This window comes from Peromyscus californicus, unplaced genomic scaffold, assembly GCF_007827085.1.
Source record: "Peromyscus californicus insignis strain IS unplaced genomic scaffold, ASM782708v3 Scaffold_13__1_contigs__length_99412109, whole genome shotgun sequence".
In the NCBI taxonomy this organism is placed as follows: domain Eukaryota; kingdom Metazoa; phylum Chordata; class Mammalia; order Rodentia; family Cricetidae; genus Peromyscus; species Peromyscus californicus.
In genome coordinates this window covers 91127636-91248802 of record NW_026294424.1, presented here as the reverse complement: position 1 = coordinate 91248802, position 121167 = coordinate 91127636, and the positions used below count along the sequence as shown (strand labels likewise).

At 43.6% G+C, this 121167-nt stretch overlaps 3 protein-coding genes and 1 long non-coding RNA gene across 17 annotated transcripts; 2 read left to right on the top strand and 2 right to left on the bottom strand.

Annotated features, from left to right (window-relative positions):
- Nucleotides 1-8080: 8080 nt before the first annotated feature.
- On the bottom strand, nucleotides 8081-18398 carry LOC128108661 (uncharacterized). Its single transcript, XR_008217572.1, has 2 exons — nucleotides 16761-18398; nucleotides 8081-8713 (listed from the first exon to the last, which is right to left on the bottom strand). It is a non-coding gene; the product is annotated as an uncharacterized LOC128108661 (long non-coding RNA).
- Nucleotides 16653-38561, top strand: Abraxas1 (abraxas 1, BRCA1 A complex subunit). The gene is made up of 9 exons (XM_052735516.1): nucleotides 16653-16791; nucleotides 20292-20382; nucleotides 20978-21014; nucleotides 27427-27493; nucleotides 30104-30297; nucleotides 32444-32563; nucleotides 32911-32995; nucleotides 36751-36862; nucleotides 37162-38561. Exons 1-9 carry the CDS (start codon nucleotides 16705-16707, stop codon nucleotides 37584-37586), a joined length of 1218 nt encoding a protein of 405 aa, XP_052591476.1. The 5' UTR covers nucleotides 16653-16704; the 3' UTR covers nucleotides 37587-38561.
- Nucleotides 38562-40686: 2125 nt separating this feature from the next.
- Nucleotides 40687-46840, bottom strand: Mrps18c (mitochondrial ribosomal protein S18C). 3 transcript variants are annotated; one of them, XM_052735519.1, is made up of 6 exons: nucleotides 46630-46840; nucleotides 45858-45913; nucleotides 42991-43074; nucleotides 42030-42087; nucleotides 40891-40950; nucleotides 40687-40829 (listed from the first exon to the last, which is right to left on the bottom strand). In XM_052735519.1, the coding sequence occupies exons 1-6, from the start codon at nucleotides 46718-46720 to the stop codon at nucleotides 40822-40824; spliced, it is 357 nt and encodes a 118-aa protein (XP_052591479.1). In that variant the 5' UTR covers nucleotides 46721-46840; the 3' UTR covers nucleotides 40687-40821. The 3 variants fall into 3 exon arrangements, with proteins under 3 accessions (XP_052591479.1, XP_052591477.1, XP_052591480.1); XM_052735517.1 differs by having other exon boundaries at nucleotides 40687-40807; XM_052735520.1 differs by lacking the exon at nucleotides 42991-43074 and having other exon boundaries at nucleotides 40687-40807.
- Nucleotides 46841-46885: 45 nt separating this feature from the next.
- Helq (helicase, POLQ like) lies at nucleotides 46886-85314 on the top strand. Of its 12 annotated transcripts, none has more exons than XR_008217569.1 (18): nucleotides 46904-47197; nucleotides 48880-49573; nucleotides 53588-53766; nucleotides 54586-54786; nucleotides 55148-55220; nucleotides 56613-56710; nucleotides 57427-57525; nucleotides 58768-58913; nucleotides 61264-61503; nucleotides 64399-64540; nucleotides 65113-65217; nucleotides 70174-70393; nucleotides 72854-73011; nucleotides 74257-74355; nucleotides 79003-79176; nucleotides 80981-81123; nucleotides 82445-82579; nucleotides 84840-84952. XR_008217569.1 is itself a non-coding variant. In XM_052735505.1 (18 exons), exons 1-18 carry the CDS (start codon nucleotides 47018-47020, stop codon nucleotides 84975-84977), a joined length of 3195 nt encoding a protein of 1064 aa, XP_052591465.1. In that variant the 5' UTR covers nucleotides 46904-47017; the 3' UTR covers nucleotides 84978-85314. The 12 variants fall into 12 exon arrangements, 9 of the variants coding, with proteins under 9 accessions (XP_052591474.1, XP_052591475.1, XP_052591465.1 ...); XM_052735505.1 differs by having other exon boundaries at nucleotides 80981-81094; nucleotides 84840-85314; XM_052735506.1 differs by lacking the exon at nucleotides 79003-79176 and having other exon boundaries at nucleotides 80981-81094; nucleotides 84840-85314.
- Nucleotides 85315-121167: the final 35853 nt, after the last annotated feature.

Genomic DNA, 121167 nt, shown 5'->3' with positions numbered 1-121167 from the left:
CCATGAACTCTCTTCTGCCTCCACCTCCTGAGAGCTGGGATCGCAAGCATGAAACACCATGTCTGGCTACTCTTTGTAAATCTTTGAACGACAACTAGGAACTTAGCTCTCCCTCGGTATGTGACTGTTGTTCTGCTACTATTCAAGAGAAAATGAAAAGATGGGCTTTAAGAACTGTAGCTTAGGGCTGGAGAGATGGCCCGGTGGTTAGGAGCATTTGTTCCCAGCACCCACACGGCAGCTCACAACTATCCATAACTCCAGTTCTAGGGGATCTAGTGCCTTCTTCCGGCCTCTCCAGGTACCAGGCACACACATGGTGCACATACATACATGTGAACAAATATTCAAACACATAAAATAAAATAAATAAATCTGATTTTTTTAATTTAACTCCTATTTAAAAATTAACTTAAGACTTTGTGACATTAAAAAGAAATCTTTTCATATTTTCCTGCCTGGTGGAAGGTCACAGAGACTTTTCTGTAAGCAATAACAATGCAGCTCCTTAGCTCTTGGAGATCAAAGATGCTTAACATTAGAAAGGACTTGAGGTTGTCAGGGTTAAACTTTTTATTATTTTTTTAACAGTGTACATTTGGATCGAGTGAGGAAAAGACAGTTCAGATTCTTACCAAACCTGGTTTATGAGTCAGACTGTGGGGCTGAGTGTGCAGGTTTGTACACCAGTGGGCTTTATGGAATCTGCCACTCCTTAATATCGAAAGTCCTCATGGAGCAAATTGTATACAAGAGAGAAAAGCAAACAAAAAAACCACCAAAGTCCAGTAAATATAGTGTGGGGACAAGAGTAACCCAAAGGTGCAGGGGCACACTGAACCCCAAGCTGGGAATGCGAGGGTTTCTCGGGAGCAAAGTGAGGTGTACTCCATTGCATGGACAGTCTGGTCTTACTTCTGGGCCACCGGCATCTGTATAAGTTAAGTACACTGAAGGTGTTCAATAAATGTGCTAAGCAAATGGATGGAGGATGGATGGATGAATGGATGGATGGATGGATGGATGGATGGATGGATGGAGGATGGATGGATGGATGGAGGATGGAGGATGGATGGATGGATGGATGGAGGATGGATGGATGGATGGATGGATGGATGGATGGATGGATGGAGGATGGATGGATGGATGGATGGATGGAGGATGGATGGATGAATGGATGGATGGATGGATGGAGGATGGATGGATGGATGCATGGATGGATAGACAATCTAGGTCAACAGGTGCCCTGCTTCAACAGACACCAATGATACGACACCCTTTCTTAGCAACTTAAGCATTTGACAGTGGTTACTTGTCTTCAGGACCAGAGACTTAAAAATATTTACTCAAACCACTGAACCAGCGAGTCAGACCTATTACATGTCTATGTCTTGCTAGACTGAGCATTTGGCGATCTCAGCCCATTGTGGAATTAGAATGAATTTACTTAAATAGAAGAAATGTGTGACTTTTCTGGGAAAAGATGAAATTAACCTCTGCTCCCAAACTGCGAAGGCACCAACAACGAAGAAAATGACTCATTCACGCTGGTGAAAATACCATTTACCATTTACCAAGGAGTGGTAAACCACAACCCATAGCTGCCTTGTCCTCAAACTCACCGATCCCCACCGACCCCCAGCAACCCCCAGCAACCCCCACCAGCCCCCAGCAAGCTGCATGTTGGTAATTCCAAGTCTACAGGGGAGCTAAGGTGAAGCCTGGGTTCAGAGCGCTGCCTAGAACTAAGGCAGTGGAGGTGTCTACAGACGCCCCGTGGATAAAAGCATCTGGGAAGGCGGGCTGACTAGTTTTATAGCTACTTGACGCAAGCTGGAGTCATCTGAGAGGAGGGAACCCAATGGAGAAAATGCCCCCATAAGAGCAGGTTGTAGACAGACAAGCCTGTAGGGCATTTTCTTAATTAATGATTGACGGGGTTGCCCTCAGTTGGCTGTGATTCAGGAGGTGTAAGCCAAACAAACCCTTTCCTCTCCAGATTGCTTTCGGTCATGGTGTTTCACCACAGCAATAGTAACCCTGAGACAGAAGGTTACACGTTTATGTGCACTCCATGCCCTCACCAGTGATTCCGTTGGTCTTGGCAAATACTACCCTACCTTTCAAGGGCGACTGATTTTGTTGCAGCCAGACACATGGAACAGCACAGTGGTAGCTTGCTGCAAGATACAACCTAAGCAGGATTCAGAATACTATTCTCACTACAAGAAATAATTTGCATTTGTTTCTTTTTCAATCTTGTGTCGAGTGTGTGAGTATGTGTGCAGGTGTGTAAATGAGGGCACGCGTGCACCACAGCACACATGGAGGAGGAGAACAACCTTGGATATTGGTCCTTCCTTTCAGTGTCTTGTCGTTCTCTGCTGTGTATGTATGTTAGGCTAGCTGGCTGGTGAACTTCCCGGGAGTCTCCTGCCTCTGATCCTGTGTCACCATAGAAGCATGAGAATTACTGGTGTGTCCTACATGTTCAGTTTCACATGGTTCTGGGGATTCAGGCTCAGTTCTTCACATTTGCACAGTGTTTTACCCACAGTCCCTTTAAAAAAAAAAATCTTTGCATGCCCGGCGTTGGTGGCACATGCCTTTAATCCCAGCACTCAGGAGGCAAAGCCAGACGGATCTCCGTGAGTTCGAGGCCAGCCTGGTCTACAAGAGAGCTCCAGGACAGGCACCAAAACAACACAAAGAAGCCGGGCGGTGGTGGCGCACGCCTTTAATCCCAGCACTCGGGAGGCAGAGTCAGGCGGATCTCTGTGAGTTCGAGGCCAGCCTGGGCTACCAAGTGAGTTCCAGGAAAAGGCGCAAAGCTACACAGAGAAACCCTGTCTCGAAAAACCAAAAAAAAAAAACAAAACAAAACAACAATACAAAGAAACCTTGCCCCAGGTCTGGAGAGATGGCTCAGCGGTTAAGAGCACTGGGTGCTCTTCAAGAGGACCCAGGTTCAATTCCCAGCACCCACATGGCAGTTCACGGCTCTCTGTAACTCCTGTTCCAGGGAATATGACTCCCTCACATAGACATGCAGGCAGAATACCAATGTACATAAAATAAAAATAAACAAAATTAAAAAAAAAACAAACCCTGTCCCAAAAAACAAAAGATAAAAATAAAATAAAAATCTTTGTGTGTGTGTGTGTGTGTGTGTGTGTGTGTGTGTGTGTGTTCCATGTATTGTGTGTGTGATATGTATATGTGCACGATGTGATGTGTATATGTACATGATGTGTATATAATTCATGTATGTGTGGTTAATTCGCATGTGTGCATGTATGTGAAATCTGTATCTTTTTTATATACCTGTGATGATTATTATCAGTAAAGTTCTGGCACAGGAGGCTGTTCTGAAGGGAATGATTAAAAGGTTATTAGTGGACACTTCAGAAATTTCTACATCCCTTTAGTTAATCAAGAAGTATTTGGCCGGGTGGTGGTGGCCCATGCCTTTAATCCCAGCACTCGGGAGGCAGAGCCAGGCGGATCTCCGTGAGTTCGAGGCCAGCCTGGTCTACAGAGCAAGATCCAGGAAAGGCACAAAAGCTACACAGAGAAATCCTGTCTCGAAAAACTAAAAAAAAAAAAGTATTCGTTCAGATGCTTGATGCTGAAGGAACTCTTGCTGCTTGTGTGTTTTAAATCCACCCTTTAAAGTATGCTGGCTTTACTAAGATACAGATCAAATATTTAAAAATTCACCTCTACATGTGCAACAGTTTGTTACAAAGGAAACTGGGGTTCCCTTCTGAGACTTAGTTTCATTAACAAAAGAAAGGGGCTGGAGGGATGGCTCAGAGGTTAAGAGCACTGGCTGCTCTTCCAGAGGACCCTGGCTCAATTCCCAGTACCCGCAGGGTGGCTCATGACCATCTGATTCCAGTTCTAGGGGCCTGATGCCCTCTTCTGGCCTCCACCTGCACCAGGCATACCCGAGGTACACAGACAAAAGCCTCAAATACATGAAATTAAAATTGTGATTTGAAGACAGAAGACAGGAAGCTCGAGGACAATTTTCTTAGAGCTTCAGCAAAAAAAAAAAAAAAAAAAAAAAAAAAAAAAAACAAAAAAAAAAACAACATGGCAGGCAAGTTCTAAGTCTTGGCGACATCCCGGAGAAGAAAAATGGAAGAGGAAGAGAAAACACAATGCCACTTGGAATGGAGGCTGACAAGCAGCCAGGTGTTGGAAGAAGAGATCGGAGACTTCAGAGAAAAGTGTGAAAAAGCACAGGGCCTTGGGGAAGCATGCCTGATTAAAGGAAGAAAAATTCACACTTTTCTGTGTAACTTAAAAAGTGGCCTGGCCTTGTGGCGGATACTGAGACAGCAGCTCCAAGAGGCTGTCCTGAAAGGGGGCTTCTGGGAAGGAAAAGTATGTTATCTCAATAGGAGATACAAAATATTGTATAGGAGAGACAAAATACATATGTCTGTTCACCCTAGTCAGGAAACCCACAACAGATCAAAGTACAGATTACTCCCAAGTCCCCCTTGGTGAACTATGGAGTTTTATTGGGGTTACTTACAGGAGCATGGGTGAGTGGTTACTTGTAAGAGCAGAAATGATTCAAAGACAGCTGCTTCACCAAAGCCCACCCCGACACGGGTGACGGCTCACAAGGCTGGGAACCTGGAGCACAGTGCACAGCCTGCAGGCAGCTCAACTGGTTGGAGAGTGTCCTTTCCAGGTGACTCAGTTGGTCTAAACCTCTTCCATACAACTGGCTTCTGCTTCTTCCAGGACGCTTCCAGGATGCTAGTTTGGTCTCAGAGTCATCTTTGAGGCTTGCCTCTGCTCTTCTGAGAGGGATTCTCAGATTTTACTTCTTCCCCTGGCAGAGAGGGGCCTAGTCACTCTGGTGGGTTTCGGGGAGGGGGAGGTCCTGAAGCTATTTTGAGTTGTTTACCTTCCTGCTTAAGGAGCTTTCCTGCAAGGTGGAGTGTTAAATTTCTTAGGAAATTTACACAACACGGGGATAACTATTCCTCCTGTCTCTTTGGGCAGCTTAGAATGCCAGCTCTCTACCCAGTTCTAGAGAAGGAACTTAGAACAAAGCTAGATACCTCCACTTTCACATATGATAATTTAATATTCAAGGGATGGTGAAAACTGATGTTTGCATTGCTGGCGGTAGCAGGGAAGTGGGAAGGTCCAATGCTTCAGTAGTCTAAGACTACTTTAGCAAGTTCTTAGAACGTACGCTGACTATGGGGCACAGCTCTGGTTCTGCTGAGCACCCATCTTTCTTTGTGATGCCTGGCCAGCTGCACCATGGGTAATGACAAGGAGGAGCCACTTCAGAGTCTACAAAGTGTTTTTCTTTCTGTTATCTCAGGTATTCTCACCACACCCACCAGGCTGCAAGAGTGTTTGAAGCCAGCCTGACTCACTCTCCTAGTTAAAGGCTGGGTCTCCCACAGCTTCTTCTGTCAGGTATGCTCTCTGAAGAGACCCTCAGCATGGTCAGACAAAATTCAGAGGAAGGACAATCAATCCAGACTGCAGCATTTAAAACCCCACAGCCCACTTCCCAACCAGCCAAGGAACCATCAATCAGTCTGGTTCTTCTCCACTGCGTGGGCAAACCTGTCTGTGACTTCCTGTCCGTGGGCTTCAAAGAAAGACTGCCGGGAGTCAGTAAAGAAGGCCTCTGTCTTCCGCTCAGTCTTCCTCCACAGAGCTGAGTTACATTGTCTTTAGGGTGCTGAAGGAAGACTTGTCCAAGCTTACTCATCATCTTGTAATATTATTCATTCATAAATTTCGGTCATAAAAGCATCTATAATCTCCCATAAAGCAGTTATTTATAAAACTGAACTTGGAGCTGGAGTTCAGTGGTTAAGACCACTGGCTGCTCTTCCAGAGGACCCAGGTTTGATTTTAGCACACACACGGCGGCTCACCACTATTTGTCTGTATGTGACTCGAGATCCAAGGGATCTGATGCCTCTTCTGACCTCCAAGAGCACCACAGAAAGCACTTGGTGCACAGACATAATGTAGGCAAAACACTCATACATATAAAGTAAACCATAATAATAAAATAAAACTTAATACTCCCGTTATCAGGATACTGAAATTTTTTCACTGCTTGGGCATCATCCCCAATGTTCTGACTCATTTCATCTGTGGGGCCTAGGAACAATTTGGGTTTTTAATTAATTTTTTTCTTGAGATGGTGTCCTAGTTAGCTTTAACCATTACCTGAGAAGGGAAGGGTTACCCAGATCAGACTATCCTGTGGAACACCCGTGTGGGATTGTCTTGGTTGTTAATTTATGTACGAGTGCTCAGCCCACTGTGGATGGCACTATTCCTCTGGCAGAGAGTCCCAGCACATGCCTGCCAGCAAGCAAGCCCACAACAGTGTTTCTACCTCAACTTCCTGCCCCGCCGTCCTTCAGTGATGGACTGGAACTTGTAAGCTTCTGTAAATTCCTTCCTCCCCCAGCTTGCTTTTGGTCGGAGTGTTTTGTGATTTGGTTTGGTTTTGGTTCTTTTCCAGACAGGGTTTCTCTGTGTAGCCCTGGCTGTCCTGAAATTCAGTCTGTAGACTGGGCTGGCTTCGAACTCAGAGATCACTCTGCCTCTGCTGGGATTAAGGGCATGTGCCACCACACCCAGAAGCCAGAGTGGATTTTTGGTTTTCGTTTTTTTTGTTTGTTTTGTTTTGTTTTGCTTTGCTTTATCATAGCAAAAGAGATTAAACTAAAGCCAATGTACCTCTGGGTTGACCATACTGAGTTCTGAAGTCTCGGGCTCTGTGGAGCGATCCTCTTATGTCAGCCTCTGCAGAGGTTGGTGGCTACCTAAGCACAAACCACCCAAGTCTTGTGAAAAGCAACTCACAGTTTTTAGATAAATTTGCTTCTTTTTATGGGTATAGGTGCTTTGCCTGCATGCGTTTGTGCATGGTGCCCCCAGAGGCCAGAAGAGGACATCAGATCCTCTGAGGCTGGAGTTACAACCTGCTGTGAGCCACTATGTGGGTGCTGGAACCCAGATCCTCTGGAAGAGCAGCAAGTGCTCTTAACCACTGAGCCATCTCTCCAGCCCCCAAAAGCAACTTTTAAAGTTAGTCAAGAGATGCTGAAGGACTGGGGACAGTAATCAGAGGGAAACACACCAATGTATGCGTACACAGTGAAATTTGCATCATGCAATGATATAAATTCTTTCAATATAAGAAACACTGTGTAAATATAATAAATATGCACATTCTGTGACTCCTGGATTATGCTTAGAGAACTATTGATGAGGTAGTGAAGAACCAGCCTGCCTCCATTGTAGGTTTTAAAGCCATCTTATAGTAAAGACAAACTCGGTTCATTCCTATTTACGATTAAACCTCTGTTGCTCAACCTTAACTACAAACGGTTCTGTACTGCCTGTTCCAGGAATGGCAATCATGTTTTTGTTTCAAATAGTTATTTATACCTAGGCGGCAGCATTGGTGGTGGTGGTAGTGGTGAACACTTTTGATCGCAGCAGTCAGGAGGCAAAGGCAGGTGGTGAGTTCAAGGTCAACCTGGTCTATGAGCAAGTTCAAGGACAGCCAGGGCTATACAGAGAAACCCTGTCTCAATAAACCAAAACCAAAACAAACAAAACAACCCAAAAAAGATGTTTATAACCATCTTGCAACCCTACTTGTTTCAAAAGGTTATATGACCATGTATGACTACCTTGTTATGCCCACCTTGCAGCCATGTCTTTTTTCAGGGGGTCTTTATGACTAACTTGTTATGATGTTCTGCTCCTGTAACCCCACCTATTTTGCCAGCCAAAACCCCCATTTGCAACCCCCCCACCCCTGTATGAAAGCCTTGTCTCCTCACTCCAATGCTGACCTCTCGAACCCCACCTTGAGGGGAGGCAGCCCATGTACAGGAATAAAAAAGCTTTGTTATGATATGGGGGGGACCCCAACAGTATCCCGTGTGTTCAGGGAAACACGCTGGCATGCTGTGCAAACGCAGCAGCGGGCTGGCAGGCAACCCACATCATACAGGCATGGGGGGGGGGGCAGAGGATAGTCATTCACGACCCAGATGCTGCATCGGCCTTGGAAATGGTTTATTATAATAGAGAGATGAAGAGAAAGATAGGAAAGAAAGATGGAGAAAAGAGAGAGAAAGAGAGGGGGTAGACAGTGCACACCTCGTAGGAGGAAAAGTCGAAGAGAGAGGAAGGGGAGGAGTTTTTCCTTAAAATAAGGCTTTTACGACAGGGTGGTGCCAGGTGTGGGTCAGAATATTAACAAGCTTGCTTTAATTAAATACTTGACTTAATTAACTTGGCCATGATGCTTTGGGTCAGTGGTCTTTCTCCTCCCATCTTTGGGATTAATCATGCCTCTAAGCATGATGCTTCACCTGCTAAGTGTTCCAAAGCATTTACTATGCTTGTGAATTACATCCTGGATGTAGGTAACTCATTCAAGTCAATGTTCACTCTTTTCCTACTCACTTCAGTAATTCCTCTTGATGCATTTGGAGTTTGGAGTAGATTCCAGTTCCCAGAACTGAGTCATTTCTCAGTCTGTGCTTCATGGGTAGTTCTGGACAGATGGTGCTGCTCACACGTCCAACCAGGTCCAAAGCCATCCTTTATCTTCAAAACTGAGTCAAAGCTACTTCTAAAATGGAATTTCTCCAGGAGGATCCCTGGGCTTGGCAACTTCTATTGTACCCTGGAAAACACAAGTCCCAGGTTCAAGGAGAGATCCTGCCTCCATAGAGTAGGCAGGCAGAGGTAAAAGATACCCAACACGCTCTTCTGCCTCCAAGTCATAGACAGGCATGCAGAGAAGCAAGGACGCTCACACAGTGACTCATAAATAAAGAAATAAAAAGATATAATTGGGCGTGTACACGCGTGCGTGCGCGTGTGTGTGTGTGTGTGTGTGTGTGTGTGTGTGTGTGTGTGTGTCTCTTAGGGCAAGGCAAAAACCGTGTTTTACATAACTTGGAATAACTTAGGGTAGGACACAGCCTGATCTCAACTCCTAAATCTCATTAGTGTAAGAAATGTCAAACCAGAGACTTTTCTATCAAACACTATAAAATTTGTATTCAGAACAAGGAATTCAAATCCCTTTATTGGGGGAGGTTCAAGACAGGGTTTCTCTGTGTAGCTCTGGCTGTCCTGGAACATGCTCTATAGACCAGGCTGACCCTGAACTCAGAGATCCACCTGCCTCTGCCTGCCCAGTGCCAGGATTAAAGGCGTGTGCCACCACACCTGGCCCAGAATATAAATCTTTTTACCTTTCCCATCTCATGATATTTTTATGCTAATGTTTCAATATTCATCACCCAGGAAAATTGTTGTTTACACCAAGTTTGGTATTCCGAAATCTGATGACCTGGATCAGTGACCCTTTTCTCCTTGGAGCTGTGGCCCCTTTTCCCTACACAGTTACTACCTGAGTTAGAATAAAAACTAAGTGCCCCTCCTGTCTCTGGGTGTTTGATCTTCCAAGCATACCCTCTTGATCCAGAGTAAACCTGCTTATCCAGACACTTCACTCAGGGTGGATGCCCCTTTCTTTGTGACCCTGTCTTAGGGTTGCTATTGCTGTGAAGAGACACCATGACCACAGCAACTCTTATAAAGGAAAACATTTAATTGAGGTGGTGGCTTACAGTTTCTAAGGTTTCGTCCATTAGCATCATGGTGGGACACGGTGGCATGCAGGCAGACATGGTGCTGGAGCCGTAGCTGAAAGTCCTACAATTGCAGGCAACAGGAAGCTGGACTGAAACTCTGGGAGTAGCTTGAGCATAGGAGAACTCAAAGCCCAGGAAGGCTATGCCTAATCCAACAAGGCCACACCTCCTAATAGTGTCCCTCCCTTTGGGGGCCATTTTCTTTCAAACCACCACAGACCCCAAACTCATTTCTAATTAGGACCCTGAGATGAACACAGTGGTGTCAATGGACCTCTTTGTTTCTCTTCCCAAGGTGGCCACATTGAAGAAATCTCTTTTATCCATTTTCACCATTACTTGTTTGTTTAATTGGCATGTTGAGGACAGGTGGCTAAATCTAGCCTGTTAGGCTCTGACCCTAACCACATCAATAACACTGGAATTTCAGATTAGAAACAACTTTGGTGATTGTGTGGGTCAGAGATGGCACATAAATCCCACCAGCGTCTTTCTCTCCAGTCTGCCGCTGACAGTATAAATAGCCGGGACACTTCTTCAATGAGTCCCAGAGAAGACCTCAGAATCCTGCTTAATGGTGTCCCCAGGAGGCTCCAAGAAGGCAAGAGAGTAAAGGTCTATCTACTCCGGTTAACAAAAGCTGATTTAAGATGCATGCGTAACTACTTACGTTTTTGATAACTGTTCAACACCAGGCTCCTAAAAAAGCTTAGATAGGTAATAGCATATGTTTGATAAATAAGGTATATTTGATAATAAATTCCTAAGGTCTACTCAGGTTCACAGTAATATTTGTCGAGTTTCTTTGTCCTTGCTCCACTTTGTTAAAGTTATTTGGATGGTTTAAAAGTTTTATTTTGATGCTAAAAGAGCTTCAGTTGAAGAATTGTTATTTTTTATAGGCTAAACCTAACAAGGATAAAGCTGTAAAATCCTAGAATTATAAAAGCTGCCATGTAGATGAATTTCTAAATGGTCTTATTAAATAAAAAACACGGAGCCAGGAATTTGGGTTAAAGGCTGAGAGAGATCGGAGGATTAGGACACACCACGAGCTAACCTCACCTCCCCAACTCCGCAGCTTCCAAAGAGCGTCTTCCTGTATACTCATGTCTACATGCCTTTTCTGTTCTGTTCTCTCATTGGCTGTCTTAGCCCAGCTACATCACTTCCTCTTCTTGTCCAACTCTGTCGCTTCCTGTCTGTCTGTACAGACCTCCAAACCAGACCTCTATAGTTAACTAGTGTTAGAATTTAAGGCATGTGCCACCACACCTGGCTCTGTTCCCAGTGTGGCCTTGAACTCGCATAGATCCAAACAGACTCCTGCCTGCCAGGTGATAGGATGAAAGGTGTGTGCTAACATTGCATGACTTTTGTTTACTATAGTGGTTGGCTATTTCCTCTGATCCTCAGGTAAATTTTATTGGGAGACACAATACATCACCACACTGCCAACTTAAACTGTTAGAGATAATTAAAACATACAAGTGGATGTGTTTTCAAGGTTAAACCTAAAATCAGGCATGCTTAGTGGATCGATGGTCCTCAAACTCTTCATTGCTGAATATGACATTTAAAATGTTGAATTAAAACAGGCTTCCCATAATAGACATGCAAGCTCAAACCAAGAACCCTGTGGTTTCCAAAGGAGACAGATGGAGCACAATGACTCTACCTGAATTGTGGTAACCCTAATCACTGGGGAAAACTGCCCTAAGCCTTGCCTGCTGCTAGGGCTCTGCCCGAACTGTGGACACTTTTGTGTTGATTGCCCTGCCCTGCCCTGCCCTGCCCTGCCCGGTAAAAGTAAGGTCAGTTTTTTCCAAGAACCTTCTCCACAGGAAAGTCTCTCAGAGCTGGGTCTGGCAGCCAAAGGCCAATGTTGCCCTGTGTATCAGTCAGAATCCTATGACCACTGCCCCCAACAAAGCCGTGGAGACCACTGGAGCCTAGAGCAACTGTCTAGGTAGTGGGCAAGTCTGTTATTTTGGTTGACACATGGGCCATTTGGATTATACATTCTGCTGTAATTTATCCTTCTCGTATCTCTGGTGATATTGACTAACTGTATCTTCTTCAGCAACAAGCGTACCAACTCCTTCCCCAAGGGTGCAGCTGCCTTGTTAGTTCAATTAGATCCAGCCTCAGGCCTCACTTTCCTAGAGCAACTGGATCTCCAGCTTACCTGTTACCAGACTCTGAAGAGAGATAAAGTAACTTTTTACTTTTCCTTTGTTTAAAGGGACTTGCTTCACAATGACTGCTGTCAGTAATCAACCACCTGAGTCCCACAGTAAATGGCTGGATGGGAAGAAGCTTAAATTTGATGTAAGTTCCGAGGGTCTAGGAAAATCTTCTGAGGTATATAAACACAAGGTGTATAAGGTTGAGGATATGAAAGTTGACATAAGTTCTGAGGGTCTAGGAAAGCCTTCTGAGGTATATAAATACAAGGTGTAGAAGGGTCTGAGGATATGAAAGTTAATGTAAGTTCTGAGGGTCTAAGAAAGTGCTTTAAGGCATTTAAATGCAAGTTGGAAAGATCTAAGAAAATGATTTAAAGTATATGAAAAATAAAAAAATGTTTCATATTTCTTTTTTCCTCCCTGTACATTAAAACAAGTTGCAATTTGGAAAGATCTAAGAAAATGATTTAAAGTATATGAAAAATAAAAAATGTTTCATATTTCTTTTTCCTCCCTATACATTAAAACTTCTAAAGTTCAAATTTTCATTCAATGGAGTTCTGATAAGCTGGTAAAGCACTGACTATTATTATCAGTCACAAGCTCAAGATTTTAAATTTCCTTTGGTTGTCTTCCAAGACTGGACTTGAAAGTGCTTCTCAATCATGCTTAAAACGTCTCTGTGCAATCTACATGTCCAGCCTTCTGGGAAGAGTGCTAGGGCTTTTAGCCCAGAACCAGTTTTGGGTTCCCACGCTTTTACTATGGCTCAAAGGCGTGAATCTACTGTCTCTCCTACAGTGTGGATTTCAGTACAGACTTCAAACAAGTGGTAATGTTAACATATCTAAAACTTTTTACCTCTTTTTGTAAACTTAAAAAAAAATATAAGCTTCAGGGAAGTGGCTTAGGTCTACCTCTCACAGGTGACACAGACTCCAGATAAGAATGAAGTTTCCCTGTTTGCCTATTCCTAACAGTGGGATCTCTGTCTCTCTGTCTCTCTCTCTGTTTCTCTTTCTTTTTCTCTCTCCCTCATGGACTACTCCATGATCCTAAAATTTTCTTTGTGTCCCCATAAGATACAGAGCCCCCCTCCAGCAGGAAGTAGTAAGAGAAGCTACGCCCAAATTCCCAAATTATATGTAATTTTACTTTGTTAAAGTTAAGTTTTCCTTTTTGAAAAAAAAAGGGGGGGGGAGTGCTGTGGGATGGTCTGTATGTCAAGTGTGTTGCTGATTGGTCAATAAATAAATCACTGATTGGCCAGTGGCTAGGCAGGAAGTGTAGGCAGGACAAGGAGGAGAATAAAGCTGGGAAGTGGAAGGCTGAGTCAGAGAGACACTGCCAGCTGCCATGATGAGAAACAGCATGTGAAGATGCCGGTAAGTCACGAGCCATGTGGCAAGGTATAGATTAATGGAAATGGATTAATTTAAGCTGTAAGAACAGTTAGCAAGAAGCCTGCCACGGCCATACAGTTTGTAACCAATATAAGTCTCTGTGTTTACTTGGTTGGGTCTGAGGGGCTGTGGGACTGGCAGGTGAGAGAGATTTGTCATGACTGTGGGCCAGGCAGGAAAACTCTAGCTGAACCTGAAGAGTATCACCCTTGCCCCCGGGACCTGAGTGGGATTTATGCAGGATGCTCTACCCAAAATGTTGAGTTACATTCCTGATTCCAGTGTCTGGAATGACCTTGAGATTAGCTCAGCTGGTAAAGTTTCCTTGCACTTCCTGATGTCATCTCCTCCTTTTGTAGCAGATGAAGAAACACTCAAAGAATTGCAGGGCCACTTCTGCAACTTGCAGGCCCTGGGGACAAATTGAAACAGAGCCTGCCCCCTCACCTAGTCACAAAAAAACTGAATAGGACAGTAGAATATTAAAGTCCTTCTCAGAGCATGATGTCACAGAAATGTATGGACCATGAAGCAATTGCAGAGGTCAACAGCCCTCCAAAGACAGGAAATAAATCACCCAAAAAGATTTGACTGATACAGCCAAAGAAGGTGTCCTTCTACTTAACTCAGGTTGAAGATGTTTTCTTTAGCTAACACAGCCTAAAGCATTCACTGAAGCTTTAGCGATAAGCTTTCTACCAGTAGCAACCTTGAACCCACATCATTGACACAGGCCACTCTAGCTGCAAGAGAGGTCTTAATGACATATGGTTTCCCTTTCAGCTACTTGGAACAACTGAGCTCAAAGCAATGACCTCTTATTTTGTTTCTGCAGTGGGGAGAGGGGGTGTTAAAACAATGTTAGATTTCCCTCACCATACAACCCACAAACACATACTCACTCCTTTATGTTCAGTTCTGTGAGGGCTAAAGTTATGCTTCAAGTTTAAATTGCTGTGCCTAAGAGTTCTATAAAGGAGGCTGGAGAGATGGCTCAGTGGTTAAGAGCACTGACTTTTCTGCCAGAGGACCCACGTTCAATTCCCAGCACCCACACGGCAGCTCACAACTGTCTGTAACTCTAGTTCCAGGGAATCCAAAGCTCTTATACATACATGATCGCTAAACACCAATGCAAATAAAATAAAAATAAATATTTTAAAAAAGAGTTCTATAGCCGGGCAGTGGTGGCGCACGCCTTTAATCCCAGCACTCGGGAGGCAGAGGTTCGAGGCCAGCCTGGGCTACCAAGTGAGTTCCAGGAAAGGCGCAAAGCTACACAGAGAAACCCTGTCTCGAACAACCAAAAAAAAAAAAAAAAAAAAAAAAAAAGAGTTCTATAAAACAAAAAAAAAATGCCTCTAGCCTGTGAGCCCCACTTGCCCTAGGATAGATAACTTCCTGGAATGCTGGGGGCTATTGTTCATGTAAGAAAACAAGTCATGTGTTTACACATCTGTAAACAAGCTTGGTTGCTCCAACTGCACAGGATGTGCTTGTGTCAAATGTAGGCAGGAGGCAACAGGTAGGAAGTACATCAGGATGTATGCTTGTCCCTGATTGGACAAAGGCAGGAAGTATGTAGCCTAGTGGGTTTTACCTTTGTATAACATTTGTATTGTCACAACATGGTGATGTATTTTTCAGACAGTAATCTAGTCCAGTGAGGATGTCCAGGGTGAATTATTACGAACATTGCTGTGGTGACTTTAATAAGATGCCTTCATAGTCTGGGATATTGAATACTTGGTCTTCCATTGGTGGCACTGTTTGGGTGGGTTTAGGAGGTGTGGTCTTGCTGGAGGAAGTATGTCACTGAGGGCAGGCTTTGAGAGTTAAATGATTTGTACCATTTCTAGTTTGCTCTGTCTGCTTCTTGCATGAGGTTCAAGATGTTCTCAGCTTGCTAGTCCGGTCACCATGCCTGCCATGCTCCCCACTCTAATGGTGATGAACTCCTGACCCTCTGGAACTGTAAGCCCAAATAAACCCTGCCTTCTGTAAGGTGCCTTGGTCATGGTATTTTATCATAGCAGTAGAAAAGTAACTAATGCAGTTGCTCAGAGAAATGTTACCAGACCCAAGTTCATCTGTTCCATACTTAAAAGCCAATATCCAGGGAATGAGAGCTGGAAGGAAGCCAGGTTTATTTAAGAGTTAGTACTCTGAGAAGATGAGGTTAACTACCTTCCCCCCCACAATTCCATGTTAGGGAACACCAGTGAATGAAAACACTTTCACAAGGAGGGAAAGGAAGTGCAGAGGTCAATGGGCAGAAAAACTAGGTGCCGAGTGGGACTTTTGTTGGCCAGTACTCTTGTACTCTTGTCTTTATTCCCTCTGCCATCACCTTGACCTCCTGCTCATGTAATTCTTTAGATAAACATACTACTTTTCGGAAAATTAAATGTCACGTACAATTATAGATATGATACATATGATATGTCCCACAAAAATTTATATCCATTATATACATATGTGATGTAGATGCAACTCTCTCTTAAGCTCATGTCCATGCTTCAGCGTGTCTTACACTTTCCTTGAGCATCTCTGTTAACCCCTGTGCTGAAAATTCATGTATGAGATGTCTTTTAATAACCCCTTCCTCCACTTCATACTGCTACCCTGAAATCCTCTAAGGGGAAAGAGAACTTCACAAGCGATTGGTGGCAAGGGGGTGTAGCTCTGCCTTCTTCCTTGTTGACACTGCCCAGCCAATCCTGGCTGTTGCACAACAAGACCCAGACATGCAATACTAATTCATTTCAGTAGTCTGCTATTTCGCCAACTTTCAGTTACTTGAAAACCATCGCTTTTCGTACTTGTGCATGTGCACACGTGTGAAATATGTGTCAATCCCACATCTTCCCATTCACTTTACTTATATCAAATGACACAGCACAGTATGATTAGGCCGATCATTAAACTCTCATAATGTTCAAACGTAGTCTTTAAACTAGACTTAGATCTTGAGTTTTTTAATTGCAATCAAAGAAACCAAAGAACCAAACACACACACAAAGAAGAATGCAACACGGCTGGAATATCCTAGAAAAGACAACGCCCCCCCCCCCCCCAACTGGTTATTGGTCTTCTAAGCTTCAATCGGTGAAGGGCAGTTAGAAAACCAAAATGGGACATATCTGCGGTATTAAAATATTGCCAAGCAACAACCATTAGTAACCCTAAACTACCCATACATAGGATTTTGCCTGTATGCCGCAGCAGGTAGCTCAGCCAAGTTGACCAAAGAATCACCCTCCCTGGGCTAGAGGGCGCTCTTTTGCGCTCCCTCCAAACCACGCCCTCCCCGTACGCAGGCGCAAGCCCCGCCCCCTCCGGCCCCGCCCCGCCTCCGCCCCCCGCCCTCCCGTCATGCGCCGCGGTGGTGGCAGTGGCGGTCCCGACTGAGGCGGCGGTATGGAGGGCGAGAGCACGTTGGGGGTGCTGTCTGGCTTCGTGCTCGGCGCGCTCACCTTCCAGCATCTCAACACCGACTCCGACACGGTGAGCCGGCCGGCCGGCCGGGCGCGCGGCTGTGGTCCCGCCGTCCCTGCCCGCAGCTCCCGCTGGCCGTGCGGGGGTCGCGGACCGGGGCGCCCTCCCCGGTTCCTGTCCGGGCCCTTTTTATCTGGTCAAGTTTGGGCGTGAAGGAAAGTTCCGGGCGGCCTCCCGCTCGGCGGGGGACGTTCGGGCCGCCTCCCGCTCTCACTACCCGGTCCTTTGCCAGGGACCCGCGCCGGTCCCTGCCGGCAGCGCGCGTGCGCGGCCACAATCAGGAGGACGGGCCCGGGCGAGGGAGACGCGGCTGGCAGCCGCTGCAGGGACTTAGTTGGCCAACCGGAGTTCTGGGGCTTACGGTGGCTGCTCAAACCTGGCCTGAGATGGTGAGGCCCAGCTACTTTCTCTGCTACAAATGCAAATTTCCGTTACAAATGCAAATTAGTCCTGGGTCAGATGTTATAAGTGCATCTTTAAACTTTTGCCTACTTTCGAAGCCACTGAGTGAAAGTGGAAAAAGAAAAATTGTAAGTCTGCTTTTAAAATTTAGGAGATTAAAAACTCACTGTGAACCGGGAAGCAGAGGCAGGCGGATCTCTGAATTCGAGGCCAGCCTGGTCTGTAGAGCAAGCTCCAGGACAGCTAGGGCTACCCTGTCTCAAAAACAAAACAAAAAACTCACTGTAAAACTTTGAGGTCGGGAAGTAACATCTTGTAATAAATTTTTAGTAACGTAATGAAAGAAACTAGTACTATCTAAAATGAGCTTTGGGGACTGCGCTGAAATAGTTCAGAGAGTATCGTACTGAACAGTGTCGAGTAACGCACGTGAAGTGTTGTGCCCTTAATTTTAAAGCATGAGATCTTCGTTGCCTAAAGTTGCTTTTCAACACAGTCCTAATGATAAGGAATGTACAATAAAGGTTGTAGTTAGTATGTCTAATGTACACTACATCAAATTACATTATAGATTAACACCTAGCAAAGAACAAGTAGATGACATCTTAAAATGTGTGTCGAGCTCACTTGGGCAGCACATAATACTGAGATTAGCATGGCCCTACAGGAGGATGGCATACAAATTTAAGCACTTAATATTTAAAAAAAAATACACGTGTATTTGTGGCACTAATTTTGGAAGATGTTTAGTGTGAACATAGATTGTTCTTAAATCTGTAGTTTGTAAGATTAGCCCTTGTAAACTACATCTTGGTGATAGACCCTAGTTTCTCAGCTACTTTAACTATAGTTTTGTTGTTTAAAGGTGTGTGTGTGTGTTGCCTGCTTGAACATCTGTGGATTACACTAGGGCAGTGCCCGTGAAGGCCAGAAGAGGGCATCAGATCCCCTGGTATTGAATGGTAGAGATGTGGGCACTGGGAACTGAACCCTGTTCCTTGGCAAGAGTAGTCAGTGCTCTTAACCACTGAACCTTCTCTCCAGCTCCTTAACTAAAAATTTTAAGAGTTGTTTTCTGAATAATAGTACTTAGAATTGACTGATATTTTTCCTAGTTTTTGACTTTGGGAGTATCAAAATCGAGAATACTTGCAATTATGGATTTTTACCCACTTGGCTCTTTTAAAAGACGTTGGGAACATTCCTTTTTTATTTACTTTTAATGAAATGAGGGCAAGGCATTATTAACTATTTATTTAATTTGCTTTGTTTTTTTGTTTTTGCTTTTTTTTTTTGAGAGAGGGTTTCTCTGTATCTTTGTATAGTCCTGGCTGTCCTTGAACTTGCTCTGTAGACCAGGCTGACCTCAAACTCACAGAGATCTACCTGCTTCTGCCTCTCAAGTGCTGGAATTAAAGGCGTGCACCACCACCGCCCAGCCATTATTAACTAATTTTAATGAATAGAAAAGTTCACTGTCGGGGCTGGAGTGATGGCTCAGTGGTTAAGAGCACCAACTGCTCTACCAGAGGACCCGGGTTCAATTCCCAGCACCCACATGGCAGCTAACAACTGTCTATAACTCTAAGATCTGACACCCTCACACAGACATACGTGCATACACCAATGCACGTAAAATAAAGATAAATAAATTGTTTAAAAAAAAAAAGTTCACTGTCAAGCACACTTGATCTTTAAGTGCACCTAAAGGAATAACTGAATTTACTGGAATGAAAAAACCTGTATGCCTGTATTTTAAAAGTAACCCCTTGGGAAGCAGATGCTGAAATTGAATTCCACATCTTTACTATTTCATAATTTTTTACACATTTTTAAGTCTGAAAACATTGATCACCGTGTCATCCCATAGCTTAGAAATCACTGACTCCCCCTGTGAGCACCTCACAGACCTCTGTCCCTTAAGTCTTAAATTCCTGTGCTAGACCTGAGTGTTTACTTACTGTCCATACATTAGATGAGGAGATAACTAAGACAAATTCCAGCTACAGTGGGAGCTTGGGCTTCTTGGGGTTTGGTTTTAGATAGGCTGTCAAACTGGCTACCAGCATAACCAAGGGTATGGCCTTCCGTCCCTACCTCCCAGGAGTTGAGGTTATAGGTGTGCCACTAGCTTATTTTAGTCCCCAGTTGTGTCCCTAGAGGTGTGTCTGTCTAGATTGTGTGTGTGCCCAGTGTCTGTCTCTGCCAGTGAATCAGCATGTTGCTCAGCTCCTTCTCCAGCACCAAGTCTGCCTGTGTGCTGCGATCGTCTCTACAGTGGTAATGGACTAGCCCTAAAAGTGTAAGCAAACCTGCTATTAGATGTTTCTTTGAGTTGTGCTGGACATGGTGTCTCTTCACAGCAGTAGACTAAGACAGCCAGCTGGCTGGAGTACAGGAAAGGGCCCGGGGCAAAAACTAAACAGGTGTCCAGAGGGTTTGTCGATACCTGCCTGAGAACTGGTTCTGAGTGGTAACTCAGAGTTAAACTTTTTATTTTATGTGCATGTCTGCATCATGTGCATGCAGTGCCTGCAGAATTCAGACAAAGCCATCCCCTGAATGTGGGTGCTGGGAGTTGAACCAGGGTCCTGTTAACACTGAGCTATCTCCCCAGCCCCCAGGTCAACTTTTAACCCTAGTGTTAAAAGTCAAACTTAATCCTAATGTTTATTTGGGTTGCCACATTAACTCTAAAGATCAATAAAGTCTTCTCTCGGCACTTTGGGAAAGAAAAAAAAAAGAAACCACTGACTCCCAGAAACACATGTAAAGTTCAGGCTCTGGCTGCTCATTTGGGATATTTTGTCATGGGCTTTCCCTTCACAACTGCCCACAGGAGCCTTGAGCTCCAAGACAGACTGCTCTGCTAGGCCCTTCAGAGGTTCTAAGCTTGTCTGCTTTTGACTGACGTGCTTCTAGTGCTGCCTGCCCAGAATGATTATCCGGCCCTTGAAAGTCAGGCTGTCTTCTCCACACAGCCTCTCCGAGTTGTCCACATTTGTATATGTTGTTGGGAACTACTGAGAAAATATGATGAGGAGGCAGAACAGTACCTATCCAGTGTGTTTCATAGACTGCCTCTTGTTTGTTTATTTTTCTCATAGGAAGGTTTTCTTCTCGGGGAAATGAAAGGTGAAGCTAAGAACAGCATTACTGATTCACAAATGGATAATGTTAAAGTCGTTTATACAATTGGTAAGTCACCTAGCTCTGTGTGGTTTTTGGTAGTTTATGTGCTGGCTGTAATCAGCATAATTGTGACTACTTTTTTTGTAACATTTTAATTGCTGTGGGTGATACATGTGTCATGCATAACTGCTAGAATAGGTTCTCTCCTTTCATCATGTGGGTTCCAGGGATTGAACTGAGTCGGTCAAGCTTGTCAGCTGGTTCCTTTCCCTGCTGAGCCATCTTGCTGTGTGTGTGTGTTTAAACTATTAAAATATATGAGTGGGTATACTGGTGCACACTTGTAATCCCTGCACCTAGAAGGTGGAGGCAAGAGGATCAGAAGTTGGGTCCTATGTGTTTGTCTTTGTCTAGTGAATAGAACATGTAGTTCCAAGTGGGACTCCAGGTAGGGTTTTTAGCCCTGTGTCACTGGGGAGTCACGTGATTCCTCTTTGCTCATTCACCTTTGAAATAGTAAGAGTGGTTTGTCTTAGGGGTGTGTCTGAAGAGTAAATGAAGAACTGTGCACATAGTGAAGCCAGGAGCATGAGGTAAACGCCTCAGTGTGGTGGGCAAACGATTACTATACCCATAATAACCTGAAATCCTTTTTTTCTAGACATTCAGAAATATATTCCATGCTACCGGCTTTTTAGGTGAGTAACAGTATTAGTAAGAACAAGTAAATTACCCATTATGAAAATAATTCTTTTTAAGTTAAGTAATTGAAAACACATACAGAGTGTCTTAGTACCAGTTGTACATGGAAGGAGGTTTGTCGTTTGTTTGAAGGTACACTGGTGCATGTCAACCCCGTCTGTGATTTTTCATTTGCCTTCCCTTTAGTTGGTTTCTGCTTCCTCTGAAAAGCCGGTTTACTTTGAGGGTTGCATCTTCTCACCCAGTCCTCTCATTTCTTATTGTATTCGCATGTGTCAGTTACAGTCGTTTTTTCCATCTTTGGATTCCGATTTATTAATCGCTTCTCTCTTTTTGTTACCAATTATATTCTTTAACCTGTTTGCTGTTGCATTTCTCTAGTGAAAGTTTACCCCTCGGTTTGACAGATGGTAGCAGAACTGCTGCTGTTAGTATCCTGCATTTTCCTACTGTCTTAGTGAGTTAGCATTCATAGAAAAATACAAACAAAACATTTTCCCCAAGCAAACAAATGTAACGATAGTATAGTGTCATTTTAAAGTCTCGTTTATGATTTATATCAGCCGCACAGGAAGCTAATCACTATCTTACACTCACACTTCACACACTCTTTGTGGACATCTTTAAGACTGTGTGCGTTACAGGGGCATGCCCAATAAAGAAGGCTCTGAGGTGGGGAGAGGGTGTGACCCAGCAGCCCGGCATGCTCTTACCCGAGCACCAGGAAAAGTGAGTCTTCTGTAGTCCTTTACGTACAGTGAACATACAAACCATTTGTTAAATGATGACTTCTTCATGGGACCTCATAAAAATGACTTCTTGAGGGGCCTCTGGACCAGCGAAGGATTAAGAGACAATGAAAGGTGAATCAGTCATTCTGGATGACTCCATTAAGAATTAGACCAATTTAGCCGGGCGGTGGTGGCGCACGCCTTTAATCCCAGCACTCGGGAGGCAGAGGCAGGCGGATCTCTGTGAGTTCGAGGCCAGCCTGGTCTCCAAAGCGAGTTCCAGGAAAGGCGCAAAGCTACACAGAGAAACCCTGTCTCGAAAAAACAAAAAAAAAAACAAAAAAAAAAAAAAAAAAAGAATTAGACCAATTTAGTAGGGTCTGAGCTGCAGAGACCACCATCTACTAATGTCTGGGCCTTGTCAGCACTTAAGTTGAAGGTAAAGAGGACATGAGTAGAGCTGTCTGGAAATATCTCTCCTTCACAAAGTTTATATACCCTTCATCTTCAATTAAAACCAGAATAGGCCACAGTTCATGATTTAGTGGGAAACACAGACCTGCTTAATGCAATGGTTCTCAACCTGTCGGTCGCAACCCCTTTGGGGGTTGAATGACCCTTTTACAAGGGTCATCTAAGACCATCAGAAAACACAGGTATTTACATTGCAATTCATAATAGTAGTAAGATTACAGTTAAGAAGTAGCAACAGAAATCATTTTATGGTTGAGGTCACCATGACATGAGGAACTGTGTTAAAGGGTCGCAGCATTAGGAAGGTTGAGAAGCACTGACTTAATGGTAGGACAGAACAGGAAGAAATGGCATTTCTTTTTAATGGTTGTGTGTGTGGTGTTGGGGATGCTGCTGAGCAAGTTTCTGCTAAGCCCCAGCCTCTAGGCTTTCTAACAACCTGTCATGTCGGGGCTTCCCGCTTATAGATCACATAGGTGAGTCTATTTAAAACAGTCTTCTGATGACATCTCTTGAAGTCCAAGTTAGATAAGCATTAATACCCAGCTTTATAATTCACAAGGGTTGTCAAAATATAACCCTGTGAGTGGTTTTTATACAGCCCTTCATCTCAGAATGTCATTATATTTTAAAGGTTGTGGGCAAAGTAAGAGAAAGAGCACACATAGGAAGCGGACATGCGTGGAAAGGCTTGAAATGTTTTGACTGGCAGACAAACTGTACCAGCTCTGGACTAACTATAGTGCTGCTTAGACATTTCAGCTGAATACACTGATTGGCTCTTTCAGAAGTCTAGAAAGTCTTTGAAAATAGGTCAGTGAACCCTAAAACTTAATAACTTAGAAATTAGGCACTTAAGTGTGCATTCTTTACTGTCTATCCTTCTGGGGAGTTGGGAGACAACACAGGCTCTCTATATGTAGCCCAGGCTGGCCTGAAATCCAGATTCTCCTGTCTCAGCCTTTCAAGTGTTAGATTATAGGCACGTGTCACCACACCTGGCTTATTATGTTTTCATATAAAACTCTTTCTAGAATCTTGACATAAAATCAGCATTCTTACGCCTCTGTACTATTAGCCTATGCTTATGTACCCTAAGGTACTCTGTTCTCACACATCTGTACTATTAGCCTATGCTTATGTACCCTGAGGTACTCTGTTCTCACCCGTCTGTACTATTAGCCTGTGCTTATGTACCCTGAGGTACTCTGTTCTCACACATCTGTACTATTAGCCTGTGCTTATGTACCCTGAGGTACTCTGTTCTCACACATCTGTACTATTAGCCTGTGCTTATATACCCTGAGGTACTCTGTTCTCACACATCTGTACTATTAGCCTATGCTGACACGGTCTGGGGGAGGCCAGCTCCCGAGAACTGCTCCAGGGTTATGAATAGAAGACTTCAGAGTAGTGAGGACTTTTTATCTGAAGGTATTTAGAAATAAGTTTCTATCTATCTGACAGGTAAATAAGGAAACGCACATGCTTTCTGATGGTAACTTTCTCTTTTACTTCATCTTAAAAAATCCTCGCCGGGTGGTCGTGGTGCACGCCTGTAATCCCAGCACTCGGGAGGCAGAGGCAGGTGGATCTCTGTGAGTTCAAGGCCAGCCTGGGCTACAGAGTGAGTTCCAGGAAAGGCACAAAGCCACACAGAGAAACCCTGTCTCGAAAAACCAAAAAAAAAAAAAAGTCCCCTGAAAACCTCTCTTGCTCTCTCTCTTGCCTAGCTACCCATATTCTTTCCTCAGTTCCCCATGCACACCCCCCACACTCTAACACACACTGACAGCAACTCTTTGCAAAGCTCCTCTACATAGCAGCAGCTCTTTTCACACAGTCCCCCTCACATCTCTTTACATACAGCTATAAATTTCTCTACTCGGTTACATTCCTTCACACACTGTGGCATCATTCATTCACTCTTTACTCATTCCCTCTCATTCATTCACTCTCTCACCTGACTCTCACATTTCTTCTTCTCTACCCAGCTTTGGACAGTTCTATGTTACATTTTCTTTCTGCCCATTCAGCCGCATCCCTCACTCAGCATGCACACCTACACACACTCATACGCTCAATACTCTGGACTGTTACATGTTACATTGTCAGGGTCTGACCCATGCTCATAACACATGATAAGTCACACAGTTTCTCTCAGGCTGGGAAGGTCGCGCTGACCAGCCAGTGAGTAAAGCGTGGCCATGCGTGTGGCTCTAAGTTGATGAGAGGTCTCAGACAAAAAGTAAACAGTTGGCTGAACCTTGAGCCTGTAACACAAACTGAGGCTGGGACTATGTGCAAAAAGTCAATTACTGGAAGCTGGAGAGATGGTTCAGCGGTTAAGGGCACTGGCTGTTCTTCCAGAGGACCTGAGTTCAATTTCCAGCAACCACATGGTGGCTCACAACCATCCATAATGAGATCTGGCACCCTCTTCTGGTCTGCAGGCAGACATGCAGGCAGAACACTGTATACGTAATAAATAATCTAAAAAACGTCAATTACTATAGAGGGTTATGTGTACCAAAGTTGCTTCAAGCCTGACCTTGATTTAGTAATACTGGGATCTTGTCTTTGTATATTTTGTACAGGGGCAACTTAGACTGTTTTTGAATTAGTTCTGAAGTCTAAAATTAGCCGACTTTGTGACTGAGAATGCTGTTATTTTGCTATGTCAGTTATGAAATATTCTAGTATTATCAGAATTGTACAACTTAAGCAGAAACCATCTTCCTGACCATCCATAGCTATATGCACAAAGATGTAAAGTGCACTACCACTGGGCTGTGGAAAGAACCCTACAGCTGTACTTTCAGGGAGGTATAGTGGGGGCACAGGAGAAAGTTACAGACAGGAAACAACCGGTTTCCACAGCCAGTGACCCCACGACTTTGCTAGGTGGGGCTCCCCATGAGGTGGGTCTGGTGGGTCGACCTGTTAATACTAGTTGTCACCTGTTATATACTCCCTCAGCCTCTGGTAAAGCCATTGCTACCAGCAGCTCTCAGCACTATACTTCCATACCCTGAGGTACTCAGTGTTCTCACACATCTGTACTAATAGCCTGTGCTTATGTACCCTGAGGTACTCAGTGTTCTCACACATCTGTACTAATAGCCTGTGCTTATGTACCCTGAGGTACTCAGTGTTGTTACGCGTCTGTACTATTAGCCTGTGTTTATGTACCCTGAGGTACTCGCTGTTCTCACCCGTCTATACTATTAGCCTATGCTTATATACCCTGAGGTACTCTGTTCTCACCCGTCTGTACTATTAGCCTGTGCTTATGTACCCTGAGGTACTCTGTTCTCACCCGTCTGTACTATTAGCCTGTGCTTATGTACCCTGAGGTACTCTGTTCTCACACATCTGTACTATTAGCCTATGCTTATGTACCCTGAGGTACTCGCTGTTCTCACCCGTCTATACTATTAGCCTATGCTTATATACCCTGAGGTACTCAGTGTTCTCGCACATCTGCACTATTAGCCTATGCTTATGTACCCTGAGGTACTCAGTGTTCTCACCCGTCTGTACTATTAGGCTATGCTTATGTACCCTGAGGTACTCTGTTCTCACCCGTCTGTACTATTAGCCTGTGCTTATATACCCTGAGGTACTCTGTTCTCACCCGTCTGTACTATTAGCCTATGCTTATATACCCTGAGGTACTTAGTGCCTTAGGACCAGGTTGAGTCGCTTAGAAGTGAACCATGCTAGAGAAATACAGCAATAAAAATCTTTTTCTTCCTTTTTCTCTCCTCTGTCCTTCTCTTCTCCTTCTCTGTCCCCTTCTTCTCTGAGGGTTGAACCCAGGAACTGGGCATAGGTTTCTGGACTTGTTATGATTTCAGTCTTTATCCAAGTCACTAATGTCATAGCAGATGTCCTTCAATGAACCCAGCTACCCCTCAGCCCATTAAAACTTTTTTAATGGAGGCTACTTGTTGTGTTTTCCCTGTGGTCCTGGAGATTGAACCGAGGGCTTTACTCATACTGGGTTAACCTGTAATCTCAGTTGTTTCTTTATCTATTTGAGACATCGTCTTACTAAGTTGCTGGCCTTAAACTCACTCTTGTAGCTTAGGCAGAACTGGAGATTCTCTTCCTTTAACCTGTTGCCTTAATCCTGGTCGGATTTATAGGCTTGTACCACCAAGCTCAGTTTAAAAATGTTGCCAAATAGAGTATAGTTGGTCAGTTTTATGTAATAAATATTTCCAGTATATACTTGAGGATTTCCATTAAAAAACAAAAAAACTATAGAATCCTATAGGATTTTGTTTATCATTTCAGCATTGTAAAAAGGAATGTCGTCCATCTTAATGCTAAAAGGAAGGACTAGGACTGAGGGTGGCTTCATTGTTAAGCTACCTGCTACACAAGAGTGAAGACCTGGGTTTGGATCCCCAGAACCGTGTCAAAGCTCCATGCATCTAGAACCCTAGTGTCAGGGAGGAGGGCAGAGAGAGGTGACAGGAAGATCCCTAGGGTGCATTGGCCACTGACTAGCCAAATCTATGAGCTCCAGGTCCAGAGTGAGCAAGGAAAACAGCATCACCCTTTGACTTTTGTGTGCGTGTGCACCTGATTGCCTATGTGCACACACATAAACTGCACATAACTACATAAACTACAGGGAAGGAACTATGACTGGGAGTCTCTCACAGGAAGAGAAAGCAAAGCTAGAAGTAAATGTGTGCGTTGTCCAGACTTCTTCTTCTTCTATAGCTGGGAAGTCCAACGACAAAGCATTCATCCTCTCCTCCCCAGTCTCCCCAGATGCCCTAAACACACAGCTTTTGGGATTAACAATGAATAAGTTAACCCTCTGTTACTGCTCTTCATTACTATCTATTCCAACAGGGGTTATCAATTATTAAGAAGTGAACTGGCAATATGAACTTTCTGGTACTTGCATTTAATGAATAGTTTATTGTTCTGTTTTAGTTTGAAAGTATGATAAAGTCATACCTAGTCTTTTATGTTGTTGTTTTTGCTTATGGACCTAATGTTTCTGCCATTTAAGTGTTAATTTTTTATTTTTCTCTACTGTTTATTTTAGGAGTTCATATGATAGGCAAGTAGATATGCATTTTGGTTGTATAGTAATGGGTTAGGAGTAACATTTAAAATGCTAATAAAATTATTCAAATTTCTAGCTTACTTGAAATCTCTTTAATTTTGATTTTTATAGCTTTTATAATTCTTCAGGTGAAGTAAACGAACACGCACTGAAGAAAATTCTTTCAAATGTCAAAAAGGTATTATCCTTTCTTTGTTAGTACTGTTTGCACTATTTTGCGATCCTAAAAACAGAGTACTTTTACAGAAGCCTTAAGTGGTATTAGTGGTATTCATTAGAGCATATAAGACTTATTCTTCCCAGAAATTCAGCAATGTTTCTCTAAAAGCAAAACTAGTCATTGAAAGTGTCTGTCTTGGGGCTATAGAGAGTGCTCAGTGGTTAAGAGCACTGGCTGTTCTTCAGAGGACTTGGGTTCAGTTCCCAGCACCCACATGGCAGCTCACAGCCAGATGTAGATCCAGTCCTAAGAGATACGATCCCTTCTTCTGTCCTGTGTGAACACCTGCATGCACATGGTACACAGACATACAAGCTGGCAAAACACTTCCTGCATATAAAATAAAATGGGAAAAGACAGTATCCATCTTACTATTTCCTTGACTACTATGATTTCCATAGACTTCTCTGTGGTTTATTGCTTAACCACAGTCTTTGCCAGTCTGATTTATTCTAGAACATAACTCATTTCTGTTATTTTCACAGAGCTGCAATCTTTGTTTTGTTTTGTTTTCTGGTCTCAAACTGCTGTAGTAAGTGGCTGGGACTTCAGGTGTGTGTCACAGAGCCTGGCTTTGCAGTTACTATTTTATATAAATGCAGAGACAGCTTCCTATACAGCAGTTACATTTAAATCCTCCATGTACTTGGTCTTCAGATAAAGTTATTCAACAGTCAAAATGCCTCCCCCCCCCATAAAAGGTATGCATTTTTGTCTTCAAAATTTTATAAAAGTAGATTTCAGGAATAGTTTTGGTCACTGGGGATGGTGGCACACATCTCTGATTTTAGAATGAAAGTAGATTTAATAATAGAAGTGTCTTTTAGATACTGAGTGTATACATGTTATCCTAAGTATGTGGGGAGCCAAGGTGGGAGGATTTCAAGTTTGAGGCCCACCTAGGCAGCCTCGTGAATCCTGACACAGGCTGTGGCTGTAGCTCTGGTGATTGTCTGCCTCAGATAAGGTTCTGGGTTCAATTCCCTAGCACTAAAGCATGAGGCACGACAGTCGGAGGTCAGTCTGTGGAAACTGTATGGTGGAGAGAGAGAACAGTAGGCTGTCCTGAGCTCTCCATGGGTAGAAGACTTATGTACATACACACATGCACACACACACACATACATAAAGTGTAAAATTGTTTTAAAGGAAATGGTTGAACTTAAAAAAATTATATTGGGGGCCAGCAAGATATTGAGGTGGGAAAATGCACCGGCTGTTAACCTGGATGCGCTGAGTTTTGTTTTTGAGACATGGCCTCACTCTGTAGCCCACTATGTCTTTGAACTTGTTATCCTCCTCAGCCTTCCAGATGCAGAGATTAGAGGTATAAGAGCCATTTCTAATTTCTTCACTTTGATGTGCAAATAAATATATAGTGTTTTTTTTTATTATAAGTCAGTAATGAGAATTATTTTCCAGTCTAAAACAGTTCTTACTATTAATCATGAATCTTTTGCATGTTACAGATTACAAAAACCTTTCATAGGATCTTAAAATTTTTTAAAACAGCTTAACATTTACGAATCAAGCATGTACATAGGACATAAATGTGTTTCCAGGCAGTGATTCCTGGTATGTAAAACAATGGCGTTGGTGTTCTAACAGAAGATGGTAATTGCAAGATAGCAAATGTTTTGCTTTGTTGTTAAATTAGAGTAGGAACTGGGGGGATAGCTCAGTTGGTAAAGTACTTATCTAAAGACCTGGGTTCCACATTTTAAAAAATGTGGAGCACATTAAAAAAACAAGAAGAAGAAGAAAAAACAAACAAAACCAGGTATGGTGGCACATACCAGTACTAGAGAAGGGAGCAGGAGGATCAGAATTTCAGGGTCGTCCTTGGCTATATATGGAGCTTGGGGCCAGCCTGAGGCACACAAGACCCAGTTTACAAAACAAAAAAAACCAAAACAACAACAACAACAACAAAAACCCAGTAAGTCAAGAAGGTTTTTTGGGGGATGGGTTGTCTTGGTGTCTTGGGACTTTTTTGTTTGTTTTTGTTGTTTTGGTTTTCAAGACAGGGTTTCTCTGTGTAGCCCTGGCCATCCTAGAACTCGTTTTTTAGACCAGGCTGGCCTCGAACTCAGAAAGATCTGCCTTCCCCTGCTTCTCGAGTACTGGGATTAAAAGTGTGCCCCACCACCGCTTAACAAGAAGGTTGTTCTGTTTTATTTTTCTGCATTAAAATTGTAGGGATTTTGCTAAGTGGAAAGTAACTATGTCAGTTTGTTTACTTTATAAAAGTAAAGTATATAAGTAGGTATATTCTTGACTTATTATAACGCAAACTTTACCAACAGTTGGAAAACCATTTTAAGTTCTGCAGGTTTTGCCAGGCTTAGTGGTGATGGCTTTAAACCCATCCTAGGAAGGCCTGGTCTACAGAGCAAGTTCTGGGACAGCTAGGGCTACACCACAGTCCTGCTGCCTCCGTCTCGAGTGCTGGAGCCATTGGGTATACTGCAATTACTGCCTCAAGACCATCAGTTTTATTGCTAAGCTGTAAGAAGACATGTAATAATTGTAAGCAACATACATTTAATTTTTCCCATATCTCTTCAGACTGTGGTGGGTTGGTACAAATTCCGTCGTCACTCGGATCAGATAATGACGTTTAGAGAGCAGTTGCTGCACAGAAACTTACAGACGCATCTTTCAAGCCCAGAGCTTGTTTTTCTGCTGTTAACACCAAGTATTGCAACAGAAAGCTGTTCCACTCACTGCCTGGAGCACGCCTTATATAAACCTCAGACGGGGTAAGCATTGCTTAGTTCTGGCTGGTTTAAACTAGTAGAAAAACACTAGCGGTTTTATAGTGCTTTGTGGCTCTAAGTGTTTTCATACAGTGTTGCCAAAGGTGTCCCAATAGCGACAAAGTAAGTCTGTTAGTAATAGATGAGAAAACAAAGGCTAGGCAAGGAGGTGGAAGCCTGGGTGCAGCATGACTTGGACTCTTGTGTCCTGGGACGGGAAGTGTTACTGTCGTACTTATTTAAGTGTGGACTGGAACAAATTCTTCAGAGACAGCACTTATTGATGGTCTGCTGCAGTGAGTTCAGGCAGTCACCTTGGGTATTATAAATTTCTTTCTCTGTGAACATAAGAATTAAGTTAAAAGAGTACTACCAATTAAAATTACTTTTATTGCTTATGGAAGATAAATCTCAACATAATACCTTAAAATTGAATATCACTTATCTTAGACCCTTAGGATTAGACAGAACCAGACACTTCGTTCAGAATTTAGAGTTTTTGCATATACCCACTGAGATACCTTGGTAGTGGGGCAGACTCAAATATAAACAAAAAGTTCATTTATACCCTATAAATATAACCAAGTAAATTTTTTAAACAATATTGCAAATGGTTTTTGATTGTTTGCTTGTTTTTGTTTTGTTTTTTTTTAGACAGTGTGTAGCCTGGGCTGGTCATGAACTTGAGGTCTTGCTGCTCAAGTCTCCCTAGTGCTAGGATTATAGATAATAGGTTGTCATACAAGACTTGGAACATGTGTTTGTACTGATCTGTCACATGAAAGTCAGACAGGAAATCGTCCATTTGTTTTCACTATGTTTCCTTGAGACAGCATCACTGTGTAAACTGAGCTGGATAAGAAGTTGACAGATGAGCCTGTCTGACTTTGAACTCACAATCTTCCTGCCTTAGCACTTCAAGAAATTTTCTGTATGACAGTGTTTACAAGTTTTCACATTTTAAGCTATCTGTGGTGGTGCACACTTTTAATCCCAGTAAGTGGAAACAGGGTTGAGAGTCTGAGGTCAGTTTAGGTTACATAATAAGATCCTATCTCAAATTTCAAACTTTTGGACTAGGGATGCTTAACCTGTTCTGCCTTTTTGGTGGGTTGAGGACACAGAATGCAGGAGTTACACCGGGCAGACGAGCGGCCCCTCCGCTGAACTTCATCTCCAACATTTCTTTTCCTTCCTTTAACGGTCTCAGGCAGGCATGGTGGTGCATCCCCATAATCCTGTGCTTGAGTGGGAGCAGGACTGTGAGTTCAAGGTTATGCTCAGCTACATAGAGCTAGAAAGTAGGTCGGACTACCTGAAACCATGAGTCAAAAATAAAATATAAAGACCGTGAAATGGCCCAGCTGGTAAAAATGTTTGTCCCACAAGCCTGAAGCCCTGGGTTCTATCCCCAGAACCTTCACTAGAAGAAAAGAACCAACTTCTGACTCACGGACATTATAAACATACACACAGTAATAATAAATGAGCAGCAACAAAAAACTCAGGTGTCACCTATATTGCCTATCATGGCCCTTCAACTCGGGAGTCTGCTCAGTCTTCTTGGGTAGCTTCTCCTTAGCTTACATGTACATGACCAGGTGAAGCAGCCATGAAACCGTTTTCATACAACTTTTTATGCTATGTACATCTTCACTGTCTTGTTTTGTGTTTTGAGACAGGGTTTCTCTGCAGCCCTGTTGTCCTGGAACTCTCTGTAGACCACTTCAGCCTCAAAGTATGCCTGCCTCTTGCTCCTGAGTGACACCTTTTAAAAGCTAGTTGCTTCAGGAGCTAGAGAGGGCTCGGCATTTAACACTGGCTGCTCTTCAGAGGACTCAGGTTCAATTCCTAGCACCCACATGACAGCTCCCAACCATCTGTAAACTCTAGTGTCAGGGAGACGTATACTTTTCTGGCCTCCAAGGGCACTAGTGGTACATGGATATACATGCAGACAAAACACCCATACACATAAAATAATGAAGCAAAAAACTAGTTGCTTTAACTTAGCTTATCCAGGAAAATTCTATCATGCTAAATAATAATGGGGAGTTGTTTTTATTTTAATACTGTTAGGAAAGCAGCATGCTCTGATGATAGATGTTGTCCTTTTATTTTAAATTCAGTTTTAAACTTTTTTCATCAGGCTTTTTCATAGAGTACCTTTGGTGGTTGCCAATCTGGGAATGTCTGATCAACTGGGTTATAAAACAGAATCTGCTTCCTGTACGTCCACTGGCTTTAGCAGAGCAGTGAGAACACACAGGTAAGAGTCTTATTCAGGGGCTGGAGAGATGGCTCAGAGGTTAAGAGCACTGCTTGTCCTTCCAGAGCTTCTGAGTTCAATTCCCAGCAACCACATGGTGGCTCACAGCCATTTGTGATGAGATCTGGTGCCCTCTTCTGGTCTGAGGGTGTACATGCAGACAGACACTGTGTACATAATAAATAAATAAATCTTTAAAAACAAAGAGTCTTATTCAGACAGTGAAGACTAAACGAATCCTGGTGGAACTGGAGTATTGTCACCGTTGTTCCATACTTCCTTTTAGACTTGTCTGCTTAAAGTTCTATGCATTTACCCAAGGACAATCATCTTTTTTTTTTTAATAGTTCTCAGTTTTTTAATGAAGATGGATCGTTAAAGGAGGTGCATAAGATAAATGAAATGTACGCTGCTATACAAGAAGAATTGAAGGTAACTTAGGGACCACTTCAGAGTTCACCTCAGTAGATTGCTATGAATTGTTTCAGAGAAAAATTAACATTTTTTGAGTATATGTTGTATTCCTTTGACTTTCATAATAGAGACTACCACCTCTGGGGGATAGCTATACAAGTTTAATTTTGCTCAGTATATCATGACTATAACTACTTCTTTTCTTTTTTTGAAAAATGATTTCACTATGGAGCCCTGGCTGTCCTGGAACTTGCTATATAGTCGACCAAGCTGTCCTTGAACTTAAAATGGCTCTCCTGGGATTAAAGGCATGTGCCACCAGGCCCAGCCCTCAGTCTTTGAAGACGAAGAGGGAAGCAGATATTTAGAAGCACAGCCACACTCCAGCATTCTAGTCTGGAGTCCTAGGATGGATCCCAAATGCAGGAGAGTCATTGGGTCAGTGTAAATAAATTGGAGGGATTGAGGACTACAGCAGAATCTGACTCCAGGGAGGTGGAGAGAACAGCTGGTCAAGAGGAGTTTCGGGTGTACTGTTCGATAAAAGCTTACCTGAGCATAACCTTGACTCGGAATCTGCTCTCACCTCAGCATGAGCATTACAGGGATTGCACCACTGTGCCTGACTGAGAGAGAATCTTTCTTAAAAGGAGAAATTGTTAAATCCTTAATTGGACAAAGTGACTCAAAGTTGTCCATAGGCATAATAATGTCCTCACCTGCTCAGTCATGGCTAGGAGCAGTCCTTGGGGGATACTGCTTAAAAGAAAGCACTGGGGCTCAGTGGTAGAACACTTGCCTGGAACTCAAAAAGCTCCGAGTTTGATCCCCAGCACTACACGATGGTGTACGTCTGTAACTTGAGCACTGGGGAGGTAAAGGCAGGAAGATGAGAAGTTCAAGGTCATCCTTGGCTGCATACTAAATCTAAGGCCAGTCTGGGACACATGAGGCTTTGTCTAATAAATTGTGAAACCATGAGTCTAAAACTGGAAACATTGGTCACTTGTTTTCCTCAGTTGGATATCTAAAGCCTGTTTCCATGGCAGCCACACTTGTCAGTAGAGCATAGAAATAAAAAAAAAAAAAAGGTTAACACTTGTATACTACAGACATTATATATTATTTTTTAAAGACTTATTTTGATGTGATTCATTTTTTGCCTTGATGTCTTGTGTGTGTCTACTGCCCTCGAAGGCCAGAAGAGAGCATTTGTTCCCCTGGATTTAGAGTTACAACAGTTGTGAGCTGCCATGTGAGTGCTAGAAAACTAAATCAGATCCCCTTAACTGCTGAGCCATCTCTCTAACCCTCACATACTAATTTTTGTAATGAATAAATAACACAGAAACTTTGAAAATAACACTGAGAATGTCACCATTTTATTTAAGTAAATTTTTTATTGAAAGTAAATATTTCCCTCATATAATATGTCTTGATTATAGTTTCCCCTCACTCTACTCTTCCCAGAACCTCTCCACCTCCCCTTCCATCCAAATCTACTCCTTTTGGTCTCATTAGAAAACAAACAAGTAAGCCTTGGTGTCACATACCTTCAGTTCCAGCATTTAGGAGGCAGATGCAGGCAGATCTTAGAGTTCAAGGCCAACCTTGAAGTTCTAGGTCAACTGGGACTACACAAAAAAACCATCTGGGGTGGGGGAAGAAAAGAAAGGAAGGAAAGAAAGAAAAAACAGGCTTCTAAAGGATTATAATAAAATATAATACAACAAAAACAACACATCAGAGTTGGAGGAAACAGAAGGAAAAGGCCTAACAGAAGGTCCAGGAAACGCAACCCACTCCTTCTCACATTCAGAGATCTACAAAACCACTAAACTGGAAGCCATAACAGACATACAGAGGACCTGGCAGACCCGGGCAGGCCCTCTGCATGCTACCTGAGTCTGAGTTCATGGAGCTTTGATCCTGCTGATTCAGAGGGCCTGTGTTCTTGGCATCCTCCATTCCTTCTGTCTGACATTCTCTCCCTGCCTCTTTCATAGAGCTCCCTGAGCTCTGGGGAGGGGTTGATAGACATACCATTTAGGACTAAATGTTCCAAGACTGTAGGTCTCTGTTATTTGTTCCCTTCTGCTGTGGGAAGAAACCAAGTAGCTTTGTTTGTTTGTAGACAGGGTCTCACTATGTAGCCATGGCTAGCCTGAATTAAGTGGAACAGGCAGGACTAGAAGTCACTGAGATCCACCTGCCTCTGCCTCCCAAGTGCTGGGAGGCCGCTGAGAATGTCGCCATTTTCAAGTGATTATTATTTTTATTTTGCCATTTCTCAAGTTTTCCCCCAACACATAAATACCGACATACTTGACAGTGATGACAACAGGAATTTGTATCGTGATTTCAATGGATGTGTCATTAAACATTTTCACTTTGCCACAAAATCTTTTATTTTTAATGCACTATGTTCTTAAATTTTAAATTGACAGGTAAAACTCTCAGGTAAAGCCACGTGTAATGCACACCTGCCACTCTAGCAGTGTGGAGGTGGAGGCAAGAGGATCAGGAGTTCAGTGCCATCCTCAGCAACACAGTAAGTTTGAGGCTAGCCTGGGCTACATGAGACCCTGTATAAAAAGGGGAAAACCTTTTGTAAAGTGTGTGTGTGTGTGTGTGTGTGTGTGTGTGTGTGATAGAAGGGTTATATCTAGAAAAATCACAAATGCCTTGTGTCAGCATCTTTGTGGTTAGAACACTCAGCACTCACGCTCTCTTCTCCAAGTAGATCATTTTTAGCTTTTCTCTCTCAGTGCCATACTTCTTTACTCATTTATCCTTCAGTGAACATTGGTAATGGTTCGATTATTTGAGTATTCTGGGCAAATACCATAAAAAGTATCCACTACAATTGGCCATATTAAATTCTGACCTTTATTTTGAAATTAATGATGATTGATTTAACAGTAAGAAACATCATTATCCTATATAAGCTTTTGTTAGGTATATTTCCAAAATGAAATTACTCATTCTTTTAAAATTGAGACACATAGCATCAGTTTGCTTTTCAAATACAGCCTCTCTTACAGAAATTGTAGTCTTCTGTGATTTTCTTAAAACAAAAACATAGTCGCTTTTTACTTACTTTAGTGTGGATTGGGGGGGGGGGGCCGCATATAATGATACAGGCTCAGAGGTAAGAGCACTGGTGCTCTTCCAGAGGTCCTGAATTCAATTCCCAGCAACCACATGGTGGCTCACAACCATTTGTAATGAGATCTGGGCCCTCTTCTGGCCTGCAGGGATACATGCAGACAGAACACTCTATACATAATAAATAAATAAATCTTTAAAAAAAAAAAAAAAAGACACAGGCTCTTATGCAGCCCTGGCTAACCTTGAACTCCCTATAGATAAGGATAACCGTTAATTGCTAATCCTATTTCCACATCCCAAATGCCAGAATCACAGTTCTGTTGGGGGTGGGGCACATGTTGGGACTTGAACCTGGGCTACACACATTCTAGGTAAGTGCTGTACACTGAGCTCTAACCTTAGCCCAATACATTTTTTTTTTTTAATTTCAAAATGAATTTTACCTTAGGTCTGTTATCAATGAAATAGCTGGCCCACAAATAAATGGGAAGCTAACACATCTAAGAAGCACGTCGTTATCTACAGAACAACATCAAATGCGTGTTACTAAGGTGGTTTACACAAAAGGTTAATGGTATTTTATGGTCTGAGAATCTTATTTTGTAAGTCCTCATTAGCACAAACCTGGAATGTTTTATCTGTGCCCTTGTTTTATTGTGCAGAGTATATGCCAAAAAGTTGAACAAAGTGAACGAGAAGTGGAGAAACTAATGCTGGATGTAAACCGACTAAAAGAAGTTAGAAAAGAACAGCAAGCGCAGATTAAAGCAGCGGGTAAGCAGCGAACGGACTGCAGATGCTGCCTTCACATCTGCACAAGCCAGCGTCCTGACCCACAACCCATGCGCTGGGCACAAGTAGTGATCACACTGCTACCTAGTGGGCGTGCTGTGTCGGATGAAAAAGCAGACTGATTTTTCATAGAATAGCTTTGCACATAAACAGGAATTTAGCGTTATGTCATTCTTATTCTGAATAATCCATCTTTTGGAATCGTTTTTACTTTATTGACACAGCTAATTATAAAAGATTGTGAAACAAGCACATGTTAAGCTCTTTCTTGTTCTCTCTAGGAGAGAAGAATGTCCAAAACAACCCCCAGGAGAACATTCTTCTTTGTCAAGCTTTACGAACCTTTTTCCCAGAGTCTGAAGTTCTTCATTCTTGTGTTATTTCTTTGAAAAATAGACATATTTCTCAAAGTGGATGTAACACGAACCACCATCTTGATGTGGCAAAGCTGACCTTAATGGTGGAGTATGTTCACAGCCCGGACACTAGTCCAGCCCCTGCAGCCCAGCTGACTAAGCGTAAAGCTCTAGACACGCAGGACCCATGGCCTGTGAAGAAACCGCGACTGCTGGAGACAGAAAGCAGACCTGGGACAGACTCTCGAAGCAGTCACCCAAACAGAACGTCCTCAGGCAGCCTGGATCTGGACACAGAGATGGGGAGCACGGAGGAGGATGGGGACTATCCTCGCTCTCCCACGTTTTGATTCTTGTTAGATGATAGTTTTGACTTGATGAGGTTCAGACCACTTTTTTCTTCTATTTTTACTGTCTGCCTACTGGAGTAACACATAAAGTCCATGTTTTACTGTATTCGACTGTCCATAATGTGTAAATAAGGTATTTTTACTGCTCAACCGTTTATAATATGTAGGTAAGTTAATGTTTTATAAAGTATCTTAGAAATTCCTGTTTGTATCTAGTACTTTGTAAATGTGCACAGGTTCAGCTCAGGTGCAGCCTCCTCCTCACTTCCTAGCCTCCTCTCTCTGTGCCCTCTGCTGCAGTGGTCCTCCCTCCCTTTTATGTCTGTGTTCTGTTGTCTTCCTTGCCCCTGTAGATTCTTTCTCTCCCATCTCATGACCCCTGTCTAGTGTCTTTAGCCTCTGTCCATCCACATTGAAGTACGTTTTAGAAATGGAGAATGTTTGCCTTATTTATATTTGTGGTACAGGAATGGACCACTGAGTACAGTCCAAATGGTTTTTGGCTTGGTTTTTGTTGTTTGTTTTGAGACAAGGTTTCTCTGTGTAGTTCTGGCTGTCCCCAAACTCACAAGTATCTGCTGCCTCTGCCTCCAAGTGCTGGGATTAAAGATCCATGCCACCACACCCAGCTAAGATGCTTTTATCTCAAAGCCACAATCTTTTGCTTCCCCCAAGTTATCAAGGGAAAGACTTAAATAGATGCATTCTTTTAACTAGAACACTCTTCACATTGGGAAAGAGAAACTAGCCTTGTTTCACAACAAAAAAAAAGCACAAAAGTTTATGAAATTGGGCCTGGGAGTTGGCTCAGCTGGCACAGGCATCTGCAGACAAGACTGGCAACCTGAGTGGATTCCTGGGACTCCCGCCATGGAAGGAAAGAACCGTCTTCCACAAGTGCCTCTGATACTCACTGTGCCATAGACATAAACCCCCATAAATGAATGTAATAAATCTAAAGTTTGTAAAGTCTCATTTTTTTCTACTTCATTAAGATTCTTACTGAAGAGAGAGTCCAGTAATTGAGAGTGCTTGAAGCACTCCAGAGGACTGGAGTTTGGTTCCAGCATCCACACTAGACAGCTCACAACCACCTGTAGATTGTGGTTCCTTCACAGGCCATGGGTCCTGCTCTAGGGGAGTCAATGAGCTCTTTGCTTTCTCTCTGTCTCTCACACACACAGCATACCCACAGAGAAATAAACATAAATAAAAATAAATCTGCTCTGCCAGACAAGTGGTGACACACACCTTTAATCCCAGCACTCAGGAGGCAGAGGCAGGCCAATCTCTTTGAGTTTGAGGCCAGCCTGGTCTACATGGTGAGTTCCAGGACAGCCAGGGCTACAGAGAAACCTTGTCTTAAAAAAAACAAAAGAATTAAATCTCTTAAATTAAAAAAAGAACAGCTCTTATTTAAAATGCTGACAGTATGTTAAGGTGGACTTAACAGCGTGCATCCATGTGTAGTTCACTCCTCAGGCAGACGACAGGAGTCCAGGGATTAGAAACTTGCAGATGCACTTGTTTTCCACCTATTTCATGGCATGCACACATGGTACCTTCACACTTCACTCTGGACATTAACACTGAACGTATACTTCCCCCTTGTTCTTCCACTGTGGCTTCCTAGAGAAACTACTTAAGACATAATTATATCTAGCAGTGGCACTTCGACTTGGGTGTTGATATGCATTGGTAGTTCTGGAAGTCACCTATTACCCAGGGGATGATCTGTACAAACGGCTGGGGTGTTTCACTGGTAATGTAGTAACGGGTGCTGTTCACGGCAGGGAAAGAAGAGCCATAGTTGTCAATAGATCCTTCTCCCATCACAGAGGACTGAAAGCAGATTGTCTATGTGCCATCCCTTCCTGTAAGGAACACTGTCTAAGGACACACTGGTCCAGGAATAGTTTGTCTTACAGGGACTGGCCCAATATCAATCAACCCCAGTGTAACCTCTGCAAAGAGAACTCACAATCAGGCATTTACTAGCTAGAAAACGACCCCAGGAGCCCAGGAGATGTCTCTGGTCAGCAAAGTGCCAAGTAAGCATGAGGACTTGTGTCTGGAACCCCAGCAATGACATTAAGATAAAAGGCCAGGGGTGGGGGGTGGAGAAGGGGCTAAGGCACAGTGTAAAAGTGCCACACAAGCCTGACAACCTGAAAACTGGTCAAAGGAGAGAACTGACCAGCCAAGTGCTGTTTTGTTTGACTCTGGCACAGTGGTGTGCACGTGTAGTCCCAGCCCCGAGGATGCAGAGGGAAGAGGCTCCCTGGGGCTTGTGAGTCAGACGGTCAGCCTAAGTGATGGTCAGCCCAAGTGAACTCCAGATTCGGTGAGAACTCGTCTCAAGACATGAGGTGAATAGGCCAGCACGATGGCTTGATGGGTTGAGATACTTGTGCTAAGCCTGGAGACCTGGGTTCGGTCACCAGAACACATGGTTGGAAGGAGAGAACCAACACCTGGACAATGACCTCTGACCTCCACATTTGCCCTCATGGCAGGCACACACAAATCAGTGAATAATTTTTTATATAAAAAGGTGGAGATACATTGAAAAAGACGCCTGATATAAACTTCTAGCCTCCACAAACCCCTGTGCATACATGCACACCAAAACCACAAAATGACTCCAAGCAGGTTGAACTTCCCCCAGCCAGGTACATGGCATTCAAACACTACCTTTCTTTCTTTCTTTCTTCCTTCCTTCCTTCCTTTTCCTTCCTTCCTTCCTTCCTTCCTTTTTTTGGAGCTGAGGATCGAACCCAGGGTCTTGTACTTGCTAGGCAAGCACTCTACCACTGAGCTAAATCCCCAACCCCCAAATACTACCTTTCTATAACCATTCCCCTAAAACCATCCCATTTGTAAGAACAGAATCTGGGCTAGGGTGGAATTCTAACAGAAGCCCTCCCCTTCCATAATCAAAGAAGCCGTGACAACCATGAGGTACCACCTTTATCAAAGTGTACAATGTAACGTCACCATCTTAAGCAGTGTGTCCAGAGAACACTCACTGGTGTGGAGGGGCTGCATCCCTCCTAATCCATTGAAAGACATTTCTACTCAAATTAGTTTGAATCAGTGCTGACGTAGCCACTTCCAGGTTTATTGGCAGTAACTTTACACAATTTATTCCCGGTATCTGATGTTACAAACTTTGGGGTCTTTGAGATATGCAGGATCCTTGTATGTTACTGGCATAAACCCTGTAAAGAGATAATTAAAGTTCTTCACAAAGACAATGAGCAAAATCTTAACTAGTTCCATTCATTTGTGCAGGCGGACTTACCCATTTTCTGAGCTCGCTTAATGGCTTTTGTTATTTCTTTCTGTTTCTTTCCACAGAGACCTGTGAAAACAGAAGAGGTGCTTTCTTACACATCAGAAATGCTAATACTACATTTACAGCAGTTTTCTAAGTTGAATACTGGTGAGTTTTTTTTTTTAAGGAAGTAAAAAATCTCCTGTGGGTCATTCGATCTCACACACTCGATTCTGTTACTATGACTCAATGACAACCATGTGGCCCTATGTAAACAAAAAAGCAAATGACAGTTTGCATAGAGCCACCAGTTGCTGACACTAGGTTTTAGTCTAAGAATGGCAATTTTTTTTTTTAAGATTTATTTATTATGCATATAGTGTTCTGCCTGCATGCCAGAAGAGGGCACCAGATGTCATTACAGATGGTTGTGAGTGAGCCACCATGTGGTTGCTGGGAATTGAACTCAGGACCTCTGGACGAGCAGCCAGTGCTCTTAACCTCTGAGCCATCTCTCCAGCCCCAAGAATGCAATTTTAAAATATTTAGTTTTCCTGTCTTTAATGGAGGTGGCGTATGTGCACATGAATGCAGGTGCCTGCAGAAGCTGGCCATGCTGTATTGTATTCCCTGGGGCTGGAGTTAGAGAAGATTCTGAGCCACCTGACGTGGATGCTGGGAACCGAACTCCAGTCCTCTGCAGGAGCAGTATGCATTCTTAACTGCTGGGCCACCTGTCTAGACTCAAGATACAGTTTTCCTTAAGTCCAAATTCCTGTATGCTGTCACTCTGAAGTTAAGTGTGAATAAAGAAGGCAATTGCCCCTTGCACTGAAGGTAACTCCTTCCCTAAGGACCTCACTCCAGTCCCTGTGGCAGCAACTTCATAGTGACACAGCATGATTTGAAAACCTGAGATTCTCCTGAAATAACAGAAGCAATAAATGTGATTCTTACCTACATTTATATTTCTTTTTTTTTTTTTTTTTTTCGTTTTTCGAGACAGGGTTTCTCTGTGTAGCTTTGCGCCTTTCCTGGGACTCGCTTGGTAGCCCAGGCTGGCCTCAAACTCACAGAGATCCACCTGGCTCTGCCTCCCGAGTGCTGGGATTAAAGGCGTGCGCCACCACCGCCCGGCCTATATTTCTAAGATTAAAAAAAAGTACCTGTTATGTGCCTTCCATAAATGCATCCGGTAAATGGAGAGATAAACTGGGACAAAAGCTGTTTGGGGGTTATATTTGGAAGGAAAAAATAATATTAGTATATTTGTTATTCAACCCTGAATGTGTAAATTTAAAAATTTTTTAGAAATGACCTTCAAGTTATGTAAACATTTAATATGTTTCAGACAAAGTTAATAACATGAAATAAAATACCATGTAGCAAAAAAGCACCCTTTAAAAGTTAACATCTAGTGTATCAAAAACTTGACAAGACTAAGTAACATGAGTCAGCCTACCTGCTAGGTGCCAGGGCTACTGACTCCCACAGGCACCTAGAACACGGCTGCTTACAGCCAGTCACTGGATACTTGGCCCGTCATGGCAGGCTATCGAATGAGCTCTTTGGAAACACACAGACTAGGGCATTTATTTTAACTTATTCTTATTGAACACTTTAATAACACTTTCTAGATACTAGGCACCGTCCTTGGCTCTTCCCACAATCATCTGCTGCATTGTAGTTTTTTTATAATCTCTTGATTTTTCTCCTTCAAAGGTAGCTATCGCTTGATACTACTGTGAAAATACCTAACTCTAATATCATGCACTTTCTAATTTGCTGAAAACTTACAGAGGAACAGTATTTAAAGCGATAGCATATGACAGTGAACTGCAAAGGTCAACTTCACAAGAGGAACTTTCCCAAAGCACTCCAGTCTATCAATGTACAGTGAGCTACTGAGCAACAATAAAGAGGAGAAACACTTAGCCATAATATGACCGTGGGGAGTGGGGGGCTCTGAACTGAACAGAGATAACACAGGAGGTTATAACTAGATCGGATATCATCAAGTTGCTGAATCCGTCCTACATAAAGCCTGAGGACAGTGACATGATCCTCTGAGCAGATGAACCAAGAAGAGAATCCTAGTCAAGTTCACAGAGGCAAACCAACGCTCACCTGTACGTTCTTATAATCTACTCGCTTCTCACACAAAATACACTTCTTAAGGGGCTCCTTATAGGGGTTTTCCATCGGGATTGGCTAGGATAAAAGAAGCCTTGTGATGAAAACATGTTAAGACTGAGTCATAAAAGTTACAGCTATAGCTATACTTATTTACACAAGTACTTTATTTTGTGTCAATCTGGCTACAGAGGGATTACCTCATGAAAGATTCTGCAATGAAAAGTCATTTCTACAGAAAAGGACTTCCAAGGTAAGCACACTGATCAAAGGATTCTTTGCTCATGTGCTGTGTTTGGATTGCAGATGACCAAAGTGTCTTAGTTTATTTAAAATTCATTCAATTAAAAAATTATATTTCAAGATAATTCTTTGGTATACATATAATTTTATCATTGTCTTTCAGATTTATATATTAAGTGTCTGTGTGTGTGTGTGTGTGTGTGTGTGTGTGTGTGTGTGTGTGTGTGTGTGTGGAGTGCCCACACAGTCCTGAAAAGGGCAATGGATCCCCTAGAGCTGGAGTAACAGACAGTTGTTAGCTGTCCAATGTGTGTGGAGCAACTGAACTTGAGTCTTTTGAGTAGTACATGCTCTTACACACTAAGCTATCTCTCCAGCCCTTAAAATTAATTCAGTTTCACTTCAAGAGAAAGGGACAGCACAACAGATAACATGCAATTCCTAAGTTAGGAGAACTGCTAACTTTACTCATCCCCAAATTTTCTGTCCGGTGTTTTCTCACTATTACATTTTATAAATAGGTAATGTTCCATGGCTTCCTGCAATAAAAGGTTCATTAATATCACCCTAATAGACTGCCATATAAGTCCGTGTGGGCCCATTTAGTGTTTCTATCCTTGCTGTTTCTGATACAGTGCCTCCCTCTTACTATAAACATACTTGTCGCCAGTATAGAGACATTTAAAACTGTTTTAAAGTTCTTGGTTAGCATATAAAGAAACAGGATTCATTATGTAGGATTACATTTCTGTATATATGTGTGTGTGTGTGTGTGTGTGTGTGTGTGTGTGTGTGTGTGTGTGTGTGATTATACTTTTTTCCTATTTACCTTCTACAGCTCTCACTCAGCCTGCCTCTCCCCTCTTGCAGGCCCCCTTCTTCATTCCCAATAATATCCTTTTCTGCTTTTAAAATAAGACTAACACAACATGTGTATTCTATGACCCTCTTTGTGCCCCTGCCCTTCTCCTCACAGTCCCTTTTCAACGTTCCTGTCCCATGGTTTTTGGGTGTTTTGTTTTGTTTGTTTGTTTTTTAGGGGAGGGTTTGTCTCTTCAAATAGGTTCTCACTATGTGGTCTCAGCTGTCCTACAGCTTGTGATGTAGCACGTGATCGTCTCAGACTCCCCACCCTTCTGCATCAGCTTTCCAGTTGCTGAAATTCCACGTTTTACCGCCACACCCTGGCACAGGGTCTTCATTCAGAAATGGCTTTGAAATCTATAATCTCCCTTAACTGTGACAAATGAGTATGACTGTGTGTGTGTGTTTTCTGTGGAAAAGACACATAATTTTCATTAGTCACAGTGTGATTCATGGACTAAAAAAGAAGAGTAAATGCCCTTTATTCTTTTCAAGTGTGATGTATGAATGAGATGACTAAGATAGATACACATTTGTTTAGACAAATCCCTTGGTATTTAATAGTTCCTTAAGATTTGTTTTCTTGCTTTTTTTTTTTTTTTTTTAAACATTTGATTTTAGCCAAAAGGCCAAAATTGATTGTTTTTGTTGTTGTAGCCCAGGGTGGCCTTGAACTCAAAGACCCTCTTGCTTCAGCATCTTAAGTGCTATTACAATATGTGTGTACCACCATGTCTAGCTTGCCTTGAATTTTCTTAATCCAATTTATAATCAGTTGAGATATAAGCTATATTCCTTCTCAACTCTAGCTAAGTACTTGTATGGTGTGATTAGGCGCCCACAACCATGTTCATACTTTAAACCCATAAAAATACACCTACAGTTTGGAAGCAGCTGTTTAAATGTCCTAAAGTAAAACTAGTTTGGTAGGAGGCAGAGGCAGGTGGATCTCTGTGAGTTCAAGACCAGCCTGGTCTACACAGGGAAACCTTGTCCCAGAGAAAACAATACAACATTAATTTGTACCTCTTATCAAGGTAGCCTGTCAAAACCGATAAATTAAAGATAGTGCCATCCCCAAATTCCATTATCTATAATTATCTATCTACCCAAGCTATCTTTAGAAATTCTCAAATCATATATCCTTTAATATCTAGGAAGAAAAATATGGTATTACAGAAGCCTGAATCTAGGAATTCTCTTCAAAACCCAAGTGACTATAGTCAGTAAGTTATACTTTCCAAACTCAAACATTATTTTGTTTTGTCCTATAATTGAGTTCCAACTAGTTAAAATATATAAGAAAAAAAAAACCTAGGCCGAATTTGGAAATGGCTTAGTAATATAAGGGGGAAAAACCTGGGGCTGGATGGGTGTCTGTGGTTCAAAGCACTTGCTTTTACTGAGGACAAGAGCTAAGATCCCAGCACCCACATTCAGTGGCTCACAACCACCTCAAATTTCAGTTCCAGGGGATCTCCTGCCCTCTCTGGCTTCCACAGTTCCCCCTACCTCAATGTACACACAAATAATTAAACGCTTTCTTTAAAAAGTAAGAAATCTTGCCGGGCTGTGGTGGCGCACGCCTTTAATCCCAGCACTCAGGAGGCAGAGGCAGGTGGATCTCTGTGAGTTCAAGGCTAGCCTGGTCTCCAAAGTGAGTTCCAGGAAAAGTGCAAAGCTACACAGAGAAACCCTGTCTTGAAAAACCAAAAAAAAAAAAAAAAAAAAAAAAAAAAAGTAAGAAATCTTACCAGGTCCTCACTGCTGGCTACCTGTTGAAACTGTGAACAGCCTCTTCTCCACAACGCTGTCATTAAATAGAAATGGCAATAACCCGATTATTTTCATTCACTTAATATCTAACAAAGACTTAATGTCTTAAAAGAGGCTACAAGACTCAAAAGGCAAGATATAGTGCGGGCATGGGGTGCACACATTTAATCCCAGCAATTGGTAGGCATAGGCAGGTGGAGCTCTTGAGTTCAAGGCTAGCCTAGTCTACAGAGAGAGTTCCAGGACAGCCAGAGCTACATAATAGTGAGATCCTGTTTCAAAACAAAACAAACAAACAAACCTGTACACTATCAAATAAGGGTTTCATATTCCTTTTACTCAGTGATTGGTTAACGTCCTGTTAGGATTTGGGGCACAACAGGACTTAAAATGAGCGATTCCCAAGGCTTTGGATTAAAGGGCATATATATTTCCTCTCCTATAAAACCTTCCTCCTTTCTACAGTTACCAGCTTGCAATGGTACAGAAGCAGAAAGGCACTGCCATCCCAAAGGGAAAACAAGAAAAAGATTCAAGTCGTTGACAGAGAAGCATAGAAACAAAAATTAAAAGTAAAGAGTTGACTACACCTCAAAGTCCTCTTCAGCTCTGAGAAACCAGTCTAAGGCGATTCGAGCTTCCCACCCATCTTAAACCTAGTCGTGGAGAAATAGTCTTTTGCTAACAGCAAAGCCCGCCATCGACAATCGGAAGCAGCCTGCGGCTGGAGGGCTCTGCCGGAGACTTTACCCGCGTGAGTTCCGCGATCCGCGAGGCCGACTGCCGCGGTTATCCAGCTCTTCCTCCCTACACCGCTGCACACTGCAACCACAGCGGCCATGGTCCTCCGCCCCTCCTCTTCCTTTCCGCTTCCCTAATCGCCCCGACAGGTCCTTGCCGGTACTCTTCCCTCGTGGGCCCGGGGATTCTATGCAAAGGTTCCGGGTGCGAACGCGGACAGGATTTCAAAGCGACCGCACGGTACCGTTCTGTTCCCGCCCTCCCCGGGCCGGAAGTCACGTGACACACAGCCTGTGGCGCGTAGAGATGGAGAGCTGATCCCCGGGCACCTGGAGCGCCGGATGGGTGGCGGTAGCTTGAGTCTGGACCTCGGGCGGCCCGGCCCTCCGCCCCAGCCATGGAGGACGGCGGTCCCCGCATCCGCCGGCGGGTGTCCGTCCGCAAAAGGAGCCGCGGCAGCCTAGAGAGCCTGTGTGCCGCCCCCGCCCCGGCCGAGCTCCAGCCCGCCGGGGACCCGGAGGACGAAGCGGCGGCCGGGAGCCGCCGGCGGAAAACTGGGAGCCCGGAGCCCGCCCAGGTACAGCCCCGCTGATGCCCCGCTGATGCCCCGCAGAGCCCGGTCCGGTCATCACCGAGGGCTGCGGTGCCGACCCGCGTCCCCTGCACCGGGCACAGCTGCGGGGGGTTGAAACGTCCCAGGTGCACAGGGTTGACTGGTTAGATGCGTGACCTTCGTGTGCTCTTCTCATCTTCGTTATCCTTGCTCACCACACTTGGGAGACACCGCCTTAAGCCTTCTAAGTGGATGTGAGACGTACACACGCACACACACGCACCTTGCTCACCACACTTAGGAGACACTGCCTTGAGCCTTCTAAGTGGATGTGAGACGTACACACACACACACACACACACACATATACACACATACACACACACACACCATCCCTGACATAAAAAGTGTTCGCGGGGCAGTTAACTGGCTTGACAGACAGAAGGCCAGCCTTCAAAATGACTCGTTTCTACTTTACTAATAAAACTTTTTACTGGTGACCTGTGACGTGCTGGTTACTTTATTAAACTAGCCATATTATCTAGAATTTACAACAGCAACCGGGCCCTGGGAAGTTGAGAAGCTCAAATTGTAACTCTAATAAATATTACCTCCCAGTTTACATCTTTTCTGTTCAGTACGCCACCCCACGAGTGTGCACACTCTTGTCTCAAGTCCAAGTTCAGAACAGAATTTGCTTGTAGTGTCTAGTGGTACAACCATGATTTTGTAACAGGCCAGCCTCTATGTTAGTGCCTGGATAGGAAATACCACAGTTATTAGAAGCATCTATTGAACTCACAACCTGATAGGCGGCTACCACTCTTTTGTTCCTTAATGCTTTAGCACAGGTTTAAGAATTAAAATCTCTGGGGTTGGAGAGATGACTCAGTGTTGAAGAGCACTGGCTGCTCTTCCAGAGGACCTGGGTTCAATTCCCAGCACCCACATGGTAGCTCACAGCTGACTATAACTCCAGTTCCAGGGGACCCAATACTCACACAGACATGCATGCAAGCAAAGCATATAAATTTTTTTTTTAAAAATTAAAATACCGCTGGGCGGTGGTGGCCCACGCCTTTAATCCCAGCACTCGGGAGGCAAAGGCAGGCAGATCTCTGAGTTCGAGGCCAGCCTGGTCTACAAAGCGAGTTCCAGGAAAGACGCAAAGCTACACAGAGAAACCCTGTCTCAAAAACCCAAAAAATTAAAATACCAAATGTTGGGGGTTTGGGCTCACCAATGGGGGAGGAGGCTGGGCTCACACTTCACCTAAATAAATAATTTAGAATTCCAGTATCACCCGGTGGGCTGAGCTGGGGATGTAGCTGAGTTGGTAGAATGTTTACCTAGCATGCACAAAGCCCAGTGCTTGATTCCCAGCACCTCATAAAACCAGGTATGGTGATACACTCAGGAGATAGAGGCGGGAGGTTCAAGGCTTCAATACCTCTGTTATATGAGATTTTGTTCTAACTAAAAAAAAAAAAAAAAAAAAAAAAAATTAAAGCATCCTGATACCCCATAATCCAGCAGCACTATTTAGGCAGGTCAGTTCAACTCTCTGGGCTTGTTTCTTTCATCTCGTGATGATAATATGTATTCAGAGGATAATTTGCATATAGTGGTATGTTTGGTATAGTCCTTTGCTGGAACATTTTTTATTCTTGATGAAGATGGAATTCATTTATGTGTTTTTGTTTCAGGAAAACGACAGCGAAGAGGACATGTTCAATGACTATGATAGCTTTGCAGAAAATTCCTTTTTAGCCCAAGTTGATGACCTGGAGCAGAAGTGTATGCAGCCGCCTGAACACAGGACACTTGCTACAGACTCTGCTACCCAAGATGTTTGTTCAGACGGCATCAAAAACAAGCTCGGCGTTTCCGACTCTGAGAATAATAAGTGTATAAAGAGCCAGAGTGATCTATGTGTCCCTGCTGGACCTGAACCTGAAAATGAGCTTTTATTTGATGTGCCTTCTTCTCAAATTTTATACTTTGAAAGTATGCAGAACCCTTCAAATGATTTGGGTGGTCAGTGTACTAAGGAAAGAGATGGGAACTCACATAAATCATCAAATGAAGAACCAGCCTGTGGCCGTAAAGAGCAACCACAGCAGCAAAATGATGACTTCTCTAACGTCAGAGCTTCTGCAGAGACCGAGAGGAGGAAGAGCATTAAGGACCACCTAAAAAGTGCTATGACTGGGAACGCCATGGCCCAGACCCCAGTGTTTTCTAGGAGTAAACAACTCAGAGAGACTCTCCTGTCTGAGGAAATCAGTGTTGCTAGAAAAGCAATTGAGTCACCGTCTGATGATCTCGGTCCTTTTTATTCTCTACCGAGCAAAGTGAGAGACCTTTATGCTCAGTTGAAAGGAATCAAAAAACTATATGGTAATACTTTTTATAAAATGAAAACCAAATTTATAATTCAAATAATACTAGAACATTAATTGAAATCAGTGGAAGCAGGTGGATCCCTGGTTCTGTTTCTCATCTGGAATGACCATAGATCAGTTGTGTTCACCCTGCGTCCCTATCATGGACTTCTTTCCTTTTTACCGTCTGGTCTTCCTCAAGCCAGATGTCCTGGCTGTGTCCCCTGCCTAAGTAGTCTTCAGTCCCCTCACTTCCTGTGCCCTCACTTAAGTTACAAAGACTAAGGAATCCAAGCCCAGACATGCTTCCAGAGTGGCCTTATGTTCTGCTCTTGACTACACTGCTGAGTTTTCATTCCTCATGCTTGGCTTCTCACTGTTTTCTTCTCTGATTAGCTCTTTTATTGTTTCCTTGGTATTGGCTGCATCTGAATTCTCTAACAATTTAGTTGTTTAAATTCCTTTGCTCAGAATCTTAAGTGAAAGAAATCAGTAATAGCAGTTAAAATTAAACACATTTAAAGACAGCTAAGCCAGGCGGTGGTGGCATACACCTTTAATCCCAGCACTTGGGAGGCAGAGGCAGGCGGATCTTTGTGAGTTCGAGGCCAGCCTGATCTACAGAGCGAGATCCAGGAAAGGCGCAAAGCTACACAGAGAAACCCTGTCTTGAAGAACCAAAAAAAAAAAAAAGCTAAGATTTAAGTGCAAAAAATACTGCAGTAATAATAATAATTATGCAATGTTTTTCAAAAGTCCTGGGTCCTTGCATATATTTCAGATATATCATTTTAGACAGGAACAGCAGGTGCCATATAGGAGGTCAGTCCATCAGGCACCACTTCGTAAATATTTCTGGAGAACGAATGAACTTTTGAAACGTGGATTGTCAACTCAGGACAATCAGGTTGGGGAAGTAGAATGACGGGAAAATAAAGTCTGACATCAGACTATAAGAATTGGCCGTTGTGGAGGGCTCCTAGCAGAGTGCTTGAGTCCCTCAGGACTGGGATCTGGTTCCCAGCACCCACATGGTGGCTTACAGCTATCTGTAACTCCAGTTTCAGGGGATCTGAGGCCCTCTTCAAACCTTTCTGGGGCTAGACATGCACTCATACACATAAAACAGAAGAGTCCCAGAAATTGTACGTTGTGAGACACGTGGCTCACGAGCTGCAGTGCTGGGTGTAGTGTGTACTCATTCCTGCAGTCCTCCCTTCAAGAGGTGAAAGTCAGGAGATCAGGTCACTCCCAGCTACACAGCAAGTTCAAGGCCAGCCTGGGCTATATGAGGACCCTGTCTCTGACCCTGTCTCAGCAAAAACCAAACTCTTAAAATACACATTAACTTTCTTCCCTCTGCCCTTCTGCTGGCTACCTCGCTCAGTCCGAATCTGCTGCCAAGTGACTCCCCTGAGGGCAGGTTTCTAGGGCCCTGCCTTTTTTTGTTTTGCTTTTGAGCTGTGTAGGCATTTTGTGGTATTAGAGATTGAACCCATGGCATTGAACATGATAGACAAATTCTCTGCCTCTGAACTACATTCCCAGCCTTCATGTTTTGAGACAGAATCTCATGTAGCACAGGCTTGCCTCAAACTTATGATCCTCCCACATCTGCCTCCCAAGTACTGGACGTCCAGGATGTAGCACAGTGCATAGGCGGGACTTGGACTCAGTGTCTTATGTAACTAGCAGTTTCCCTGGTATATTGGGCTTTAGAGAATTCCCAACTGCTGGTTTTTCGGCCTCTTTAACTCTGGCCTTGTTACTTAAACAGTGCCTTATCTATCAGAAAAACAGGGTATGGCAAAACAATGGTTTTACCGTGTAGTTAGATTCCTTGCCAAATACTTGATAAATTATTTGTAATGACATTATGTTGGTAGTGTCTAAAAGCCTCAGTAAATCACTGTGTATGAGTGCAAGCGCATGTGTGCACATCATGTATGGTGTGTGCGTGTGTGTAAAATGAATATAGTTAAGTTTGTGTATAAACTTCTGTAGTTTGATAACTGGTGGGTGATACCAATCTGAGGTGCTTTATGTACATTTTAAATATTTTGGTTTATTTGTGATCTGGAGATCAAACCTAAGGCCTTACACATTTAGCACTCACTTTGCTACTGAGCCAAACCTGTCAGCTTAATATTTTCTAAATATTTTTAGAGAAAAACAGTCATTGTAAGTACTTGAGAATCACTGGACAGTCAGGTGGTTTGTGTCTGTTATTCGGTCATAGCTGTTGTAAGGCCTTGAGCTGAGGCCTCACTTGGTAGCCCTGGCTGACCTCGAATCCACTGCAGTCTGCCTGCCCTTGCCTCCCAAGTTCAGGGATTAGAGATGTGTACCACCACCCTCAGCTTCGCTTTAATTCATAAAACAATGTATTCAGGCCCTTTAAATTAAATTTGGGATGGGTTTTCTTAAACCGTATATCAAGTGTGTAGTTTTTAACTTTTTTCCACTTGTTTGTTTTGAATACTTGGATGTGTGTTGATGTAGACATGTGTGCCATGGCATGCATCAGGAGGTCAGAGAACAGACAGCTTGTGGGGTTTGGTTCTCTCCCTTCACTGTGTGGGTCCTTGGGATCAAACTTGGGCTTGGCAACGAACGGCTTTGCCCACTGAACCATCTTGCGGGCCTAATTCCAATTTTATGCTGTGAATGACATACTTGGAATAACTCATTTAGCTTACGCCACCCCACCCCATAGTGCTTGTTAGACAGTGATGCAGTGAACATCCAGTGCTTACTGAGTCTGTGGAGAGTCCTGGAAGAAATGCTGATGAAGTCTTAGGTTTTGTAATGCTGCATCACTTTTCTCACAGACTGCCCAGTGGCGAATTCTCTCTGGGTTTTATGAATGTGGGATTTTTTTTTTTGTTTCCTTCCTGTTTGTTTGGCCGATCCTGTAGATTACAGTTGAGCTTCCTTTTTCTGTATCTATTACTTTGTTTGCCTGTTCCTCTAAAGATAAAACTCAGCAGTAAAGAACACTCACTGACTGCTCTTCCAGGGGACCCAGGTCCAAGTCCCAGCACCAGGGTATAGATTTATAATATATATATGAGTGGTGCACAGGTGTGCACACGTGTGTGTGTGTGTGTGTGTGTGTGCAGGCTAAACATCCACTCACAAAAAATACTAGTATGCATTTTGAAGATTGTTGATGTACAATTTCCAATTACTTACTTCCATTATTATCATCATTTTATCCAGGGCCTCGTGGAATGCAGGCTAGCTATGTAGTGAAGGATAAACTTGAACTTCTGATCTTCTTATCTCCACTGCTCAGGTGCTAGGATTACAGGCATGAGCCACCAGACCCCTTTTATGGGTGCTGGGGATCACCCCAGGCTTCATACATGCTAGGTGAGCACTCTACCAACTGAACTGCATCCTCAACCTCTAAATTCTTCAGAGTACTAGTTTTCATGTAATGTTCTGCTTTCATCAATTGTTTCTTACTAAATTGGGGGTGGAGAGACCCTGGTTGTACCCATTAGTAACTGAAGCCTTTTATGATTTACATAGTCCTTATTTAAAATGATATTTGGACCATTCAAAGATCAAGTCCATAAGAGAGCTAATTGAAGGTTTTTCTGGTTTGTGCGAGATCTTGTGGATTTTCTTTTCTTCCGCAGTTTCTGCCTGAGAGGCTCTTGGGTAGGTGACGGAGGTAAGCCTAAATGATCTTGTAGAACATAGGACGGTTTTAGGATGAACACAGGTCCTTAGACCCCCCTTCTCTATACATATTGGCCCCTTGTCCCCAGGCAGCTGTCTGCTCTGCTGGAACTCGACACCTGTATCTGCCACGATTGTAAGGGCGAGCCAGTTGCCCACGTGCTGACAAGGGCTGAGCTGAGACCTGCTGGCTGTGCACATCCAGGATTGGGGCAGTCACCACCCGTAAGAATTACAGTGATCATGAAGACTGCCACACTGAGATTCCCGATTTCTCACAAAAACTCCTGAGAATGGTGAAGGGGAAATAACCTCTGCTGTTTCTCCTTAAATTCTACAGACTGGCAGCATACTTGTCTGACATTAAGTTCTGTGCAAAAAAGAAAAAATTTAATATATTCCTTGCCGACGAGTGGTGGGAAAACCCTTGTGGCTGAGATTTTAATGCTGCAAGAGCTTCTCTGCCGACAGAAGGATGTATTAATGATTCTCCCGTATGTGGCAATTGTCCAAGAAAAGGTGTGTGCATGTAAACAGCTGTTATTTTCTAATAGAACGTCTTACGATCGAAAACTAGCATGAATGTATAGTTGTTAACTGATTCATTATTTGTTTGGATTACAGAAGTAGCACAGGGTACTAAGTTACTTTCAAATAGTAATTGCGTATAGTTTTTCTACTAAATTGGTGGTTTAAACTATATCTTAAATGTTCCATCAATATTTAGCCTGCTTTTTCAAGCAGAAACTAACTCATTACCTTATCAGAATAAATGAGTCAATTAGATGTTTTTTTGTTTTGTTTTGTTTTGTTTTGTTTTTTGGAGCTGAGGATCAAACCCAGGGCCTTGTGCTTGCTAGGCAAGTGCTCTACCACTGAGCTAAATCCCCAACCCGGTTTTTATATATATAAAAGGAGACAGGTAAAATTTATTTTCACATTATATACTTTAAAAGTTATGCATATCAGGGCTGGAGAGAGGGTAAAAAGCCCTGGATACTCTTGCAGAGGACCTGGGTTTAATTCCCAGCACCCACGCGGTGGCTCACAACCATCTGTAACTAGTCCCAGGGCATGCATCACCCCCTTTGGCTTCTGGCAGTGTGTGCACGCGGAGCACAGATATCTATCCGGACAGAATGCCCGTGCATATATAATAATTTAAGAGTTACCTGTGTTTATTTTGTAAAGATCATCACCTTATTTTTGCAGCAGTTCCTAGATAGGCGTTCCTAGATTGCACCCACCGATGGGGACCATTTTACGTTAAGGGAATCCCTCTGAGAACTTTAACGCCATCTCTTATTTGTGTTTTTGTTTATTTAACTGCGACTCTAGATTTCCAGTTTATCAAGTTTTGGTATAGAACTTGGTTTCTTTGTTGAAGAATATGCTGGAAGCAAAGGAAGATTTCCTCCCACTAAAAGGAGGGAAAAGAAATCGCTGTATATCGCCACTATTGAGAAAGGGCATAGCCTGGTGAATGCCTTGATCGAAACCGGAAGGATCAGCACGCTGGGTCTGGTTGTCGTTGATGAGGTTGGTTAACATCATGTTTATTATACTAACATACTGCACTCATTTTCCCAGCTACAGTTTGGATCCTCTCGGTAACTAAATTAATATGCAGAGAACACAAGAGACATTCCATGCCAGACAATCTAAAATTTGGCAAATGTTTCTTGAACTGTGAATGTGGGTGTACAGAGACATTTTATAATGGTACTTATCAAATCCCAAATGTGTCAGGATGCTGCCCCAAATTTCATTAATCTAAAGCACCAGTGTGTGCTACAGTTGTAATACCGAGTACATGTTCATTCTGCACAAAAAGCTGTTTTATATAGACAGTGTATGAAAACTGACTTCTTTACTCCCTGCCTCCCCTTAAATCTCACAGTTGCACATGATCGGTGAAGGGGGCCGTGGTGCCATACTGGAGATGACCCTGGCCAAAGTCCTCTACACCAGCAGTAAGTATTGACTTAGAACAACTTGATTCTGTCTCTGGGTTCCATAACCTAGAGCAGGGGACTTAAGATTCATGCCCTAGCTTGTCAACTTACACACTTGTGTTGAAAGAATAGATGGGTGGGAATTACGAAGGTGCTCGGAGCAGACCTGCTTTCAAACTGCTTGCTCCAGCTCCGTGTTCAGTCACATCATCAGCCTCCGTAGTTCTGTCTGTAAAATGGAGATTGTAGTTGTGAGGGTTCCTTGAAAATGTGTGATGCCTTCCCTGGGCTTCACACAACACTGGGTAAGGCCTGCTGCCCCCATTACCCTCAGCACCATCCTCCCAAGAGAACAGTATGTGCTTTTCCTGTTTTTGTGTTTTTAAAGACAAGGTCTCACTATATAGCTCTAGCTGGCCTGGAACTTGTGTAGACCAGATGGCCTCAAAGTCACAGGAAGCCTGCCTCTGCCTTCAGAACGCTGAGATTAAGGGTGTGCACCACCACACCTGCAAAATATATTTGAGTAGTCACTTTAAGGAACTATTTTGCAACATCCAGTTGTCTTTAGATATGCATGAAACACTCCAAACATCTCTATTTATTGATGTGGTATTTGCAATGCTTACCTTATACATGGAAAAACTGTAAATGTCATCTCATAAGTTTTTTATTGGTGGGTGCTAGGGATTGAGTCTGATGTATCTGTGCTGATCGTGTACTCAAATACTGAGAAACACCTCTGGCCCCCCAAGAATAGTTTTAAGTTGTGAAAGTTCTGGGCCACCCAGCACTACATGATCAAACTCTTGTACTGTTTTAAAAAGAGTTTGGGGCTCTTTGAGCTTTGTGTCCTCTACAGCTGTCAGATGCACACTACGGAGTGTTTATGCCCACTCTTTTATTTACAAGTCTTATGAAGTGTCCTTTTGGGCTGCCTGAAAGGTCTCATTCCGTGAGCATCAGATTATCTACTGTGACAATATACAGTTTAGCAGTCTGAAAATCAAAACTCCAGCGTGGTCTAAAGCTTTTTGAATGCTCTTATAACACAGCAAATGGAAAAATTTCTTGACCTCATTTGATGGGGCACAGTCAAAATGCAGGTACACTAAAAGTCGCATAAAAAGTTACCTTTGGGTGTAAGGAATATATGAAATAAATGGATAATGTGGTTAGACTTAAGTCACTTCAATATTCTTCTTTATGTATATGCAAATATTCCAGAATCTGACAAAAAATCCCAAATCTGAAGCATGTCTGGTTCAAACATTTAGATAAAGGACACTCTGCTTGTACCCTCATCTCCCTGCTCTGTTTCCAGACCGCTCAGGCAGAATAGCACTGAAGTATTGCTAAAATTCCTTTGGACATAAATGACATATTGTTCTTAATATTTTGATTTTTTAGAAACAACTCAGATTATTGGCATGAGTGCAACATTAAACAATGTTGAAGACCTCCAGGAGTTCCTTAAAGCCGAATATTACACCAGTCAGTTCAGACCAGTAGGTACCCAAAGTTTGCACAGTATTGGTTATTATGTATTCACCTTAGAAGTAAGGGTGGCAGGCGGGGATGGAATTGGGCAGTGGTGGCACACACCTTTAATCCCAGCACTCAGCTATGTGTTTGTGGTGCCTGTGGAGACCAGAAAAGGACATCGGATCCCCTGGAGCAGGAATTACAGGCGGTTGTGAGCTGTGGTGGGTGCTGAGAACTGAACTCTGGGAGAGCAGCAAGAACTCTTAACCCCTGAGCTGTCTCTCCAGCCCCTCATTCCAACTTCTTACAACAAATACAAAAGGGTCCGGTTTCCTTTAGAATGGGTACTATTTAATTCAAAAGTAATTTTTCAAGAATCTTTTTTTTTTTTTTTTTTTTTTTGGTTTTTCGAGACAGGGTTTCTCTGTGTAGCTTTGCGCCTTTCCTGGGACTCACTTGGTAGCCCAGGCTGGCCTCGAACTCACAGAGATCCGCCTGGCTCTGGTTCCTGAGTGCTGGGATTAAAGGCGTGCGCCACCACCGCCCGGCAATTTTTCAAGAATCTTAATTCCTGCTTTTATGTAAAGGGAAAAAGAGGCAAAGCCAGAACTTTCAAGTTGAAGCATGTCTACAGATCCTAGAAAAGCTGAGGTCTTTGTTTAGGTGTCCTTGTTAAAAAATTATTAAATTTCAAACTACAAATTTGATATGAATTGCACATATTTCTTTTTAATTCAAGGTTGAACTGAAAGAATACCTGAAAGTAAATGACACAATCTATGAGGTGGACAGCAGAGCTGCGGATGGCATGACCTTCTCACGTCTCCTTAATTATAAGGTATGACGGTTTGGAGGCCTTGAGTCCCAGCTCCCTGCTTTGTACCCAGGTGTGCGGGGCACTGCAGCAGGTTCAGGTGGGTCTAGGGGTGTGTATGGGGGAGGGGTCTGGGACTGGATTTGTCATGGATGGCAGCTGCTGGTTGAGTGCAGCTGGTTTTCTGTTTTGTTTGCAGGGCTGGGGATCAAGCCAGGGCCTCTCCTGCACATATGAGGCACACACAACCACTGAGCTACACCTAGGTCCAGTTTGAGCATTCGATCATACTGGGCTTCTTCCTTGGGCGTATGTCTGTGAAGTTGGGTATTTTATAGTTGCTGTATGCGATACTGTGAAAACCAGTAGGACAGGACTGTGTGCAGTCCCTCACCAGTTTGAAAGACAATACCACATTGTGCACACATCCTGTTAGTGAGCTCTTGTGGTAGTTAAGAATTAGAATACTTTTTATTCAATAACTGCTGGATTTTGAGGAAGTACTTATTAGGTTGTTTGCACCTGACTAATGAACCAGTAAGATGTTTTTGGCTCCTGAACCATGAAAATTTGGAGACACATCTGGTGGATATGTCATTCACCCAGCAACAACAACAGAATAGTTTACAGTCTGTGAGTGACACATTGGTGTGTAGAGGTGGTCGTGTTTGCACGCTGATGGCTTACCACTGGCATGAAGGGTATTTAAAAGGGAAGCATTTTATCACAGCTTTAGAATTTCGTGAGGTGTAGTCTAAATCCTTATTTTAGTTTTCAGTAAAGTGAAAGGAACTAAGGAGATTTTAAATGACTATGCTTTTATTTCATGTCCTTTACGTCCCTGCATAACGTTACAAATTGTCATAATTCACTGCTATTTTCTTTCCCACTTCTGGAAGTGTTAAGGAATCTGATTAGTGATAGTAAAGGGTTGTCACTTGTGCGGGCCTTTGACTGTTGGTGGCATCAATCCTCGTCTCTCTGGGCTTTTTGTTCGGCTTGGGTGGAGGTGGGCATATAACAGAGTTATTAATAACATGAACTGCTTTCACTTCCTGAATCCTTAATTGTTTAATCCTCTTTTTAGACTAAATGTGCCCCCAAACCAAATCTCTAACGAATTACCTAAGAGGAAAATTGAACAGCTGATGTTTTATAGTGCTCTCATCTTTTGTTTTAATGATGAGATATGGAGAGGTTTAAAAGTCACACAGGAAAATTGACACGCTTTTACAGTTGCGATCTGCCTGGCTCTTTGTTTTGCAGTATTCTGATGCCCTGAAAAGGATGGATCCCGATCACTTGGTAGCCTTGGTGACAGAAGTCATCCCCACCTACTCATGCCTAGTTTTTTGTCCCAGTAAGAAGAACTGTGAAAATGTAGCAGAAATGTTGTGCAAATTTTTAAGCAAGTACGTTAATCTTTTTTGAAGTATCTGTTCTATGTCATAAGTTACAGACTGAGTAATACACTCTACCTGTTGGATGATCACTATTTTCTTAGCAGAGCATTATGGTTTTATTAGGTTCTGAAGGATTGGCCTTAAAGAACGTTTAACTGAAATTCATATTAAACTATTTTACAGTTACAGGAGAGTGACCACCACAGAGGCTTAGATTTGAAGGTTTGGCTTAGATCTGAAGCAGTGACTCAGGGTTCAGCCACATCTTAGACCATTCTGCATGTCTGGGAATGGGCCCCAGCAGGCTGCATGCAGCGAGGGTGGGCTGCATGCTGCGAGGGTGGGGTAACCACTGTCATCTCTCCAAGGCCAGGTCATGTCTGCAGCTGAACTTTCTCTTTGATAAGCAGTTGTTTTCTTAACTTGTGTGGGCACTAGATACACTTTCCTATAAATTCTGCAAGTGTAGTAGTTTGGGGTTTGAGTTGTTTAAATGTAAGCTCTGCTGTGTCCACAGAGACAGTGTAAGGCAGCTGTAAGTGCTGATAGTTCTGTTTTTCCTGCACCTGTTTGTTGTGTGTGGGTTTTATAATTTTACACCCCTCCCACCCCCACACCTTCCCCCCCCCCCCCCCCCCCCCCGTTTGACCCCTTACCCGAGGCTATTTCGGGAGTCATAGACTGTTAACCTGAATTTTTAATCTGCCATTCTCTACCTTCCCTCTCAACCCTACTGGCGTAGACTGTCTAAATTAGAATTAAATTTACCGGATAATACAGTGATAAAAATGTTTAGGGTACAGTGAAGAAGTTGGATTTCAGTATTGACAGTCTGCCTTTACAGTGATGGTGTTGATTATTTAAAGGAAAAAAAAAAAGCCAGGCATGATAGTTCACGCCTTTAATCCCAGCACTCAGAAGGCAGAGGCAGGAGGACCTGTGTGAGTTTGAGTCCATCTTGGTCTACATAGTGAGTTCCAGGACAGCCAGGCTACATAATGACTTAGAAACAAACAAAAAAGCTCAGTACATTGGGCTGGAGAGGCAATGGTTCAGGGGTTAAGAGCGCTTCCTGTTCTCCCAAGGACCTGACCCAAGTTTTGTTTCCAACACCCATTTCAGGAGACTCACAGCTGCCTGTAATTCCAGCTCCGAGAGGATTCAGCACCTGTAGACACCTGTACTCTCTCTCTCTCTCTCTCTCTCTCTCTCACACACACACACACACACACACACACACACACACACACACACACAAAACCCTAAAACCTAAATTTTTTAAAACTAAGAAAAATAAGGAAATTAATAATTTTTCTTACAAAATCACTCAATTGTTTAGTATAATTTAAGATACTGAGGTTTCTACAGTGTTATTGTTTAGACATTGTTTTGCCGTATGGTATGTTTCCATTTTCAGAGCAGAACATTTCTGCCTTAAAATATAACAAACTATCTCCCATAAAGACATATATTGTAGAGGAAATAATCATAGTATCTAGAGCAGGGGTCTAAACCTGGCCTCCATTCCATGGATTCATAGGAGGTATAGGAACAAAAATTCAGGAAGCCCATGAAGCTTCTGAAATTGTATCTAAAGTGATGTGTTTATATAAGTAGTTGACTTTCCCTTAGTTTTAATCAGGTTTCCATAGGGTCCTGTGATCTGAAAAAAAGACTTGGAGAGTGTTTCTAATGGTTAATGAAGTAAGAATTAAAATTAAAAGAACCTCTTATGGGGCTGGGGAGATGGCTCAGACAGAGAACCCAAGTTTGGATTCCTGGCACCCTTGTGAAAGCCAGGCATGGTGGCACACACCTGTAATCCAATACTGGGGAGACACGGGAGGCTCGCTGGAACACTCACAGGAGGCTCCCTGGAGCACTACACCCCTGTACACAAATAGGAACACAGGCACATGCATACAAAATATACACAAAGAACATTTTGTGTACTTATACTGATAAAAAATAATACATAACTAAAAGGGATGTTAACATAATGTAGTAAAAGAAAAATGGTAAGCACTTTCTAACTATAATTCAAGGGCTCATATTTCTTCCTTTTAAAGATTTATTTATTTTATGAGTATGGGTGCTTGCATACACACACATACACACACATACACACACACACACACACACACACACACACACACACACACATACACACGGGTGCACGGTGTGTGCACCTGATGTCTTCAGAGGTCACAAAAAGGTACTGGATCCCCTGGAACTGGAGATACAAGTGGTTGTGAGCTGGGGACTGAACCTGGGTCCTCTGGAAGAACAGTCAGTGTTCCTAACTGCGGAGCCATCTCTCCAGTGCCAGGCTCTTTTATCTAACGGATTGTTTTTCTAGGGATTATCTAAACCACAGAGAGAAAGAAAAATGTGAAGTGATTAAAAACTTGAGGAACGTGGGCGGTGGTAAAGTGTGCCCTGTCTTGAAGCGCACCATCCCCTTCGGAGTTGCCTATCACCACAGCGGTCTAACTGGGGATGAACGGAAGCTTCTGGAAGAGGCCTACTCCACGGGCGTGCTCTGCCTTCTCACCTGCACATCCACCCTGGCGGCGGGGGTCAATCTCCCAGCACGCAGGTGAGAGTCATCAGCCGCTTTCCTCTGCCGAGCTCGTCGGTTTGTTTCCTTTAACATTTTAATGAAGAAGCAGATTTCCTGACATTAGACTCCGCCCTTTTGTGCCCCCGTCCTTTCATGTGTTTGTCTCTTTGTGTTTTGATCTTGTGAGGTAGGGTCTCTGTAGCCCAGGCCTCCAACTGGAGGGAATCCTTCTGCCTCAGCCTCCTTCCTAGTGCTGGGATTAGAGGCATGACTTGATTTGGAAGGCCAGTCTGGGGGTGGAGTTCAGTGGTTAGAGCCTTGTCTGACATCTATGAGGCCCCGTGTTCAATCCACAGGAGAGAGGCTGATTAAAGCCATCTGAATGCAGTAGCTTCTGTTGTTGTTTGAGACAGGGTTTCTCTGTGTACCCTTGACTGTCCTGGAACTCGTTCTGTAGACCAGACTGGCCTGGAACTCAGAGATGCTCCTGCCTCTGCCTCCTGAGTTCTGGGATTAAAGTCACATGCCACCACTGCCCAGCCTGAATGCAATAGCTTCTTAAAATCAGACCTCAGTTACCTTTTCACATATTACCAAACTTATAAAACTGACTTCTCTTTATAATTCATGACTGTAGGTTTTTTCTAGCAAATAATTTATTCACAAAATTTTTGTGACTGTCAAAAGCATACTTTCCTGCTGGGCATACTTAAGACAGTCTCAGTGTCATAGTCTTTAATTGTGCTGTCACCCCCTGTGTTCATATTTATCGACTTACCTGTTTAGACACCGGTCACACTGTGTAGTCCTGGCTGGTCTGTAACTCGCTATGGAGACCTGTCGTTGAACACACAGAAATCCCCCTGCCCCTGCCTCCAAGTGCGGGGATTAAAGCCTGCAGCAGCGCCATGCTCAGCGTGGAGCCAGCTTCTGGCTTCTGTGTGGTTTGTAGTTTCTCCTCGCCAACACTTTTTACTTCTTCATTTTATTTATTTATATTGTGGGGTAGAGCATGCATGTCCCAGTGTGACTGTGGAGGTTGGAGGACAGCTTTTGCGAGTCAGGAGGCAGCTGGTTGTCTCCGTCCGCCATGTGGGTCCTGGGGATAGAGCACAGGTCGTCAGCCTTGGAGGCAAGTGCCTTTGTCCGTGGAGCTGTCCCTCCAACAGCATTTAGACTTTCCCTTGAATTTTCCTCGTGGTGTCTAATTATACTAATTACTGTCGTGTGTTATTCCCTCCTGTTCCCACATCGCCATCTCCCACCCCCGGCACCTAACTGCTGAACATGTATTTATGTATTCAACCCTCACAATTTATGACTGACATTTTATAGAATTAAAATCTATTAAGTCATTAACTAGTTGAATGTCCCATCAGGTAAATGAGTTCAAAGCCAAGACTGGAACCCAAGCAGCCTGATGGTGTGATTGCCAACAATCCAGCTTACTGTCTTCAGTTAGGGCTTGACGAGGGCTGCGTCGTGAGCGCCATGGTTTTCTTCATCTTAGAACTGTTGGTAGTCGTTTCTGTATTTCATCCTCCGTCATCTCTATGGTCTTCTCTTGTGACTTTGGCTTGAGTGGGGCAAAGACGTGTGGTTTGAGCTGTCGGCTCTCCTTTGCATATTTCTCCTCCAGTTTTACCTTCCCTATAAAATCCAGGTTTCTTAGTAGGCTGGGAAGCAGAGTGCTGCCTAACACCAAGAGAGCCCTGTGTTCAAACCCCAGTCCCACCACCCCCAATCACCCCAGTCCCACCCCCCAAATCACCCCAGTACCACCACCCCCAATCACCCCAGTACCACCCCCCCAATCACCCCAGTCCCACCATCCCCAAATCACCCCAGTACCACCACCCCCAAATCACTCTAGTACCACCCCCTCCAAATCACCCCAGTACCACCACCCCCAAATCACTCTAGTACCACCACCCCCAAATCACTCCAGTACCACCACCCCCAAATCTATATTTTTAAGACACAGAAGTAGGAGTTTAGCCCCAGTTAGATTGGATCAGAGGGTGTGGAAATAAATGGATACAATGGCAATACATTTTATACATGTATGGAATTATCAGAATATAAAAAGTTAGTTTTTTACTATTCTATTAGTTACATTCATTCATTATTTCTTTAGATTTAAATGAATTTTAAATTTCCAAGAATTCTCTTGTATTATACTTCTTGTAGCGGTCTGCTTTACTACAGTGGCTGTGATTCCCCCTGGGATTTTCTGTGGACACTATTTACAATTTTTCAAACGTCTTTACCGTTCCCTATTTTTATTTATTGTATTTAGTCGTTTATTGTGTGTGTTCTCGTTACTTCTTTTCTGTTTGTTTTCTTCAAGCATTAAACAGTGTGTTGAGATCTATAAATGCAGAGGGTGGTAATCTGTAGGCAGTGATAGACTCTTATGTTCCCTTTGAAGAGTCTGACTGCAGACTACTTTATACCCGAGCAGGACTGAAATTGCTGTTTTCGTAGACTCAGCCCAGTTGAAGTCTGCAATGCCTTACAGTTAAAGATAGTAACAGTTCGTAAATTGGAAGCATCAGTGGTGGTCCATGCCAGATCTTTCAGTTCCAGGTATAAGGTCAAGATGCTTGTAGAGCATTGCTGCTCATCGGCCTCTCCACTACTGAGACTTGAGTGTAAGTGATGGCTGTGGCGTTAACTCACCTCGTGGCTCAAGATAAGCCACTTCCTGGACTTCAGCTAATTCCTTCATAAGAAAAGAAAAGGAGGGTATTGTTAATTATTTTGTAAGAATTACAGAAGATATACTCAAGAACCTAGGACATCAAAGATGTACTGTAAATGGAGTTTTATTTAAAGCTAACATTAATAACAGGTAGATAAAATGGAATTGTGTTTAAAAAGTAGTGTTATTGACATAGAGGATCAGTTTTAATTTTATACCGTCCATAGAGTCATCTTAAGAGCCCCCTATGTGGCTCGAGAGTTCTTAAGGAGGAATCAGTATAAGCAGATGATTGGCAGGGCTGGCCGTGCTGGGATCGACACCGTTGGCGAGAGTATTCTTCTGCTTCAAGAAAAAGACAAGCAGCAGGTAGTGCTCCATCTGCCCAGACTTCTGTACTGCCCTGTCTGTCTGTCTGTTTGTCTTTCTTGGTCATTGGCCTAGCCCTTACATGAAATCATCTCTTAAAAACTAATTACCGCCGGGCGGTGGTGGCGCACGCCTTTAATCCCAGCACTCGGGAGGCAGAGCCAGGCGGATCTCTGTGAGTTCGAGGCCAGCCTGGACTACCAAGTGAGTTCCAGGAAAGGCGCAAAGCTACACAGAGAAACCCTGTCTCGAAAAACCAAAAAAAAAAAAAAAAAAAAAAAAAAAACTAATTACCACTGTTCCTTAAATGATATATCCTCCTGTATGATTAAGACTTCAAAAGAGAGGTTCAAATATTTTTATAGATTTCAGACAATGAAAAATATTTTTCTGTTCTTATTTTATAGAACATCTGTTAATTCTTGCTCTTTTGTTTTTTGTGATATGATTTTGTTTTGACTTTGGAGGAGTCTGGGGCTTCCCAGGATCTGTACAAAGTGTTAGGCCTTTATGTGGAACATTGTTGAGCATTAGTAACAGCACAAAAGATAATACTGCTTTAACTTTTATAGGTCCTGGAACTGATAAATGGACCCCTGGAAAACTGCTACAGCCATCTTGTTGAGGAATTCACCAAAGGAATCCAGAGTTTGTTTCTGTCTTTAATTGGTTTGAAGGTATTTTTAAGGGTCTTCTTAAATATGACAACTATTACCTGAGATAATAGAGATTTTTAAAAATTCAGGCAAATTATAAAATATAAAAAAAATGTTAACTTCTAATGTAATGTGAAAAAGAACAATCTATGATGTAAAAAATCTAAATCTGGGACTGGAAAGATGGCTCAGTGAATTAAAGAGCACTGGCTGCTCTTCCAGAGGACCTGGAGTCAGTTCCCAGCACCCACATTTCAGCTCACAACTGTCAGTAACTCCATTTCCAGGAGATCCAACACCCTCACATAGAAATATATGCAGGCAAACACCAATGCACTTAAAATAAAAATAAATGAATTGTTTTTCAAAAATAATCTGAGTCTTTTTAGTTCTTCAGTTAGAGGAAATATAGGAAATCAGATAATAACTGATACCTCCCAAAAGTTATTTTCTAGGAGACAGTATTGTGGAAGCTGTGAAACAATGGATCATATATGACAACCCATCACTTCTGCTCACACTAAAACAGAAGTGTGCCTGTAACCCTGTGGTACAATACCGTCACCTTATGCTGGACGGCTGTAGCAAGCCCCAGCTCTGCAAACATGTAGGGCAGCAGCTGATGCCCTACAGAGCAGAATGTTACCAAGTTATGAGGCTCTGTAGGCTAGGTGTAGTAAGTGCATTTTCACTTACAGTATTTTCACGTTATCTTAGAGATTTGTACAGTCTTTATCAAGTATGAAAAATAATGAGATTAGGAATTAGATTTTGTAGGGTTATTCTTTTAGATTTATTCTTGAGTTAACTAAACTTAGCCCTTGTGCCCAAGTATATTTAGCCACAAAGTAGTAAAAGCCAGAGTTTGAATTAGCATTTTCTTACTGCAGAATCACTGTTCTTAGCTCATCATATAGCCTGTCCTCATTACTATGAACATGGAAGTAAAAGTGTGAGGCATAACAGAGAGATACCACAAGTTTGGTACCTTGCAGATGAATATCATTACAGTATCACCTGGCCACTTAGAATCATGAAAGTCTAAAGGAAGAAGAAGAATTAGCATTGAGGTTGAAAGAGAAACCCTGACTAGATATAGAAGGAAGCAATAAGTCATCCTAGGTAGAGTAGAAGGCAAGAAAAGAAAGCTTAATGTGAGGTGGGTAATAGTCAGCAGGCCGGATGCTGTAACTCTGGAGAAGGGCTGTGACCTGGGTAATAGGCCGGATGCTGTAAGTCTGGAGAAGGCTGAAGATACTGAAGAGTGGATTGTTGAGAGGCAAGAGTTGCCCCAAACCATTGGTGTTGACTGGGGTAGTAGAGGAGCATGCCATCAGGTACATAACAGTTGTTATAGAGACTTGGTAAGAACAAGGGCTCTGATACCAGTCAATACTTGTGACTTGTACAGTCCGAGGTCAGAGGCTCAGAGGATGGAAGTGGGTATCCCAAGAGACACAGATGACAGGAAGGGCAGGAAACTCCAGGAAGGGAACAGAACAGTTGCATTGTGAGATTCAGTGAGCCCCGGTTATTTATCACAGCCGTGTTTCAGATACCCTGATAAACACCTTAAGGACTCAAATCCTTGAACTAAGTATAATTTCTATTTTACAAACGTTGAATTGGAAGCAAAGAGCAATAGGCTGCTCTCAACTGTAGACCTGAATGCACTGCATTCCTGTGTCCCTTGCTGAATCCTCGTTTTCCTGTCTTCTGATGGCTCCCTGCATGCACTGCCTGGCCTACCACATCCCCTCCAAGTGATGCTTCACATGGAGTAGTTACAAAATAGGAGTGCACATGTCACTCTTTCCACTTCCACTTTGTCAGTGGTTTCCTGTTGCTATAAAAATTGAACCCAAGCATGTTCCACAACATCTTTAATCTCAGCACTTGGGAGACAGAGGTAAGAAGACCTTTGTGAGTTCCAGGCCAGCTAAGGCTACATATTAGGACTCGATCTTTGAAAAAAATAACCCAAAACCTGGGATAGTGGTCATATACCTGTAGTCCCAGCCCCTAGGAAGTGGAGGCAGACAAATCAGGAGTTGAAGACCAGCTGGGCTACATGAGACCCTGTCTTAAAAATAAAACAGAAACCCAAAGGAAAAGAATATTAACCCAGATTTCTCCTCCTGGTGCCTGGTTAATGCGGCCTCAGCTTGTCTCTCCAGTCCAGTCTCTTGCATGGTTTTTGCTCTCCATTCCAGAAACCCTGGCTTTTGTTTACGCTTCTCTAAGGTAAGGTGCACTAAGACCTTAATGCTCCCTAGATGTGCTGTTTGCCCATCTTCCTTGGGGATGCCTCCCTACACCTCTGAGTCAGTCTGTTATTTCCTTTGCAGAACTGCATTCCAGTCCTTTAACAGCACCGATCAGTTTGAGGTCATGTTTCAGTTTTAGGTCATGTTTTTGTTACTATTATTTGACTAATAACATCCCCTGCTCTAAAGCCCTGAAAAGGCGGGGCTTATGTTTCTATTGCGACCATTGCATTCCAGTGCCTTACACCAACTTGGCATGTGATTGGCACTCAATAAATGCTTTAACGGACTTGACTTTGGAGTAGTCCAAAGGTAGACAGAGGCCGGCCCAGGTTTAAATCGTGGCCAGGCTTCCCAGAGAGGAGTGGGAAGATGACATGAAGACAGGTCGGTGAGTCAGGCAGAGACGCCCCTTGCACCTGCTCTACCCAGCCTTCTACCGCATCAGCTGTGATGGTCAGGAGAGAAGCAGCATGGAAACTTAGTTATTTCTATTACTGAGATAAAACACCACGACCAAGACAACTTGTCGAAGAAAGAGTTCATTTGGGCTTATGGTTCCAGAGGGTTAGGGTCCATAATGGTGGGACTAGGATCCAGCAGGTGGCAGACCTGTCCTCGAGCTGGAAGCTGCAAGCTCACATCTCAAACTACAAGCAGTAAACAGAGGGCTCTGAATGGGAATGGAGTGTGACATATAAACCATCGAAGCCCACCCCCGGTGGTATACTCCTCCAGCAAGGCCCCACCCAAGCAGCACTACCAACTAGAGACCAAGCATTCAAACACCTGAGACCATGGGGAGCATCTTACTCAAACCACCACAGAAGCTTAAGTACGTTAGTGATCCACAAACTGAGTATCAGTTCTAGAATATCTTATAAGTGCATTTGAGCTTGATTGAATATTACAAATGATGGTTAATAAGAGGAAAGAGAGGAGCAATTGAAAAATGAATGCCCCATAATATTTTTATTATCCCTTATATTGGTTTAATATAAAATGATTACTTAAATATTCCCATTGAAGTATCATCAGAATTGTAAGAGTGCACTATTGATCGATCATATTTTAATATGCTGATTTTGGTGAAATTGGCTAATAAAAGTGGATCTAATTCAGAGTGAGTGTTACATCTGAATAGCAAGTGCAGGATATTGGGATCGCTTTTGTAAGTTGTAAATGACAGCAGGGGAGGAGGGGAAGGAATGGAACCCAGGGCTGACGAGGAGAGAAAGGCCGAAGGAGGAAGGCGACCCTTCTGGCAAAGCGCTGCCTGACGCTGTCATGTGGATTCTTTTAGCTGTATTTTCCATGTTTCCTTTTTAATGCAGTTCTTAGACCTGAAAGATGCTTCCATGGGGAGCTAGAAGTGGATGAAGAGAGGATTCCAAAGGAGTCTGAGTGGAGCTGGGGAGACTGGCTGGGGAGATCAAACAGCACAGCTTTGGAGATAGTATAAAAACCAAACAGCGTTTGGGGGCTGGGGGATGGCCCAGACGTTAAGAGCCAGTACTGTTCTTGCAGAGGACGCAAGTTCAGTTCCCAGCACCCACATCCGGTGATTTATAGGCACCTGTAACTCCAGCTCCAGGGATCCAACGCCTCTGCCCTCCACAGGCATCTGCACTAATGTGCACACACCTCACACACACAGGCACCTGCACTGATGTGCACACACCTCACCACACACACAGGCACTTGCACTGATGTGCACACCACCACACACACAGGCACCTGCACTAATGTGCACACAACTCACACACAGGCACCTGCACTGATGTGCACACACCTCACCACACACACACACACACACAGAGGCACCTGCACTGATGTGCACACACCTCACCACACACACACAGGCACCTGCACTGATGTGCACACAAACACAGGCACCTGCACTGATGTGCACACACCTCACCACACACAGGCACCTGCACTGATGTGCACACACCTCACCACACACAGGCACCTACACTGATGTGCACACACCTCACCACACACACACACACACACACACACACACACACAGACACCTGCACTGATGTGCACACACCTCACACCTAGGCACCTGCACTGATGTGCACACACCTCACACCTAGGCACCTGCACTGATGTGCACACACCTCACACCTAGGCACCTGCACTGATGTGCACACACCTCACACCTAGGCACCTGCACTGATGTGCACACACCTCACACCTAGGCACCTGCACTGATGTGCACACACCTCACACCTAGGCACCTGCACTGATGTGCACACACCTCACCACACACACACACACACACACACACACACACACACACACACACAGGCATCCAACTAATAATAATAAAATAGGAGCCAGGTGTGGTGCTGTACACCTTTAATCCCAGCACTTGGAATGCAGAGGCAGGTGGATCTCTGTGAGTTTAAGGCCAACCTGGTCTACAGAGTGAGTTCCAGGACAGCCAGGGCTACACAGAGAAACCCTGTCTCAAAACAAAGCAAAACATAAAATAATAATAATAATCTTTTTAAAGCATTTTAATGAAAATGTGCATAAAAAGTGCCAACATGATGATGTCTTTTCAGTTGTTTTTCTTGTTAACTTTTAATTGTGTAGATTTGTGCTGATGTTTTCTTCACATAGCTTTAAGATATGAAAGTGAGTAATCTCATTCCTTGAACTAAAGTAAATTTTCCAATGACGTCCTGAATTCTTTCAGATCGCAACAAGTCTTGGTGACATATATCAGTTTATGAATGGTACATTTTTCGGTGTTCAGCAGAAGATTTTATTGAAAGAGAAAAGCCTCTGGGAAATAACTGTTGAGTCACTCGGCTGCCTGACGGAGAAAGGGCTTCTACACAGAGACAGCCGTGGTGACTGTGAGGAGTCACAGTGTCCTTTCCGTATTACAAAGCTGGGCCAAGCTTCTTTTAAGGGTAAGTTTAAATCTCAGTAGTTTCTAACGGAATACATTGGAAACAATAGAAACAGTGATTTTCTTTCTTTAAATTGTATTTGTGATTTCATATTAGAAGTAATTAATCTCACAAGCTACTTCAGCTTTCAGAAGTTGAAAAATACTTTGAATTGTAAGTAATTGCACAAGTGTATGGAGACGGAGATGGCCATGCCTCCTTCCCAATCCCCTCCCTCAGCAACACACACAGCTTAAGTCCTGCCACAAATAGCACCTTTCTGGGTGTTTTTCTTCAATTCTCAGAACATGCTATAAACAGCTTTAAGATGTTGTTTGGTGGTGGTTGTTGTTTTTTAAGACAGGGTTTTTGTGTGTAGCCCTGGCTGTCCTGGAACCCACTCTGTAGACCAGGCAGGCCTTGAACTCACAGAGATCCACCTGTCTGGGATTAAAGGTATGTGCCACCACCACCCTTTTTTTGTTTGTTTGTTTGTTTTTGTTTTTTGTTTTTAAATAATTACTTAAAACAAGTTTTTAATAAGTAATTTCTGTTGTTCTGGAACTTGCTTTGTGCATAATATAAAGATCACATCTAAACAAAGAATTTATTTCTTAGTGAGTATATTGTAATTTACTTACTGAAAAATAATCCATGTCTGCTCATTAAAACATAAAGATCTGACCGGGCGGTGGTGGCGCACGCCTTTAATCCCAGCACTCGGGAGGCAGAGGCAGGCGGATCTCTGTGAGTTCGAGGCTAGCCTGGACTACCAAGTGAGATCCAGGAAAGGCGCAAAGCTACACAGAGAAACCCTGTCTCGAAAAACCAAAAAAAAAAAAAAAACATAAAGATCTGGCGTTAGGGAGATGACTCAGTAGAGCGCTTGCTGTGCACGTGTGAGAACTGACCTGAGTTCAGATCCCAGCACCCACATCAGCATCCAGGCGTGGCGGGGTGGGTCTGCGATCACAGCAGAAGTGAGGCCGAGGCAGCCGGGTCCTCCTCGGAGCTTCCTGGCCAACTGGCCCAGCCAGATCAGTGAGCTCTTGGCTCAGTAAGAGTCTGTCTTAAAGTAAGGTGGAGCATGACTGAAGAACCGTACTCCATCTTCTGGCCTCCATCCTCTGGCACACATGTACACACACACACACAAAGGAAAACTATCCTCAGATGTCCCACACTCCTGTCCCATTCCCACTCCTCAGGAATTCCCTCTGCTCACAGTTCAGTATACACTCTTCCAAACATATTCACCCACCACATAACATGGCAGGCAACACTGACCTCATTCATCACAGTGGTCCAAAAGGATCCTGTCACTTAGTGGTGGTGTTAGCCATCTCTTTGGTGTTTACACAGGGGCAGTGTGTCCCTGGCAGGTGGCACCTGTTTTTCAACATAGATACATATGTGTATGTATGTACCTTGTTCACCTTTGAATGGAATTGTGCATGTAAAATACAGTGAACCCAAGTCATCACACATGTCAGACAGGCACACTGCCACTGAGCTGCATTCCCAGCTCGCTCTTTTATTTTTAAAACTGGGTTTCACTAAGTTGACCAGGCTAGCCCTTGAACTTGCTATCCTTCTGCCTCCGTCTCCAAGTAGCTGAGATTATATATATGTTGGCCTATACTAAGAGCCCAGGCTCACTTTCCTTTTATACTGTAGTATCCATAATAGGGCTGTAACATAAATTATTTAATCATCTTTTATTTATAAACACTTGCATTGTTTATGATTTTCCTAATTATAAACAGCCACATGGCTTATAAAGTGGGCATCTCAATTTATTTTGAGTACACATTGAAATTTTTTTTGCTAGATTACCAAAAATAGAGTAGTAGTAATATCAGAACTGTCTAAAAATTGATACATACTATTAAAATAACCTTCAAAACCATTACAAGTAAGAGAATTTGAAGTTCCTGGTATATTAGTTAACTAATACACAGATTTAGTTTAGGACCTGAACTCTAGTGCAGGTATAGAACAAGAGACGCTGGCTGAGGTCCTCAGCAAACAAGGATAACAAGTCTTTGTATTTGTTTATTTTCAGTCTCTCAAAGTATTCATTTTTATTTCATTATAATACACAGCACAAACAGACTAATATCATAGATAACTTTGTATATTTCATGTACATCCATGTTATTTATGTAGGAATTATTCCGAATCTTCAATGTAGTTTCTCACTTATGACTCAGTTATGCTTTATTGTCTCTAAAATTGAGGAAGCTGAAACTCTGAGAGGTTGAAAATATTTGTTCAAATTCAGACTAATCCAAACTGGCTTTTGGTGCTGGGCCTCACGCGAGGCAGTCTGGCCTCAGCCTGCTGGGTAGATGTGGTTGATCTTCCCCCAGCCCTGCCGTCCGTCCGAGTCTGCCATCTGAGTGCTGGACAAGCAGGCACAACACCCCTGGCTGAGAGCGGGTCCAGTCACCTCCTGAGTTTGTGTTTGTGTTTCTTTAGGGGCCATTGATTTGGCCTATTCTGACACTCTGTACAGAGACTTGAAGAAAGGGCTTGAAGGACTTGTACTGGAAAGCCTTCTCCATCTGGTCTACCTAACAACCCCCTACGACCTTGTTGCCCAGACTGAGCCTGACTGGATGGTGTACTTCAGGCAGGTGAGAAAAAGGGCTTTTCAGCTCCGTGATTAGCTGTCGCCTCTTCTCTGTTGAAGTGTTTGGAATTGGGCCTCTCATCTCTCAGAGCTTCTCTCTCTTCTCCATTTACACTACTGTATATTAATTGTACAAGACTATGGGTCTTATTATGACATTCGCGCATACACATATATATGTCTTTCAGGTTCATTTAAATATGTATTTGTGTGTATGTGTATGTTCAGGAGGTGTACATGTTTGTACATTCGTGTGGAGTCAGAGGTCAACCTTGGGTGTCATCTTCAGGAACCATCCACCTTGTTTGTTTTTGTTTTTAGACAGGATCTCTCACTGGGACCTGGAGCTCACCACCTAGTGGAGGCTGACTGGCAAATGGGCTCCACGGACCACCACGCCTGGCCTTTTATATGGGTTCTGGGGTTGAGCTCAGGCCCTCCAGCTTGTGTAGCCAGAACTTACTAACAGCCATCCCCCAGCTTCACAGAAAGTATTTATTTTATAGCAAGTGACACAGGAGAGCTGGCCCTGTGTGTAAGAAAACCAGTTGGTAAAGTAAGGCATTAGGATTTTTTTTTTCTGTGAAGAGGCTGGCTGAATAAACACACAAGGTTACAGCAGGCAAAATGGTGGTTGGCTTCCCCCAACCCCCATGGTTTTAAAGATTGAACCCAGAGCCTGTGTCTAAGTGTGTATTCTACCTTGGAACTGCACCCCCAACCCACCCTCCCAACCCCCGTCTACAGCTTTAAGTATCATTTTTAGTCATTACATAAGTTTTTGAAGTGGTGCTATATGACGCAGCTACTTTCAAACCCTTCCTTCTTGTCTCCTTCCTCTTGGAGCTCACTCTAACATAAAATATAATCACAGTCCATAAAAAGTACTTGTGACCATGTCTTCATGCACAGTCATCTGTGATGGAGACAAGGTCATCAGAGTGTGCTTACACACCAAGACAGCTGGGACATCTCTAGGCCATGTAATTTTATGGAACCACCATCATATGTACAGTCTGGTGTTGATGAAATAGTATTCTACCTATGTTGATAATTCTCTAAAGTATGTTACCTTCTGATCCTATATTTTTAAAACATAATATTTGTAAATAAACGTCATGGATTTTTTTTTCTTGTCCATTACAATTATGAAAGTGTGACTTCAGAATTAATACTGGATTTGGCTCAAATGACAGACTTTTAGAGCTACAGTTTTATTTTTCCATGTATTTATTCCTTTTCCATGTAGTTCAGTCAACTCAGTCCAGCAGAGCAAAATGTGGCTGCTCTTCTTGGAATCTCTGAAAGCTTCATTGGGAAGAAGGCGTCGGGGCAGGCCATCAGGAAGGTGCGTGTTGATGTCTTCTAAAGAATGAACTGAATCCACCCAACAGAATTAGTATGTCATCATCTCCTTTACTGGCCTGATCTTTTTGTTCCCCAGCACTTGGAGGCTGAGGCGGGCAGATCTCTGAATTCAAGGCCAGTCTGGTCTACAGAGTGCAGTCCAGGCAAGCCAGAGCTACACAGTGAGACCTTGTCTTTAAAAAACAAAAACAGTTATTAATCTGTTAGTCTTATATTATAAAATATTTGCACAATGTCATATAACTGTGTATGTAAGTCCATTTTGAAATGAATGTTTTATAATATATATTATGCGTATAGGTTTATATATGTAGCGTGTGTGTGTGTGTGTGTGTGTGTGTGTGTGTGTGTGTGTGTGTGTATAGTGCTGATGAAACCCAGATACTTGTGTGGACTAGGTGAGTATTCTGCCACTCAGCTTCCAGCCCCTAAAGAAACCAATATAAATTGTTTTCCAGAAGCTTTATATGCACTGTCCTACTTGATTTTACAAATTCTGCACAGGAGGGTCTGGATGTTGTTGTTGTTGATATTTATTGGTCTCAAAAAACTCACAATACTCTCTCGAGACAGGCAGGCAGATTTCTGTGAGTTCAGGGCCAACCTGGTCTACATAGTGAGACCTTGTCTCCAAAAAAAAAAAAAAAAAAAAAAAACCTAAAAGATCCCAACTTATTCCTTGTAGTATATAAAGCATTTTAGAAGATTGAAGTGGATAAGCTAAGATTCTTTTGTGCTGTATCTTACGTTTTACTGTTTTCAGATTCCGTTAATATGACAAGAGAAGGGAGTGGAGTTATGATCATGGTTCTTGATATACATAGAACATGTCATAATGAGATATGTTAATTATAAAGCAGATAGTATAATCCTCATGTCTTGGGACAAAATAAAGCTCAGGCTAATGTCTACCAAGTAACTCTTTGGTAATCGTCAGTTCCCTTAGGCTAGCATCATTTTCCACTCAGTACACTGTGTCCTTTTTAAATTTTATTGTTATTCCAATTTCTACTAAAACTTAGTTGTCTTCCCTACCATTTCCTACATATATTTAAGTCTCTGTAGACAGCTCTAATTTTAGTGTAAATACTGACAATGGCTTTCCCTCTGATCTGTACCGAATGCTGCAGCTGTCCCATGCAGTTCAGTAGCCTGAAATGAAGACTTCACAAGCCAGGCGGTGGTGGTGCACGCCTTTAACCCAGCACTCTGGAGGCAGAGGAGTATGAGTGTGAGATCTTCAGATCTCTGTGCATTCGAAGCCAGCCTGGTCTACAGATTGAGTTCGAGGACAGCCAGGGCTGTTACACAAAGAAACTGTGTCTTTAAAAAACAAACAAGGGGCTGGAGCGATGGCTCAGCGGTTAAGAGCACTGGTTGCTCTTCCAGAGGTCCTGAGTTCAACTCCCAGGAACCACATGGTGGCTCACAACCATCTGTAACGAGATCTGGTGCCCTCTACTGGCCTGCAGTCATACATGCTCTATACAAAATAAATAAATCTTTAAAAAAAAAATGAGTTCGAGGCCAGCCTGGGCTACCAAGTGAGTTCCAGGAAAAGGCGCAAAGCTACACAGAGAAACCCTGTCTCGAAAAAACCAAAAACAAAAAAAAAAAAAAAAAAAAAAAAAAAAAAAAAAAAAAAGAAAAGAAAAAAAGACTTTACAATGTTCAGATATGATCTTTTACTTTAGAATTGACTATGCTTAGATTTTCAAAATGCTGAATACAAATATTTCTTAAACTTTTGTATTAACCTCTACAATGTAAAGTAAAATCAAAATCATACTAATTTGGGGCTAATTACTAAATAATACCACATACAAAATCTCCATAGAATAAGGCATCTTTTAAAATTTGCATCTAGAATTTAACTGTGGTACATTTTAATATAATATAGTCAATGTTTGTTTTGTGATAATTAAATATTTACTAGCCTAATAGTTTAAACATACCACTATTTCAAATTCTTAAAAAAAAAATGGTGGTGCATGCCTTTAATCTCAGCACTCAGGAGAGGCAGGCAGATCTCTGAGTTCGAAGCCAGCCTGGTCTACAGATCGAGTTCCAGGACAGCCAAAGGCTACCGTGTCTCAAAAACAAAAACAAACAAACAAAAAAGTAGTATTTACTTAATACGTAATTTATTTTTTCACATTAAAAAAGAAAAAGTTAGGCAGGCAAACAGCCCAGTGGAAATGGAAAATGTGTTTGCCACACAGGCCTCCCAGCCTGAGCCTGATCCTCAGAGTCCCTGAAAGCCTGAGTTAGCCTAGACCACACAGCATGCCAGAGACAAGAGCCTCGGAGCCTCCACAAGTGGAAGGAGAGAACCACTTCCAAAAGTTGACCCCCGACTTCCTCGTGGGCCCCCTGGCACACATGCACACACACTCATAGTCACACATAGTCACACACACAAATACAATTTGAGAAAAGAAAACCCCAACCCACACCTACTCCTTTAAAACTTTGTCTCTTAACGTGTGAGCGGTCTGGGAACAACTCTGGTGTGGTCCCTCACTCCCTTTTATGTAGGTCCCAGCAACCAAGCTCAGGTGCACAGCAAGGGCTTCACCCACCTAGCCGTCTCACGGCCCCGCCCACTGAGCCTCTCACGGCCCCTACCCCTTATTATTGACATTTCTTGCAACCGCTTGAAATTATCATTAGAGCATCCATCCGGCCATTTAATAATTCTGTCATTTTTCCTGGCTCTGGAATTACATTCTAAGCAAAACCTCCATTAACTCAATTTATAGTTAATGGTAAAAGCACATTAAAAATGGCAAATTAAAATGCTATCTTTGCCTACCCAGTATTCAATATACTTTTTCAGCTTAATGGTTTTTAAAGGATGGTCCATTATATACGCGGTGATTCTGTAACTCAAATCCACTGATACCTAGCATTTATCTCAATATTCTTTTCTGTATCTTATTTCTGTTTTCTTTTCAGACAGGGACTTGCAATGTAACTCAGGTCTTGATCCTCCTACCAAGGCTCCAGGTGCTGGGATTATAGGTACACCATCATGCCCGACTAATGTTGTAGTTTATAACTACTGTTTCTCTTTCAAGTCCATCTATGAAATTGTTTAAGTTAACTTGATACTGGTGATGAGAGTCTCTGCACAAAAAATAAAATCTCGGACGCCACTGGCAAAAATAGAATCACAGAAGGGAAACTTCCAACCCAGGAAGCCTTTTCTGGTCTCTCTGTTTCCGTTTTGGGACACTGAGCATCATGACCATGTGGAAGCCATAGCATATTTCCTTGCAGTTTATAGTGTAGACAAGTTTACCACTTAGCTACATGTGTTTGTCTAGCTTCCATTCACATGCAAATGCAGTTTACAAATGGCACAGTCAATGTGGTGGTCTTCCACCTTCCACTGATCCCTGGGAGGCAAGAAGCTAGTTCGTGACTCCATAGTCAGTGTTGGTTCAAACTTTGAGAGTCTGACCCCGAGTGGTTTATTTTAGGCATATTTAATTAAGTACATCACAATTTGGTGAAAATGTTCCTAGTGACAACTCAATCCTGTGTGCACAACGTGGCTACATCAAAGCACTTTGTAAAGTACATGTGGCATCTTCCATAAATATGGGTCCTGTAGATTGACTGAGAAAAACAAGCTCGCAATAAGCACAAAGTCACCAGGCTACTAAGCACATCTGCCCCCAGCCTTCTGTGAATAAAACAGGTTATACACACAGAACAGGTTGTCTGTCCTTGAAGAGACAACCCTGTGTGTGTAACACTCCTGGTTCCCCTAGTGCCTCTCCGTGAGCACGGGGACCTCTGTGCCTCCCGCACACCTGCTTCCCTCCTCATGTCCATTTTCTTTTATTTTATTATTATTATTATTTTTTTTTTTTAGTTTTTTGAGACAGGATTTCTCTGGCCTTGAACTCAGAGATCCACCTGCCCTCTGCCTCCCAAGTGCTGGGATTAAAGGCATGCGCCACCACCTCCCGGCTCATGTCCATTTTCTAATGGCACTGTAAACAACCACTACCAACAGGTGACTTCAACACAGAAACCAGCCGGGGTTTCTGCTCAGTGATAGAGCACTCCCTTCAAATACGTGAGGCCCTGGCTCAGTTCCTCGAGCTCAGGCTGGATCTGATCAAGGCATGGGCAACACTGGGTATGCTGCAAGAATTCTCATGCTCTCACCTAGCTGTGTGGCTCGGGAGAGGCAGCTTCTTGGCTCACAGGCACATCTCTGCCCTGAGCCCTGCTTTTCATTGACTTCTGTGTCTCCTTGCCCTCTCATTTTATGCGGGTTCCAGTCAGCAAGTTCAGGGCCCATGGTGAATCCTGGATGGCGGCGTCATTTACAAGTCCTGAACTAACGCATCTGCAAAGGTCCTCTTCCCGGCTCGGCAGTTACGGGTGCCAGAGCTTGAGCCTTTCAGTCCACGGCCCCTGCAGAAGGGAGTGTAGTTTACACCGGAAACCGCTTTACCCCATCTCCTTATGACTAGAAAAATGGGAGAGCTGATATGAGGTGCACGCTGCTTTTGTGAACTCATTCCTTCCTTGCTGACCTGTGGGATAGTCTCATTCACTTTACCTTTTGCCCATTCCCAACTAAGTTTATTTGATTGTGTCTTTCCAGAAGGTGGATAAGAACATTGTCAACAGGCTCTATCTGTCTTTTGTCCTTTATTCCCTGCTGAAAGAGACCAACGTTTGGAGCGTGTCTGAGAAATTTAACATGCCCCGAGGACACATACAAAATCTGCTCACGGGAGCTGCTTCATTCTCATCCTGTGTGTTACATTTCTGTGAGGTAATTCAGTTAAGTGTGCCATGGGTCCTGCTGATCTCTGTCAGACTTTCCCCTCTGCTGAGTTACTGTGTTATTTCAAAGCGTGTGGATTTATCTCAAGCGTTTCTTTGTTTCCACCTGGTTACAAGATCACTGTGTGTGAGCTTCTGGAAATGACGCAGACATTACTGGATCAACTAAAACTCTTAAGTAAGTAGAAGGTGCAGAGTTAGCCTGGTCCCAGGACCACTGCTAGCTCCAGGCTGTCCGTTAGAACCTGTGGCTTCTGTGTGTGACTCATGAGTGATGGTCGGTTTGGTAAGTCACCCAAGTTCATCGGCTGCCGTGTGATTACTCCGTACCATGTTTTCTGGACAGCCACAGTGATGTGCACATTTGCTTCTAGTGTCTGGCAGACAGGCTAGGGGTCTACATCAAATACAGGGGTTTTACATATATATGTGTGTGTGTGTGTGTGTGTGTGTGTGTGTGTGTGTGTGTGTGTGTGTGTATACACACTTTATATATGCATTTGAAGTAGATTAGCCTAAAACTAGAAAACTGTAGAATTTCCTTAAATAGCACAGCAAATCTTACCAGTCTTAGCTACCTAAATAATTTTTAATTCACATATCATACAAGCTGTTTTTGCCAGGTTTTAATTTCAGTTTTCTCTCTTTCCTATCTTAAAGCTCTGTAGTCCATGCATGTGTATAATTAACTGTACCATATGTGCTAATGAAGGATGATTAGTGTATGTTTTTTAGAATCTTTAACTCTGTTCTCTGTTCGGAAGCTGTGTAAACGGTGTAAGATTGTACGGCGGCTGTATTAGTGAAGATGATTTTTAACTACAGTGAATTGATAGTGAAAACTTGTGCAGTTTCTCCCATGTAGCAGGAAGGCCCACACCAGGGTAGCTCAGCATTGGCTGTCTGGTTGGTCTACAGCATCTTTCACAGTGGTTGCTTTCTCGGTGACTGCAGGGTGACATTACATGTTCTTATGGTGATACCCAAAGCCTAGAAAGGGACCTTTACAAATGAACATTTCAAACATATGTTTAGTGTATGTGTTTGCAGTGTATACTAAACTGAACATCTCAACCTCAACCGCGGGAGTGGGGGGTGATGTGGGTACACACTGTGTGTGGGTGCATGTGTGTGCACTTGCCACAATTGCATGTAGAGGTCAGAGGTCAACATCAGAGGTATCTTCCTCAGTTGTCTCTCCATGTTACGTTTTGAGACAGGGTCTCTCACTGAACCTGGAGCTCACCATTTTGGCTACACACCCACACAGACATACGGTCTGGGGTCACAAACGTACGCCACTGCATGACATTTAAGTGGGTGCTGAGGGTGCTCATGCTTTGCAGCATACACTTCACCCAGAGCCAGCTCCCCAACCCTCAAGTATATATCTTAAAAAGATAAGTTGATATGATAGCCTCCAAACCATGTTTAATGCTTGGGATTCATGTTTCCTGTTTTTATTAGCTTAGAAAAAGTTTCGTTGAATATTACATTGCATTTGAATCTTTCCTTATTTAATACTTTGTCTCTGGGATAATTCCCAGACGTAAAAACTGTAGTCACTTGACAAACAAAGCCATACATCCACTCCTGTAATTTTGATTAGAAATAACTTGGTTTTTTATTTTTAATCTTTTTCCTCCTCCAAAAACGAGTTCATGAAGATCCCAAGGTCTACCATGCCTCCTTGTAATTGTACTTGGGACCATCCTCACCCCTCCCTATACCCAAACTTCAGAAAAAACTTAGAGGTAACTTACTTAACATTTGATATATCTTTGTCTTCTCAGGAGCTGGAGGAATTTTGGGTTTACAGAGCCCTGTTCGTAGAACTTACCAAGAAACTGACGTACTGCGCGAAGGCGGAGCTAATCCCGCTCATGGAAGTGACCGGGGTCCTGGAGGTCAGCCTTTTCCTGGTTCCCCAGCTCAGGTTATTTCTGCTAATAGAAAATTAGGTTTTACCATTTTCTGAAGTGTTACTGCAGAATGGGTAATAGAAAGAGTCTCATTGCTCCGGGTTCAGTAGAGGAACAGAACTGATAGAATCAGTGCGATTGACTGGCTAATGTCGCTGGGTAGTCCCCCGGTGGAAGTCTCCACATTGGAGGCTGCTCAGTCCCTGAGACTGAATGCGCAGCAGTCCCAGTCTGGTGTGGAAAGCCTGGGGATTCCTGGAGAGCTGCCGTCTTCATGTGGAAGGCTGAAGAAGCTGGGTTTCTTATCAGTGAGGGATGGCGGCAGCGGCAACGGCAGCGGCAGCAGGGTAGATGCACTCCGCAATGGAGAGCAGAGATGGCAGGCAGAGCATCCCTGCTTCCCCTCAGACCCCTTTCTATCTGGGCTGCTGCCTGCTCCAGGGGAGGGACTTCCCCGTGGGTCTTCCTTCCAGGAGACCACCCTGCAGACCTCCTAGATAAGACCCAGTTGATCCCAGACCAGATCACCCAGAATTCTTTTTTTTTCTTTTTAAATAAAATACTGCGATGACCTGCCAGAAAGCCATTGCTAATTGAGAAACAAATACAGTGAAAGATCTCAGTTATAAAAAGCTGGGCTTGGGCTGGAGAGATGGCTCAGAGGTTAAGAACACTGACTGATCTTCCAGAGGTCCTGTTCCCAGCACCCACATGGTGGCTCACAACCATCTGTAATGAGATCTGGCGCCCTCTTCTGGCCTGCAGGTACACATGCAGACAGAACACTGTATACATAATAAATAAAATCTTTTTAAAAAAACCCTAAGGATGTATATCCTGCCTCTTAGCCACAGCCCCTCCTCCCTCTCCACTGGAGTAAAGAGTTACCCTCTGTCAGTTGGTACCTGGCGCAGTGATATGTGGGTGGCAGGGAGGCATTCACACTCCCTAAGACGGGAGAAAGGGTCCTGGCCGCTTGTCAGCCTTTCCGCCTCTGCCGTCTTCAGTTCTTCATCCTTAGGAAGCACATCTGCACGGCCACCTTCATGCTCCTGGGTTGTGTTTGAAGGCCTGGGCTAGAACTTGAAGACATGAGGCGCTGCTCTCCGGAGCGCCTAACTGGTTCCGGCTCCTGGGTTTAGCACACACGCTGACTTCCGCTGTGGGAAAACTCCCGAGTCAGCTCCGACTCCCAAACACACCCTTAAATCCTGCAGTCTTCTGCTGGGTCCGCTGCGTGTTTGCATTGTTACCTTCATCTACTCCTGTCTGGTGCTTGAGGATTTTTTCAATAATCCCAAAACTCACAGTACTGATTTTTCTTCAATACCTTAGGGTCGAGCAAAACAGTTGTACAGTGCTGGATACAAAAGCGTAGTGCACTTAGCCAATGCCGATCCCGAAGTGCTAGTGAGGACGATTGATCATCTGTCCAGACGCCAGGCCAAGCAGATTGTTTCCTCAGCAAAGGTGAGCAAGCTTTGACAGTATGCCACAGCATCATGTCCTTATGCTTTAGAGATCAGAGCAAAATGCTGCGCATCATATAATAGTTTATAGTTACAGAAACGTACTCGGGGGTAGAGAGATGGCTCTGTGGTTAAGAGCACTTGCTGCTCTTCCAGAGGATGGCAGTCTGAATTCTCAGTGCCTACAGCATAACTTACACTCTGTAACTCTAGTTCTAGGGGATCGGATGCCTTCTGATCTCTAAGGGCACTGCACACACATGGTGTACAGACATACATGCCGGGAACATCCATACGCATAAGACAAAATTTAAATTAAAAAAACCTGAACTCGGAATTTATAGGTACATTTTCTTAATTAGTGATTTTTTTGGGGGAGGGCCCAGTCCATTGTGGGTGATCTTATCCCTGGGCTGATGGTCCTGGATTCTATAGAAAAGCAGGCTGAGCAAGCCAGGAATTCGCACTCTGGCTTCTGGCTCACGTTCCTGCCCTGTTTGAGTTCCTGTCTTGACTTCCTTCAGTGATGAACAGTGCTGTGGAAGTGTAAGCTGAATAAACCCTGTCTTACTTAGGATTTCTATTGCTGAGACACCATGACCATGGCAACTCTTACAAAGGAAAACATTTAATTGGGACTTGCATTGTAGCCCAGACTGGCCTGAACTCACAGAGATCCTCCTGCTTCTGCCTCCTGAGTGCTGGGATTAAAAGCGTGTGCTACCACTGCCAGGTGATCTGTATAGATTTTAGAAGATATGATGGGACATTTTTATGGTTACCATTACCTCAGATATTGGAAAGCCTGCCTTATATTTTAATTTCTCTTGTGTAATCTTTACTTTATCTAATTTACTTTAATGAGAGAGCATTTTTCTTTTTCATTTTTACTTTGTTTCATAGGATTTTTCCTTTATGAAGTTTTTGCTGAGCTTTTTTATTATAAACAGTATTACAAATATTTCTCTGCTCTCTAGACAAAACCCACGTGCAACCAATCCCAGCATTTTACTTCTAATGTTTAGAAAATAGAAAAAAGTCTTGTTCATCAATTTTTCCCCCGAGACAGGGTTTGCGCCTTTCCTGGAACTCACTCTGTAGACCAGACTGGCCTCGAACTCACAGAGATCCGCCTGCCTCTGCCTCCCGAGTGCTGGGATTAAAGGCGTGTGCCACCACCACCTGGCATTCATCAATTATTTATAAAAGTCCTCTAAACGTCATTTTGGTTTGCTCTTTGAGTCAGTGACTTAGGCTGGATTTGGAACTAAGAGATGCCCCTGCCTCTGCCTCCTGTGTGTGAGAACTAAAGGCATACCAGTACACACACTAGGCACTGTGGGTGGGAATACTTTCTTCCTTGTACGTGGTTTTTAAGTTAACCATATTTCCATACATGGCAGCATGCAGTCAGGGCCTTGAGGCAGGGAGATCACAAATTTGAGGCCAGCCTAGACTACATAGTAAAATCCTATCTCAAAAAATATAGGAAGGGGGGCTGGAGAGGTGGCTCAGTGGTTAGGAGCACTGGCTGCTCTTCCAGAGGACTAGGGTTCCTATTTCCACACCCGTGTGGCCACCACAACCATGTCAAATTGCAGTTCCAGGAATTCCAACCAACTTTTCTGGCCTCCAGGGACACATGGTGTATGCACATCCATGCAGACAAAAATAGCCATACACATTAAATAATTAAGTAATTAATTAAAGCACAAAATACAGGAGGGAGAAATGACAGGCGGCAGGAGCGGATTGAGGGAAGGATGATGATTAAACTGTGTTTCCTTTAGAAGCTTTAGTAAAAAAGTATTTTCCTGCAATCCTGATGGGCTTGTAAAAACACACTCAATTATGAGAAATATATATATTCTATGTAAATATAAGTTTCCAAAGCTAATTAAGTGTATATGTAAAGGATAACATTTTCAAGAGGTAATTAAATTTTTGCAAAATTCTCTGAAATTTTATAGATTATAAATTAAGTTTTAAGTGCCCGAGTCTTCTGTGAAGCAGATCTTTGAGTGTGGGAAAGCTCCTTTATTTTTGGTACACTGAACACTGTGATCAGCTAAAATGGTTTTTAACAGAATTCCGCAGCTTCATTTACTGAAATCACTTGTTCTTAAGTGGCCATTTTTCAGTCTCACTATTTTAGTTCTAACGTTAGATATTGATGTCTCAGACTCAGGTCTTTAGCAGACATAAAAATGCTGGCAACTCTAGCCAAGTACATTTGGCCTCATGACTGATTTTTACTGCAGATGCTGTTACATGAAAAGGTCGAGGCTTTGCAAGAAGAAGCTGAAGAATTACTGAGATTACCTCCAGACCTCCCCGGGCTGGGGGCGGCTAACACTGACAAGGCAGGAAGCCATGCTGGGGACACGGCTCTGTGGTAGGGCGTTTGCCTGACATGTCTGAGGTTAACCCTCAGTACCCCCAAGAAAGAAGAAAAAGCTGAAGGGGTTATAAGTTGGTCTGGTGGTGAGCACCTGTAATTCCAGCACTTAGGAGGAAGAGGAAGGAGATTGAGTGTTAGAAGTCATCTTCAACTACATAGAGAGTTGGAGGCCAGTCTGAGCTACAGGAGTCCCTGTCTCAAAAAAAAGCATGAAGCTGTCTGATGTATGTTTTCAAATTTGACTTATTTATTATACATGTGTCTTATTATTGAAGATTCTCTCTATAAATGAAATATGTATTTTAGTTGTACAATAAAGACTGTGGATGAATGTAGATGTAACCAACGGTCTTATTAAATAAGAAACACAGAGCCGATTCAGAGAAGAAAGCCAAGAGGTCAGAGCTAAGAGCCTCACCCTTCCTGATTCAGGGATCCTCTTCAGCCAAGAGAGCTCTCCGAAAGGGACCTACTTCCTGTGTATATGTCTTTATATACTCTAGCTATTCTGCCTTCTCATTGGTTGTAAACCCAAACATGTGACTGCCTCGTCACTGCCTGTATGTACTGCCCTCCAGGTCCTTAAAGGCGTGTGCCACCGCCGCCAAGCACTTGCTATGGCTCTAATAGCTCTGACCCCCAGGCAACTTTATTTATTAACATACAATTAAAATCACATTTCAGTACAAGTAAAATACCACCACATTTCCCCTTTTCTATTTTAATAAAAAGGAAAAAAAAGAAAAAGGATATAATTAACAAAAGAAAAACTATATACAAAAGTACAATGACTATATACAATATATACAAGTAATAAATGTCTAAACAATGTCTAGTCCATTTGTATTTGACAAATTCAGAGAAAATAATTTCATTATCTATCCTATTTTGTTAAGTCCAAAATGTATCTAATTCACTTTCTATCCTAATTAATCTTCAACTATAACTAACTAACCTTCAACTATAACTAACTAATCTTCAACTCCCTCAGAGACCCAAGAAGGAAATAATATTAGCTAACAAAAATAAAAACAGGAAGTGCATACAAGCAACTTCCAAAAAAAATTTGTGAGTTGACAGAAACAGCCAGCTGCCTAGACAGTCACCTGAGGTTTCTCCGCAATGCTGGGGCATCATCTTCAGCCTATAGGCTTAGCATATCTGACAGACTCATTTGTGAAGTAGGATGTACACAAGGTCAACCGTTCAACCTCACATTGGGTGAGAGCAGTCCATGTACCAGAAACACCTGAATTCCACTAGTGTCATGTCATGATTCAGGATATTAAATTCTGGAAATTGTTGATGGTTTTTTAATTCAACTGTCCATTCTTCTTGGCTGTGTATATATGACTTCATCTCAGCATCCCATTCTTCTCCACATCCCTCTATCAAATGCCAGTCTACTATTGAGAGGCATGAGCTTAGTTACTCTTCAAGAATAACTGTTTCAGCTGCTGTTCCATTGCACATCAGAAGTCATCGGCCCACTGCCTGTTCAGCTGCCTTCAAAGAAAAGGGCACTGTACCTTTTCCGAGTTGCTAAGGCCACTTCAGGGATGGTGCCATATTGTCCTGGCCTCAGAAGATGCCTTTTGATAAAGCCATATATACTGTGCTGTGGGATAGTCTGTATGTCAAGTGTGTTGCTGATTGGTCAATAAATAAATCACTGATTGACCAGTGGCTAGGCAGGAAGTATAGGTGGGACAAGGAGGAGAATAAAGCTGGGAAGTGGAAGGCTGAGTCAGAGAGACACTGCCAGCCGCCACAATGACAAACAGCATGTGAAGATGCCGATAAGCCACGAGCCATGTGGCAAGGTATAGATTAATAGAAATGGATTAATTTAAGCTGTAAGAACAGTTAGCAAGAAGCCTGCCATGGCCATACAGTTTGTAACCAATATAAGTTTCTGTGTTTACTTGGTTGGGTCTGACGGCTGTGGGACTGGCAGGTGATAGAGATTTGTCCTGACTGTGGGCCAGGCAGGAAAACTCTAGCAACAAATGGTGTCCAACGTGATGGCAAGAGTTTCCACCTAAAAACTGAGAAAAAAGATTCTAAAACAGAGCTAAAAACAGCTTCCTAATTGTCTCTCTCAAATGAGTGGCAGCTGCTGGTTTGAGCTACTGGTGGGTTCCTAGCATGCGCGCTGCGCTCGACCTACAGTTTGGCGGGAATGAGGCCTCTGCAAGTGGCACATTAAGCTGCGTGGTAGATTTAGCCTTTACTAGTACAAAACAAAAAAAGAGGTTTCTGGGCTACACGCTGCTTGGATAAAAGCATAGACCCATGATAGCTCCCAGAGCTGGTGGTAAACCACTGCCATGTTGGGAAGCTGAGGTAGGCGGAGCCAGCAGCCACAGCTGCTGCAGTTTAAGGCAATAGATTCACAATAAGACAGATTCAGATGTAATAGTTTACAATGTGTGTAAAAGATACATAGGCTTGAAAGAGACAAAAAAGATGATATATAGAGTTATAGAAACAAATACATAGTTTTAAAAAATAAAGTCTTCAGGCGGATCTCTGTGAGTTCGAGGCCAGCCTGGGCTACCAAGTGAGTCCCAGGAAAGGCGCAAAGCTACACAGAGAAACCCTGTCTCGAAAAACCAAAAATAAATAAATAAATAAATAAATAAAGTCTTTAAAGAGACAGTAAAGGTAGTATAAAAAATAAGCCACGTAAAAATGAATATTACACAGAGAATCTGCATTGTGTTGTCTTTGGGACTTTTAACTGCAGAAAAACATTTGATTGTAAAAGCTGTTGAATTATGCCAAAATGTATATTTTAAAGGTACCTTGACTTCAAAATTTGAATATAAGGATATGTTGCTTTGGAAAGGAGACTCTGCTTTTGTTCCCACAGAAAGCCAGAGGCTATGGATTTGTTCCAGATTAAGATACATCAGGTTTGACCAGCCAAGACCCCCTGAAAGGTCTCCAATGACACCATGGCCCAGATGATCCAACATCCAGAATGGTTTGAAGGCATCTGGCTCAGACAATACAATCTCATGGACTATTCCATAATCCTAAAATTTTCTTTGTATCCCCATAAGATACAGCGCCCCCCTCCAGCAGGAAGTAGTAAGAGAAGCTAAGCCCAAATTCCCAAATTATATGTAATTTTACTTTGTTAAAGTTAAGTTTTCCTTTTTGAAAAAAAAAGGGGGGGGGGAGTGCTGTGGGATGGTCTGTATGTCAAGTGTGTTGCTGATTGGTCAATAAATAAATCACTGATTGGCCAGTGGCTAGGCAGGAAGTGTAGGCAGGACAAGGAGGAGAATAAAGCTGGGAAGTGGAAGGCTGAGTCAGAGAGACACTGCCAGCCACCATGATGACAAACAGCATGTGAAGATGCCGGTAAGCCACGAGCCATGTGGCAAGGTATAGATTAATAGAAATGGATTAATTTAAGCTGTAAGAACAGTTAGCAAGAAGCCTGCCATGGCCATACAGTTTGTAACCAATATAAGTTTCTGTGTTTACTTGGTTGGGTCTGACGGCTGTGGGACTGGCAGGTGATAGAGATTTGTCTTGACTGTGGGCCAGGCAGGAAAACTCTAGCAACAGATGAACTTTTAAGAAAGGCACTCTGGATGACTGAATGTGCCATCACCTGTGACTGCTATAACCATCCACTCATAACCCATTTTCTTCAATTCCTGCACATTGTATCTTCCTCCACATGCTCCCAACCTAGCTTTTAGGTCATATCATTCACTATTTTCCTATCTTTCCCCCGGTGTTTTGTGCCTGCTAAACACATGTTCTGATGGTGAATTGTATACCCAGGCTTCTCTCATTTCTCTCATCAAATTGGACCAGAGTCACCAGAACTTGTCTTGTCATTTCCAAACTCTGTATGCCCTAACTGGTGTGTGTTATTACCATTATATGAAAATATTAGTATACTTCCAGTGCCAGCTAAAAACAGAAATCCTATTTCTATGAAATTACTCCATACTCATCCATGTAACCCTTACAGGGTGCCCTCTAAGTATGATGGGATTTTTTTTTTTTTTTGCTACCACTTTAAGAGTAGATGACCTTGCTCACCATGTGTGTATACCACACAGCATCCACACAGCTCACAGAATAAGCATGTCTATGGGGAAGAACCAAATTAACAATTTGAAGCATTTCTTTTCTAATTTTGTAAACTTTATTGTTTAAAAATACCTTGTAAATAACTTGAAAAAAAAACCACACACCAAAATTAACCAGAAATAATTCTTTCCAAGATGCTCTTTAAATACAACTTTCCTTTTTCAGAATTGTAGTGAAAAGTAACTAACCTGGGGCTGCAGAAAGACTCAGTGGTTAAGAACACTAGCTGCTTCTTCAGAGGACTGGGCTTCGGTTCTCAGCATCTGCATGGCAGCTCACGACCATCCACAACTCTGACCCCAGGGGATATGATGCCCCCTTCTGGTCTTCACAGGCACTGCATATACGTGGTTCACAGACATGCCCTGCAGGCAAAACACTCATGCACATAAATAAAAATAAGGTTAAAAACTGTTTTAACAGCTAAGCCCAGCATAAGGAAAGATGCAGCTCAGCAGCGTTACAAACACTGGACTGGTTTGGGTCAGTTCTGATCACCTGAGTGACTTGATTGGAAAGTTTTCAGAGGGGTTCACAGCCATGTTCCGTGTCCCACTTAGTAGATGGCAGCATTGCACTGACTGATAATAGTACTTACTGTGTGCACTGTGTGCCAGGAACTGTTGCTCATGCAGAGTAACCAACAGCATCCCAGAACTGGAAGACTGGTACTGATGTCCCCACCGCATACATGAGCAAAGGTTAAGGTACCTTGTCCAAGGCCATAGACTGCTAATTGCTAAACTGTAGCTGAAGTTTTCCTGGTCCTGCCTGGCTCACGGTCAGGACGAATCTCTCTCACCCACCAGTCCCACAGTCGCTCAGACCCAACCAAGTAAATACACAGAGACTTATATTACTTATAAACTGTATGGCCATGGCAGGCTTCTTGATAACTGTTCTTATAACCCATTTCTATTAATCTGTAAATTGCCACATGGCTTGTGGCTTACCGGTATCTTAGAATTTGCTTCTCATTGTGGCGGTGGACAGTGTCTCTCTGCCTCAACATTCCACTTCCCAGAATTCTCCTCTCTCTCTGTCCTGCCTATACTTCCTGCCTGGCTACTGGCCAATCAGCACTTTATTTATCAATCAATCATGCACAGCACTAAACAGCAATCCAGATCCATGAAGTCCCAATGGTGTTCATGCTCTTAGGATAGAATATTACTGAAAGGACCACTGTCACACAAGACATCTCAAGACCAAGTTCTCAGCACAAAGGAGATGTATTTGCCACAGAGCGACAAAGGGCAGGAAATAAGAGACAAAGAGGAGACAGAAGGTGGGGGAGAAGGGGAAGGGAACCAGGGAGAGGGGGAAGGGGTACTTGTCCTGGAGAAACACAGGACTGCCTCTGGATAGGGGGGAGACAGACATAGCACATAGGGAAATGGCGGTTTATAAAGGGAGACCCCATGTTAGGATGAAGTGGTTAATTGTGCCTGTTAATTACAGCAGGCAAAGGGGGCTTCTGATTGCTGGACTTCAGTACTTTGATAGCTGGACCTTGGTGGTCAGCCTCAGGAGGAGGAAGTGGCCAACTAAGGGAACAGACCTTGGTGGCTAGCCTTAGGAATGTCATCTAATGGTTTAGCAAGGTAGAGGGAATGGGGGAAGGGCAGGGCCTGCCAGAGCCCTTCAGTTGTCTTAGTGGCTCAGTCCATGCTTCCCTTCCAAGTGTTTCTTTCCCCTTGTTGTGTGACAAGACTTTTCCTAGAGAGACGCAGCGGACATACTTGCTAAACCCAAACAGGGAAGACACAGTAGAGGAAGTGCAGGTGTCACCTGTATGGCTGGTTTTGTGTCAACTTGACACAAGCTAGAGTCATCTGAGAGGAAGGAGCCTCAGCTGAGGAAATGCCTCCGTGAGATCCAGCTATAAGGCATTTTCTCTATTAGTGATCAATGAGGGAGGGCCCAGCCCATAATAGATGAGGTCACCCCTGGGCTGGTGGTCCTGGGTTCTATAAGAAAGCAGACTGAGCAAGCTAGAGGAAGCAAGCCACTAAGCAGCACCCCTCCATGGCCTCTGCATCAGCTCCTGCCTCCAGGTTCCTGCCCTGCTTGAGTTCCTGTTCTGACTTCCTTCAATGACAGACTATGATATGGAAGTGAAAGACAAATAAACCCTTTCCTCCCAACTTGCTTTTTGGTCATGGTGTTTCGTCACAGCAATAAAAACTCTAAGGCACCACCAAAGTCTCACTTGGTAAACCAATGAGTTTTATTGGGGTTACAGAAATATGGGTGAAGGGTTAGTCACAAGAGCAGAAATGACTCAAAACAGCTGCACCAGCAAAGCCTACCCCAGCATGGGTGACAGCTCACAAGCTGGGAACCTGGAGCACACTGCACAGCCTGCAGGCAGCTCAACAGATTGGAGAGTGTCCCTGGTGGCTCAGTTGATCTAAGCCTCTTTGTAACACAAATGTTAAATGGTCTTATAATAAAAAACCCGGGGCCAGATATTGGGGTAAATGCTGAAAGATCAGAGAGACAAAGGAACAAGCCACAGCTCCTTCTCTCCTTGCCAATTCCACGAATCCTCTGCTTGAAAGCCTTTGACTTCTCAGTCAAAAAAGCTTTCTATGCTGTGAGTATGTGTGGCTCCCATTGGATAGATAATAAATCAAGCTGCTTTGGCTTATGGCAAGAAAGCTTACAGCCAGGTGGGAAATCCAAGCAGAGAGAGAGATCCGGGGAGAAGAAGGGTGGAGTCAAGGGAACCACCAGCCGCCTCCGAAGGAGCAAGAAGATGTCAGCAGACCGGTGACACCTAGGCCACATGTTAACAGAGATGAATAGGAATGGGTTAATTTAAGATGAAAGAGTTAGCTAGCCAGAAGCTGAAGCCATAGGCCATACAGTTTGTAATTAATATAAGCCTCGAAGTGATTATTTTATAAGCTTCTGCAGGACTGCGGGACTGAGGGGCCGGGTGGGACTGAGAAACATTCTGGCTACACCTCTTCTAGGCAGCTGGGCTGGTCTCAGAGTCTTTGCTGCTTGACTGGGCTTTATTGCTTACTCTGGGAGGGAGGAGCCTAGTGAATCTGTTCGGTTTCAGGGACTTCCTGAAGCTATTTTGAGTTGTTTGCCTTCTGTGTTAAGGAGCTTCTCTGGGAGGGAGAATGTTTCAATCTCAGAAGAAACTGTTAACAACACCCCTAGCTTTGACTTTATCCGTAGCATTACACCCCATTATTCATGTTCCATCTCTAAATTTCTTTACACATACCAAAGTATGACAGCCTAAAGGCTTAGTAGGAGCTATTGGCAGGTAACGGGACCTTTTGGAGGTGGTGCCTATTAGAAGTGAGTTAAGACAACAGAGATGCACCCTTCATGGGGATACTGAGTCCCTGACTCCTCTGATGCACCCCCACAGTGACACCCTGTGACACCAAACACCCGCACAAAGCCAAGTGAGCATGGACTGAATAGCTACGAGCTGAAATAAACTTTTCCTTTTTAAGTTGGTTTACTTCAGATATTTGTTACTATAATGAAAATTTATCAACACAGGCATTAGCCTGTAGGGATATTAAGTGTGAAGAAAATAAAACAATTTTATTCTAGAAAAGAATAGAAAAGTACATCAGTAGGGAACAGTAGACCCGGAATGCATTTAAGAGTTTATAATAAGCAGGTTTCACCTTTGTGTGATAGGAATCCAAATATAACTAACCTTAGCAAAAGGGAAAGAAGCCACTGGCTGAGAGGAACAGTATGGGCTCAGGACCCCAAGACCAAGTTCTCAGCACAAGGGAGATTCATCTGCCCTAGAGAGACAGAGGACAAGGGATAAGAGGCAAAGACGGGAGACAGAGGACCAGGGAGAAGGGGACCAGGGAGAGGAGGGAGACGGGGCAGGAATAGTTTTCCCAGAGGACAAAGGACTGCCTCTGGAGAGAGAGGAGACAGATGTGGCCCATAGGAAAATGGTGGTTTATAAAGGTTCAGGGAGAAACGCCATGTTAGGATGAGGTGTTCAATTTTGATTGGACAGGTTAATTAGGTGAGCCAAGCGGGGGCTTTTGATTGGTGGACTTAAATACTTTCAGCTGGCCCTTGGTAGTCAGCCTCGGGAGGGGGAAGTGGCCAAATAAGGGACAGATAGACCTTAGTGGCTAGCTTTAGGGATGTCATCTAACAGTTTTAGCAAGGCAGAGGGAATCGGGAGAAGGTCAAGGCCTGCCAGAATCCCATCCCTGACCAAGTCCTGGAACAGTGTGCAGGAACAGACATGCCCAAGGGCAGCTAGACCCAGAGATGCCTCGCCACCAGTGCTGGCCACCTGTCCTTTGTCAGGCAACTCCTAGACTGACTTCATTTGTAGCTTCAAGGTCAAAGTGTAACAGTCCTACTGCCAACTCAAGTAGAAAAAAAATTCCTGGGAGTGTTCTTAGCGGTCCAGGGCATAGCCATGTCCCAACCCTTTGCCAGGGTCTGAGTTTGGATTTCCAGAAGACGAGGCATGTGAGTGTAGGTAGGGGAAATGATAAAACGGGTGAACCTTCATGGGGAGGAGTGGATAAGTCAATCATGTTAGAACAAAGACTACCTCAGTGCTCAGAAAAAATATGCTAAACTCACTTAAGCTAAGTTTTTAGATAGCGATTCGGATATGGAAACTTTTATGGTGTCACCCAACTGTTCTGAAACATCTAGGAATATACTTCTTATTCATATCAGGATGGAAAATTTAGAATTATGAGCAATTCCAAAAATGCAGTCAGGTTTTCTCTTCTTTTTTCCATATTTTTATGTGTGTGAGTGTTTGCATGTATACAAGTATCCTACGTGTATGCCTGGTGCCTGCAGACGTCAGAAGAAGGGCATCATGTACCCTGGAACTGGAGTTATGGATGTCAGTGAAGCACCATGTAAGTGCTGGGAACCGAATCTGGGTCCTCCACAAGAGCAAGTGTTCTTAACCAGGCCCTCGGGTTTTCTTTTTCATTGCTTTTGTGGTTTTGTTAGTTCTGTGGAGGCAGGGCGCACACCACAGTGCATGTGTGTGTGGAGGTCAGAGGACAGCTCGGTGGGGTCTTCTCCTTCCACCTTTTCTAGGGTCCTGGGGATTAAACTCAGGTCATCAAGCTTGGGCATCACATTGTCTCAGCCACCCCGGTTATGCTCTTTTATTCTCCCCTAGTTGTTAGCCAAATTGACTACCTAACCCGACAGAGCTCTTGCTAATGGCCAAGATTGTTTTGCCTTTTACACTAGAAGTTTGAACAACCGAAACAAAACCTGTCTCTTGTGCCACATCCAGCTTGTGGCCAAGTGTAAGGTTTTTCAAGTTTAGCACCCTCGGCCTCCACAGTGGCATTTCTCAGGTAATGCTGGTTGGTGGAAGGGCATCATGCTTCCAGTCTTGAGAGCATCACTTAAGCATCTCTGTTCTCTGACACCCGTCCTGTCATAACACCAAGGACACAGGACCGCCATGGTTGGTTTTCTTTGACAATCTACAGTACTATATAATCATATGGACAGATGTGTGTTCCCTCATTACTTTCCACAAGTCACGAGACCACAAGCCTCCGTGTACTGAGGGCTGGCCATGTGCTACCCCAGCACTAAACACTCTGCATGAAATCATCTAGATGATTCCTTCCCGAGGTTGATATTTGACTCTGTCTCAAATGGATAAAAGAGAAAGGCTTTCCAGAATACCTTCTCTTTTCTTTCCTTTTCCTTTCTTTTTCTTTGATCCAGTCTCACTATGCTGCTCTGACCGGCATAGAACTTGCTGTATAGACCAGGGTGAGTTCAAACCCAAAGAGATCCACCTGCCTCTGCCTCCCACGTGCTAGGATTAAAGGAATGTGCCACCATGCCCAGCTCCTTTTGTTCTGGTTTTTTTTTTCTTTAGTAGGTTTCTAAGAGCTGTGGTGTGTGTGTGTGTGTGTGTGTGTGTGTGTGTGTGTGTGTGTGTGTGTGTGTGTGTGTGCATTTGTGCACGTGCAGATGTACATGCCATAGCACATGTGTAGGGTCAGATAACAACTTTCAGAAGTCAGTCTACACCTCCCTTTAAACAGGGCAGCAGCCAGGACCCACATTCAGTCACACTAACAATTATTTTGTTGTTCAGTGTTGGTTAGTTGGTTGTTTTGAGACAGAATCTCATAGAGCTCTGGCTAGTCTTTAACTCACCATGTAGCCAAGTCTGGCCTTCAATTCCTGATCTTCCTGCTTCTGCCTCCTAAGGTAGATTAGAGATGTGAGTCACAATGCTCAGTAATAATTCTGTTCTTGATGGTCGTTGCATCTGTGGAGGTCTGAATGAGAATGGCCCTTATCAGTTCACGTCTGAATACTTGGGTCCCCAGTTAGTGGAATTGTCTGGGAAGGATTAGGAGGCATGGTCTTGTTGGTATGCAACTGAAGGTGGGGTTTTGGTTGTAAAAGACTGGGCCATTTCCAGTGTGCCCTCTCTGCCTCTCTGTTTTCAGAATGAGTAATCAAGACACTGCCCTACAAGTGTTTGGAAGACCAAAAGGGTAGTGTCTTAATTACTTTTCTATTGCTGTGATAAAACACCATGACTAAGGCAACTTATAAAAGAAAGTGTTTAACTGGGCTTGTGGTTTGAGAGGGCTAGAATCCAAGATGATGGAATAAAACCACAGCTGAAGCAGCAGCTGAGAGCTCATATCTCAGTCTCTCTTAGTTCAAGGCCATCCAGCGCTACATAGTGAGTTCCAGGACAATCAGAGTTACATGATGATGAGAACCTGCCTCAAAACAAAGCAAAAAAAAAAATACAGAAAGAAAGGAAGAAAAAAGATCAAATACTTGATGCACCTAACATAAAATAGAAATATGCCCATTTCTAGAATCAGTTCTGATATTGGCTTTGTATCTCTGTTCTCAGTAGGGTAGAAGTTGCCTAGTTTAAAGCAAGGTTTAGAGATACAAATTATTCTCTCTTCCATTTTTATCTTGTGTGTTTTTTTCTTTTTCCCCTCCCCCAACTCCCTCCCTCCTCCCCAGGCACCCGACTTTGGCCAACTACTTCTGGGAGCGGGGCCTGCCTTAGAGTGTGGTTGGTATACATAGTGACACCCAACTGGAGAAAACTGTTTTCCTTTGTCTTCAGGTGTCAATTGCAAACAGCTTCTTGGTTGGGGTGGTGTCCCATTTCCACTTTCCCCTCTCAGTGCTGAGACTGGGCAGGTCTTGTGCATGCTGCCACAATCTCCGTTGTTCTTATGTGCATCAGTCCTGTTGTGTCTAGAAAACACTATCTCAGTTAGGGTTACTGTTGCTGTGATGAAACACTATGACCAAAAACAATTTTGGGAGGAAAGGGTTTATTTGGCTTACGTATCCCAAGACACAGTCCACTGAGGGAAGCCCAAAGCAGGAACTCAAATCAAGTAGGAACCTGGAGGCAGGAGCTGATGCAGAGCCATGGAGTGTACTGCTTACTGGCTTGCTTCTCATGACTTTCTCAGCCTGCTTTCTTATGGAACCCAGGACTACCAGCCCAGGATGGTACCACTCACAATGGGCTGGGCCCTCCCACATTAATCACTAAGTAAGAAAATGCCCTACAGGCTTGCCTACAGCTCAGTATTACAGAGGCATTTTCTCAGTTGAGATTCCCTCCTCTCAGATGACTTTATCTTGTGTCAAGTTGACATAAAACTAGCCAGTACACTGTCTCCTTGGAGTTATTCATCACCTCTGGCGCTTAAAGTCTTTCTGCTTCCTCTTCAGCTTGAGCCTTCAGAGGAGGGGTTAATGAAAACATCCCGTTTAGGACTTAGCACTCCAAAGTCTCTGTCTCTCTCTATGCATTGTCCAAGTGTGAGTTTCTGTGTCAGTTCCCATCTACTACAACAAGAAGAAGCTTCTCTGATGTGGGCTGAGTGAGGCACTGATTTACGGGTTTAGCTGTATGTCATTAAGCAGCATGTCATTAAGGGATATTTAAGCCAGGCGGTGGTGGCGCATGCCTTTAATCCCAGCACTCGGGAGGCAGAGCCAGGTGGATCTCTGTGAGTTCAAGGCCAGCCCTGGCTACAGAGTGAGTTCCAGGAAAGATGCAAAGCTACACAGAAAAACCCTGCCTCAAAAAAAAAAAGGGGGGGGGGGTTGGGGATTTAGCTCAGTGGTAGAGCGCTTGCCCTGGGTTTGCCCTGCAAGCGCAGGGCCCTGGGTTTGGTCCTCAGCTCTGAAAAACAAAAAACAAAAAAAAACTGTCATTAAGAGTTATTTTGTTGCTATGTTCCTTTAGCAGAATAATAATAGGTTTTCCAGCTACATAGTCTCTGTTTCTTGGCCATTTTTTAGCAGTATCAAATATGGGTTCCATCTCTTGGAGTGGACTTTAGATCCAATAAAAAAAAAGGGGGGGTTGGTTACTCCCATAACATTTCTGCCACTATTACACCAATACATCTTGCAGGCAGGTCACTGTTGTAGGTCACAGCATTGGTATCTGGGTGATACTGGTGATTGCCTTTATCATCAAGAACCATGCAAAGTTCATTCTGGTGCCATGAATGTGAGCCAGGAGGGGTGAAGCTTCCAGGTAGGCACCAGCTCAGCAATAGGAGCTTACCAGGTTGCACAGAGCAACCAATAGCTTTGGCAGTAGTCTGTCATGTTCTGGAGGTTCCATGGGTTCCCTTTGGCAAGTGATTCAACAAACTGTGACCCGCTCCTGGCACCGGAGGCTTTACTCGGTGTCTCACATTTAGTTGGGGCATGTTCTCCCCTGTTATTGGTGACTCCATCTGTATCCCTTTCACATATTTGTATATTTTAGGAAGCGTCTACAGCAGTAGGTTTCCACGTGGCTTTTCAAATGGCCTTTATTGCTCGTTGTCCCTCCCATATGTCCTCCTTTATCCTTCTCTCCTCCCCCTCCCTGTTTAATCCTCCTATTGTCGGTTCCTCTTGTGTCTCCATAGTAACGTATTCTATTTCCCCTTCCCCGAGAGAGCCTCTCCTTCACCCTAGCCCCTTACTAGGTACCTAACCTCCGTGGTTATTTGGATTATAGTACACATATCAAAATCTTAAAATCTAACATCTATGCATAAGAGAAAACACAATATTTGTCTTTTGGGTCTGGGTTACCTCACATGGGATGATTTTTTTTTTTCTAACTCCATCTATTTACCCATGAATTTATAATTTCACTTTTTTAAAGATTTATTTTTATTATTGGTTATGTGCATATATGTACTTGTATGTGAATGCATGTGTCCACAGAGACCAGTGCATTGGATGTTCCTGTGATATTGTGTTCCCCAAAATATTGTGCACCCTATTAAACTTATCTGGGGTCAGAGAAAAGAACAGCCACTAGATATAGAGGCCAGAAAATGGTGGCACACATGCCTTTAATCCTAGCATTCCAGAGGCAGAGATCTGCCTGGATCTCTGTGAGTTCAAAGCCACACTGGAAACAGCCAGGCATGGTGACTCACGCCTTTAATCCCAGGAAGTGATGGCAGGAAGCAGAAAGGTATTTAAGGGATGAAAATGAGGAACTAGAGCCTGGTTAAGTGTTTAGGCTTTTGAGCAGCAGTTCGGCTGAGATTCATTTGGATGAGGACCCAGAGGCTTCCAGTCTGAGGAAACAGGATCAGCTGGTGAGATGAGGAAGCTGTGGCTTGTTCTGCTTCTCTGATCTTCCAGCATTCGCCTCAATACCTGGCTCCAGGTTTGTTTTTATGAATAAGACCTTCTAATAATTCATGCTACATGTCCCTAGAGCTAGAGTTACAAGCAATTGTGAGCTGCCTAATGTGGGGACTGGGAATTGAACTCAGAACCTCTGGGAGACTAGTATGGACTCTTAACTGCTAAGCCATCTCTTCATCCCCCATAATCTCATTTTTCTACAGCTGAATAATATTTCATTGTATAAATGTACCACATTATCATAATTAAATGTATCACACTTCATTATCCATTTATCGGTTGATGGAAATCTAGACTGTTTCCAATTTCTGGCAATTATGACTAGAGCAGCAATGAACATGGCCGAGCAAGCATCTCTGTAGTAAGGTGCAGAGTCCTTTGGGTACATGTCCAAGAGTGGTACAGCTCGATCTTGAGGTAGATCTGCACCTAGGTTCCTAAGGAACTGCCACACTGGTTTCCATAGTGACTGTACAAGTTTTACAGTCCTGCCAACAATGGAGGAGTGTCTCTCAGCCATTGTGTTTCATCTTTTGAGAACTTCCTGCTTAGTTCTGCACCCCACTTTTTTTTTGGTTTTTCGAGACAGGGTTTCTCTGTGTAGCTTTGCGCCTTTTCCTGGGACTCACTTGGTAGCCCAGGCTGGCCTCGAACTCACAGAGATCCGCCTGGCTCTGCCTCCCGAGTGCTGGGATTAAAGGCGTGCGCCACCATCGCCCGGCTGCACCCCACTTTTAATTGGGTTGTTTTCTTGATGTTCAGTTTTTTAGTTCTTTATACACCGTTTCCTGTATACACAGTTTCTCTTGAGCTGCTTCCACTCCCTGTATGTCGCTCTCCTTGGCAGATGTCTCATGGCCCTGACATCTCTAGCATCTTGGGATCCCCACCCCAACCCAGCTTCATACAATGGCCTCTCACAGCCTTGCAGGGATTTCATCCCTGCTGCATGTTGCCTGGCCTCAGAGGCTTTCTGAAGCCATGAAGGGAGGATCCACAACCCCTTCACTCTTGCATCTTTCATGCCTCCAAAGCCAATACCCCATGGATGGCATTGCCAACTTGACTACCAGCTTGGAACGGGCACACCTCACCCTCATCACATTTTCAGCAGCTTTCGTGATGGTGTTGCTTTCCTGAAGCAGGAAACTCTTTAGGCCTCTGAATTGCTGGTTTCTGTGGGGTTTCTACTCAAAGCTATTTTTTCTTCTTTAAAATGGGCAGAAAATATATTATCATAAAAAAGATATTCATAAAGTCATGAAAATGTAAGCTAGCCGGGCGGTGGTGGCGCACGCCTTTAATCCCAGCACTCGGGAGGCAGAGCCAGGCGGATCTCTGTGAGTTCAAGGCCAGCCTGGGCTACCAAGTGAGTTCCAGGAAAGGCGCAAAGCTACACAGAGAAACCCTGTCTCGAAAAACCAAAAAAAAAAAAAAAAAAAAAAAAGAAAATGTAAGCTAATAGCAACTTAAGTGTAAAGAACCAATTGTTGTCCTGGAGAGATGACTCGGTGGTTAAGAGCACTGGCTGCTTTTCCCAAGAACTAGGTTCAAATCCCAGCACCCACATGGCAGCTCACAACCATCTGTAACTCCAGTTTCACCAGATCCAATGCCCTCTTACATGGGCTCCAGGTGTGCACAGGATACACAGGCCATACATGCAGGCAAATCACCCACACATATAAAACTTAAAAATAAAAATAGCGTGCCAGGTGTGATGCACATTCTTTTAATCCCAGCACTCGGGAGACAGAGGCACGTGGGTTTCTGTGAGTTTGAGGCTAGCTTGGTCTAGGGCAAAATTGTGAGACCCTGTCTTGAAAAAAGGAAAGAGGGAAGAAGGAAGGGAGAAGAAAGGAAGAAAAGAAAAAAGGAAGGAAGGAAGGAAGAAAGGAGGGAGGGAAGAAAGGAAGGAAGGAAGGAAGGAAGGTGGCAGCAGTTACAGAAGCTATTATAACATTCTAAACTGGAGGTTTTTGTGGTTAGATGTATTACTCTATGATTACATAAAATGGGGAAAATTCACAGGCAATAGACATTTCTCTAACAAGTACAATTACATACTAGTTTGAGTGTTTAAACTGGTAAGAATTTTGAAGATTATAATAAAAGTCTACAGTTTGCCCTAGAATTGATGAAGGGACTCAACATAATTTTGCTAAAATTTGTCAAGGTCATTTGAAAACTCAATGGAAACATTTAAATGTATCTTACAAATACAAATAGTCACAATACAGCTAGCCTGATACTAGCCACAATATCAAACAAAAGGGGTGGGCTATCTTGTCCTCGTTTCTTTTAGGTGTAGTAAAGCACAAATACATGGACCACGAGCTGTGGTGTGAACAAAATAAGTCAGGGTATGGAAGATAAATTCTTTGTGTACCGAAGTGAGTGCAGTGGGAGGCAGCGTTTGGAAAGGAACTGGGGAAGAGATGGACCGTGAAATAGAAGCTAAAGGAACGGGGAACTTCCAGCATTTGTGACAAATCATGAGAAAGGCATTTGCAGGAGAGCATAGGTGCTCTCCCGGCTGAGGTCCATGAAGGGGCAATGAGCCACACCAGCTGTGTGCTGGATTCTTAAACGGTCACGAGAACCCCAGAAGGCACATGGTTTGTGCTCAGCCATCTCTGTTCTTTCAACTGGGGTCCCCTGTGATCTGGGAAAGGCACTTGGGAAACAGCTGAGAGGTGATACATGTGACCACAGTACGGGCAGAACCATATGGAGGGTAAGTTCATAACCTCAGCCTTCTTAGTTCTGTGGTCCGTCTAAATATGTCTACCGTGTCAGCAGTAAAATTGGACACTAGTTAAAGCACGGGATATGAACCATGTCGTGGATTCTGAGCTAACCCCATTGCAAGGGATTAAAAAAAAAAAATCAGGGGACTCACCTCAGCTCCCACATGTGCGGGGACCGGAGGGTGTCAGGTAAGGCACGAGTGGGGGCTTGGGCACAGACTGGCGTGTTAATTGATGTTTCCCTGGGGGAGAAGCAGACCTGTCAGACCCTTTGGACAGGAGGTGACCGGGCAAGCCTGAGCCACACACTGGCAGTTGAGAGCAGGAAGTTAGTTCCCTGCGTGCTGACCTTTCTAAAAGGCTCTGAGGTCCTAGAAACAACAATGTGAGCCTGTGTATTATATTTGCGTGTGCATGTGTGAGAGAACGCGTATGTGAGTGTGTCTGTATGTGAGCGTGAGTGTGTGTGTTTGTGGTATGTGTGTGTTAGAAGATCATCATCTCAAAGTGCAAGAAAAGGGTTGAACAACTGCAAGCTTCCTAGAGGAACATTCTAGGGCTTATCTGCCACCAGGTTTAGCTGGAACAGAATTACTACAAATCTTTGCCACACAGGCATTTTAAGAGGAGCTGGGTTTATCTTAGCCATGTAGCCTCGAGCTGTTAGAAACCATTCTAAGTCTTCATGAATGGGGACGGGGTGCACAAAACCATTTGTCACTTTTAGACCAAAGTAGAGACATACTGGGAAAGAGTCTGTCCAAAGTTTCATCAAGAGAGTCTTTGCTGTCTTCCAATATGAGTACCAAAGGTTCTGCTTAGAACAGTTTAAAGTGACATCCTAAGACCGATGTTTGATCTCCTTCGCTGTCATAAGCCTGGGTATCTACCTTAATGTCTGCTCTTCTCTCTGCATACAATCACAGGGAAGTCAGGTGAGTATTTGGCAATTATTCTAGTGGCTAGCATACCTCTTTGGTTCCACTTTCAAGAGTTCTGCAGAAGCCACCAGAAACCAGGGTGACCTTGGAAAGCCTTCTCTGCCCAGCGCTTGGGCCTGAGCAGGTGCAGTTTAGAATGACCTCAAGAGGGGTTGAACTTTTATAGGCAGCAGACTGTGTTTAGCTGGCCCAGACTGTGCAGACTTACTAAATCAAAATTAAATGTTAATGATGGCAATGTCTGGGCCACTCTGCTGGGAAAACTAAAATGCAGAGAACCGAGGCTCTAACAGCTGTCAGTGATCGGGTCACTGCCTTCCCCCGAGTCCGGGCTGTCAGGATTTACACCAACACCTGATAACGGTCACGTTGTGTGAAACACTCCCCTTTGTCAAGAGGTTGGACTGGAGGAGTGTGTTCTTGCAGAGAAGCACAGAGGAAGGCATTGATACACAGAGAAAACAGACATAAAAAAGCAGAATGGTCCTAGGCCCCTAAAAATAGTGTCACTCCCAGGCAGCTGCTGAAGCTACTGTGACCAGCATATGCTTCAGGGTTGGCCGGCTTCCCCACAGGCCTATCATGTACGCTTTTGTTGTCTTTTCCTGTGAAATGAGAACATCCTAACATTCTGCAAAACGTTCTTGCCCATTGAGCACTGAGACACTCTTGCCCATCATTTATTCCGAATGCATAATCGCAGGCTATATGGATCCTTACGAAACCATGGTTTCATTCACAAATAATGGTTGGTTGGATTCTGGTGTCTGATACCACCGAAACCCATTCCAGGAGGAGGAAGGGGAGGAAGAGGAGGAAGAAGAGGAGGGAAAGGAAGAGGAAGCAACAGCAGCACCAATAGCAAAAGCTGTTCTTGCTCTTCAGCTGGGCAGAGGCAGGAGTGAACAGTGGGTTTGCCGTTTGTGACAGGCACTGAGTCCTTCGGCGTGGGGCACGTCGAAAAACTGTCGCATATGACTAGTGAAAAGGAGATGGAGTGGGCATGGTGGCCTTTGAGTTTGAGGCTAGCCCTGTTAGCAAGATCCAGGTCAGCCCAGGCTACACCATGAGACCCTGTCTAAAACACGGGAACTGAACTCTTTACTGGAGAGATGGGTCAGGGGTTAAGAGGACTTACTGCTCTTGTGGGTCCTCCAGGTTCAGCTCCTACCCACTCACATCCAGAGGCTCACAACTGCCTATAACACATAGCTCCAGCTCCAGGGTATCCAGTGTCCTCCTCTGGCCTCTGTAGGTACCCTCACTCGTGTGTACATACCACACACAGACCCATACACACATATTTAAAAATATGTATTTTTAAGAGAGCTCACAGGCTGCTAGGCTCCTATTTTCTCTGAAGCACATGGTCTGGTATCTGGACATTCTCAGTCTCCAGGCTCTCTTCTCCAAATGGCACTCAGGTTTAGCCTATGGGGACCCCCCACAAATTCCAGAGTTGATATAAAGATATTTTAATTGGAAGACACGTGAGATCCAGCAGATGCTGGAAGAAGATTTCTGGGAGTTTTTCTTATCTAACTGAAAGAAGAAACTTAAGAAATTATTTCAGTTAAAATATTAAGGCAACTCCACGTAGTTAAAAGGGAGGTTTATTTTGTGGGGTAACTTACAAATGAAGGGATAGGTTACAGGGTCTGGGAAAGGTGTAGCGCAGTCCAGCGGTGTTCTCTGGAGAACTCTGCTCGGTCTACCTCCAGTGTCCAGGGTCCAGGAACCAAGAGACCGGCACATCCAGATCCTGGGTCTTCAGGGGTCCTCTCTCTGCTCTGCCTTGTAGGAGTGACAGTTACCGAAGCCTCAATGGGGGTGGTACTTCCAGATCAAAGCTGGAACAGATACCCACTACAAAATTAAGCTACTTCAGATCTTTGTGAAGTCAGGAGAAACCTCTGTAGATTTCCTTTCTGGGAATGTCACAGCCAGGCAGAAGACAGGCCACACAGACACACACACACACACACACACACACACACACACACACACACACACACACACACACACAGTGTATCGGACTCTCCTGGTTCCCCCTTATTCTTGCCCAGTGGGATTTGTGGGGGGACCCAAAACAGTTTAGCCACACATCCGCCATGACAGGCTTAGGGGCCCAGACACAGCTTCCATGACAAGCTTATTGGCAGATACCACCTGGTTCGCAGGAAAAGTTGTAAACTGGCACCACTCAGGAATGGGCCGTTTCCCTTTTACCAAGATACCCCTAGACAAATATCATCCAATCAGGGTCCTGAACCCTGGAAATCCCCCCACCCCTAACCTCTACTATGATTAAAAACCCCACCCTGCTAGGGCTCGGGACTCTTTAATCTTACCTCTGAGTCTGACACAGGGAGGGTCCAGGCTCAAGCGTGCTTGAATAAAGGCCCTTTACTTTTGCATACAGATTCTGACTCCTTGGTAGTATATCAGAAAAAGGGAATTTGTGCTCAAACTACATTCCTAGAAGTGGTTAGTAAGAAGTTAGGAGTCTATAATGTTAGTAAGCCTGTATAAGAAAGGAGGGTCTCACCTTAAATTGCACAAGAAATAAAGCTATCCACCTGACCTAGGAGACAGGTGTTGTTTCCATAAGGATGTTACCTTAATTGAGGAGATCATTTGGCCTTGGATGCTTGATAGGTATTTTAGATAAATACACTGTTAGGAGTTCTTGGAAGCACACAAGAAAATCATATTAGGAACCAGCTAATATATATATAAAAGCTAAAACATCACCAAGACTTCTTAAGCCATGGATTGACCTTTGGAGAAGTCCTTGACTTTTCCAAGTAGTAGCTTTTGTGACAGTAGTTGAATCCATTACATTTTCCTGTGGCTTGCAGTAAAAAGGTGTAGTCTCTTTTCAATTGAAGGCCACTGGCAGTCATCCCAATTTACCCTCAGATTATGTCCTCCTTCTCCCCACCTCCACCCTCTACCCTCATCCTCTTTGGAACCAGAACTCTTCTCCCCACCCCCAGCCTTCCTCTCCCTTCTGAGCTCTTGAGCATCAGCAGTGCAACATACTGGAGATGTGGCCAACTTGCCAGCTCATTTCATAAGATAAAAAAAATCACCGGGTGGTGGTGGCGCATGCTTTTAATCCCAGCATTCCAGAGGCAGAGCCAGGAGGATCTCTGTGAGTTCGAGGCCAGCCTGGGCTACAGAGCAAGATCCAGGACAGGCACCAAAACTACACAGAGAAACTCTGTCTCGAAAAAACCAAAAAAAAAAAAAAAAAACCGATAAAAAAATCAAGCCTTTTTTTCCTAAAGCCACTAAGTCTTTTGACATTAAATAAATGATTTAAATGCTTCAGATTACTTTCCCCTTCTATGATATTGTTATATTAAGATTTTAAAATTTCAGATTTTAACATTAATAGAATTCTGTTACTATTTGGGTTACAAGCTTAGGCTTTTAAATTTTCCTTGGTTGTCTTCTACATATAAACTTAAACTTCTTGTCAGATCAAAGACATCTATGTCCAATCTGTACCTGGCTCTCTGCAAACAAAAATGTACATACCTTTTCACCCAAATCTGTAATGTTGCTAGGACTCAAAGTTATGAACCTAGACAGTCATTGCCTGCTTTTCTACAAGTAGGATTTCAATACTGATTGATAATACTAATATATCTAAAACCTTTATGTCCTTTTATAAAATAAGAATTCATAAAAGCCTCAGAGGATCAAAAGAAGCCATTGGATCCACTTCACAGCTGTCAAAAGGACTCAGGTAAGTACAACAGTACAGCTTGAGTTTTCAAACTCCTCCCCTTCCCAATTACTAAGGCTGTGGGCCTAAGGATTCCAAATAAGTTCATACATTTTAACTCTTGTCTCTAGTCTATATCTGTTTCAGCAGGCTTCCATTTGGCTGACTGACACATCAAGGCATTGGCTACTGACTTCAACCTGTAAGACATGGACTTGTTGAAAGCTGATATGGACCAAGCCAGCCGATATGAATGCTCCTTGTTTCCAGCTGTATCAAATCAGATGCTTCTGATTAATAGTACTCCATTGCCTAAATTCCCCCCTTACCTTTGGCTAGCCTCTCAGCCTTGTTGGGTCTGAACTACCTATGCCCCATTTCAGCTTGAAGCAGCTATGGAAAAAAATACCTCATTCCTGCCTGTAGTATGAATCTTAAAAGGTTTTATTAATAAAAAACTCAGGAGCCAGATATTGAGGTGAAAGCTGAAAGATGAGAGAGACAGAACATATAGAAAAGAAGTAAGAACTGAAGAACATGATAAGGAGTCTGTGCAATAAGTGGGAGAGAGGACCTCGCTCTGCTCCGAGTCACGAAGACTGTGTATCTACACAGTGGCTTTGTTTTATAGTTTTCCCACATTACAAAACTGTGATGTAATCTTTAAAAGCTGCTTTTGTGCTTTTTTTTCTTTGCATATTATAGTATCCTAGAGAGAGGAACACAGAGGTGATGGGCGATCCGTGTCTGAGGTGTGGAAAGCTCTGCGTGAGCAGAGTTTTCTATTATAAATGACTGTATCTTGCCATTCACAGCAGGCCCTGTGAATATGATTTTAAATGAGGTATTCTAGAAAGTGTGCTGATAATGTATTGTGTGGGTGATGATTGTAGCCCTTATTGTTAAAGAAATGCTTATATGTAACTGAAGTGTGATTTTTTTTTAAACGTGTGTGTCTTAGATATGACTGGGTTCTTTGGGAGACAAATGTAAATGTTTGTCGTATATAAAACACATCAAAAGGGATTAATTCAGCTATGCATTGGGTATAATTGTAGCACTCTGTTCTCTAGTCTAGAATGCTGTCAGTCTTGGGATGTGGAAAGCTATAGTGAGGACCTCCTAAGATTTTTCACTAGCAAGTTCCCACACCAAAAGGTGAGGTAAGTGTTGTTTCTGGTTTCCTCAGTGAGCCAAGGTGTCACGTGAGACTCAGTCCTCCTGTGATTCTCTTTCATGGTGAGATATCAAATCTCAGGATGGCTTAACCAACACGTTTTTCTAACATTGTAAAAAGAAAAAGATTCTTCAAAGTGACATTGAAGTACAAAAACAAGCCATAAATTTTTTTCTTAGACATATAGGTGTATATATATAACTATAGATAAACACACAAAATATTCCTTACTTCAAATTAGTATGGTTCCTATTTAAAGTAATTATATTTGAATACATTCCATTTCTTTTGCTTTTTTTTTTTTTTTTTTTTTTTTTTTGGTTTTTCGAGACAGGGTTTCTCAGTGTAGCTTTGCGCCTTTCCTGGATCTCGCTCTGTAGACCAGGCTGGCCTAGAACTCACAAAGATCCGCCTGCCTCTGCCTCCCGAGTGCTGGGATTAAAGGCGTACGCCACCACCTCCCGGCTTCTTTTGCTTTTTAAAAGATGAAATGCATCACATTTTCATTATACTATTCCACATATCTTCCTTGAGGTTCTTAGGATAATGTATCTGTTACTTAGTATGTATCTAAGCAGAAACACTTACAAATTTATCTATGTCTAGGAAATATTCCTGTACCCTGGTTTACATTCGTGTGAATGGCATATTCTGAAGTCCGCTGTGCTTGTATTGTGACTTACAGTGTTCTTGCTATTTTGTAGTAATGCCGTGTTATTTACAGCGCTCTGACATAGTTTCATGTGGTAGGTTCTTTCTCAGGAACTCGATTTAACTATTATTCATTGATATATCATTGCCTTTGAAAGCTTCTACTGGCACAAATTATTATTAAAACTTTAAATCCAAAAAAAAAAAAAAACTGGGCCCAGAGTTGTCAATTAATACTTATCAATTAATGTATTAACTAAAGTGGTTTTGCACTTGACCTTCATTATATAAAACCAAAGAGGTATTATAGGGCCTTAAAATTATTATTTCTATATAAATCATTCAGGAGTCTAATCTGGCTGTACCCAATGATCAGATCAAAACTACAGGGCCTTAAAAAAATAACATTATAAGAATATATGTCTAGCCTCCTTGTCTTCGCAACCATTGGTAAGCTGTAACTGATTGGGAAGACTGTACATCCAGATTTAACTTACGTATGCTCTCAGAGTTCATTTAGATATACCTAACAGATTTTGTTCCCCCAGCCCTCAAATACCTTTAGGGATCTGAGAATATGACATTTAATATGAAGGCTTTTTATGATAGAGAGACATGTCAGCTCCTGGCAGCAACCTGTATCTTCTCCAAGAGACTGGATGGCCGAAGAAGAACTTCCACCTGGAGGTTTACGGCAAGGCTGGCCACGCAGTGAAAACCTGCCTTATACTGCTGCTAAGATCTATCCAGACTGTGAACAAGTGGAACAACAGAGGACCTATTGCCCCATGCTGCAAAGTCAAGTTGGGTCAGGCTCCCCAGATTTTTACTCCACACACAAAAAAAACCTGTCAGATTTTCTGGGCTTAGCAGCTGAACAAGTGCTGCTTTTGGGGTTTGGGTGCCCTCCCCCCCACCATGACCACGGAGAAACTTGGGATTGCTGCCTAGGTATCTAGAAAGTTGTCTCACTTCTTAAATTTATCTTTCTCAGATCTGATGGTGTTTGATGACTAGGGTACCAGTTTAACAGCCCTAAGCCCAAGACTACAAGCACCTTGATAGCTCATTAGTAAGTTTCCTGTTAAAACCACAGACAGGTATGCCTCATTCACAGACTTCATGGTACAGGGTAGACCGGTTTCAGATATAACCTCAGAGGTTCAAAGTTTTAATATTAATAAATGCAGTTTTGATAAACTGATTGAGCAGTGATCTCTTTTTTACAACCCTAAACTTTTTGTTTTGTTTTTGTTGTTGTTTCGTTTTGTTTTTTCCGACACAGGGTTTCTCTGTGTAGCTTTGGTGCTTTTCCTGGAACTCACTCTGTAGACCAGGCTGGCCTCGAACTCACAGAGATCCTCCTGCCTCTGCCTCCCGAGTGCTGGGATTAAAGGCGTGCGCCGCCCGGCTACAACCCCAAACTTATTTCTGACCCCTTTGTTGTGAGAGCTGTGACAGTCTTCACAGAAGAGGTGACAGTGAGTGTGTTCCTGAAACAGGAAGGGGACCCACAGAAATCCACTGAGGTTGTGTTTAGAGTTGTTTGCTTCTTTTTAAAGAAAGTACTTCTTATTGTGCCCAAAATCAGTGAAGCCGAAACATCAAAATTAATGTTAAATTGTTAATTTCTATCCACAAAATAAAAGCAGGCAACAAGCCAGTTTCAGCCTCCTCCTTCTTACTCCTCCTCCTCCTCTTCTTTCTCCATTATTGGGGGCTTTTGAGGAAGGACTTGACCTCAAACTTGTGTAGGTGAGGTCGGCCTTGAACTCCTGTCTTCTGCCTTCACCCTCCTGGGGCTGAGGTTACAGGTATGTGTCAGCATTCTGGGCTTATGCCCGCCTTCTTCAGACAGAAATGTGTGCCAGCTACAATCCAGACCTGGTGAACTGCCGTGATAGGAGCCTGTGGTGAGTTTATCTCAGGGCAGCAGATGACAAGCAGATTAGAGGCTTTGACCACTGACTGTTGCCATGGCGACGCTGGCTCTGCAGCTGCTGCTAGCGGATGCATGGGGTGGGCAGCCGCACAGCTGCTACCAAGATCCCCATCTAGGGTGCTCAAGAGCAGCAGAGTCAGGAAAACCAAAATCCCCTACTTTAAGGCTGGCTGTGGTGGTGCATGCCTTTAATTCCAGTGTTTACTTGGGAAACAGAGGCAGGAGGATCTCTGTGAGTTCTTCAAGCCCAGCCTGGTCTACAAATCCCAGGCCAGCCAGGGAGACGCAATAAGACTCTGTCTTAAAACAACAGTAACAACAAAACCATCGCTGATAGTAAGGTGGCTTACACCAAGGGGCTGCATGCACATCTCTACTGATGCTCTCTTCCCATGTGGCTTTTTGATTACTCTCCGACCTCAGTGTACAAGAGACCAGTGTAGTCAAAATGGCTGAATGATATAGCAATCAAGCTGGGGACCTTGGGGACGGGAAGCAGAAGCCCAGCCCCCTCCATACTCACCACCCCCACCCCCAACCCCACCCCCCTTGGCTGGAGAAGTTTAGAGCAGCCAGTTGGGTGAGAAGTACTGGGAGGAGCAACAGGCACTGACTGATGCTGGGAGAGCTGGCCCATGTCTGCTTTGACATGTTACTAGGCACCTCAGCCTTTTGTCCTGGATCTCTGAGACCTCACAATAACAGCATCTGCCTTGGTGATTTAAGAGCCAAGCAAGTTATATGATTAATTGTTTTGTTGGATAAGTGGCATCTGTAAGCCTTAGCTTTATTAGAGTCACTCTCAATGTCTTACAGTGGGAGTGAGGAAGAGGCCATCTTCCCAGTGAGACTGTGACCCTCTGGCAAGTGCTCTGATGATTCTCTAGACGGCCAAGTCTGCCATGTTCTTTGGGAACATCCCAGAGGTCTTGCTGTGAGCCTCTTTTCTAGCTCCCTGTGCAATTTTAAAAGTACCCAATTACTGCTTATAAGAAGTTCCTTTTTGGGATTGGAGAGACGCTCAGTGGAAAAGAATACTTGCTGTGCAAACCATAAGAACCTGAGCTCAAATCCCCAGGACCTGAGTTCAAATCCCCAGGACCCACTCAAAAAGCCAAATACAGCTGAACCCACTTGTTACTTCTGTGGGGCTTGTTGATGTCTGCCTAAAGAATATAGTGGAGAGTGACAGCGTAGGACACTTGATGTCTTCCTCCCCTCCTCTGGCCTCCATGAGCACAGGTCACACACACACACACACACACACACACACACACACACACACACATACACACACGCTCTCCTTAAGACACATGAGTGGTGCTCATCTCCTACAGATAAATCCCGAGCACTCTACCCAGGTGAGTCCCTGTCTTAGTTGCTGTTCCGTTCTGCTGTTGTGAAGAGACACCGTGGCCAGGACATTGGGGGCTGGCTTACAGCTTCAGAGGGTGAGTCCATGACCATCGTGGCAGGAAGCATGGTGCTGGAGCAGTAGCTGAGAGCTGACATCTTATTCACAAGTTGGAGGCAGAGAGGAGGGAGGGAGGGAGAGAGAGAGAGAGAGAGAGAGAGAGAGAGAGAGAGAGAGAGAGAGAGAATGCTGTGGGATGATCCTTCTGTATGCTATGAATGTGTATAACTCTCATTGGTTAATAATAAAGCTGGTTGGCCTATAGCAAGGCAGGATAAAGTTAGGTGGGACAATCAAACTGAGGACTGGGATGAAGTAGGGTGGAGTCCAGAGAGATATGAGCAACCTCCCCCAGAAGCAAGATGCTAGAGGACTGGTAAAGCCATGGGCCACGTGGCAATATATAGATTAATAGACATAGGTTAATTTAAAAGTAAGAGCTATTAATAATAAGCCTGAGCTATTGGCTGAGCATTTTGTAATTAATAGAAGCTTTTGTGTGTTTATTTGGGGCCAGGCGGTCTGAACAGAAAAACTCCGCCTCTGTTTACAAGAGACTGGGCCTGGTGTAGGTGTTTGAAAACTCCAGTTCCATCCCCAGCAAAGCCCAGGCTGGACTCAGATCTCCATTCTAGGCAGTACTTTTGTGTGTTAGCTCAGCCTCAGATGACTCTGTCCAGACCAACAAGCTCATCCTTGATCACGCCTGTCTCCCCGTTAGCTAGAAAGGAAAAAAAGAAACTGAGACATAGTTCAGTGGCTCTTTCAGGCCATTGGCTGCTATAAAGGAAGTACTACAGACCGGACCTGACCGCTCATAAACAAGTTGTTTACCAGAGCCTGGAAGCCGAGGTCAAGATCCCCATGGGCTCAGTGCCTGGAGAGGTCCAGCTTTCTGTTCCAGGTGGCACAGTTCTCTGGGGATTTTTGTTTTTTCACAATAGGAGAGCCCTCTTAAGGTTCCTTTCATAAGAACACTAATCTCCTTCGCGAGGACTCCGCCTCTGTGACCTACCCACCTTCCGAAGCCTCTAACTCCAAATGACTTTGAGCACTTGGGTTCAATGTGTCGATTTTGGCCACAAGCATTTAGTATATGGCAATGGTGTTGTCTATTTGTTGGCACACTCTTTAGATGCCAGAGACTGTGCTGTACCTCCAGTTAACACAGTCTGCCACAGTCTTGTCAAACGTCTAAGCTGTTGAGCTCAATATACGATGGGATTTATAAATCTCCACTGAAAAATAAAAGTTCCTGAGATAATCAAGGAGAAATTACAATGCTCATCTCTATGCATGTTTAGTGTCGTATTTTTGCATTATTTGCTTTATTTCATTTTATGCATTTTGATGTTGTCATATGTGAGAGTTTTTGCCTGTGTGTATGTATTTCCCTGCATGTATATATGTGTACCACATGAGGGCTTGGTGCCCACAGAGGTCAGAAGAGGTCATAGGATACCCTGGAAATGGAGTTGCAGATGGTTGTGAACTGTCTAATATGGGTGCTGAGAGTTGAAGTCAGGTCTTCTGCAAAGTCAGCAAATGCTCTTAACTATGGATCCATCTCTCCAGTTCCCTATGAAAAGACCTTTACTTCCCAGTCAAAGTTGTTTAGTTTGTAGTAAGTAAAGCTAAGCAAGGTAACTGGGATAAAGCATAGGCCTCTCTGTGAACACAGGGTAACTCACAGGTCCGACCAGCTTTGCACTGGGTAGCTCCCAGGGATTGGACCAAGGAGCCAGAAAGCTCTCAGAAAGCAGCTGTGTTGTCTCTCTGGCATGACCCCAAGCTGGATCTACCTTTGCTTGGCTGAGCATGTCTGTTTCTGTTTCTGCAGAGGGCCTCCTCAGATTCAACAGATATGATGCTGAGGGCCTGGGGGTGCTCCCCAGCAATGGCCTCAGAATCCTCCTTACAAGACCTGGCATTCACATACCAACAGGAGCTCACAGAACAAATTTACACCAGAATCAGTTCTGTAAGACTGGGGACAAAGTTTTTGGAGGTGTGAGAGCAGGTACACTGTGGTGTGACGATAACAACACTTCAGGGAACAAAGGCTTTGTAAATTTAAAAACCTTTGTTTTCATGCAAGTAGATATTGTACACGGAGCATACTCTCCCCTCCCTGCCTTCCCTTTTCTCACAAGACTTTGTTACTTTAAAGGAAAGCAATGCCATGGGTATGTCTGCACATAAGCACATTATGACCTTCACGTTTAAAACAGATACTCTTTGCATATAATATGTGTCCCCATATAGCCACCTGAAATAGCTCACAGCCGAAGCCCAGGGGCTTTAGTTTTCCTTATCCAAAAATACCATCTGGTTACTCTGAGAAGTTATCAAAGTAACTACAAAGATAATAATGAGATAAATAAAAATAGAACTCTGGAAGTTGTCCAATGGCCAAGTCGTGCTCAGGATGCAATTAGGCAATTCGAGAGGGGCATCCATTTACTCAAGCCACTAGGGCACCATTGAAGGGATTCTTGCTCCAGTAAATGAGGGTGAATAGGACCCCAGTGACTGGAAAACTTGAGGCTGTTTTGAAAAGTTCTAATTTGTACCCAGGGAGTACAGGGAGGAATCTGGGTGGAATAAATAGCCAGATAAATAATGCAAAAGCAGAGCCTGGACCAAGATAGCAGCAAGGCGGAGTGGAGAGAGCAGGTGCTGATTGGCATTTCAACGTGGATGTCTCAGGAAGGGGAGCACGGCACGCTGATCAGCCTTGACACTGGGCTGTCAGCAGGGCACGTGTGCAAATTAATTCACACTTGAACATTCCTAGTTCAAGTCAGGGCTGACCCGAGGACAGAGACCCCAACAAGGAGAAGCAGGAAGCTCAGAGGAGAGTAGCAGGTCCCTCCTGGTGCTTTCCACACCTGCTCTCCTCACTGTGAACCCAACACAGAATTCCTCTTCTGTGGCTCATAGAGTCAGTGTGAGGAGCTTTTCTGTCTCTTCACGGGTAGTTTTTGTTCACAGAGAGAATGTTATTTTCGCTTCAGAAGCTACTGTTTGAGGACAGTGAGATGCCTCAGGGGATAAAGCCCTTCCCCCACAGCCCGACCACCTGAGTTCACTTTATAGTAGAGAGAGAACACAGTCCCAGAAGTTGTCCTCTGACCTCCATTCAGATGACATGGCCCACACTCAGACACAGATCATACACACACTACAATAATCAATAAAGTTAAACAGTAAATAGCATTCAAATTTTTCAAACCCTATATTTCTTAAGTTCTTAAAAAGCCAATGTTAAGAACTTATAATTTGCTTTAGAAGTCCAGACAATGTCAACATTTTAAAGAATTTTAATTAAGTAAGTATATCCTCTTGGCTATTTCCAGGTAGACTGATACATTCATTATATTTGATTTTCTTCACCACTAAACTATGTAAATAAACAAAACCTTCCCGTGTTCTTGAATATCTTAAAAACTAACAAACTGCTAACACTTAAACTTAAAAATATGATCTGTTGCCAGATGGTGGCAGCACACAACTTTAATCCCAGCACTCGGGAGGCAGAGGCAGGTGGACCTCTGTGAGTTCTAGGCCTGCCTGGTGTACAGAGCGAGTTCCAGAACAGTCAGGGCTATACAGAGAAACCCTGTCTCAAAAGCCAAAAGGAAAAAAAAAATATGAGCTGTTACTTGTTCAAGGGCACAGATAATCTAGGTAAATGAAGGGCTCTCACAGCCTGATAACGGCCAAGATGTCGATGGCAGGTTTTGCCCTTCCCATCCCCCAGCCCCTCTGCCTTGCTAGACTGTCAGATTCCATTCCCAAAGCTAGACACCAGGGTCTGTTGCCTTAATTGGCCACCTCCTCCTCCTGAGGCTGCCTGCCACGGTCCTGCTATTGAAGTACTTAAGTCTAGAACCCAAAGCCCCCCTTTGGTTACCTTAATTAACCTGTCCAATCAAAATTAAACAACTTATCCTAACGCAGGGGTTTCGCCTTTAACCTTTATCAACTGTCATTTGCTATGGACCACAACGGTCTCCTCTCTGACCAGAGGCAGTCCTTTGTCCCTCGGGGACCAATATCCTTTGTCCCCTCTCCCTGGTTCCCTTCCCCTTCTCCCTCATCCTCTGTCTCCTGTCTTTGCCTCTTATTCCCTGCCCTTTGTCCCTGGGGTGGGGGTGGGGGGGACCCTTTGTGCTGAGAACTTGGTCTTGGGGTGTCTTGTGCCAATTCAGGTCTTTTCAATAACAAAGCTAAAATATTACTCTAATAGGCTGAATTATTTTAAGCATTTCTGTATCAAAAACGGATAGTTCAGGGGCTGGAGAGATGGCTTGGCAGTTAAGAGCACTGACTGCTCTTTCAGAGGACCCGGGTTCAATTCCCAGCACTTACATGGCGGCTCGTGAACATCTGGAACTCCAGTTCCTGGAGACAGGACCCCTCTTCTGGACTCTGCAGACATGAGGCATACATCTGGTGTGTAGACACACTTGAGGCAAATGCTCATTCACATAATGCAGGAATAAGGACAGCTTTAAAAACCTGTACAGTTCTGTTAGTCTGAACTATTCGTGTCTGGGTGTGGTTCTCCCCAACAACCCTATATTTCACGTTTCCTGAAAGCAAGAGGCTTGTCCCAAGGAGAAGATCATACTCCACATCCTCCAGAGATAACTGCTCTGATGCGTAGGGGTTCAAAAGCCCCCAGAGGTTCCTAACAAGTCCTCAAGGGCAGGCCTCCAGGACAGCTTTGCCTTTAGCCTTTGAGACTTGGGGAAGTTTTGTTACGTGGTGCTGGGATTGAATCCAAGGTGTTGCACGGTACCTCTACATGGATGGGACATGATAGCTGAATGACCCAGCTTCATGAGGGCAGGCTCACTTACAGGGCTAACCTATCCGTTAAGCAAAGATATGGTGCCTGGGTTGTCGGCAAATATGTTTTAATTTCTTTTAAATTAGAAGAAAGATCTTAACCTAATCTTAAAATAATAAGCGAATCATACCAAATTCAGCGTGTGTTGCTGTTTTGAAAAGATGTTTCATATGGCACACACTGGCTTCCAACTCACTCAGCAGCTGAGGATGACCTTGAACTTCTGACCCTCCTGCCTCCACCTGGGATCACAAGTATATACTACCATGAGTTATTGCATGCAGGGTCTGAGGTTGAGTCTAGGAATTCGTGCACGAAAGGCAAATACTCCACTGACTGAGCTCCATCCCCGGCCCTCAGCTGGAATTATGTCATTTGTCCATCAATGCAATGATGAAATATGACCTCAGTGCTTTTCCCATGGGAGGGGCCTGCTTTGGGCAATCGTGCCACTGATCACTCTAGCCCACACTCCGGAGCCTGCGTCTCATCAGGACCACTTCTTACTCCTCCTCTTCTTCCTCTTCCTCACTCTTTCTTCTTTTATAGTGCTGGGGGTGGGACACGGGGACTTAGGCTAGCTAGGTAAGCCCTCTATCACTGAGCTACAACCCCAGTCCAGTTCAGTGAGACGCGGTCTCATCATGTAGCTCAAAATGAACTCATGATCCTTCCGCTTTAGCCTCTGGAGTGTCAGGATTATTAGCAGGTGCTGCGACCCCTCGCTGGGACCTAACTCTTACACCAGCTCACAGGACTCTGACACCCACCAAGCCAATGTATTTTGCACTCCCCTGTCTCTTTCACTCATCTGAATTCATAGAATTTAGGGTGGTTTTTTTTTTTTTTCTCTCTTGAAGGATGTATAATCCTTTCACACATTAAAATGCTGTCCAATGAGCAAAAACAAAAATTGAATAGTCAAGCACGCTATAAAGGAACCCATTCAAATGGTAAATAAGCGCATAGAGCCGTCATTAGTCACCAGAGATATGGAAACTAAAACCACAGCGAGGCAGGATTGCACACCCACCAGAAGAGCGAAAATGTTTTAAGCTAACAAAACACAAAACGGTAATGCTTTAAAAACTGTTTTGGGGCTGGGTGCGGTGGCTCACACCTTTAATCCCAGTGTTAAGGGGCAGAGACAGGTGGATCTCTGTGATGTCAAGGCCAGCCTGGTCTACATAGTCAATTCAAGGACAGCCAGGGATAAGCAGGGAGGCCCTGTCTCAAACCAACAACAACAAAAAATTGTTTTGGCGGTTTCTTAGCAGTTCTCCGCCCAGCAATAACTCCTATCTACCACAGAGAAAACGTGAGGGTGGTTCAGCCTCGCTGGGGAAAGTGGTCACTGGGGGTGGGCTTTGAAGGTCTACAGCGCCGTCCCCTTTCCCACTTGCTCTGTTTCCTGTGTGCGGTTGGGTTGTTCTCGCTCAGCTTCCTGTTCCCAGGCCTCCGGCAACAGAGTCTTCCCCACCATGGTGGACGTCTAGCCTTCTGGAACCGCAAACTGAAATGAATTCTTTCTACAAATTGCTTTTGGTCATGGTGTCTTATCACAGCAACAGAAAGATGAGCACTATGATGCTGAACAAATGTATGCCTTCCTCCTGCTGGCGTGCTTCCTATCAATTTAATTCTTAGGTCCAGATGAGCTATGGGGGACCACCATAGGATAAGAGGCTGATCAATTCCTAGTCGTTAACCCATAATGTGTTACCCACTGAAAGCAACAGCATCTTTCCCCTGTCCTGCCTTACCTTTTGAACTGCCTGTGGAATGCGCCCTTCCCAGCACTCCTTCCTCGTCTGAGGGGAGCACCATGGTGTCTCCAGGAATCAGCCAGCCTTCAATCTAAGAACCATAACCTAGCAGGATGTGGTGGCACATGCCTTTCATTCCAGCACCGGAGAGGCCGAGGCAGGTGGATCTCTGTCAGCTCAAGGCCAGACTGGTCTACACAGTGAGTCCAGGACAGCCAGGGCTGCATAGTAAGACCCTGTCTCAAAAACAGACACGAAAATTCTGAGTGCCATACTCATGACCAGCCCCCGGCCCCAAAAGCAACCCAATAAAGGGGCCACTGATTCCTCCACTTGCTGGCTGAATAGTGCTCCCGGGGCACTGATCACCGATTCTTCAGGAAAAGACTGCAATAAAGCTTCGTTGGTGCCTCTGTTCCCTTTAGCTTGTTTCCATGGGAAACGCTCGTGTTCAGTATCACATCCAGGGAACCTTTGACAGTAGAGAGCTTTCCTAGTGGCTGCAATAAGAAGTGCTGGAGAGAACATGGAGAAATCGATCCTTCACACCCTGCTGGTGGAAATGAAACTAGTACAGTCAGTACAGAAAACAGCTTTTTTGGCAAAGTTCCTCCAAAAGTTAAAAGCGGAATTATCACAGGACCCACCAATTTCTCACCTCAGTATGTACCCCAAAGAAAGAGCAATGTATCTCTATACAAAATGTGTATATAAATGTTGATAAGAGCATCCTACGCAGGAGCCAGAAAGGGGAAACCACACAAATGTCTATCGATGGATGGACAAACACATGCGGATTATCCAAGGTGGGTTTGTTTCTTGAGCTTTGGTTTGTGAGGCTGGGATTGAACCTAGGGCATGCTGCATCCCTGGTCCAGTGTGGCACAGTCTTTTCTTTCTTTCTTTTTTTTTTTTAAGATTTATTTATTTATTATGTATACAGCATGCATGACTGCAGGCCAGAAGAGGGTGCCAGATCTCATTACAGATGGTTGTGAGCCACCATGTGGTTGCTAGGAACTGAACTCAGGACCTCTGGAAGAGCAGTCAGTGCCCTTAACCTCTGAGCCATCTCTCCAGCCCCTGACATAGTCTTATAAGGGGATATTATTCAACGGTAAGAAGAAACGGAAGTCCAGATGCATGCTACGATACAAGCAAAACTTAAATGCACTGTGAAAAAAAGTGAAAGAATCCAGACATACAAAGGAACAACTTTGACAACCTTTTTTTAAAGCCAGGGCTCATACAGCACTTCCTCAGACTCTATGTCGCTAAAGATGACTTTGAATTTCTGATCCTCTTGCCTTTATCTCCTAAGTGCTGGGATCACATTGTCACATCTGGTTTCATGTAGTCCTGGGGACCAAACCCAGGGCTTCTTAACAAATGAGCTACATTCCCAGCTGCATTCATCTGAGATTATTTTGAAGCAGATCCTAAACATCTTATAGTTCACCTACAAACACTTCAGCAAATAGCTCTGGAAACCAAGGATCCTTGAAAAATAGCCACAATACCAGCATCCTCCCTTTAAAAAATCAATGCCGAGCTGGGCATGGTGGCACATACCTTTAATCCCAGCACTTCGGAGGGAGAGGCAGGTGGATCTCTGTGAGTTCGAGGCCAGCCTGGGCTACAGAGTGAGTTCCAGGAAAGGCTCCAAAGCTACACAGAGAAACCCTGTCTCGAAAAACCAAAAAAAAAAAAAAAAAAAAAAAAAAGGGAAAACAAAACAATGTCATTCATTATTATGTTTACTTGTTCTTTTTTCTTAATTTATTTATTTATTTTATGTGCACTGGTGTTTTTGCCTGCATTCATGTCTGTGTGATAGTGTCAGATCCCCTGGAACTGGAGTTATAGACAGCTGTAAGCTGCCATGTGGTTGCAGGGAATTGAACCCGGGTCCTCTGGAAGAGCAGCCAGTGCTCTTAAACACTGAGCCATCTCTCCAATCCCCTTTTTGTCTTTTGAGATAGGTACTCATGTGTCCAGGCGGCTCAAACTCTAGGTAGCTAGGTCTTGAACTCCTGATCTCTCTGCCCCAGAATTGGAATTCTAAAAGTGTGCCCCACACTCTGCCCATTTCTAGCATAAGAAGGGACTGTGTCCCAAGGGTCCATGTGTATAGGCTTGATCACTGGTGTTGCCAGAAGCTTTCCTGTGTCCTGCCTGGCCCGCAGTCAGGACAAATCTCTCTCACCCACCAGTCCCGTGGCCACTCAGACCCAAATAAACATTCAGAGGCTTATATTATTTTTAAATGATGGCCGTGGCAGGATTCTCGATAGCTAGCTCTTATATCTTAAATTAACCCATTTCTATAAATCTATACTTTGCCATGTGGCTCGTGGCTTACCGGTACCTTTACACCTTGCTTCTCCTGACAGTGGCTGGCAGCGTCTCCTCCCTCCGTCTTTCTCCTTCCTCTGAAGTTAGACTGTCCTGCCTAACCCTATTCTGCCTCGCCATTGGCCAAACAGTTTTATTTATCAACCAATCAGAGCAACACACATTCACAGCCAACAGAACGGCATCACCCATCACACTGGCCCACAGCTTCAGTGGCAAGTGGTGAAAACTCTAAGCAGTATGGCCAAGGGAGAGATCTGAGGTCAGGGAAGCGTGCCCTCTAAGGTGTTGTGGGAGACCACTCTCTTTCACTTTCTCTTTCCTGAGCCAAAAGTTGAGTGGGCCTCTCTGCTGCACACTGCTGCCTTGATATACCATGCTACCTCTGGCCCAAAGCAAAAAGGCCTGAGACCTCCAAGAATATGAGCCACAGAAAACTTTATGCTTCTTAAGTTGATTTTAAAATGTTTTTATTGTTATTGATGTATGTATGCATGCTCAAGAGAGTTCCTGTGGAGGTCAGAGGACAACACTGTGGAGTTGGTTGTCTACTTCTCTCTTTATGCAGGCCCAGGGACTGAACTCAGATCCCCAGGTTTGTGCGGCAAGTGCCCTGGCCCACTCAGCCATCATGCCATCCCTTAAGCTGACTCACCTCAGCATTTGTTAAAGATACAGGAAGCTGATGTGTGTGCTAGTGTAAGAGAGAAAAGCCCTCTCTATAGGCATCACTGATGGCTTCCGCCTGGATGCACATGATGGGCACTAACGACTCAGGTTTCTGACCAATAACGGCTTCCA

What these genes read in the sequence shown, in the direction of transcription:
- Helq (XM_052735505.1), top strand. Translation starts at nt 47,018, where the DNA reads ATGGAGGACGGCGGTCCCCGCATCCGCCGGCGGGTGTCCGTCCGCAAA. An exon ending in AGGAATCAAAAAACTATATG is followed by an intron (nt 49,574 to 53,587) that starts GTAATACTTTTT and finishes TAAATTCTACAG; the next exon opens with ACTGGCAGCATACTTGTCTG. An exon ending in GGGCCAAGCTTCTTTTAAGG is followed by an intron (nt 70,394 to 72,853) that starts GTAAGTTTAAAT and finishes GTGTTTCTTTAG; the next exon opens with GGGCCATTGATTTGGCCTAT.
- Mrps18c (XM_052735517.1), bottom strand. Translation starts at nt 46,720, where the DNA reads ATGGCCGCTGTGGTTGCAGTGTGCAGCGGTGTAGGGAGGAAGAGCTGG. An exon ending in GGATCGCGGAACTCACGCGG is followed by an intron (nt 45,914 to 46,629) that starts GTAAAGTCTCCG and finishes ATTTAATGACAG; the next exon opens with CGTTGTGGAGAAGAGGCTGT. An exon ending in TAAGCGAGCTCAGAAAATGG is followed by an intron (nt 40,808 to 40,890) that starts GTAAGTCCGCCT and finishes ATCTCTTTACAG; the next exon opens with GGTTTATGCCAGTAACATAC.
- Abraxas1 (XM_052735516.1), top strand. Translation starts at nt 16,705, where the DNA reads ATGGAGGGCGAGAGCACGTTGGGGGTGCTGTCTGGCTTCGTGCTCGGC. An exon ending in CCATGCTACCGGCTTTTTAG is followed by an intron (nt 21,015 to 27,426) that starts GTGAGTAACAGT and finishes TGATTTTTATAG; the next exon opens with CTTTTATAATTCTTCAGGTG. An exon ending in AGAGCAGTGAGAACACACAG is followed by an intron (nt 32,564 to 32,910) that starts GTAAGAGTCTTA and finishes TTTTTTTAATAG; the next exon opens with TTCTCAGTTTTTTAATGAAG.